General features: G+C 37.6%; 2 protein-coding genes across 4 annotated transcripts; one reads left to right on the top strand and one right to left on the bottom strand.

Annotated features, from left to right (window-relative positions):
• Positions 1-18776: 18776 nt before the first annotated feature.
• Positions 18777-87024, bottom strand: IDE (insulin degrading enzyme). 3 transcript variants are annotated; one of them, XM_059821240.1, is made up of 25 exons: positions 86651-86734; positions 76411-76595; positions 74785-74992; positions 73791-73960; positions 70360-70482; positions 66448-66560; positions 65857-66019; positions 65143-65235; positions 64499-64590; positions 62809-62889; positions 59775-59878; positions 50396-50498; positions 49411-49533; positions 46940-47022; positions 41890-42034; positions 39638-39748; positions 37477-37597; positions 35121-35212; positions 32768-32879; positions 31519-31686; positions 28448-28720; positions 26304-26365; positions 24695-24767; positions 22680-22747; positions 18777-21500 (listed from the first exon to the last, which is right to left on the bottom strand). In XM_059821240.1, the coding sequence occupies exons 2-25, from the start codon at positions 76568-76570 to the stop codon at positions 21405-21407; spliced, it is 2937 nt and encodes a 978-aa protein (XP_059677223.1). In that variant the 5' UTR covers positions 76571-76595; positions 86651-86734; the 3' UTR covers positions 18777-21404. The 3 variants fall into 3 exon arrangements, with proteins under 3 accessions (XP_059677223.1, XP_059677224.1, XP_059677222.1); XM_059821241.1 differs by lacking the exons at positions 41890-42034; positions 86651-86734 and adding exons at positions 42566-42710; positions 86995-87024 and having other exon boundaries at positions 18778-21500; XM_059821239.1 differs by lacking the exon at positions 41890-42034 and adding an exon at positions 42566-42710 and having other exon boundaries at positions 18778-21500.
• Positions 87025-94266: 7242 nt separating this feature from the next.
• On the top strand, positions 94267-112108 carry KIF11 (kinesin family member 11). Its single transcript, XM_059821137.1, has 22 exons — positions 94267-94353; positions 97534-97666; positions 97799-97896; positions 97977-98055; positions 98397-98582; positions 98668-98792; positions 100664-100754; positions 101053-101295; positions 101408-101503; positions 102183-102271; positions 102817-102904; positions 103676-103864; positions 105047-105254; positions 105532-105704; positions 106014-106136; positions 107140-107298; positions 107699-107838; positions 108464-108743; positions 109813-110035; positions 110292-110446; positions 110769-110885; positions 111571-112108. Exons 1-22 carry the CDS (start codon positions 94274-94276, stop codon positions 111694-111696), a joined length of 3201 nt encoding a protein of 1066 aa, XP_059677120.1. The 5' UTR covers positions 94267-94273; the 3' UTR covers positions 111697-112108.
• The last annotated feature ends 13591 nt before the right edge of the window (positions 112109-125699 follow it).

Genomic DNA, 125699 nt, shown 5'->3' with positions numbered 1-125699 from the left:
TTACTATTGCACCAGTAATCTTTCTTTTGGAACCCTGTAATTTAATGTTTTAAGACCATGTCACTTTCTCTTCAGGTTTCCTTTTTTGAAGAACTAGGATCAAATTTGTTTAATGCATCACTGAGTACAGTCATGTTATCTGTTCTCATAAGAAGTGCTGGGCTAACAGTTCCTGCTTCCCATTTTAAAGTACAAATGCCAGTTTCACTAACAAGTCTGGTTTTGGAATTCTTTTCTGGAAGGCAAGTGCTGCTGAAACCTGTGTTAATGTGGGTTTTGGTTGTTGGTTTTGGTTTGTGTTTGGTTTTTTTTTGTTGTTTGGGGTTTTTCTAAAGTGTGCTGGGGTGGTGGTTGATAGAGGAAAGCATAAGATAGGATCATGGGTAAAAGCTAGGAAATTCTGAAAAACAGTCTTAGCACTTGTTTTCTCACTAACAGGCCCTTTCCTCTCACCCTTGCAAAGTCACTACTCCGCTCTACATAGCGTGAAACAGAACTTACTATCCAAACCCAAAAAGTACTTTAGTATTCATTAGTTCTTGTGCAGTTTGAGAATAAGTTCTGGTTTTGAAGGGGGATTAAAATGGAAGTGATTCTGTTTTGGGATGTAAGTGTTATTCATCACCTTATTTTCATCCTATTTTTTTATCAAAAGATGGGGATGTGTGGCTACTTGACTGGGATGGCACTTCTTAGATTGAAAGAAACTTCAAGGAGGCTGACAGTTAACTAGTGTATTAGTCTGGGAGAGGAACTGTTCATGGAAACTAGCCTTTGTCCTGAAAATTCAGAAGTTTTTGTTAATTCCAGTATATTTGTGTGGGTGTATAAATTAAAAAATTGTACGAAAAGTTTTCTTGGCTATAGATAAGTACATGTAAATAGCAATATATTGGAAAATTATTCTTGCTAGTATTGAGGCAACAGTTTAATCCATCACACTACTACACACTGTCAGGATCAACTCTATCTGCAGTTTTGTCAACTAATAGAATTTGACGCAGGCAGTATTTAAGACTACCTAAAAACATTAAGGCTGTGCAGTGTTAACTATCTACTTTCTTCTTCACTAGTCCAGTGGCTTAATTTCTTTTCACTTTAACATTTGAGGAATTCAGCTGTTGCCATCTTGCTTACTTTTAGATCCATTTCCCTAAACTGAGACCTTTGTCAGTAAGCCATGGTAATTGAAGAGTCAATGTATTCTTACTGTTTCTACGTAGGTTTTCTGCAGGGGGGGAAAAAAAACTTCAAATGCTTCAAGAAACCACACATACTCTTTGATACTTAACTTAATGATGTAAATAAGTACTATTCTCATATGTACTGAGAATACACCACTGAGTCTCACATTACATCATCTTCCTTATCCTCACACCCTCTCAGTACCTGAACTACCATCTTCTGATGCGGTTGACGGAAAAGGCACATCTTCTCCCACTAGTCTCTTGCAATTGCTGTGACTTGGGGAAAGATGCTCACTTTAATCTGTTTCAATAAACCCTGGCATAATCTGGGGAAATCAGAAGTCAGAGTTCCTTAATGAGTTCATTCAATTCTTGTAGGCACTGAGGCCAAGACTTCTTTCTTCATTGCTGTTTAGCAGGTTGTTCAGGAGCTGTAAAACTAGAAGTATTTGTGCTAAAGTTTGCCTAGCATTTCAACCATTCAAATTCTTTCTGCTTTACTAACTTACAGAAGTCCATGGTAGGCTTTATTAATTCATTTTGAGGTCTTATTTGAGAGCTTGAGTAATACAGCTCACTTATCAGAAAGGTAACAGTCACAAGGCATGTGCGCAAAGAGAGTATTACTGCAAATGGGGAAAAAAAACAATCTGTTCTGTAAACAGGGATGAACTATCTCCATTAGATCATGGCCCCTATACTTCAAGAAGGTTTGAAGATCGGTGGCCTCTTCGTCCATTCTTGCCAGTTAGTTATTCATGTGCTCTGTATATTTAATGGCTTTTGCACCTCTGAATATTGTGAGCATAAAGCAGTTATTTCTGGTTGTACTAAGTAGTTCAGTAGAAAAATTCCATTCCAAACCCACTAAATGTAAATAGACATGACTTGAAACTGCCTCAGCTAAACAGCTCAGCAGCACCTGTCAAAACATATCTTGCAGGCACCTCATTTAATGCTGGATGATTAAGCCATGGAAAAGCAATTGCCTAAGCCATGGGCCTCCATAGGAAGTACTATGCTTATTTAAAAAAAAATAAATTATGCAACTTATTTCTAGCTTCAGACCACTGACACAGCATGCACAGCTTGATGTTCTGGGTGTTCTGTATTTTTCAATTGCTCCTCCACTCTTACTACAACTCAGTAACACTTAGGTGCAGCTAATGGGAGCTGATAAAGAAACACACTGATCTGAGTACTTACGGTATGTCTAAGGACTGTTTTGTGAGTGATTGTCATTTCTTTGCCATTAATCGTTACAAGAAGCTGATATCCCTACTCACTACCTCTGCAAAAGCCTCCCCCTACCAATTTTCCAGATGCTTGTCATGAATAGAAGATAGAATACATAAGATAGCACAGAACCAAAAATGTTTTTACTTGGATGAAAATTAAGAGTGGTTTTTGGTTTTTCTGCAGCAAAATGGTAGCTGGTTCAGAAGTGTTTGACTAACTTGATAGAAGAAAATCTCTGCCACCTTACCTCCCTTGCATAGTTCTAAGTTAAGATCCCATGGGTAATTCTGAGTTTGTTACTAGTGATAGTTTGCAGCATTACTCTTGCATGAGCTGCTTGCATTACTCTATTTCAAACAAGACGACAGTGCAGGAGGAAAGTCCTGCTTCTCCAGTATATTTGCACTTCAGCTTCAGGGATTTTTATATTTATTTTTTTAATCCAAGACAGATGTTGGTTAAATGTACATAACATTATAATAACTCCTTCTGGATGAGAAGCATTGCAGAAGCTTTATGGAACAAGTTACAGGATGAAAGCCTTTTGGAGAGGGGGGTTTGAAGGAATGAAAACTTAATTGAAGATCATTTCAGAGGTAGAAAAAAAAAATGCTATTTTGACATACTGAATTGGAGACTTGGTTCAAATTCCCACAGTACCGAGCTATGAATGGCTGGTGGGATTTCTTGTAACCAACACAATAGCAATTCTTTTGACTGCTGAGAGCAGCATAGAAAATTGTTGCTAACCTATAAGGATAATTCAGTCTGAACTTCGATAAACAAAGGTTTCATTTTTTTCTTAAATTCTTTTGTACCTTTTAAATGCAAACCAGTGGCTTTTTGTTTTGTCAGTGGTTTCTTTTGAAAAAGCAATGGTATCTTTTAACTGCAGGGCTCTCTTCCCCAGAGTGTTGTTAAATTTTAAGGCACTATAAAAATGAAAGTGCTTTCCACTTACCATAAACTAAACACCATGCAATGGAACTGACCTTCCCACATTACCAAGTGCCATCTCCTACCACAGACACATTGTATTTAAGTTGCATACCACCTTGCTGGTAACTAGGTTTCTTTTCTCATCTTATGTCAAAGAGGAATGAAAATGCAAACTAACCTAAGGAGTAAATTCACAAGTGATTTCAAAAGTACGGGGCTTGTGTTTTTGTTCAGCTCTAGACTCTTTATGAACAGAGTTGTTCTGCTTTCCTTTCTAAAGGAGCTCAAAAGTGAAAGCTCTTTTGGTTAATAAGTGATGAGACTCATTAGCTAGACTTTTTTTTAAATACTTTTATAACATTTACATGTAGCTACTTATATGCCAAATGACAGAAGATATATGTGTATTTCCTGACACTTCAGGTCTTAAGCTATTTTGGATGGAGTCAGAGTAGGTGATCACAGACAGTCCATAACATTCCTCTCAGCAGCTCCTGCTCAAAGCATTTCCATTCTTGCTGAGCTAAATCACATATACTATGTGTTGGAATCCCTTTATATAATACTTAAGAGTAGAGTCATTAGCAGCCCACAGAAATATTTTGTCCTAATCTACAGATTAGGACCAAGAAAAACATAAAACAGCTTTACTAGTGGAATCTGGGGAGACATTTTGGAGACAAGTCTAGCAACATACCATGGAAATTGCCCCAGATGTCAGGGATTGTCTTGTCTCTTCAAAAATCTGAGCCATCACGGGGCCTTTCTTGACCAGGCATGAATCCTGAGTACATCTTCTGCAAAGGTTGATACCATGTAGCTTGCAGCACTGAGCAATCTGTGCCTCAGTCTTTCTAACAAAGTGCCAAATTAGGGAAAAACCCCTGTGTGGAAAACTGTAACTGCAGATAGTGTAATTATAGGAGGTTGTTAGAATGGCAAACAATACTGCAGACACTTCCCAAAACTGCATGAGATACATGTATTAACTAACTTTACTAACTTCTTACTGTCAAAATGGTACCTAAAGTCCTTATTTATTGCAGCTGGCATTCAGATGTTATGTAAGTAATGATTTGCAATCCTGCAATTGACAAGCCGAACATGTCTTCCATAGTTATCCTATTTGTCCTTGTTACCACATTAATTAAATCCCATAAACTTCACTTAGAGTGTCTCATTATTGAGGAATACAACCACTTATGGCATCCACATAAGAGTTTAAAGAAAGTCAAAACAAATTATTTCTGTATAATAAGATGGACACCTTCAAAAGCCTGTTAGATGGTCAGCTTTAGGAGCCTCATTACAGGGTAATTAGTTGCATCTGGATATTCCTCAGGAGCAAATTAACAAAGTGTTTTAAAAAGCATTGCGTAAGACTTGAATTAATCCCTTTTGGCAGCTGCATAATCATCATCTGGGAAGCCATTTAATCCTTTTCTTGCACCTAACATATATTATTATCAATGGCAGCCACTGAACCAATGTTAAAACACATTTGCATACATATGAACATGACCAAGAGAAACTGAAACATCAGCCATGATGTGCAGCCTGGATAGTGGTTTTAGTTTTGTTCTGGTTCTATTCTGTTTTTAAAAAAACAAGGCTTGTGATATACCGTGTCACAGGAAAGGTGCAAAAGGCATAAGCAAGCTGAATTCAGCATGTGGCAGTTCTGCTCCAGTCAGAAGCAAATAAATACACTGAAATATAATTAGGATAAATCAAATATGCACCACAATTATATGGCACATAGCAAGCAGACTCCGAAAGTGAGTGGTGTATTTTTGCATCCTAACACTTCCTGTATTCCCAAAGCAGATTCTTGCCTTATTGTTGCATTTTTGAGATGTAATTAGATGGCCTCAAAATATCTTTTTTCTGTAATAACCCCTTTTTGAAAGTCACGTCTCTTTCTTTACTAATTGACTTGCAGAGGAAGTGAACAGCATCACCATCAAAGTACAGTAACATGATATTAATAATATTCCCTGTACAAGATAAGGAAGCAGAAGGATGGCAAGAGCGTATAGTGAAGTTAAATTCTAGTACTACTAACAAGTGAATTTGGTGCTATGTCTTGAGTAGCGCATATAGTTTATTTTGTCTTTTAAAATATATTAGCACTAAAAAGGGAAACATCTGATCAGTTTATTCCACCACCACCACCACCCCAAAACAAAATCACCCTTTTTGCTCTATACTGATAACCAAAACAAAAGGGAGATAGATACCAGAGTGGCAGCCTACTGTATTGGCCATCCTGCCCTTCAATCACTGTTCTCTTCATCTTGTGCAGCAGGCTTACCTGGTTGGAGATAGCAGTGCGTGCTGAAAAGCTAGAGGATATGAAGAACCACTTGATGAAACTAAATCTGTGACTGAAGTGTGAGGGATGCTACAGGCGATGACTGCAGGGTCACTTTTATCTGCACAATCTGATTTTTCAGTCCCAGAAGTCCTACAAATTCCCTTTTCCATCTATAGCAACAAAGCAACCACTTGACAATATAAACTGTCAATCCCAATGGAGGAGTGGGGTTTCTCAAGCATATTTGACAAGTTTGTCACAGCTGGATGTTCTTGCAGATTAAATTTCAGCTGGTTCAAGGTGCAGTTACACAGCTCAGGTATGGCCTTTGCTGGATGAGCAGATACACATAGAGCAACCTCATGATGGAATAAGCCATGGATATGCCACCTGATACTTCAAATCGTACTGCACCTTGCCCATTCCTACTTTTCACGTGATTGCTGGATGCTAGTGGGATTCTTTTGGGTGAGACCCTGATACTCCTGCCTTCAGGCTCCGTTGCCTCCACAGAAAGCACCTGCAGTACACAGCAGATGCCCCTGTCCTGGGGCCTGACTACTACTTCTTGCTAACAGCTCATCCAGGCAGCAGGATTAACCTGCTCCCAGCTCAAGCAGCAGGATAGATATAAGGATTGCTGGGAGAAAGCTCAGAGTTGGGCTGAGACCCTCTTTCCCTTACTCTTATTTAATGATACATACAAAAAAGGGATCTGAACACCTTAGATGGTGCCAGCTCATTGCTACCTGCACCAGAAGTCCATTCTTGGGGCACTGGGCAACTACAGGGTTTTGGGCTGACCTGAAAGTAATTACTTTGTACTGGAGCCAGCCTGGCAGAGTAATACCTCTCTTCCTCTAGGAAGGAAGCCAAGTCCAATTCTAGGACAAAGGAAAGGCCCATGAGTCATGCTGTAGAGTCAAAGGCATACAGGGCACAGGGTGCCCTCTGCCATCACTGTACGATGAAAGCACAGTATAAATGCAGATAGCCGAGTTAGCTGTTATTTGCCTCAGGTAGGGATGGCGTTGAGACTAATCTGCTCTATTGAACAAGCTTCATGCACTTTTTTTTTCCCTAGCAGGTACAATATTTTTATTTAAAAATCCTCAATCTTCAGCAGTGCATTATCAGGCTTTGACACCAAAATACAGACAAGACTATAGTGCAACAGCTTTACAGAGGCCAGGTTAGCCTCAGAGTCTGCAAAATAACAAAAGATATAAATGAGAGTATTGTGGCAGGATTCTGGAACTGTACCAACTGCTTGGCAGAAAAGATACAGATTTCCTATCATGTCTAGAACAAGATCATCCCTCCTTATAACAGCTGTGGTTGCAATGTAAGCCTAGAGCAGATGCTGGAATTCTAAAATTCTGCATTACCTGAAAGCAGATCTAGGCTCCCAGCAGGTAAAATGCTAGAACTTGCCAGCATTTTTCTTTTTCCCGCTTCTGCTGCTCCTGCCAGTAGTTAGAGTTGTGCTGAAAAGTTACTTTTAAAGGTCAGAGATAAAGATAGTTGGATATGGATTTGCAGTCCTGAACACATGCAGTATTTGAGAAGATGATCTGATCTCATATTCTGGTTCAGTCCTTTTATAGTTAATCTCCCCATTTTCCAACTGTGTAGGAATTGTAGATTTTGGCTAATCCTTCTCGTTTGCCTCTGGTGGTTGGAGCTATTTCCATTGACAGCAGTTCATCAGTACAGCTAAACAAAATCACTGTAAGCTGTCAAACAGAAGACAAATGAGAGCTTACAAAATAGAATACTCGCTGAACTGAGACAAAACTTCCAGCACCGACAATGATGATGGCGGGGGAGCAGAGACTATCTAGTTATAATTGCCAATTTAGCAACAGCTGAGCCTGTACTTATCTGAATTGGTACTTCTGCTAAATTCATGATGTTTTTGTCCTGTGCTAAGCCTTGACGTTAGCAGACACAATGCAAATGCAGTGTTCCAGGGATAACTCCTCTCTCAAAAAACAGCAGGTGGTGGTGGTTAGTCTGAGGACTGAATCCTAGGGGAAGATTGCTTGTTTCCCTCATGTGGGCACCTGCTATTGAGCTGAGGCTTTTTTGAATCTGCCTGCAAGCATCACGGTGATGAGCATGCACTGATTTTTTTCAGTAGAGGTTTGTAATTGTTCTCAGTTCCAGCCTTTGCCTTTTTTTCTAAACCCAAAATATAAATTCACTTTTCTTTTTGTTTAAAACTTTCATGTCGTGCTCTTGAAGTCCTGTCTAGATAATGGCTTATCTTTGGATTGTACCTTGTAACACCAGCATTCTGTTTATCCTGAAGTGGTTGCCACCAAACGCTGATGCATAAATTGTAATATGCCGTATTCTGTCAAGGATAGATGATTTGTGGGAGATGATTACTGTTTAGCCTCTTGATTGGCTCCCTCATCAAAAGATGTTTCAAATTAATGAACAGCATATAAAAGGATATATAAAAATATGCAGTAAAGTGCAGACAAGAGTGTAGTAACAAAACAAATGCACTTAGTTACCATTTTAAATGAAAACCAGTGTCTCAGGGATATTTATATAACAGCAATAACTCTCTCATAATCTAAAAATAATAATAAACTATAACATTAGGCATAAGAAGTCCAAGTAAGAAAGAGCAAGTTTAGTGTTATTGATGTTAGTATACAACATGGCATACCTAAACCAGAAAGAGAATACAGAATCCTGAAATTAAACTTACGACTATTCATTACATGAATAGGGGATGGCAAGAAACTAGAGTAAGCAACAAATCTTTTCTCCTTTCATACAGGTATACCGCTATTCATTTTGGGACAGCAACCTTCTAACAGTCTAATGTGTCCCTTCTCCAAGCTGACAGTTATTCTAGTCCCATAAATAGCTTGCTATAAATTATGCCAGAGAAAAATTAAGTTGGAGGGATGACACAAGGATAAGCTATAGGATACAGACAAGGGAGAAAGTTGCCTTCAGCTGAAATTTGAAATGTTACAGACCAACATGCCACGTCCTAAAAGGCTTTGACAGGCCTATCATCAGCAAGGGTGTAATTTCCTTTCCCATCATAAATTCTCTTAAGTCATGGCTGCAAGCCTGCCATCTTTTAATATGGGTAGCATGTTTGGTTTGCAGTTTGGAAATGAGGCAGATCATAGGCATTTATACTGCCTGTGGTCTGAGGCATCAGTATTTAAACCAGCTTTGACCAAGAATGCTGCACTTGAGCTCACGTCATGGGTCCTGCCAAAAAGAGTAGGGGCTGGCAGCACCCGTTCTGCTTGGAGCATGTGTGCGTCAGGCAGCAGGAGTACAAGTCTGTAGCAGAGAGGGCCAGAAGAAGAGTGTAGCAAGGAAGCTTCAGCTTTCTCAGTCTTGCTCTTTAATATGCAAGTAACATTCCTTCAGACTTGCATCATGGTGGTTAGTAGGCATAAGTAGGTCTAAGGCCATTCCGGCTGACAGATCTCTGACTCATATCTCCTCTGTATTGGGGTGATATACTTTCTGCATTAGCTGAGGTCTTTGAAATAAAAAACTGACAAAGGAAAGACAAAAGGGAATTTAACAAAATGTCATAAGTAATTCAACAACATTTTAAATCACCAACTGCAATGTTACTCAATTTTGGTGAATGAGAAATTAAATAATTCAAAATATTTCAAATCTCACAGAGCAATTATTCAACTGAAAGCTTGAAAGGTCAGATCAATCTGCAGAGGGGTATATTTCTAATGGACAGGGCTTCTCTCAAGCCAAGAACATGCATTATCTCTGCAATGTTCTTTTCAAGCGTACAGCTCAGGAGAGTACAATTTATTCATCTGTCAGATTTCATGCACTTCTTGCCAGGGTATCATTTATATCTTATGTCTCCAAACCAGAAGAAAAAATATTTTTAGAAAGAGAGAGCAAGCAGAATAAAGCCTTTAAATACCAATCAGCAGATTCAGAGTCCCTTCTCCATTTTCTATCATCTCCTTCAACCACATTGCATTGTATTTACCCTTAAGTTAAACCAGTCAGATGAGCTTTTGCTCTCTGTGACAGAATTACAGAAAACAGGATAAGCAGTTTATCCTTTCAACGTGCAAACCAGACATCTCTTCCAAGCAGAAGTAGTAGCGAGCCACCACAGCCAGGTGCAGCCCAGGGATGCTCATGCCCGGCGGTGAGCCTGACTCAGGGGAAAAGGAAGCTCCCGCTGCAGGGCAAAGAACAGAGAAAGGGGCAGACAGTTCACGTATTGCTGTGTAATTATTCTTCATTCAGTGTGCAAAGTATGCATTTAATGAGTGTTACCTACTGCTGCCAAGCAATTTCTCTTCTTGTGCTCTGTAGTGAAGGCTTGTATTGCTCTTCTTTCCCCAGCACTCATTTGCCTGCACATACCTACGCATACACAGAGTTCCCCCAGACTAGGAAGTCTAGAGACAAGAGGAAACTATTAGCACAAATTCTGGGAGATAAACGTGCAGGATCCTTTCTGTTCAAGGATAAGTCAACCTTAAGTTACAGAGCTCTGCAAGGAAATGTTTCCTCCTCCTCCACTCCCACCTGACACAGGAAGGCTGCTACCGCCACCAGGTTGCCTGATACTTCCTTTAATAAGACCCTGTTTCCAATTGCTAGAAGAACCTTGTGAAACTTTAAACACTATGCTGTGTGGCCCGCAGTGAGTAACTATGGAAGACTTCTGTGATAGTTTGGTCACTTCATGAGAAATTATGGCAGGTCTCTGACAGTCTCAAAGTTTGAAGCAGGGAATTGAAAATTAGGTGGTAGGGAGGACTTCAGATGATTGGTGGTTGAGGTGGCTTTTATGACTTGTATGAAGAATCTTCCCGAACACCTTGAAAATTTGAAGGTTGAAGCTGCTCAGTTGGGATTTGATGAAACTGAACTGGGATTTCCCAAGGGTTTTTCGTGTAAGGGGCATGTTAAGAGCAGAAATGGGTCTTAGCATCTTACTGCTGTCTGCAGTGCTGCATAGCTGGACCTGAAAGCAGAAAGCCTGACTTCCAGAGCTCTCAATGACTCCCTGCTTAGCCTATCCTACTCAAAGGCAAAAGATAAAATGTGGATTCAGCAGCAGGTATAGTGAATGAAGGACCCGGAGGCTGGGGACTGAGCAGTCATTGAGAAAAATGGGTAAGAAATTGTGGGCATTCATCTGTGACACAGAGCCTGGGAGCTGCAGAAGGGCTCAGGCTGCCCGGGGCTGTGGATCACAGACTAGGTGAAGGAGGCAGGTGACAAATGGGTGAGATGGGGACTGAGACTGGCCAGGGGAGAAAAATGTGGATCCAGAGACAGGGGAGGGGATGGTCAGGAAGGTGACACGGAGGTCTGTCACCACCAGAGGCTGGAGCAGAGTGCGTGCCTCAGCTCCTTTGCTGCTCTCCAGCACCTGGAAATGCCACTGGCGTGGGCTTATCACACAGACACACATGTCCTCACCGCTGGCACATCCAGCACGTGTCGGATCCCGTGGCTCTCCCCCACAAGATAATGCATGTCCGTGTCACAAAGGTAACACATAATGAAAACTGCCCTGCCCCCCCCTTTAATCTTCCCTTCTCTTTTGTTTGAACACTTGGCAATTACACCCCCAAGTCTGTGCTACCAGCGCTTTACTGCCAAGCCCCCCACAATGCCCGATGCTAGGAAATACCAGAACCATGGTGGCCTATGCAACCTTATTCCTGTCCCCTTTTGTGAAAGGATCTGTCTGTGACGCGACCGTTCACTCTTTTCCACAGCCCCCTGCATGCCACACGCTTTGGAATTTGCTCCGAAGGCAAAATTGCTGCTGTTTTCCCGAGTTTCCCTGTGATGCCTTTTGCTACTGTCAAGCACTGCACAAGTACAACCTTCCCCAGGGCCGGGTGGGAAGCGGGCTGCGCTGGGGGTCTGCAGTGCCGACAAGTTTACATAATCTTACTCAAGATGCCCGTGACCTGATATACGTAATTTTTTTTCCTCAGAGTAAGGGGCATGGTGTCAGTCACACGTTCAATGCACGGCAAAGCTGTGGCTCCACCTGCTGCGCTCGGTGCTGCTGCAAATTAACCCCGTTAATTCATGGACACCCTCCCCCAGCCCCTAAAAACCAAAAAGAGTTGGCCAGGAGATAAAAGGGAGCCTGCGGCACCCCACCGCCCGCAGAGGCTCAGCCACAGGCCGCCGGGCTCCAGCGCCGCCATCTTGCCCCGCGTATCCCCAGCTCCCGCGGCAGCAGGGCAGACGCCGACGCCCGGCCCAGGCCCGGCCGTGGCTCCCCTACGGCCCCGGCCAGCTGGACACAGGCTCCCGCCCGCCAATCTGCATGCCCTTCCCCTCACCGAGCCCTCTCATCACCCCCGGCCAGCTGGACACAGGCTCCCGCCCACCATTCTCCATGCCCTTCCCCTCACCGAGCCCTCTCATCACCCCCGGCCGGCCCGGCTCCCGCCCACCCCCTGCACCGGCCCGGCCCCCCTCAGCACCTCCCCGCGCCTCAGCTCGGCGGCACCTCCCGGCGGCAGCGGGCGGTCGATCCGGGCGCGGCAGCGGCAGCCCCGTTCCCCCTCCGGATGAGGGCGGCAGCAAACGGCGGAGGCGAACAGGGAGCCCCGGGGCCAACGCCGCAGGCGTCGCCAGCGTGGAAAGCCCTTAGAAAGCAACGGGGTTTAGGAGATCGGACACCTAACAAGATGCTAAACGTGTGAAGATAAAGGCTTTACACAAGTCTTGCTCCTTATACAATACACATCTGGACCCTTTCTGCGATTTAAAAGTGATTTATTTTCTCCCATTAAGCATTTAAAGTTCTCTTTGTATTTTTATCTATAGAATTGTACAAACACGATTTTCCTTAGCAGAATGAAGAAAATAATTTTCATGCATAAAGAGGAGATGCACAACTTTTCACATTGTTATAGGGAATAACAGCAAATGTTGTTATCATATAGCACCAAGAAGGAGTTTAGTTACAGTGTGAAGGAAAGAGACCACGAAAGCTTCTTGTTTCATGGTGAATCTTTTAAGCTGACATTTTTATTCTGAAGTATATGCTGTTTTCCAAGCAATGAAAATTAAACTTTGTATTAAAAAAACTTAAAATATACCTGTTTAAAAAACTTGACACTTTATACAAATTAAACTATGACATTTTATTTTCTTGCATAGCTAACTTTCTTTAAACTTTGAAACAGATAAAAAACCCAACAAAAAAACCCTCCTTCCTTTCCTGGTTTTCCCTTACCCAAACCTGGTAAAACAGCAGGAACTCATTATTGAATATGCATGACTACATCATGAACCTGAACATTCCTCTGCAAATTAAGCATACAATCCTACTCTTAAATTTATTACTGTAAAAATGGCACTAAAGAGTTCAATATTTACTGTCAATTAAGTCACTTCTACTTGACTTTCCGGGTTAAAAAATATTTTGGTAAATGCCAGCTCTGAAGACTCAAGAAGGGACCAAAAAAAAAAAAAAAAAACCAAAAAACAAACCACACTTCAGGTCTTTCACTCTCTTGCACCACCATAAATAAAATATCCAGTTCTGTTGTTCATTCCAAAGATGAGGGACTAGACGTGACAGGTAATTTCAAATACATATGCACAGCCATTACCTGGAGGCACAGGTAACTGGTTGGAAATAGCACCAATTAGCACACTATAAATACTGCAAAAGAGGAGATTTAATTAAACTTCCTTTCTGAGAAAGAAAAGGTAGTAACATGGACTATTAAGTCGAACCAAAGGAAAGACCTGTTGAGTAAGGAGATTTGATTTGATGTAGCTGCTGCTCAAGAACAGAACTTTACAGTTTGCCCAAGGCATCTAAGATTGCAAGGGACCAACAAAGACAGGATCGCTTTCCTCTCCCGATGCCTTCAGCCATTTGTACTTTCAGGACCAGGAAGAAACATTACAAATTCAGCTTTTTATATCGGTGAGCTGTTGTTGGTCTGTGGATACTGTAGTGCTATCCATTTTCATTACAACTCTCCAAATTGTGCAATCTCTCTCCTGCGATACCAGCCTACCAGGACCGTGCATGTTGTTGCCAGTACATTTCTGGTACCGCTTCTGAGGGCGCCTCAGCATATTCAATGAATGAGAATTACCAGAGTAAGTAAAATAGTTTAAACTTACTGATTATGCTATCCCTTATAGTCGTATTTAATCATACACATAAATCTACACTCGGTTTTGGTTTTGTGTTGCAGTCCATTTGCTGAACAATTACCTCTTCCTGAGCTGCTGGACAACCAGATACATTAAATCTTTCCACACAGTTTTGAGAAGGTATATTATTTACTTTAGCTTAAGAAAAAGTGATAGATTAATTACATTGCACATGCATACTTTACAAATGTAGATATACATTATCCTGGGGTTTATTTTTTTGCTTGCATGATGTATGGTGACTCCTGGGTAATAGCAAGGCATCTCCTCCAGCATCTTTGTAACAGGTCTCTGTCACACCATCACCAAATTAAAGCTCAGTCCAACAAGCTATGAAACTATAGGACTCTGTTTATTCCTATAAAAGACTGAGACCCTATATCTGGATCTCAAATTGAAAAAAAAAACCATGAATGTTACAAGACTTCCAGGACTATTAAGCTATTCCAACAGTACTTAAGAATATTTTAAATGACTGGTCACAGTTTATGCCAAAACCATTGTTAAGATACACATATTTTATAATCTAGGGCTATCAATATATTACAAGGCAACACATTTACTCCAGTTGTCAGGCCAGCTTCAGTATTTAGTTATTAATTATCTCAACTGCCTTTTTTTTGTGTGTCTGTTTGGTAGAGAATGTAAAGCTAATAACATTAATGAGACATTCTGCTACTTTTATTCTGTTGCTTTCAAAGCTCAAAGAAACTTAGACTGTTCAGACACTGCAAGTTGTCCTGAAAATAAGGTCTTGTATTCACTCTTAATTACTCAATTCAACATTATAAAAAGCCTAATACCTATTATTAGCTATACAGCGCCACAGTTGTGCATTGGTAGTTTACAGACATAACACATGACCCCTTTTCACAGGCATTTATAATTTATACACAATGATGTGACAGATAGACATGATTATCAGACAAGAAGTGCAAAATGGCATGCAACTAGTTGCTTTCAACTTATATGCGTTATCTTCCATTTCAACATTATTAACTGGCTCACAGTGTGGGCAAGCACCCCAGCTCACACTTACATTTTGTATACATTGAGCTTAATACAATCTTTTGTATTTTCACATTCATAACATCTTTAAACTAATGATTACTGACATTTAAATTCAAGTGGAAAATCCGAACTACAAGCATGCTTTGTATATGCATTCTTCAAGTTACACAAAGCCTACAAGCTATTCCACTCTTAAATATGCCTACTTCCAGGAAAAGGCTGCATAAGGTACATTTTTATTAGATTATTCACAGCAATAAAATCATATTGTGCATACAACAGCAGATCAGTCTCCTGCTGCGGTTGAGTAGCACCTGTTTTCAAATTATTTCTGAAATAGTTCTACTTGTTTAAAACTCCCACTTTGCTGAGCTTCAGCAGCAGTCCAGTGTGGCTCTCCAGGCTTAGACATGCTGTAGATGCCATCTTTGTGTAGTTTTATGGATAAAGCCACAATTAGAAGGTAAGTTCTAATTACACAAAAAATATCCTAGAACATGCATGCAGCCCACACCTGGTGCATGCCAGTGCTGAAGGGACATCAATGACACTTTTGGCTAATGTGACAATGGGAGTATCTGGTCACCTCACCTTGGTCAGAGAGACATGATGCAATGCGAGATGAACAGCAGACATCTCTGCCTTTGAAGATGACACAAAGAGTATCAGGACTAAACAATCAGCTTGTGGAGATGCCAGATCCAGTTATACGTACAGATTCCTGTGTTCCTAAAATAACTTAATGCTGTAGAATTGTCACAATTACTTTCCCTTCCTATAATTTTATCTGGAAATGAGTATTAATCAAATCTATGAATGGGAGAATTATCTGCACAGATTTTTTTCAGACTCCTGAAGCTTCAACCTTAACAGATATGTGCCAGTGAATGATACTGGTATCTCACAGTCAAAATGCACAACTTCACTTGCAGTAAGTGGTCATAAGAAACACTTTTTCCCCCCGGTACTGCAGAAAGCTTGGATGCACAAGTATTAGCAGACTAAAAGTTACTATAACAACAAAAAGATGAAGTGGAGAAATATTGAACTGTTTGACAGCTTACTGACTCTGCAGCACTGATGGGCACTAATCTGTTGGGATCCTCCCTGGCTTTTACGCACACGTGTGCAAATAACCATTTGGGTTGAAACCCGTCCTGCTAAACTTAGTTCATTCCAAAGCAGGCTGGAAAGTTTGAAAAATACCAAGCGAACCATTTTTGAGCACTACTGCTGTGAAATGTTTGCATGTTTCTAGCGTTTTAAGCCAGTTCCAACACTGACTTATCAAGTGCACCACTTTAATAGCTATACAGCAAATTTTTAAGACTCCTGTCCACTGAAAGACATCACAGACAAAATTTAGATCTTCAAAGCCCAGTCTCAGCTTTCACTAACATTTGTACACACCCACCTTTTCTATAGTCAATTTCCGAGAGTTGCACTTTTGCACATGCTCTGAAATGACTCAGCCTTAACCATGTAAAATGCATTAGTATTGATCTCCTGCATCCCCCTGAAATTTAGAAACAGGTCTTCTTCTATCTCTCGTATCACAGGAGCTCATCCTTTACAAAAGACTTCACATAAAAAGCATGTTCTTCTATGCCACAACTCAGTGGTTAGTGCAAGTTACCAAAAAAATCAACTTCATTTCCATCTTCTATTAGAATTTTCTCTAGTCCATTTTTTCTACTTCCCAGGAGGTTAGTAACATAGGTTGGGGAGCTCCTCATTCCCTTCTGTTGAACCTGTTCTAATTTTGTAGAGTAAGCATTCACCACCAGTGAATGTATGTGCATGTGCACACACATACCATGGGACACTCAGTTCTGTCTACGGGTGGAGGGGAGGGCTGGAAGGGGGCCTGAGTTCCAGCTGCTGCTCCAGTGAAAAGTCTACATATCTTAGGCAGCCACTAAGAGTGCCACAACTCCTTGCTCCCCTTCTTGAAAGGGAAGCCGAGCAGGCAGTGAAAACTGTAATGGAAGTCTGAAGCAGAAGGAAGCACATCTAACACAGAGTAAGGTGGTGGCGAATTCTCAGAAAGATGCAGGATTTAAACTTGGATGCCTCTCACTAGAGTTTCCCGCTGGCCAAGCCTAGTCACTTCCTCACTCAGTGCAACAGTAACCTGAAGTCCACCTGGCGCTGTGTATCCTCCCTCACCCACTGCACAAACAGTCACGAAATTTAATTCAGAATTTTGCACTGCATCACTAAAGAGGAAGTCCTAGAAGTTAACAGTGGCAAATGCTCAGCAGTGTGGTCTCCACATCCTTTAATGCTACACTTTTAGTTAACAACCTTGGGGTGGCTTAGAAATATTAATTTAAGAAGCCATATGTATTTTCAATCTTGTATTCTGTTTAGATGCTTGAGTTCAAAATAGTTGGTTTAATTGTGACATTTCCCATACTGCTGGGCCTTTGTCCTTACACACACTTTCTTCCTTTGAACTGCAATTCAAATTTCACATACTATTAGTGTTACATTCCACCAACAGCACATACTGTAACTTATGAGTATATTATTTGAATGATAAGCAGACTCTTGAAATGTTTCAAATAAAAGTCTTTCAGCAGCATCCACACAGGCCAGGCTTCTTTTGAAATTACATCAAAGGTAAGAAAGGTGCCCAAGGTTCTGATCTCTTCTTCTTTTAAAAAAGCACAGAGGTGCCTTGTATTGTGCAGCATGCAGCAACAATATTAAAAACTGACTTGAAAACAAGGTATTTCAGAGCTGGATTTGAATATCAAATTAGGTATCAGCTCAAGGGAAGGAGGACTCAGGCATCACTGTAGATGATATCAGTTCAATGGTCAGCTATTGAAAAAATATGGAGAAAACATATGAAGAAAGGTGTAGAAGATAACAATTTTTCACTTTACAGTGGAGCTACAGCAAAAGCATACTAACCAGTTAAATGGTAGAGAGAAGGTAGACTAAAATTCTGCTCAGCCTGTGTTAAAACAAGAGCTAGAAAATAATCAATGAAGTTAAAAAGGTGTGTAATGCTTTCTCCACACATTATGATTACACTGTGGAACACATTATCAATAAGCGCAGTTCATGTCCAACCGCCTAAACAATATTCTGAAAAAGCTCAAGCATTTTATTTTATGGCTAACAGTAACAGTCAAAGTAAATTTGGATAGCTTGATTTTTTGCAAAAGACAATAAAGCCAATGAGACAAGGTTTACACCAATCCCTAATGACTGGGAGTGGAGAAAGAGAGCCCTGATGCTGGGGACAAATAATTTTCCAGGTGGGTTGCAGGCATTTTATTTCTCCACTGAGAGTACCAACCACTCTTCCCAATGCCAAGGGCAGAACCTGTCTCTTAACGTTGCTAACTGTCAGATATTACTTCAAGGAGTCCCATCAGAACAGCAGAAGTGCCTGCTGACGTGTATCTTTATGCTGTCAGAATTCAGAATTGACACTATTTACTGTTCTAACAATCACACTTACTCCTAACCTTTCTAAACGTAATCTTTTGGTGTGCATAAAACAAAGAAAATGACCAGGGAAAGTAATTTCTCAAAAGCAACCCTATAAAGCTGCACTGGGCACGATTCAGTCTGGCTGCAGCAATGCTCTGAATTTACAAATTCAGATTTTATAATTAAAATCCTGTCTTGTGCAAACATTTCTACCTTTATATTACTAAGTTTTCATACACGCAGAGAGCAACAGAGGTGGATCTACCTAAAAGGTGTGGGATGCCACATAGGGAAGTCCTCTGAAACTTCCCTAGAAGTGACTGGGAACACTCTTCCAGCAATGCTATTCAGCCTAACTAGTCCAAGCAACTGGACAGCAGAAAATCGCAATTAACGGATAATAAAAACCATGCACAGACTGATAGATGTAACATTACCAGTATGCAAAAAATTAAAATGAAACAAATTAAGAACTCCAAACATTAAATTCAGATTGTTTATTGTAAACAGAATAACTCTAGCACTCTGTCATACTGGCTGTGTCACATGCACCCAATTCCACATCAACTGCTTAAAATAGCACTTGCAAAAATTACAGTTATGTAATAATAATTTATGGTTTCTTACATAAACTAATTAACAAGCACTAAAATTGAATTACAGTGTATTCTAGGTAGTTTTTTATTGCTTGTAGACACTGCAGCTTTGGATCCATGAAAATGAACCCATTAGTATATGCCTGAGTTTATCAAAATTTACTGCTATATCAAACTCAGAAACTGTAAAATGCTGGAGAACACTTAAAAGCAATTGAGAGTTCCTGGAAAACTACATGGGTTTCCACATCCAGTCACAGAACTTCGAAATTCCACATTTTTTTCCTCTGGAAAACATGATTTGTGAGCTTGTGTTATATACACTGCCATTCCAATTTATTTATATAATTTGTTAAAATTAGAGTTGATAGTACTTCCATGAATATATATCTATTTATTTTTACACACAATAGAAGCCATTTCATTTTATTCACCGTAAGAGGGGTACATTTAAATACTAAATTCCAAAATATATATTTTTATAATATGTTGTCAAAACTTTTAATATATATAATACAAATACCTTTACTAAAGGAAAACTATAAACAAAAGCGAAATGCAAGAGGGTAAAAAGCCCACTTTATGTGAAGGGTCCATGAAAAATGTGGTGAACAGAGACACCTTTACTGTTTTTGCTTATACTATGTTTAACTTTTTTTTTCTCCTCAGGCTACAAAAAAATGCTAGCGGCCTTCCTTAGCAACAGGTTACATCACAAACTATCACCAAATTTATTGAAAAGATATTGAAACATGTACTGTTAACCTTTAAACCAACTTCTAAATACATTGTATTTATTCATTTAGAAGAGACTCTCAGATAAACACAACTTAAGGCCATTACCCTGTCAAGCATTCATTTAATTTGGCTTCAGAGCCAGTGTAAGAAGGAACATTGATTCAATGACAAGAACAGATCTATCGAATATACCAGCATTCTGACATATGACAACATGCATGTCACATCAGGGCCTTAGTTTCAGGCTCTTTCAACAAGAAGCAAACTCTCAGTAACACCCCCAATGAGCAGATTTTGTATCTTCAGTGCTTTGCATACTCTATCCCGTCTAAATAATTACAATCAATTTTATGCATTAAACAGGTAAGAGAACTTAGTAAGATGCTCCCTTGCCTTTTTCTATTTGTGGGCTGTCCCAAGCACACCACCACCCTGCAGAAGTCAATAAACTTGGTGCAGATTAGACACCATATATTGTTTTACCATTTTACTAAGTTATGGAATATATATACATATAGTATTTCAGCATAATTCTTGAGCTGTCTGGGTTTTGCGCAGCCTTCTTAAAAGAAGCAGGAACAAACATTTTGTGATGTAACCTGAACCACACCCTCTGCTATAACAATACTGCTAACCCAGTACTGCACCGTCCCAAATGCCTTCCTGAAGGACAAGAAGGACCCATACAGATATATCAGAACAACGATATATCCGATTCATTCATTACAGGGCCCATATTTGACATTCACCTGTTCTTGAGTCAAGAACTAACGTGTGCTTAAAGTTATTTGCACTAGTAAATACTTTGCTGGACTGAGACCTAACATAACAAATGAGGCAAAATAGACTGAGTTCTCCATCGGTACATGTGCAACTGAAAACAAAAAAATGACAGCAAATAAAGTATTTTATATACCAAATGGAAACAATTCACAGTAACTCTGAATAACTGAACAGGATGTTGACAGTATCAAGAGACTGGGACACCACTTTTGAAAACAAAAATAGGATGCACTATTAAAGTGTTTCCAGCATTTTACTAGTTTTAATATAAAACGTCCCCAAATTTGTATAGAAAGATTAAAATCATGCCCATATCTTCAATTATTCTCATTAAGACAATTCTCTCACTACTGTGTTGTCAAATTTCCTTTTTTTTTCCCCTCACTGGTCTTCATAAAACTTAATGCAACCAACATCTTTTCTATTTAAGGATCAATTAAAAAATTATCATTCAGCACGTCACTTCAAAAAAATGTGCAAGTCTCTATTTTTAAGAAAAATTGTTGACCCCATCCCAAAAAGAACCTACTTTTCTCACCCCCTCCAGCCCCCAGTAAGATAATTATTGGGATAATAAACAGTGTTTTTCAGGAGTAATAAGGGTATTTCAAGCAATTTTGTTTGCTCTGGAGGGTTATTTTATCAAAATGAAAATTTGAAGGGATATACTATTTTAAAAATATACTGCATCTACAAGTTTTTTATTATTATTGTTTCAGTTGATTCTGGTTTTCAACAGGTTGTCTGTAATATAAATGACACATGACCACAACTGATTTTTATATACTCTCTATCCCTAACACACAGCTAATGTCAAATGAACCAAGAAGGAATTCGGGACCTTCATAACGGACAGAACCATTTATCCTAATGATCTTTAATAATTTTGTTCATCATGAAGCCCCCTGAAACCATGTCAGTACTGATCATTTGCATTTCTTCATCCATTGGGGTTCTTCACAGTTTTGCAGCCATGAAATTGATATGTGGTTTCACCAGTGGAAAGAGTGGCAGACTGCGCTTGAATTCTGTCATATTTTCAATCACACTTGGCTGCAAAGAAATGTACGCAAGAAAAAGTCTGCTAAATATCTTCAATCAGAAAAGTGAGAAATTCCTCGCTTTTCATTTTAACTTTTGCTACAGCTATATAAAAACACATCTTTCTTGCTCTCTCCTACAATATTAGTGATTCACATTTCATTATTACAGGATCCCCCAAAATATACTGTTACTTCTTATTAAATAAATGGTTTCGTATTTACTCTAGATATTTAAAACAATAGCTATAATGCAGCAATTGCATTACTAATAATGGCAGAACTCTAAATGCAGACCTTATCTTTTCATTTACAAATTCTACTTCAGAACATCCCACCTATCCTTTGAATATCAGAGGTAAGAGCATAAAACCAATAGCAACTCAATGAGCTATTGGTTTTAGTTGCAGTAACGAAGTAACCTTTTAATATTTCAGTCACAATGGCTAATATATACACACATAATTCATACAGAAATTTCCACCCATGGTGACTATTTCACCTATAACGACTGAATAAGAACACAAATCTAGTACTACGTTGCAAAAAGTTAATTACCTATTAGGATAAACATAACCATCCTTCTTCAAGATTCACTTACGGTCCAGCAAGGGCCCAGTGCTATCATATCTAACCACACAGTGAAATCTGCAATACTTATATGAATAGAATTTGTCAAATTGCTTCCTCCACATGTTACACATTGACAGGAATGTGCATTACTATTTTAGGCTTCAAGATAATGACCAGACAGTTGGTTTTGTTGTTGTTGGTTTGGGGATGAGGGTGTTGTTTTTTTATAAAGAAAGATGATAAATTTGTTGATACATATGCATCTTTCTCTTGGCACTTGATACATCTAATCATATACAATCAGTATTTTCAGACAATAATAATCTATATTTTACTCCATAGCGTATTCAGTAGAGTTTACTACTACTATTAGCTTTCATTTCAATGGAATAGAAGGAACAAAGGTAACAGGACAGACTGTTAAAAGGAGTAAAAAACAAAAATCAGGAAAAAATCCCTGTTATTGAGGATGATAATACATGTGGAAAAGAGCTGAAATGTCAGCCCAACAGCATGAATTTCAAGAAGTTTGCTTCTCCCTGTAAACTTATATTTAATGATACCAAACTTCCATATTAAAAAAACTCAGGCTGTATTCTTATGTGTTGTTTCTTTTTACCTGTGGTAGTAGTGGTGCTGGTGCCAGGTTCACATCATTTTGGCATGGAAATTCTCCAACAACAGGGCCTATTTAACACCAAAATTAATTCAGGACCATAATTTTAATCAGTACCTTTTATATAATAAACTGTTTTCTCTTATAAGACAGGTATCTATATAAAGCACAGGTTATTAATTTTAAAGTATCTCTAAGTAAGATTTTCTAAACATTTAGCTTTTATACTCCATGTCTGTCTTTAGAAATACAAAGAGCTTAACCCATGATTTGACTGGAGAACATGGGCTGAGGCAGTGGCTTTTATTCATTTTACTTACACATAAAGAGGATGTAGAAATAAAAATTGCTAATCTACTGATCAATGAATACTTAAAACTATTTTCCAGTACAAATTATAAGAACAGTAGTAAATGCCACTGGTATATGCAACAAGAGCAATGCAACAACAGCACACCTTTTAGTAAGGACATGCCTATGAAGGCATGGTGGTTACTCCATGTACTAAAATTCTGGATAGCAACCACAAGTCTTCTCTGCCTGTCCCCATGCATGCCCTACTCCAGTCCCCCCAAAACTTCTTCCTGCATCCAATCCACTTGTCCATAAGAACTTCTAGTCTTAAATTCCTTAAACCTCCCTTCTACCTCCATACTCAAATTTAAACCCTAACCTTCACTCTGGGAGTTCAAGTGCTTCCACCTCCTAAAATCCCAGATCTCTAGTCTACTGCTTGCGATTCTTTTCCACTCTCAGAGAAAATGGTGTGTCTGCCTCCAGGAGGAAGGGTTCTTCTCTCTGGGAAGCTTTTTAGCCTTCCTCCTTTGTGTTACTCTCTAGAGGATGGGCACCTGCAGCACTTGGAAGAATGCTCATTTGGACTCATGGGAAATGCATTAAAGTCCCAGTTTCTCTTTCATGGCAGAAGAGAGGCCACATGCCAGATTAAATGGTTTAGGACTGGGGAGAATACCTTCCTATAATCTCTGTAAGAGTAACCACTTGTTAGGTTGTCTCCCATGCTCAACCTTGTCTTGGGAAGATACCATTCCAAGCAAATAATAAATCACTCTGGCAATGTAGTTACTACATTTTAAAAAGCTTTCTCTAGATAGGAAAAGTATTAGAGCTATTTCTATTTATCAATGATTAGCCATGAAAACTGGAAAGATGCTTTGAAGCAAGACTTCCTTACTTAGCTGCAGAGTTACGATTTCCACGGTACCATAAAAATCAATCCTTCTGAGACTGGAAGGAGTTTCATGACACGCACACAGCTATCTACTTCTTTCTATTCTGCAGAGAAGCATTTAATATTCTTGATTTTGCAACCAGTTACATGTTGGAATTTAAGTCCAGTATAAACTCGTGAAAAATCCGCACAAAACAACACAGAAGTTTTTCCTCTCATTTATATTAACCAGAAACACTTTTAACCTTTTCCTTCTTGAATTCTAAAATGGAACAACACGGTTTACAATGCACAGCTAATCTAGATTATCTGAAAATAAAACCTCAACAAACTTTTACTTTCTCAAGTTTAAATACAATGTTTGAAATTCCCGGAGGATTGTTTTTTGTTTGGGTTTGTTTGTTGCTTTTTTTTTCCCCTTTGAGTGTGCTTGAATAAAACTGCGGACCTTCATTGCTTGTCAGAGGAATCGTTGTATTGACAACTGCAAATCCTAATTTTGTTTTTCGCTGTAGGACTATTACAGAGTTCTATGTTTGTTTTAAAATATCCTGTTGAAAAAAGAAGTGCTATTTTAAGGTATATTGTTTTAATATTAATATACTTCAGACTGGCTGAAGAGCTTGGCCACAAACATCAATCAGAAAATCTGAAGCACCCATGTGAAGAAAACATATAAAAAGAAATACTTTTTCCTCTGAAAGGTATATAATCTCCCAAGTTGAGTTTTTCTTATAGTGCATTTGTATCATGTAACATGGCTGTCTTTAACTATGACTTACTTGAACAGGAATTGATTAAATACTATATTCAGCACAATACTTACAGGAATCCATTTCCCTTGCAAGGACGTGTACTGATACCTTGTGTCTTCTGGGAGCATCTATTGCCAACAGCACCTACAGGAAAAAACATCAAGTCCTTCAGGTGTGGGAAGTATCACGCAGACATTATATTTATAAAACAGTACAAGAATGAGAGCATTTAAATTTTAATTTAAGCTTTAAAATGAGGGATGAATTTTTGGATGACCCTTCAAGTATTATTAAAGGTCATCCCTACAGTACTTTGAATCATTTTACAATCAAGTTAAGAAATTAATGTACTGCTTGGGACTCAGAAAAACTGGAACTAACAGGAATTCAGCCATTAACTATCATAGAATCAGGAATGCAACCTAAAATCTCCGCAGAATTTTCAGTCCCTAGTGGCCTTCTGGAAGCATATCACCCTGAGCACAATTATTAAACTCAGCTGGACTAGCTCACTAACCTAGCCAGTTATTTCTGCTCTGGAACACTGGAAAATGTATTGAGCATTAGCGTAAGCAAAATAGTATAGATTCCTACATAACCAGAATGTGAATACTTGTGCAAGCTATCATTTATTAAACAACAGCTGCTGAAATTCCATTTACTAAGTTTGTATTTGCTGCATTCTTCACTTATGCTATCATACTATTAAAAAAACCCCAAAACAAAGACATTAGTGTTCACTGTGCCATGTAAATAATAACCAGTTTTAAGCATTAAGACTTAATCTCATAGACAGTAATGTAAAAATTACCTTGGATAGTGAAAAGGGTAAGAGGGTGCAAAAGAGAAACCATTTTGAAAGATATTAGCCCTCACCAAGAGAGAAAAAAGAACATATAGATACACACATACGCATGCTTCTTCGTGGGCAGAAATTCTTCCATCCAATAGTAAGTTCCAAAGACATACATCTACATTATTTTTCAAAGTATTCCCTGAGCTATTAACTGCTCCGTAAGTAATAAAACAATATGTACACTTTGCAATATAGTGAATTATCATTGCCTATGAAATTTGTTACAAAACGGAAAGAATGAGGCCCAATTTTGGGGGGGAGGGACCCCCCTAGTATTTCAACTGCTTATATTACATATGTATCTAGCAACTTCATGCTGAGCTGCAACATACAATTCTTGCATCATTATGCTTTTCCTTTGTTCTGCCTAACTATGAGAGGAAGAAAAAAAAATTGTTGATTTACAGTGAACAAAGCTTTAAAAATATCTATTTCATTCACAATTCATGCACACAAAATAAGCTGAATCATTTACTGAATAAAAAAACAATAAAAGAACATATTTGCAATTTTGGCCAGCTTGGTCATAGAGCAGCACATTTTTTATTCAGAAAGGAAAAATGGGACAAGAGGAGAATTAAGAGCTAGGAAGAAAATAAAAACCCCACAAGAAAACCCCATCCTTCTCCACAATTTTTACAGTATGCTATTTGCCATTAAACTAAGTAATATTCAGGAAACAAAATTATTATTAAGGTATCTACATCAATCACAGCATCTACCTAAAACAGGCATAAGTATATGCTTTCATAGTTCACACAAATAACATCCAGTTATATCTACATCTCTTGCCAAGTAACATTTTATCCACATGACTAACTTACCTTGTAGAACTGTATAATATCATCCTTGGTCAGGGTCTTTAGGTAAGCTACTTCAATGTTATCTGCACAACAATACTAAAAATTAGAACAAGTCTGCAAATCATAGCTGGTTATTAGCACACTACTTACTCAAAGTATTTTTCTTTCAAATTCAGATGTTGTAATTGACTGCAAACGATGTGCTTTTCATTCTTAACTTTCAAGTTAATACTTGCACCACTAAAAGTGTCACTTGAAGCTGGGCAGAAAATTATACTTCAGTAAGTCCATTTGACTGGACTTCCTAAAAAATGCATGTTTGAAGAATACTGATTGCACTGTATGTTATTCAGTAGCTAAAAAAGATATGCCTACTTCTGTATATTATCTTAAAGTCAATGTTACATACTTCTAAAGCAGACAGATTATAGATGGCTTTTATGCACAGTTAGGGAAACAGGATGGTAGGATGTACTTTGGCAGGATGTACTTTTAAATAAGTGTAAGGAACGGTGCCTACATCATAGCTGTTAAGGAATAATCACCTTTAAGGTATCTGGGGACAATGTGTCTCAGTAGCTATACCACTTCATATAAATTAAATTGTAATGAACTAATCAGGTAATATCATTGCTGCATAAGCAGGAATGTTTTTTGTTGTAGGCAAGTTTGCTTTTCTTAGGGTTAGCAAGAAGATCAAGAAAGAAATGCATGCAAGAGAAAAAATGTGCAGCTATCAAGTCTGAGGCAGGCTGTAAGTAATTCATAGGAAGTTCTACACAGAGGAAAAAAATCAGCAAAACACAGTTTGGAAAATTAGATTACAATAATATTATATTATTTATTATAATTACTGGTTTGGTTTTTTTTTTTTAATGTAAAGACCTGAAGAAAAAAACCCTTTTCACTTCTTAAGGCTGCAATATGAATTTCTGATTTTGACAATTCTAGCCATATATAGAATCATTAACGAAATAAAATTACTAGTGGGTAGAGGGGAATTACAGATACAAAAGTCAAGGGAAATAATAAGGTGAGTGGGATTTATGAAAGATATGGCTACAGCTAGCAGTAAGAAATTCCAGAGAGATAATATAGATCCAAATACGGTAAAAACAGAAACAGTTAAGGAAGAGAAAAATTAAACTGTTTCATCAGACACAGAAAAAGTACTTGAGGGGATAAGTTTCCATGCCACTCATTATACTCAGGCATGAAACCTTGTCAGCAGCTCTCATTCTCTCGAGACCAAGCTAGATGACAATTCAAAATTCTTCATTATTAAAACAGTTCAGTTAATCATTGTCGACCAAATAGATTGTATTTGCTATTGTGGAAGGCCAATACCATGCACATAAAACAGAAAACAAGTCACAGGATACACAAAGTGAGTTTTATGCAGCAAGCGTATTACGCATGGAAGGTGGAAATTTATAGCTGTGAATAAGAGGTGAGACATGAAAATGTGAGGAAAAGCTGATCTGGACCTAAAACTGATTTTTTTTTTTTTAATCTTAAAAACTATATTACTAATACCTCAGTATTTTGGATTAAAAATCTTCAAACAATGGTCAAAAAAGTATTTAGGTTGTATTTTTCCCTATGTAGGATCACAACGTAAATAACTATCAGTCTATTTTCAGTAATAACACTAGAAGTTAGATCTCAATTGGTCTTCCTCAAGCTTATAACCTTCAAAGTATCATGGATGAAAAAACAAAAAAATTGTTTCTTCAAGCCTACTCTAAGTTGAGACAGGTCACATGTTAGATACCTACTGTTGCCTCTACCATTGCTCCCTCAAAAGAACTGTGCAATAGGGAGATGAGTAGCGTTCATATGAATGTGTGCACCATCAAGAACGTTAAAGTGTATTTGAATGCATCTCAGTCAAGTATTAGGCACATATGTAATACAGACATCTGAACACCACAGGAAGAAATCTGAGCTTATGTGATATCAACATTTGCATTCAAACCACTTCCAATCCTTGACCTACTCTATGTCTCACTGAGCCTTAAGGGAAAGAACGGAAGGTCAATGAAGCATTTGCCAACCCCCATCATGTGGTGAACATCAGGGAACACGTTTATCCTCTATTACTAACGGCTCCCAGAGCAGTGAGAGCACAGGCTCCACAAATGAGGAATTATAATTTGTCTTACCTCTGTCAAAGTTATACTGCTGGGAAATGATTTCTCCCCAGTATTTAGCACATTCCGCAGACAGCTTCTTTGGTTTGTCTAGACGACGAATTGCTAAAGCTTGAATGTGTTTTTGGAAGGCCTCTTCTGTCATGTCTTCTATGCATTTCTCCATAGTTTTTAAGAATGCTTCAACTCTGCTTTCTAAATAGTGTGGTGGCTTTTCAGATTGGATAATAAATCGCAGTCCTTGTATGCCATTTGCCCGACGTGGACCACTGAACACAATGTAACCTTGGCAAAACAAGAAGAGTGACAAATTAAAAGAAATCCCTTGTTCCAGCATTAGGTTTGCCAAACGTGGCATGTTTGACAGGAATGCAATCTTATGCTAAGTTTAATTCTGTATTATAAATGAAATAATACAGGTTTTCAAAATATGCCACTGTATTTTTTTAAAACATCTTTATTTCACTGAGGTAAATACCAGTTCAGGGGAGGGGCGAGGAAGCACACCAAGACAGAACAAAAGGAGTTCTGTCATCAGTATTAGGCAACCAGAAAGTATGCTGTACTCGGTGCTTCATTAGACTCAACACTAGGAACTTATTTTTTCATAACATCTAATCTGAATTCTCTTTGCTGCAATGTAAGACCACTATTTCTCATCTTATCCATTAGATACAAAGAAAATATTATGCCCTTCCTTTTTGTTGCAGCTTTTGCTTAACTGAACAACCCAAGCCTTTTTTCAGTCTTCTTCCCCTCTTTTAATAATGAATCTGTCACATTTCAGTCTTTTAAATGTTGTTTTATAGCTCCCTAATCGTTCCTTGATGCTCATGTCAAAACTGGATACAGCATTTCAAAGTCCTTACCTGAACAATATAGGAGCGTTACTGTGTGTGCATCTCGGAAGCTCCCATTTATATATCCCAGCATTTTACACAGCAGCATGGCACTGCTGACTTACATTATACTGCTGATCCACTGTAATGTGTAGACTGTTTTCTACATAACTGCTACCTAGCTAATTGCTTCCTAGCTTGTATCTGTGCCATTGATTATTCCTGCCAAACCATTCCTACCAAACTGCATCTTATCTTTGTTCAAGTCATGTTTCCAAAATGTCAAACTAATCTCGAATTCTATCTTCCCACACACTTGCAGCCTCTCCCAGCTTAGTATTATCTGAAGATTTAGTAAGTATATTCACTCTCCTATCATCCAGAGTTTTGATGAAAGTACTAAATAGCACTCCACCACAACAGAGCTCTGTAGAACACCATTTTTCTAATGAACTATTCTTTTCTATTCTCCAGTCATGACTTTCCAAACAGTCTTGCATCCAAATGTGTAGCACTTCTACCTAGGCGCTTTCTCCAGCTTGTTTGAAAATGTTACATGCCTTTCATACTATCAAGAAGAGACATACATCACCACTTCCATCCACACAGCCAAACTCTGCTTCTATTGAAAAAAAAAAAGTTAGGTTAGTCTGACCTGAGTTTGTCCAGTGAGAGTCTCTCAGTTATCTCCTATGAATTTAGAACTGGTTTGATAACTTACTCCGTATTTTCCAGGATTTAGAATTAAGCTGATTATATGTAATTTCCCTGCTCTTCTCTTTCCTTTTTTAAGGAAACATAGCATTTACCCGTGTTTATTTTTCCAGTACCTCATCCATCATCCACAAATTCTCAGTTATGAAGATTTATAATTCCAGGATCTCTTTTTTTTTTTTTTTAAATGTAATGTAGAGTTCATCATGCCTGAACTCTTTAAAAGCTTCTAATTTACCTGAACAACCTTTAATCTGTTATTTTCCTGTTCAAAGGTAACCCTTGGACTTTGATCACTGGTATTTATTTTGGAAATCATCTGGTCACAGTTGAAATTTTAAGTGAAAACTAACAAAGCCATCCTAAAACATTTTGACCTTTTTTTTCTACCATTGACAACTTTACTCTTCCTCTTCCTCGTACTGCTAAAGTATTTATTGAATGAGTTGTTACTACTTCTACTGTTTAGCAAACTGCTAACTCCTGAACCACTTCTTCCCATAGCTTTCTCAGAGATCTTATTAACAATTCCATGAAGTTTACTGAATTTACTTGTACTTCTACTGTCTTCCCTCCTAAGTCTTGTGAACTCTATCATTTGGCAGTTACGCAGTGCTGGCCACACTCACACAGTTCTTCCTCACTGGTTCCCCCCCTCCTCTTTAGCTCTTACCTCCAACTCCTATACGAAATCTGCCACCAGCAGATTCCAAAAACCTGCTAAATAACCTGGGTCCTGCCCTATTTTCAACAGATACCTAGATAGTTAAAATCCCTATGATCAATATGGTATGGTTGATTCTGCTAGTTGCTCACAAAAAGTCTTAATCTTGCATGATCTCCCTGGTAGTTCAGAGTCATCACACTGAGACATTCCCCTGCCTCTCACCTTTGGAAAAACTGTACACCTCATCATCAGTATTTCAATCATGCAAACTGCCATGCAAAGTCTCTGTCCCTCCTTGTTATCCTGTTTGGAATAACCTTACCAGTTCTCAGTCTTACTGGTTCAGGTAACAATTATTTGTACTTACTGGTGAACAGCTGTATTCTTAAAAAGCCTGTAATGTATTTAGCATGGCAGCTTACCATGACCCATACAGCAGCATTCCTAATCTAGGGCTTGTGAATCAAGTGCACCGGGAAGTAGGATCACAAGCAGAAAAGACAGAACTACTACTACTGATTCTTTAAGAAGATCTAAAATTTAGAAAACTGCTCTCATCTCTTTTTGGTAAAAATTCAAGATATGAAATTTTCTGTATAGTGATCAAACTTCTTTTTAAGGCAGAGTTGGTTTCAGATATTTCAGATTTATCTTAAAAATTATGCTTGCTTCTTCTCAATTTAGAATATGTACACAGTAACATTCCTTTGAGTCATCAGCAGTTAAAATGATTTACATTTACCAAGTACCCTTTAAATGGCATTCACTAAGCAGGGAAGGAACACCTCATCATGTCTCATGTAAGTGCGTGAGTACGCATGCATATGTGTATACAGACACATAATCACTATGGGAAAACATACCTAATTGTTCCTTGGTGCGCAGAGTATTGAAGCATGGTTCTGAGATAATTTGACAAAAGAGCTCCAAAAACATATTCTCAGAAGTGCTCTGCATGTCTGTCTGGTAATATATTTCAATGCCACAATTGTTATGAACTTCATTTCTCTGTTGATACACAAACCAACCTCCTAAAAGACAAAGTTAAAACATTTAAGTTCATAAAAATGTACATTCTTATTGTCCACAATTAAAAAGCTAACGGTCTATCACTTGTGGAATGGAATTATAATAAATGGTTTAGGACTGCTAAAGCAGAATTTCCACTAACAGCATACTTTTCATGAAACAAGTAAAGAAAAGATTATTTTAACACATCGAAATGTCATAGCTTGAGCATATCAGCAAATAAATTGAAACTGGCTGCTTCTCCTCAGGCAAATATTTTTGGAACTGGAGTGGAATTCTGCATTGCCTCTACTGTGTAAATAGTTTCTAAAAAGAATTTGTCAGAAACATTTATGAACATTAAAAATAATTCAGCATTTAATACCAACAGCTTCTTTGGTATATGAAAGCTTCGACAGGCTGATGATCAGCTATGGGTAATTGGCTTTGGCTGTATAGCTACGTATGTCATCACTCCTGTGTAACTCCAGCAATTCCTTGACCCTCCTTTCTTATACGTAAAATTTTTTTGCACAATAGAAGTAAAATCATATACAAACCACTATGAGAACAGAAGAATTTATATTAGAAAAAGAAAAGTTAGTTGTTTAAGAGCTTTTATTTTTCTCAAAGAGTTATTTAGGACAGTCCTTCACTGAATGGTCCATTAATACATAAAAGTGCTCAAAGAATGGTGCTTATTCAAATGCGTATACTATGTGTAGCTCAGAGTGGGACAGAGCTCTTATTGAAATAAATCATACAGAGTGAATTAGGATTGAAACACAGAATGGTTTGGTTTGGAAGGTACCTTAAGGATCACCTAGCTGTAACTCCCAAGAAGTCCAATTTACATACAAAGATTAAAAATGAAATAAAATTCATTTTCAAGTATACCAGAAAGATGATATATTAGTGTGTAATTTTAACAAAACCACACCCTAGTTATATTTTTAAATCTAAAGTTTAAAATAATTTGAAGTTAGTCTGATTTTGAAACAAACTCCTAGCAACAGAGTAATGTTCATTTTAAAATGTCATTAGCAAACAGAGAATCTCAATTTAATGTACGCTAAAAAACTGCAAATACATCATTTAACTTACTGTCGGGAAGTTGCACTTCTCTGTATCTCACTAGCTGACTGGGAAGAAGTGGCTTGGTATGAGCATGCTCAATGAGAGTGTCCTCAACCATCTGCATAATTCCTAATGCAGCCTGGAAGAAAAAACATGAAGAGGATTTTTAACGATCATTAGTTATTCTATACCTAACAGCAGCGTAAGACTTCCCAATTATTGATGGTGACATGAGAAAAAACAAATACAGTAGAAATTAAGCAGATGAGAGGAAGTGGGGGTTTGGGAGGCGAGGGTTTTGTGGTGGGTTTTTTTTTTTTCCCTCACATTTATCTCGTTTACATGTTTACTTCTACTCCTCCCCAACACTTTTGAAATTAAAGTTCAATGGGCTTTTTTTTCTTTCCTTTCACCACTTAGATGTACTCATCTTTCAAAGTTTGAAAACGAGATACCTACAATGTATGTTTGCAAGGCAAATGACAACTCATCAGATGGAATTTTAAGAAAACAGATTCATGGTTAAGTTCAAATGTGCATTCCACTGACGTGCCAGTAGTATTAGGACTCATTGCCCAGATACATTATTTGATAGATTAAAATAATAAAAAAATCATAAGTAGTGGAAAAAAATTTAAAAATTGATAGTTTCATTCAAGGATTTAACTTCAAAAGCTTTACCTGTTAACAGTTATGTGTTCTTGTAGCCTGCATACTGGAAATTACAGTAACTTGCTACAAAGTAGTTTTGGCTGAAAGCCAAAATCTCTTAGTCTGCACTACCACAAACTCCCAACACAAGTGATCTTATCAAAAACATGCAAAAGGTCTGAAAACTATTAATAAACACATGCCCCACTTCCAACATCCCCCAAAACCCCACCCAATATCAAAGACAAAAAGATTGAGGTCTAACAAAACACAGTTTGGAAGGTTACAGAAAAATACTACATATTCTTCCAGTCAAGTCACCATATTAAAACAAAATATTTACAACAAGACTGTTCAGACAGATGTTCTGAACAGGATTAGTTTACTATTCATCCACTTGCAGCAAATAAATAAAAGGAACAGTCAAAAAACAAATATCAGAATGAAATTAATTCAAGAAGAAATGGAAATTTAAGCAGCTAGATAGGTCTAATTTTTCAAAAGGTACAGATTCACTAAAAACTTTTCAGTATTGAAAGGCGTCACAAGAGTATGTAAATTTTTATTTTAGTTGGAAAAATTCTTAGGTCCAGGTTAAAATTTCTGAGCTTTGTCAGTGATGATCATTTCACAGGCACTGAAGGACAGAGGTTTTCCTACCTGCACCTATTCAGGGTGGTTTGCACATCATTTCTAAACATTACACAGCTATGGCTCTAACAGTACATCCTTTCCAGTTCTCTAGCTGTTGGACTCTTCAATAGCCACCCATTATGCCCACTAAAGAATGCATTTCTCTGCTGTGACTGCATCATCACGGAAGTCTAAAAAATCTGGTCATGCAGTTATATTTCTGAAGGAACTGACTTTCATATAGGAATGTGTAAGAAAAAAGGAAGGAAAAAAGTGAGACTATTTTTTACATTTCTCCACATGAAAAATATAGATTAAAAAAAAAAAATTTAGAGACGTCCTTGAAAAAGAAAACTTTGTGCATTCAGTGCTATTGGCTCCTTCATCTTTTTATTTTTCCCCTCCTCACAAGTTAACTTTCTTCTCCATACATTCGGCAGTCACTAGCAGTGTTTATAACATCTCCTGCTAGTAAAGTACCACAGAGCTGGTATAACACAGAACTACTGCTATACCAGCCCTACAAAAAAAGAATGCAAAAATGTACAAGAATGTACTTCATTTTGTATTGGTACATATAGTCAAATATTTGGTTAGATTTCCTACGCAAATACAAACTGTTACTATTTTAATGGAAGATAGAACAAATTTTTTCCAATTTTTACTTCCAGAAAGACACAACTGAGATCTGACGCTTATTTTTTATGGCCCACCATTCCTGTTTAGCTTTGTGCAAAGTACTTCATTTGGAAGGATCTTGGATTCTTAAATCTTTGCTAGTTAGCCTGAAACTTTTAAATGGACAAGCAGCTTGATCACATCACAGTAACGACATGCAACAGACTTTAAAATATTTAGATCATAAGTTGTTTTTTATTAAATTACCAAGAGCAATACAAGGGCAGCATTTAGCCTAATAAATCTGAAGTGGAAAAATGACACTATGACATTCCCATAAAGATAAAAAAGTACAAAGTCAAATTATGAAATCACATTTGGCAAAACTGCTTTAAGATCTGAGACGATTAAACTAGTCTTCCTTTTTTATGCTGCTTTTACATAAAAATTGTTTTATTAAAGAAAGTATCACACAAACCTGTTTTGTTATATTGCCATGGAGAAGAGCTTCAATGTGTAACCGTGACAACAGCTGAGCTATAAAGGCCTTGAGGCGGGGAAGAGTGACATCTAGAATAGGTATTTAGACAGTTAAATCAATTACATGCATTTTCACGTTACAAAGTACCTAACTCATCATTAGATATGGTGCATTACTTAGCGGAGGAGAAACTCATCATCATGAAAAAGTTAACCTCTCCTTAAAAATGCACAACTGGAAAGTTTCCAGGTCTAAACAGCAACACTCATCATATAGTTTGTTTTGCTTAGAATTCACATACTGTCTGACCCAGATTCCAAAAAGAAAAGGAAAAAGTCTTCTTTCCAATCATGCTGAACAAACATTCATTCTCCAGAGAAAACAGTTGCAATCATTCAGGTGATGTTCCAAGACAAAGCCTTAGTTATTAACTAAACAAGCAGCGTGTAGTTTATAATGCTAAAGAAACACACTGTGCATTTACCATCTAGACTAAAAAAAGAACCTCAACTCAAATACGGTGTTTTGATAGGATCTTTGTAACAAACAAGACACAAGAAAAATATTTTTGCAATATATACCAGAGTACACACACACACATTCTACGCTAGCCTGTCTTTGCAAAACAGTTTTCATACATAACACAAAACATATTTTGATCATTAATTGTATAGAATCAATGGAATAAGAGAGGAAGGATGGTTAAATGGACAGAGCATTCATCCCAAAGTCAGCATCTCCATTCTTAACTCCCTGACACTGCAATACCCACACTATATCACCAAATCTATTAATTTCTCATATTGTCATTTTCTCAACTAAAATAAAAACGTGTATTTCACAAAAAAGTTTTGAGAAGACAAATGCAATCAAGATTATGAGGTCACTCAGTTATTCAGTGGGAGATGCATACTTATCTAACAGATTTGTGATTTGTATTAGAAAAACCTACACTGTGCTTATCACTCTTTCCCTCTCTTAAAAGAGGTAACTGACCACCAGTAAAAAATTCATTTCCACATTTTCCCCTGATTCCAGATCAACTTTTCATTGTTGTATAATCCTAATTTTTGCCTCTAGAATTGCTTATTAATAGTGCAAAAGATTAGGGTCACATTGAGTGTGAGAGAGGAAAAGAGAAAAAAACAATCATGCATAAACTGCCTGTATTTCAAGCAGATTTCCAGCAATGCTAAGTAGACAGCATTCCTTTCCATCATTCCATTTTTAGCCATTCTTATGCTGAATACAGTAGCATTAATCTTATAAAGACAACTTATACACAGAACAGAAAATCTCTTACTTTTTCAAAATTCAGTAGTCATTAAAAAAGGAATGACCTACATATAGCTGAACCCACTGCCATGAAAATCAGCATTCGTTTTGTCATTGACTTCACAGGCAGCACTGGCAACACCGCTAATCTCAGAGAAACCTGCAATCATTCAAGAAACTATACAACTAAACATTTATATTTCTATGCTGGAGCAATCCTGTAGGAAAAACACACATCCCTGTGCCGCCGGCTCAGGGCATCTATTTTAATGAAGCAGTTTTCAGCACCACAACTTCAAACAATACAACTTCAAACAGTATGTCAGTCTTCGATAACTATAGATATGTACTCTGAATCCACTCCCTCAAAGAAATACGAAAGCCAGATACTCTTCTTGGAAAGACTGTATCAGTGTATGCCAAGAAGATACTACAAAATATTTTGCAAACTGATCTAGTAACAGCCTTTTGTTGTAACACAGTAAGATACAGGTAGGGAAGAGTTCTTCAGCTATTACTAAAATCAATTATAACTCTTAATTGGAAATTTCTTCTTCCTCCAAAAACAGTGGGGCACCTGCTCTTTTTTAAGAACCACAGTGTTCTTTGTTCTTTATTATTACAATTATCTACAGAAATTATATCTTTTTTTCTTTATTATCTACAGCTCTGTATTAGCTACAGAAACAGGAGTTAGGATTCCCTGATAACGGAAAGAATCGAAATAGTATGCACATTGGCAAGTACAATGCAGATACACTCCAATATGTTTGCAAGATGTCAACTAGAGCCAAATGATTTTAGCAGTGTTGGTTAAGCATTGGATTCACTATACCCAGGCTCATGCCCACAAAGCCGTTCAAGTTTTGCCATTTGAGGCCTTTGGCCTGAACTAATATACTTTCTAGAAACTGGAGGACAAGTGCAGAGGCATCAACATCCACCAACATCAGCTCAGGTCTGGCACTACAGGGGCTTCACCTGAATAATAGGCAGAGTTCACAATAGTTCATTGGTTTAGTAACAAGATGTTTTCCATAAGAAAAAATAAAGAAGTTTAAAACTGGCAGAACATTACCATCTAGAGCTTCCTTTAATTCATCTTTGGTCCAAGCAACTTCTGTCATCAGGAGTCGGAGATAATACATTGCATGCTGGTGAGGCTGTTCAGCCCTGAAGTTGTTAAGCGATCTCATATACTAAAACAAAATACATTAAGTTCAAATTGTAGAACTCTATTTCTAAACATATTAACCTTGTACTCTCAACTTTGTGTACCACCAAAAAGATACATTTCAAATGTCAAGAACATTCTCTTGCTTGTTAGACTTGTTAAAAAATTGTGTTAAATTACCTTAGTAATAATGTGGGCTTCTGAGCCTATGGATTAAGCAGTAACTATTAAGATAGTTGAAATGACCACAAAAATCAAACTTCTCCATAAAATTAATGGCTGGAAGTTAAATTACTGCAGTTAGACCTAAATAAGTATTTAGATCAAGTTGCTCTACCCAGGAAATACGCATTCTATGACAACTCTCCAGGGGTGGGGGAATATCGCTAATAGAAAACGTATTTTTCTCCCAGTTGCTTCCCTGGACTGACTTGGTTAGAAAAACACAGGAGCATCTGGGAAATTCTTTGCATTCTTTGCCTGGATAAAGAAGGTATGAGAGAAGAACCAGTGAGCTTCTCCAAAGAAACTCCTTTCTAGTCCAGCTGCACCTTTACAAAATAAGCAAAACCTTTCTTCTCTACCAGAGGAACTGGAAAGTGCAAACTAATAGTTTTGGCAAGCTGGGATAACTTCCAGTATGGGAGAAAAGTAACTCATTTCAGGGCATATGAGTGAGAAACAGCGAGAATGAAGTTGCTGAGCATGCACCCTTCTATCTGTTCCAGACAGAAGCTGGTATCTCCCTTATCTGTTAGGCGTAGACATGAGAGGAAAAACTTGAATCTCCCCATCTGATTTTACTTTTTTGTATTTTGTTCTTATTTTACATACACAAAAGGCCTATGTAACAAAAGTCTATAAAATGACAAAACATGCATAATACAGAGACAAAGTTGAAGCAAACTGTAAAGACTATCAGGGAAACATCTTAAACTAAAAGAAAATCATCCAAAACAGATAATTCACAGACCTGTGGGTTGGGTTTTTTACCTTGACATTTGTCACATCCAGTTAAAACTTTCCACACAATTAATGTATTTTAGGTACACAGAGCCCTGAATAAAGTGCTGTAGCAATAAATCTACCTCATGTTTGATGTCCACCAGCTTAGAATTTCCTACTAAATAGCAATATACTAAAAGATGGCCCTGGTGTCTGTCTAGGCCAGTGACCTGTTCAAAAATCACCAGCAGCTGAGGATTGAAGACCATTGCAAGCATGGAGTGATCTTCCCTGCAGCCCCAGCTCTCTCATCTACTGCAGACTATTTGCAAGCTTTCTGGGCCAGAAGTCAGCCTGTTCCCCAACACCAGTCTAATCCTTGTGCACTCATTTATACCTCCACAACAACTCACTGCAATCAGTGCCAGTATCGAAGTTGCTCATTTCCTTTGTTTTACCTCTGTCTTGCTCTAAAGAAAGCACCTGAAGAACAATCAGGTATCTTGATTGGCTTAGCAAATGTAATCACCATTCATGAATTTACTTCAGAAGCTAAAAAAAAAAATAAATCTGACTTATATGCCATATATCTAGATCAGTCATTAAATTTAGGGAGTCAAACTTCCAGAAGTCAGCATGTACTTAACCAGCTGGTTACTTCTGCACCAAAGGATCTTGGCCCAGGAGCAGAGCTCTTCACATCTGGGGAGAAGAAATGTTGCAAATCTTTTCAACACTTCCTTTCCCCCTTCATCCATTTTCCCCTTCTTTTACAGCTAGATCCCACTGAAGCCTTTCCAAATTGTAAAACAGGGTACAAAGTTAGATTCTCCCCTTCCCCTTAAATTTCTACTCCTATCAGATCAAGTTGCAATCCCTTGATCAATCATAAGAAAGACAAACTGAAAGAAGATTCCAGGTCCAGTTAACCGAAGAATGTAATATAAACACTTCAGGGAACTCATGGCCACAAAAAAGACAAAAGAAAAAAGCTTCTGCAGTCCCAATGAGGCAGAATTTCACTCTGTATTTCCATGGATAATCAGCCCTCAGATTTCATTTCAAGTCAATGCATTCAATTTTAAATTACTCCAAAATGTAAATTTCTCATGTAGCTTACCGCTTCCTTGATAATTTCAAATCTTTTTTCATCAATCTCAAAAGTAGCCATCTTCTCAATGATCTTCTTGAGCAAGATATGTTGCTTGTCATTATAACCTTTTACAGAAAGCTATGGAAAAAGTGCATAATTTGCTTTAAATGTGGAAGATAAAAGAATAAAACAATTAACAAGTCTTGTTTAATTCAATGAACAATACACTTTTCAACATTTACTCTAGATTCGATGTTATTCAACATTAACTTATTCTGAAATAAAATCCCTTTACACACCATAAGATAACTGACAATATAATATTGCGTATTTGCCCAGAGGTCATGAATGCAGAGAATGAATGTAATTCCATGTTGATGTAAGCAAATTGTACTCAGAATACAGATTTTTAATGATTACAAGTATAGAGTCCAGTCAGTAAACTGTACATTTGGAGTACTGAAATGGTTTTACTCTAGGTTTCTCATTTTAGTAATGAAATCTAGATTCACAGCCTTCTTAAATATTCTCTCCAATTTACTTTTAACCTCATTTCATGTTTATCTTGTTGCTCAAAAAAATATTTTGCATAAGTGGAAGTACGCAGTACTACAAGAAAACAGGTAGTGTCAACAGCAGCACAATTTATAACCAGAATGGTGCTGGGCTGAAACACCAAGGTAGTTAGTCTACAATCATAATGAGATATTGATCTGACTGCACACATTTTTTTGAAAGCATACGTGAAATAAACCTGGTCATTTAAAAAAAAAAAACAAAAACCAAAACCCACAGAAACTTAAAAATTACTATCTGATTGCATCAAGCTCCAGAAAGTTTGTCTAGTGAAAAAAGGCATTAGAAGGCCTTTGGGGGGGAACCTTCAAAATTTGGTATCTGGAAACAGGAATTTAATTGGATTCATGCAGTTTAATAATTAAGGGTAAAACTAAATTTTAGGACACAAACCAACATACAGGTGAATTCCTGCTTTCCAGTAGGAAGAATTTTTTCTTCTATAGTTGCTGAAACATACCTGAACCATTAATTTGAAGAAAAAGCTATCGTAAATGGATTTATGACAAAGGCTGATATCCTAAATTAGCGTAAGAACCCAAACTGTTCAACAATCACCATGGGTGCCTGTTTTCAGTGTAGCACCTGTCCTTGCTTAAAGTATCAACATTGTACAGTTACACCTATTGACTACAAAACTTCCCACAATATAGAAAAGAATAGTAAAAGTGCCCAGATACCAAAATGGAAAAACAAAATCTTTACAGTAGAAGAGTATAAAGACCCTACAAAAATCAGCTAATTTTTAAAATAACTCTGACCTTCTAAACTGTGACTAAAAATGGAAGAAAATTACATGCACACACACCTCTTTTTTTTTTTTTTTTTTTTAAGGAATTAACTCTGACTATGGAAACATGAGCAAGCTTTGAAACTGAGAACAGATAACCATGTTTGTTGTAAGTTAAGTCAATACTACCAGGAAATGAGATTTGCACTGAATAAAAAAAAAAAAAAAAAGAAAGAAAGAAATTGCAGCACTCTCCTTCATACAGAAAATGTAAAAACAATATACAGTATATTCTCTAAGATGCTTTGGAAAATAATACTTCTACAGGAAATTTCAAAACACATTTTGATAGAAAATGACCATGAAGAAAAGCTTTTAACAGAACTTCAAAAGAGACTATTAAAATCTCCTATCATAAATCTCATAGGAGAAGCTAAGTAAGAAATAACCATTCATCATAATACAAGTATTTACCAAGTAAGTATTGTCAGCACTTTAAAACACATTATAAAACACGTAATAAAAGCAAACACTAAGGAAAAGCCATAAATATCTAGCATTGGATGAATGAACACATCTAATGAACACACGCACAATCCATTTCCACAGCTCACTACAGCAGAATTAGAGAATTATAACAAAATCTGTAAAGTTGAGATTCATTCAACAGAAAAGTTAATCTTTTTATATAGAAACCAGCAATAGTACTTTCAAGATTACCATGCAAGCAAGTAAAAATGTGAACTAGAATGCAACAATTGCACCGCACATATGTTCACGAGACACTGCAATCTTACACAGGTCACTCAGTACTGATTAAAACACACTGTTTTGCTTTGCCTTTAATTCATGAGATATATGCAAGGAAAAAAACATTAACCATCTCATTTAGAAATGCAGAAGTCAAATGTTTTCTCCAAGCTCAACAACTCCCAAGCTGTTTCATTTCCTCCTGCGTTTTTTTCTTACTTACAAGTATTGCATTCATTCCTGATGCAATGCCATAGATCAAACCTGAGAGGCGTGCTGCATATGTATACTCTTTTAAATCATCCTTCAATAACCTGATAAACAGGTATGTCATGTTGCAATGGAGAGGATCAGCATAAATGTAGCGACTAACAAAAAGAAAAACAAAAGAAATGCTTTGATACCTCAAGCAGTGACAAAGTAATGGATGAAGAAACATGACTGAAGAGTATGTATATGCAGCCTCATGATCAGTAGTTCTTGAACAGGAAAGCTGAAGTGTACCATTTATTTAATAGCGTGAAAAGAGGGTCTTCTACCCCATCAGTCAAAGTTTTTAGTAGATGTCTGACAAACTGAAACAAATATGTAAGCTTGGATTAGGGTTGCTTTTTTCTTTTTTTAAATGGAGGAACAAATCTCACAACTAATTAATTTCATGAATGATATAAAAATAAAGAAGAAAATTTGATTAATATGAATGGAAAGATTTAAGACTTTGAACAAAATTCAACTTAAGATTCAAATTAAAGAAAGGATGGTTAATAACCAAGATCAAAAGGAATGACAGCCTTAGACCCATTTTTTAATTAAAAGTCCTTCCATCAAATCAATACAAAAATGTTGATGAGTGGAAGTAGTTTTAAGGCTCTAAGCTTTTCCTTGTTTTGGGTACTTACATACATCCCATAGATGGTATTTTGGAGATCATAGTTCAAGCCAGCTAGTTCTGCTGCATATGCATACTCGTTGAGGGAGTCTTTGAGTAGTTCAAGGTACAAATAGGCCATGTTACAATGCAAGGGATCCACGTAAGCAAATGGGCTGGAAGAAAATGTTGAAAGTAAAATATGCAGTTTAAAACTACTTCTCAGTTTCTTTTGGCCTTTTAAGTTTGATCTGAAGGAAACAATATTCACTGCGAGTATGCTGATGGATCCCATTATGAAGGACTCGTATTTTGAAGCCTAATATGAACATACCTGAAAAAAAATTTAGCTTGCTTATGGTTTCAGTGATGCCTAAATATATTAAAGATTCCAGAGATATAATCTTATTGGTGCCCGTAAATCAAGACATGTTATATTTACTTTGCTGCACAGTCAGAATTCACCAGGAGTAAAATAAACTAAAAAAACCTGAATAAACAACATAATTTAATAGACTGAAATGAAAGCCCACATACTGAATATTAATTTAATACTTCTACACCATCAGAAAACAAGGTAGTTTCTATTACAAAAAATTAAGATATTAGCAATTTGTGGTATGAAAAATATGCAGTACATGCTAAGTTCAGTTCAGGAAAGAAGTCTGGCATATCCATTTTCATACCACCATAATTTTTTGTGTTATCTTTAATGGCAACAACTATACAACCTCTACTGTTGTATTAGAAGCATTTGATCACATACAATACTGTCGCAAATTTCTCAAAAAAAGAAATGCAACTCAAGCCATGTTTCAGCTGCACTAATTGTTAAATATCTGTGTGTTTTAAAGATTTGCAAAGTCAAGACAAGTTACTTATACTATGATTATTTGTTTCTAAAGCTTCTGAAGTGCATGTAAATTCATTATGATTTTCACAGAAATAATCTGCAGCATCTAAAACAATTTGCTGTCAGAATATGCTTACAATTCAAAACCACGCCATCTGCATTTATTTTCCCTAAGCAGCCACTAATGGTCATATTCAGAGACATGCTATTATATATGTTTATGTCTATATAGCATGGTATTTCATAGTGTATACCAACATTAATATTGTGAAACAAGCATCACATCACAACACACATGCTGATAACTTTAAAATACATCACAAAGGTATTTTTAAGAAGGTTCCTAGTAGATTTAATAAGGCCTTGACTTCTCCTTCATTTTAGATTAAGGAAAGGAAGCATGGAAAGAGATTTAAAAAAAAAAAAAAAAATCTATTAGAGAAGCAGAGCCTGTTACAGTCTGAAATCTTAGCCTAGGACATGCATTTTTACTACCAGTGGGTTAATTATTCTGGGCTTGGGCTTGTGTAACTTAAGCAAACAGGTCAGAAAAAAAAAAAAAAAAAAAAAAGAGGACTCGTGCTATTTGCATTTCTCCCTGCAATGAGAATTTCCCAAAACCGAGCAATTTCAATATGCCCAATGATGCAAATCCAATTAATACCGAATTTTTTAATTAAGACTAAACTCAAAGCAAGATGTAGGTCAATCCTATGTTATCTTAAATCTTTCTCCAAACTCATTATATTCTTTTCCATTTTAATACTAGAACAGAAAATTAATCAGTCTGAATGATTACTATGTCCTTATCAGTTATAACTTCTGTATACTCATTTCACTGGCAAAGGCCAACAGGGACTTTTGAAAATAATGAGACCACTAAATCATTAATCCTCAAGTGAAAAATAACAGAAAACAATTATTGTAACACTGTTCTGGGAGTTGCCTTCTATTACTGACAACTTTGTAAATAAACGCTAGTCCACCTTTTTTTGACTAGACTTGAGGAAGCAAAACAACTCAATCACTGAGAGTGTTATTTGAAAAATCTTAAAGTCTAGTCTTTTCTCCTTTCAAACAGAGCTGTAAGTGACATAGCTGGAATCAACACTTAAGTGTTGATACTGGGTTACCTTATGAGCAACTCAACTTGCTTGAAACATTTCTTAAAACTGGAAGGTAGCAAATATCCAGTTAAAAATAATGAGCATTGTATTTTTAACATAATCTCTCTAACCCTTGGGAAACTTGAAGTGCAGAGTTTGTAACTACCTTTAGAAAGTTTTCAAAACAACAGCACATTACATTGTTATTTTGCTTCCTTTTTTAAAAGGATACTTGTTGGGTTCCTAAGTCATAATTCATGCAAAAACAAAGCTTATCATCATCCTTTAGGCTGCATGGTAAGTCCTGTGTCAGAGGTTTTTACTGCGGTGTTTCTTCAATGCAAGTCTTGCACCATGTAAGGATTTTCAGTTTGGGGACAAGGTGACTTCAAGAGGTTCATATGTTCAGATTATTCCTACTGTATTTGTATGTTTGAGGGAGAAACCACCCTCATCACCTTCCTCTTAACTCATCTACACAGCAGTTGCTGCTATAATATCGGGGTCAGGAATTCTTCCAATGATTCCTGATGATCAGGGCCTGCAGGCAGAAGAAATCCTCCTAGCTTTTTCTATCTTACTGAAGCAGTCTGTAGTGTGAACAAATTCTTGTAATCTACTACAAGGCAGCACAGCCATCATATTCTGATCTAGAATTGAGGCTAAAACTTTTTATGAAAACCCATGTTAAGATGGCTTTATTTACCAGTTCACTTGGCCACAAGAGCTATGAGTAATTTCATCATGTCTCATGAATAAACACTATACATTTCATCATTTCCTCCAATGATCATCACCATGACCACCAGCTTTCCACCTGTAACCATTCCTAGGAGGAAGGGGGCAAATCATCTCATTACATTAGTCAGCAAAGCTCAAGGACTCCTAGCTTTTCAAAATGGTTCACTGAGATGAAAGTACAAATCTAACTGAGAAAGACTATCACCACACATCTAGGGAAGATGTTCCTGCTCATTGCAGGAGGGTTGGACGAGATGACCTTTAAAGGTCCCTTCCAACTCAAATCATTCTTTGATTCTATGATATTGTGCATATGTGTGCATACTTATACCTTTGTGTGCTCTACATAAAATTAATTATCTTTTAATCATTCAAAAACTGGTATAGAAATTGGATCCCTCTAGTTCATTTGGAATTTGTTTAAAAAAACAACTGTATAACATAAACTGTCTCCATCAATAAAATCCTGTTTCGGATTTTGGCCAAACATAGTACAACGGACAGTAACCAGTTATGAACAAAGAAGGCCAAGTATTGCAATTGTTGTTCTTTGAATAACAGTCAGGCAGTTACCATTTTGATCTTCCATTTCCTGACACATCGAAGTTGAAACAGTTGTAATGTTTGCCCTGTGGTTTCAAAAAGCAAAAAGAAAGAGGGAATGCCCAGGCAACCTATTTTCCCCAACTAGTACCAACACCAGTACCAAGATCTGACACTCTCTGAAAAAACCCTCTATCTAAAATTCTGCCAAGAAAAATTTCATGTAGTCACTCAAAACAGGGACTCAACAGCACATCTACGAGCATCTATCAGAGCCCACATAATAGCCTTTCCAGCAATGTCACTGAATCATTTAATTAGGCGAAAGGAGGAGGGTTCCTGAAATTATTTTCACTTTCAGTAGTCCAGCACAGAAACAGCTGCACTCTAAAGACAGCAGTATTTTTTTCTTTTTTTTAATTCAAAAGTTACAAAATGTTACTTGAAAGGAACACTAAGAAAGGTACATCACTGTCATACTCACTTAAAAAAAAAAAAAAAAAGGAAAAAGAAAAGATAATTTTCCTGGGACGAAAATAATGCAAGACCAGAATTAACATTACAGCATTTTATCATGTATCTTGATGTGAGAATCACACATTCATTGATAATGCAGACGGTGTTCTTCTAGAAAAAAACAACCAGTTGTTGGTGTCAGTTAAATAAAATCCCACAATTTTAAGCACTTAGAATTTTATACTGGCTTGCATTATGCAAATTAAGACAGAATTTTAACCTAAACCCATATCAGAATAGCATTTTATAAAGAAAACACTATCTGAAAATAGTTGCTATTTATTCATTAATTAAAAAAATACACACCCATTTTCAAAAAGTTATATTGCAATACGTAGTATGTGCTATCGGCAGGTATATTTCAGGTATAGCAAATAAAGCATGGAATAAAATTTGTTTGAAAAGTATTTTTAGATAAACTTTTGCTGTTAATATAGATGGAGCACCTCAAACGGCTTGCAACTCAACTACTGCATAACTTACATAAGCCTTCTTGCTATCTGTATCTTATTGCATGTTCCCAAGTAAGGACAAACGTTTTAAAGCCTCAATACATGCAAGAAAGTTTTTGCCCCAGAAATGCGGATTCACAACAAACAAGAAACTTCTGGAGAGCAATTTGTGTGATACACTTAATATTGCATACCTGAAAAACTCGAAGTTGAGACAAGCTTTTGGCAAAAAAAATTTGTCATCTTGCTTGAACCATAGTTTGCTCATAGCGGTGTCCTGTGTCAAGAAAAGAAGTTTTGTTAAGTCACTTAACTTTTAACGGTAATACATTACACTATTTAAAAAAAAGTCTCTTCACCACTTCAAACCTCAGTTCACTGTTGTCCCCTTAAATTTATATTTTCACTATACACATTTGTGTATACACCCATCTACCCTTATTGAGACTTGCTTCTTACCATATGTCACCTTAACACACAGTTAAATGGCTGCAGCATTGTGAATGAGTTTATGATTAAAATGGGAACTACTTTTCTAGAGCCAGAATGATCAAAGGCAAATATAAAGTTAGCCTCACACAATTCCCTGCTAATGCTGGCATTAAAAAACATGCCATTATGGGGACAGCATTACAGCAGCACATAGCTACTTGTTTTAGACTAAAAATATAATTATGTATTTAATGCTTTTAGGAAAAAATATTAATGCATTGTATGTTGTTTTAAAGTAACGTTGGTAAAAAAAGCCACATACACATTTAGAAAAAGTAGTAAAACTAGTTGGAAATTAGTTAAAAGATCTGTCACCTAAATTTTTTAGAATAATCTCCCAGTCCAGGAAAGAATCTGAACTACCTCCCCTATTGCTTTTTCTCCCACAAAAGCTGTGAAACAGATACTCTCCCTCTCTTCCAACTCTAGTTATCTTTATCCGCCAACACCTTTTCTTTAAATTGCTACACGTAGTAAGAGAGAACTTTTAGATGTAAAATTATTTCTCTTTCTCATATTTTTGACCAGATGTTATTTGCTTCTCAGAGATTTGGCATGGTATTTTCCTCCTCCTTTTTGCATAAAAGAAATAAGTCTTGTCTCTTACAGCACACCTTCCTCTGCACAGTATTCTACTTATACGAAAAAGCCAAATTACAGCTTCTCTCTGAGACAACAAAATTTTTATTCTGTTAAATTTCTACTACACAGTTTATAACACATCTTACAATAGGGACAGTAGAGCCTATTTGTAGCACTGGAGACCTGATCCAATACAATTTGGCCCTCAGGCCAAAGTCCATATCCTAACTGCCCTCTTTTCTAAGGGTTTTTCAGGGCAAGATGTGCCATTACAACAGAGGTGACCTAGTGACATGCTGCCAGTGAAAATGGACATGCGGTTCCTGCACTTATGTTCCCATCCCTCCCTTTCTGCACTACACTGGTCCAGTCCATAGTAAGCTTGCTTAGGCATATGAAACAGCAGAAGAATTGCTTTTTTTGTACTATCTGCTGATTTAATTCTTGCAATGTTCAGACAAATGCCAGGGCCCACAGAAGGAAAAATGGCACAGACATGCAGCTGGGGAGAAAATGAGAGCGATGCAGGTAAACCAAATGATGTCTGTTTCATCAAGTACAGAAGATTAAAAACATTATCCCTCAGAAAACATATTTTAAAGTGAAAGGAAAAACTAAAACCAAATCTATTTCTAAAGCAATGATGCCTTAAAGCAAAGCTTTAAGGATCATTTGCTTAGTTGCTACAGAGACACCGAAGGACCATCAAGTTTCTGTAGCAAACCAATTGAGTGTTCTTTAATAGAGTTGTAGTATTTGTCCCTGCTGAGGTTTAGGGTTTCAGTTCAGAATGAACATAAACATATGCTCGAAGTCCTCCTCTGTTAATAATACTGCTTCAAGTATATACACCTAAAATGCCCTGGCAGAACAAACAGGTTTTCCTGAAGGCTGTCTTTGCATTAAAGTAGACTTGTATTAATCTAGTGTGCAAAAAGTATTCCTAAATTGAGTATTCAAGCTGAAGCACATGTAATTGCAGAAGACTTTTCCTGTTTATCCTCCAACTAAGCCTAGAACATAGATTAGCATTAGCAAATACAACTACACTTTAGCAGCGACAAGTAAGTAGTAAATTTTAGGTACTCAGAAAAACTGACATTTGCTAGACATATGGAGATCACTAGATGATGCTTCCAGGAGACTGCAGAGTGATGTTTATTTATGTTTTTACATCTATCTCTCTTTTTCCATGCAATTGTAAGCTTTTTCCATACACAGTTACAAAAGAATAGCCTTGTCTACACCCTCAATTTACTGAACACTGCTCAAAAAAATATAAGACTGGCAGTCACCATTCTGCTGAATATACAGTTTTAATACTATTTCCATCAATTGTTAACACACTTTCAAAAGGGCAAAGAGAGTTCAAGCTGTTTGTAGATTCATTTTCGTAGGAACCCAAATAGTCATAATGCAAAGTTTAGCAAGAATGAACCTTCTACTGTATTTCTAGCAATATTTTTAAGTTTTGTACTTTTTTGTTTATTATACTTTGGAATATGACATATGTATTTTAAAAACACATAGGAATTAACTGCTAACTTCCCAGAAGGTTGGCTAGCAAACAGAACAAATACAGACAGGTTACCTTGATGAGGGCAGGGTACTGTGTCGCATCTTTTTCCAATGGCAAAATCTCAAAGTTAGTAGGAATGAACTCGTTCTTCATTGGAAGCTTGAATTTCCCATTCAGGTCAGCATTTTGCCATTTCTAGATAAACAGGAGAAACAATGAGGCTAAGTAGAATTTCTGCTTAAGAAATGGATATATACTTATTTATTTTATGCTGTAACAAAAGATTTTAAAATGTGTTCCATCAGCTTATGTGTAAATACTATTAAGGTAACAGGGAAAGAGGTAAGTATCTGGGAAATCAAGTTGGAGTAATCTATCAGTAGGATGAAGTGCTCTTAAGAGGAAAGACAAAAGATAGAAAATTTTGAAAAAAATATAGTACAGTGGAAGGTCGTTCTGTCTCACACCTTTTCTGCTACTGTGAACTCTAAATAAAGGTGTTAAACTAAATACATAAGCAAGAATTCTAAATCGAGAACATAGATAGGGACAAGCTAAAGGAAGCAAAGTGTTCTATGTTCAAAGCATGCTCGGCACGTCCAGTGTAGCTCTAGTGTGTATTTTACAGCCAACTCTTCTTAAAAGAATAGATCAATAATCAGGTTCAGTAAGAATTTGCCCACCTTTGTTGTAGTTTTGATTTTTAGAAGCTCATTTAATTGGGAAAATATACTCATTTTCTAGGTTGTAAAAATCAATTTCAGAAACACAGTTCAATATAGCAGTTGCAAAAAGCAAAAATGGTATAACATTCCCTGTACTTACTATGGTTTAAAACCATTAAAATGCATCTGCCCTATGTAATAAATATTTGAAATCTGAAGACTAACATAAGATCCTTACTTCTCATAACATTAAACAGACTCATTGTACAATTTTCATGCTATGTTGAGCAGCAAATTTAAATTCTCCCTTCAACTAAACAGAAAATTAGACAAAAAAATTACCACTGTCTTTCACTTGCAGATATTAGAATATATTAAAAGTTTTAACATGCCTTAATAACTTCATCAGAAATTGCTTCTTGCTTGTACTGTGTTCCATACCAGTCTTCTGTTCGATCAGTTTTTCCTTCAAAAGACTTGGAAACTATTGCAACTCTGAAAACAAAAAGACAAAGCACTATGGCATGAATGTGTCTGAGAAAACACTGTGAGAAATTATTCAGAGCACTATTTCTGTTCCACCACTAGAATATATTTATTTGTCGATATGGTCCCTGGACAATTACAGTGTACATTTGGATAGCAATGTATACATATACTGAACTACATACTACAGTTAACCATGACATCAGGTTATCAGCGTAATTTAATTTTAGGTTTTTTCTAAAGTATTACAACTTAGAGTTACACACAATTATTGTTGCAAGCAACTTCTATTTTTTAGACTTTGTCTTTGTTCCAGAAAACACAGAAAGCAGTCCTTGAGATCTTCTACAAAGCTAATGAAGTGACTGTAACAGTTTTCATACCACTTATAATTGAAACTCAGATAAGTGAAAATACTGACTATAAAAATTTTATTCCAGACCTAGCGTTTTATATTACATTATTGCAGTTTCACTCTTCCATTCATAATCTGATAGTAAGACAGTTTCTTCATTTTGTATCATTCTCATGTTCTCATTTCAGGTTCTTACCTGTTTCTCCCCTTTTTTTTTTGTTTTGTCTTTTTTTGAGGGAAAGGGAAGAAAACCAGGAAGATTAATGTATTTTAAGAGTCAGTACAACAGAATTATACTCAATTAGAAACCTAAATCATAAAATATCTCAAGTTAGAAGGAACCCATAAGGATCATCAAATCCAACTCCCTGCTTCTCACAGCACTACCTAAAACTAAACCATATGACTAACAGCATCGTCCAGATGCTCCTTGATCTAAAGAATACACCTAAACAAGAGGAAATCCAGAATAAAGAAAATTACAAACTTATCAGTATTTTTTTCAGTAGTCTTCATAATAGGTATCAAGAAAACGCCTTTAATTCTTTTTAACAACCTACAACACAAAGGAGTATTCAACGGAAATAAGTAGCTAGCTTTAAGAATAAATAGAGGTTTATAAGAATACTGAAATGGTCAAAAAAGGTAGCACAATTACCTCCTACATATATTTAACAATCCCTAGATGCTGAATAGCACAGTAATGAACTTTGTCAAGTCTTGTGCAGATGGCTAAAATGCACACTAAAACATCAAAATATATGCAATGTAAGTGTTCTTTTTTTAATCACAGTATCTTCAGGCCAGGAACATTCTGTTGTGTATTTCTAACGTGCACGGCAAAGTGGGGCATAAATCTAAACAGGCATATGGATGTGCCTCAAACCATAGTATTTTAACTTTATAAATATGTTACTGGAGAATACCCTTGGGATGAATTTTGCAATATACTGATAAGTGTAAATATGTAGACTATTAATATAGTAAACGCCTATATCCTCATCCCTCCTTTTTTCATCTCATGTTTACACATAAATGACTAAATGATCCAAAAAGGTTGAAGAAAACAGGATTCTGCTGTATTTAGTTCCAGATTCCCCTATTATGAAGATTTTCAAATTACTAATAATTTAATCTGTGCTTTGCAGTTCGAATAGCAGGAGACCAATGGGGTAAATAGCTATCATTAGATGCATTTAAGTAAATGAGAAGTACCTCTCTGAGTCACATGGGATTGTAAAGAGACATTCTCTAGCAATAGATTCAAAAACTGAAGCAGGACTTGCACCACAGACTGTCTAATTTTGAGACAGTATTTTAAATAATACACACTAAAAAGGGGCAAACAAATCTTAGGTTTCAGGGATGCAGATTTCCTGTGGGTTGAGGACGGGAGAAATTTTTACTCCCCACCTCTGAAAGAACCACATGATTAGCATGAACATGCACAAAACAACCCCTGCTCCTCTGCAGAAGTTATGCAATACCCAAACTAGAATGAGACTATTCATCTTTAAGAAATACATATTTCATCTCTCGTTGGAAATGGCAATAGAAATGGTTAACATTTTTATTATTTCATATAAAATGGTTTCATATCTGTTTGTATATCTATTTCATTTTTTATACAAAAGGAACAATACTAAAAAAATATTCAGCGAAGAACTAAGCACTTTAATCCTACAGAATATTTGTTCTTGCAACACAGCAGACACTAGCTCTGTCAACAAGGTGAAATCTATTAGATTACTGTTTATGTTAAAATGAGACATAGGAATATTCTATAATGTTTTGCATTTTAACTTGGACAGCTGGTGAGCAAAAGCTCTACCATGTACAGATGAGGTTGCTAAGAGACTACAAAAACCATGAAGTCTATTAGCATTTCAGAGCAACCTACCAGGCCCATTAAACAAAAAACCCAAAAATAACGAAAAAGTCTTAAGCTAAAATATTATCCTGATAAAATTCCAATAATCATGCGGCCTGAGCATCAAGACAAAAGTGCTTTATGCTATAATACACAGATGTCTGTTATTCAACATTCCCTCCTCCTACCCTTCTTCAACATACCAATGCTCAAGCAGTAGTGACAATCCAAGCACCCGAACATGTGCTGTAGGAACATACTAAAATTAAACAGCTAAAAATAATTCTCTCTGCTCAACGTATAGAAAATGAAATTGTGGAAATCAGCATTGCAATTCTTGAAGCAGTTCTGCTTCAAGGTATCCCCCTGCCCTCCCTATAACCCAAATCACTACTGGAATGATTACTTACATTTTCAGCTCTCAGAAACATACCCACAGCCACATGAAACAAAAGAAAAGGCATTTCATCTGCCTGAGACTTACAACCTAAACCAAGATACAAGCACCAACAGCAATGAACACCCAGAGAGGAAAAGGAGAGGGGAAAAGAAGCACCAGAGGTAGAAATACAACGCTATGCATTTAAGTGTATCATGATGGATCTTTAAAGTTACCAGTTACGTAATGTTACTTTTGCTTTTCATTTCTGTGTTGTGCTGTATAGCACTATGAACATCCACATGCTTTAAGACAGCGTTGAAATGCACTGGAAAAGCAAGACAGACAATCAGGCAATCTTTAATAGGACTTGCTTACTACGTATTTAAATGCAACCATGCAATTAGGCTTCCAAGCCATTCATGAACATGGAAAACAGCTGAAACTATAAATGCAATCTAATTCTGTATGTACATTCTTGTACACGCAAACTTGTAGTCCTCAGTTATGGTCAATTTTCAAAAACAAGCACAATTCCTATAACGTGATAGATATTTACTAGATACCATCTTGTTATTCACTCTCCTGAAATCTAAAATGAAGCTACAAATGACAGATCCACAGCAGACTGTTACTTGGGAAGAGAACGCGTGCTTCAGAATTAATGTACTTCCAGGAAGGATTATCAGCTACTATATTCCAGATTTACATAACAAAACTCAAGCTTCTAAGGGTGAAAAAGCAATAGACTTTGAGACGACAGTATTTGTGATAGTAGTAACAGACATGTCAAAGCATATTTCTTGCAGAAAAAAGAATTTATACTTAAAAAGGAACAATTGCTTTTTTAAGGAACTAATTTAAACTTTGTCTTCCAAATGATGATGTTGCTAAACAACGGAAAAACTTACATGTATCTTATTCAAATGCATAAATAACATGACTGAGACAAAACCAGCAAAAACCTAGATTTATTTATAAATTCTCCCAAAACCATCAGTAAAACTGATGCAAGGCAATATAGGCTATATTCAAAGCCACTTCCAAAAAAATCTCATTAGAAAACAGAGTAAGAGGAGAAACTACATGCAAAGACATGTTGTTGGGGTGCAGCATTCTAATCATTCTGCAGAAGTACGAGTTATTCGTTAGGGTTCAATAAAACTAAGTCTCCAGAAACACAATGGTTTGTGGAGGTAAATAAGTGAGAAAATTGTAATTTTCAAAATCTTTACTCAGATACAATGCAATTAAAAATAAACACATACGTTCTGCACTTGTAACATGTTTATCATCAGGTATGAGCATCACCTACTGCATTAAAATGTTTGCTCAGTATCTGGGAAATTCCAGCCCTTAGAAATTTCTGTATCAACATTTTTGACATTCATTTTATTTTTCTTCCCTCTAGGATAGTGCTAGTGCTGCACTTCAGATATCAAGAGAGAAAAAAAAGTCCATTTACTGTCCAGGGGAAAATGTTCTTTAGTTGCTTAATCTGGTAAGTCACTAGCATCTTAAATTTTAATGAGAACATTTATTCTGCAGATGACGAGGGGGAAAAAAATTGTATTGCAAAATGATGGGAAAATTAAATTTTTCAGCTAAGATTGCAACACATGCCAAGTCTATTCCCTTATCTTCACAGATGGCTGGCAAAACCCAATGGAGTTTGAACAAGTAAAATTTATACTTACATCTTAAAAAGATTTCTCTCTTAGGGAAATTAAGTCACTAAATGCAACAAGTAGTGTGGGGGGGCAGGAGGGGGGAGGAGAATATGAAAACTTCCTGTTATGGTTCAGTGAAACAGAAGCACATATGGATACTCGCTACCATCTGTGAGTATGGGTATTTTTCCATACTTTTTAAAAAACATAGTTTGTTAAGAAAATAACAGTCAAAAGCTCAACTTTTTTTAAAAAGACATTGAACAGTAGTCTCTAACTGTGAATGCAGCTACCCCAATAGAGACATGCCAAGAAAATTCCTTAGTGTAAGTGAATTCCAATGAGGTTGTGAAAAGGAAATTACAAATAAAAACACGATACAAAGGAAAAATTCAAATCAATGGAAACTAAACCATTGCAAGGCACAACTTATGCAAGGCATAAAAGAAAAAGAACAAAATAGGGAAAAAAACCACAACAAAGTTAGGATGATGTGGCACATACTAATTCTTTCATAAAAAGGAAGAACAGAAAGGTAAACATGAGCATAAATATCAGTAAATGGCAGATAAACAGAACACATTAGATATTTAAAAGCACGCGTCCACAGTTTTTTATTAGTATATACAATTTGCTCAAAGACAAAAGAAGGAAACAAACTACTGGATTGATAGTTTACTACATGCATATAGATACAGATGTAATAAAAAAAAGTAAAACATAAGGGGACCCTTTTATTAGCATCTATAATCTCAACTCATTCTTTCAAGAGAGCCACTAAAAATGCAAATCCATGGTGCCTTTCTCGAATCTTTGTAACATATCATGAAATCACTTTTAGTAATATTTAACCAAGTTTCCCCCCCCAAGATATTTTATCTTGCCAGCAATTTAAAATAAAAGATACTATAAAATTATATTCCTTGTTATATTTTACTGTATGCTGAAGTACCTTAGTTAAGTAAAAGATGAAAAAATTCCTGGTTCATTTCATTCTACTTTTAATTTCAAAAGATAAGTGCTTAAAACGTGTCTAAAAGGAATATAGTACTATATACAAGTTAATATTTTGTTTCAATCACATGGAAATAGGGAAGTCTAATTAGCTCAGACATTTAAACACTTGATGCCCTGAATAAAAACATTTAATTCCCACTAAAATGGAAAGGACTTATGCTTTTACATCTGAGAAAAATCAGCCTGCAGTATCATCACAGAAGCTACACAGAGGCACAACTATAACTTTTGAGTCTACACTGAAAAAATGTATCATTTAGAGAAGCAGGAAAAAGCAATATGACGCTTAAGAATCTTAAGTTTGGTTTATGTTTTGGGTTTCTTTTCATAAGTTATAGTATTGGAGAAGACAGTCTGATCATAAAGAGAACTAAGATGTGAATGCATAGTTGTTATGGCAACAGCAAACACTAGCACGGTTTTAGTCTACACATAATAAACAATACATTTATCATTACTCTGACCATACACTATTCAAACTCAAAGTATGCCTGCTGCTACATCATTATAGGCCTCCTGCAGGCCTCATTCGATCCATTTTAGAGTATCAGTGCTTCGCGGTATTCCGCTGTTAGAACTGCATTTAATCAGCCCTGATCACAGGCCTTCTTGATTCAGTCACCATCCCACCATCACTCTTCCGTTATGAAAACTTTGAGACCTTCCTGTACAGAAATGCATACCTACTCTACCAAATTTCATTTCCGAAGCACTCCCACCACTGTGCCTCTCCAGCCTACATGTACTACACTTTACTACTTGAAAAGTCACATACACAGCATTCAAAACAGGCTGAATTTGAAAAGCTGAGATGAAACAACTGACTCCATTATCTGAAGGATCAATGCTTCCCAGTTGCTTCAAATACTAAAGCTGATCACCTTCAGCTGGTATTTGCTCTAGATGTGTTCCATCTTGAAAAAAAAAACCTTTTAATTTAAAATTAATCCACAATTACCAAGTGCAGAGAATATTCCAATCTCCAGCAAGTCACTTCGTCAAATGTGAGAAGACTGATGTAACCCTACAAAATTACTATAAATAAAGGACACACATAACAGTAAACAATTCTTTTCTTTGGTTACTAACATTTCAAGTAAGTTATGGCTAAATCCCTTATCTTTTTAGAATTACTTTTTCCTCTCTCTCTAATAAGATTCTTGCTCATCTTGCTCTTTTTTGCCTTTTTTTTTTTTTTTAAACCAAGGACAAATAGCAATTTTTTCCTCAAGCAATTTTTCAAAGTTGAAGCAAGGAGATGCTTTGGAAGTTCTCTGGCTAATAACAAAGGCCCAATTTACATTACGAAAAGTATCCTTCCCTAAGATAACATTGCAAGAAAACAGTCAATATTAAGAACCACATTTTAAAGCTATGTGAAGCTATAATAAACATCAGATCTGATTGAGCACCTGTAGGTTGTTTACTAAATCAGTATAAAAAAAAGTTTTACCTATTGCTTGTAAGCAATTCTAAAACCAGTTAAAAGTTCAAATTCACATGGAATTTGGTTAAGCTTTCTTCAGATAAGAAGTAATTATATATTCTCCCTTTTAATTACTAAAAACTTTCTTTATGTTAAAGGTAAGCTCTTGTATCAAATTTCCAAGAAGTTGGGCAGTAGATCAACATGAAAATACATTCAAAATAGAAGTATTTAATACAATAGGAAAGAGAACCTGGAAATTTTCTTTAAAGTGTTGTTTGTTCAAAATATGATCTCTCAACATATTCAAGCTTCAGTTGCAGTATCCCACACATGTTACACATAGATGCACACCCACACACAAAGATATAGGCCCTTCTTTAAAGGGCATTAATTGCTATGGCAACTACTGTCACTGACATAGGCAGCTCCATTTATTTTATCATTACTCGTCTATCCCTAGAAACACCAGAACCCCATGACATTTGCAAATACAATTCATAATCGAATTTTATCCTACTTTATCCAATAATTATTTAAAATATACCATCTTTTGAAAATAAAGTAACATGCACCTTAAACTAAACGACTATACAAGACAGATTTTGTCATACCAACAAACATAGGAAAGATTTATACCCAAACTTTTAAGTAAGTCACAGCAATTTCAGAAGGCTGAAATATATAAACTCTAGAAATACATAACTGCATGCCTCGCTGTCTGAAGATCTCATTGTGGAACATATTCAGAAACAGACTGCGCCCCCCCGCCCCCCCAATCATTATTTTTTGTATCATATACCTGGCTTCCAAAACACTGATAAACAGGTGCTCAAATACAGTAAGACTGATATACAGAATCACAAGCAAGAGCTTGTTTCTGTGTTTTCATACATTTTAATAATATCTCTACACCACTAATTTAATATTACAATTTATTACAAGATACACAAAACATATAGTAAAAGAACCAAATTAGGAAAAAGTAAAAAAAGAAAATTCAGGCTCCGAAGTGCTAGTATAACTGTGGCCCATGCAACCTTCTAGTAATTAAGATTGTACCACATACATGGTACCGGCATCTCATCATGTAATTCCAGAATATTTCTATTCTGTAACAACTGAAACAGAAGTTGTATGGGGAAATAAAAAGAAAAAAGCATATGTCTGCAGAGAGAAAAAAAAAATAGCAAGACTTGGTAAACTTTAGTTTCTTTGCCCTTTGTTGACTATACCGCACTTGGTCTGCACAGGTTTTTCTGCTCAGATCCTCCAAGTTTGGTCCCATTAGTTCTGCTGCTGTCCTACCTCAGGCTCCTTGTCTCAGACCTCTTCTCTTTGCCTCTTCTGTTTGTCCTGTTTCCATGATTCAAGACTCTCAGTTGAATATCCTTGCTAAGCCTGACACCTTTTCTTCTAGACTTGCCTTCTTACCTCCACTCTGCCTACTAGTCCCAATTCCTACCCCCCTCATTTTTTTGTCCAATCTGCACTTAACCATACCCAGCAGTTCCACTAGCCAGCCTTTCTATCCATCCCTGACTGAGATACCAGTTCCCCACAGCTACCAATATCCTCCCTTAAATTACACCCATTACGTCCTTTGCCAGCTCTCCTGTCCTAGGCTCTTCCTCCCTTTGTTAATCATTTGCCCAGCCCTTCCTCCTCCTCAATTAATATGCCCTTTTTTCAACTGCCCTCATTTTCTTCTCTACGGCTTCCAGATTCCTTCACTTGTAAATCATCATCTCAGCAAAGTATTATTTCCCTCATCATGGTCACACTGTTGTTCTTTAGGTATTCAAATAGACATCAGGTACATTTGTTCTTTTGGCCTCCCTTTTCTACCCCACTTGGGTGACAACAGAAGATCCTCAAAAGCACAGGAAAGAGAGGCTTCCCCTTTTCCTTTCAACATCTAGTCTGACCGATTACTGAGCCCTGAAATTTGTACTGCAGCACACTCACTTCGCAAAGAAAGCACATGTGCAGTACAGTCACACTCACATCAAAGAGATGCTCTGGAAGGCTGAAAGATTTTAGCAGCTAAAGACACAGCTACTTCTACCCATATAAATTGATACTTTTCAGAGGGTCTGCTAATCTGCATGAAGTTTCATAGCTCTCCATAGGGAAAATACAATATATACAGCAGATAAAAGCCATCCTCTTAACAGATTTCCAGACGTACTCCAAATTATTAATATTAGAGCATTCCATATAAAATGTCCCAAGAATTTAGTGAGGCAGGATAATTTTACCAGGCTTTTTCTCAGTAACAGTTGAGCTATTCTGAGTACCTTCCCAAAAACTATTTCAGTCTGAGGAAGACATCCTGCATAGAAAGGACTGAAAGGACATTTCTGTCTGAACAGGAAGACTTGCATGCATTTAAGAGTCCTTATTTTCAATGGAGAGCAGAGATATTAACACACAGAACAACTAGGTCTTTTTCAGTGACATTTACTTCGGAGCTGTAAGAGACACCTAAGAATTTGTGTTTCCATTAGTTCATCTGCTTTCTTGTAACGTTTGGGTTAAAATACAAGTTATTGCAGTTTAACTTACCGAACATTTTCTGGTCTCAATTTATCCAGTACCATCTCGATTAAATCAGGCCTGAATTCTTCAAGCAAGTATTCAGCAGCCAATACTTCTTCTATAGGGTAATACTAAAAAACAAAGCCCAGAAACATGCAGACGAATTAAACAAAAAATAAGCAGGAAAAAACTACTGTTTTGTAAAGGAAATAAAAGTGTATACTTCTGGTCACTAAATCTGTATTACCTTGGTAATTTCAAATTAGAAGTGCATAGATGTCTTACAATCTTTCTCTTTAAACAAGATAGAGTAGTACTTTAACTATGCAATCATATTTCTCCTATATTAGGTAATTTCATATACTGCCTATTACCATTCTTTTCTCTTGAAATATTTTATGTCTCAATATAAAAAGTCACCCACCTTTAAATACTGTTTTGAAATAACTAAAGTAAAAATAACATGGTAAATGCTGACCCCTGGAGGATATTTTTAAAGATAAAAGAACACCAAGTACTCACTAGAGTGCATTTGGGAAAAACAAAACCTAAAAAGCAAAAAAAAAAACCAACCCCAAACCCCAAACAAACAAAAAAACCCCACTAAGTTTTTTAGGATTCTCTAAGAAATCAATTTTTATTTACAGTAATTTAAAGGAAAGTATATTTCAGTTATCTAAAAGCATAACACAAATTTACACAATTTTAATTCTAACATTTTTTATTTAGGATCAAACTGAAAATCTCTTAAGGTGCACTGCAATTTAAGAAGAAAAAACAGTTTAAATTCCTCTGAAAATGCTTAGTGCGGTTGACAGGAAACCTTTGTTGATAAACATCTGTTTACCAAGGGAAGAATACCAGGTGACCTAAGCACCGAATACCTGCAGTTTTCCATACAGCTGTACTGTTTTTGACCAGAATGATTATAAAATGGCTTTCTGAATTACATACATTATACAAAAAACTACAGTGGAATGAATTCCAGAACACAGAGTAACTCACACAAAGGATTTTGGAAAAGAGAAAAGGCCAGGGGAGGGGAGTGGAGACCAAGGACAATGAACCAAACCTCTGTTATAAAAACTTCAAATGTGAATGCTAAAGATCCAGCATTTGAAAGGTCTTGTCCGAAAGATTCATTGTACACTGAAGAATGCTCATTTAACTACATTCTGCATAAACGGCTAAGTGGACTAAGCAACTTGAAGAGGAGATTTTAAGTACTCTATGCGCTTCTAATCTGAAATTACCAAGGCAATACAGACTTAGTGACCAAAAGTCTACACTTTATTTCCTTTACAAACACAAGGCCACAGTCTGTCCACCAACTAGAATTTAAAGTAAAATTTATTTGGTTACTTTGTTATTTTTGTATTGCTTGAGAAGGAGGGTTGGACAAGATGACCTCCAGAGACCCAGTCCAACCTCAACCATTTTGTGATTCTGTGATTACTTTTCAGCAAGGTCAGAGCATAATGTAACTAAAATAAAACAGACTAAAACAATCTACATACAATGATCAGATTAAAATGAAATTTTAAAAATTATACAATTAAGGAGACAAAACAAAACAAAAGGAAAAGGGCACTGCAAACCAGGGAACAACTACCTGGAAAACATCAAGCCTACACATGACAAATATGAAATATAACATGACAGCAAGAACTTAATGGTGACTCCTTAGACCAGCAAACATGTGCTTTAAAGACGAACTTCTGTTTTGCTGAAAAAAAGGTTTTTTAAATCCTTTTAGTAATTACGTAACAACTTACGATATTACATTTACTCATGCTAACTTATACACAGGTTCTTCTCCTAGTTATGAAAAATAGCTAGTATTCATAAGCGCGTGAAATCACCAAACAACAGTTCTAGTTGGTTAATTCAAAGCATAAACTTAGTACGACTCAGACACAATAAAGAGAACTAGAAAAGTTATCTTTCTATTAGTGTTTAAGCAACTAACAGCAGAATCAGAATTACCATTCATACTGCAAAGCACAGCAAAAGAAAAGCAGTGAAAAAAAAAAAGTCCTGAATGAATACCCTGCTCTTTGGAACACTGCTGGCAACTTCCTGGCCTGATTTTTGGAGACAGCAATTGTAATCAGGAACGATCCAATAAATACAGACCACTGAAAGACTGTTTCAGAAGTCAGAAGTCTATTTGTTAAAGCGATTTTACGCATTTGACAGAACAAAAGCAAGAGACAGCATCCCAAATAGGAGCTCCTTTAAATATCCATTTAAATGTTTAAATGTTTTCAGTTAAGTCTAACGCTTTTTAGTAAACAGAAAGACATTTCTCAAATTAAAGATCGTTATTTTAGACTTTAGAAATTAAAGGTCTAGGAGCATTAACAGGAATTCCTGCCAAGAAACCAAAAATGTCTCTGAGTAGACGTAGACATTAGCTATGTAACATAGAATGGCTGCAATGTATAAAAATTGCATGAATTTCACTAAACAACAAAAAAAAAGCCTAAATCTTCCTTTAGTGCAAAATGAGGGAACTGAATTTTGCAAGAAGTATGAAGACTAAGTATAAGCTACATGATGATTCTTTCATTACCAATATGTAATCACATTAGTAGAGTCAAACATTTCTAATTTGCTGTCTTAATACTAACATTTCTGCTTACTGCAGTATTTCAACACTGTTAACTATGGAAGCATTTAGAAACATAGTGCTTCTTTTTATGATATAGTAGTATTTCTCTATCAGGTAGACACAGAATGACAAGGTACATGTGTCTCAAGAAACACTGAAACAGATCAAATAGCAACTCCATTTACTATAAAATCAGTTCTACCAAGTATAAAAGTATAAAATGGTAGAGAGTGAAGGAAATGTGACTTACTGACTGCCAAAACTAAGATCTATGCAGCATGATATTAGCTTCCTAAGCTCAAGGAGTGCAAAGGACCTTTGCAAATACCTGTATTTATTAAGAGTATAATCAAACATACTGCTAAATTATTACTATATTGTTAAAAAAAAAAAAAACAAAAACCCCACCAACCAAAAAAAACAACAAACAAAAACCCCCACACTTACATGCAACATTCCTCCAAGCTTTGATGTATAACCTCTTGGTCGTTCTTTATCTTTAAATCTGAATGCCACAGCATTTAGATCCTAGGAAGCAATGTAGAAAGGGTTGAAAAGCATATATTAAAGAATATTTTAAGACTCATTATTGGCTACTTAATTCCTTTTTATAACACATGGAAGGAGTTTTGTTGTATCCATTTTATAGTAGGGTACCTAACACAAAAGTTTTCAGTAACATTCAAGTTGCACAAAACTTACAAGCGATTTCGGATAGTCTCACAATGTGAAGTGTTATACAAGTCTTGTAATTCCTGTTCGTAGTAAAAGATCTGTCCTATAGCTCATATATTTAAATTTCCTGGTAATTTGAAAACACACCAACTTTGATACAATGAATGCATACTGTTCCAGTGCAATGTTCGTTTTATGTTAATGAACTGAAGCCTTTCCCTCTTCCTTTTTTTGTTCCTTTTGTTCAGCCAGCCAAAAGGTAAGTTTAAAGACAGAGAAAGTGTGTTTCTTCATGCTGTCTTAGCCACAGAAGTAGGACGCATCACTCTTAGAATACAATGGCATGGATGAATTAAAGAGATCTAAGACTATAAAGCCAATGAAAAGGACAGTCCATCCTTCTGTGAAACCATGCAGAGAGTCTGGTTAATTCAACAATTCAGCTGAAAATAAAAGAAGATTCTTTTCAAACTAGTTTGTCAGCTCTTCTGACTCGCCTCACAGCCTCAGGAATGCTGGGACTGATAAAAGAGGGGCAAGGGAAAGACAAGATGGGAAGATGGAACTACCTCTTTCAAATCTTGTATTTGCTTACAATGACAGTGAAACAATTCCATTGGGACTTTTGGCAGAGGGCAAAGAGACTTCTTTTACAGGTATACAATGTCAAAATGCAAGAAACAAAGTTAACGCATCTGCAGAATTTCTACTCTTAGACAGAAGAGACTCAACAGTTTTCACCAAATAAAGCTAAAATGGAACAAGAAATCTTTACCCAAGTATTTGTCATGAACCAATGAGACTATATATATAAATAAAACTTTTAATTTCACATTGTCACTGAGAAGTGCAGTACTATTTAATTCTAATAGGATACATCACATTTTTGCCCTGTGCATACAGAACCATACAGACTTACAAGAAGCACGAACAGTTCAATAATGACTGAAGTGTACAGCCAAAGTACTCCACGGAAAGTTTTAGTTCACCTCTCAGAAAGGTGAGAGAACGAACAGCAGATTAAATGTCCTACTGCCTGTACAATCTCAACTATACAATTTGACACATGAAAGAAGAGAGGGGTAGAATAACAGTCATTTCAAATTTACAACTCAGTGTTACCCCTCACAGCAAATGCTCCCCCCCACTCCACCTTCAGTGAGGACTAAGGAAGGTTATGCAAAACCCTTGCAGACACAGTAAGATACTTCTTCCTGCACCTCCATTATGCTATCATAAAATGTCAACTCATAGCTCTGTAAGGGCAGTTGACATCTACATTAAGACAATATATTCTGAATGTACCTGTCATTTGTGTCATGGTCCACCTTTAAAATTAATAAACTTAATTACCATGTGATTATTAAAGGCTATTTCCACAGCTAAGGAATCTGGTTCTACTTATAATCCAAAAATTTGTAAAAACACAACCACTGCATATTTCAAATACCAATCACTGTACCTTGCACTCTTGGAAAACCCATTCTTGAGGTCCTTCTGTACGAAGTTTTTGAATATATTGAAACATGTGCAAAATAATATCTTCAACATGCACTGGAAAGAAAAAATACTTGCTTAATAATTCACTCAGTTCTGCACAAAGAAAAAATTCTGATGAACACAAATATGTAACGTTTTATTTTTAATTACACCCTGATACATCAAGATACTTAAGTACATATGCAATCCACTGGCAAGGTTTAACATGTTTTTCTCAGACATGAATTTAAGATAAGTGTTTAGGTCCCCAGCTAATTCTGAGAACTCTATTAAACATGTCTTATATTAAGATACTAATTTATAATATAATTTAACTCAGGTCTAAACACTATGAATAAGTAGCACACAAAGGTATTAAAAGCTTTTATTTTAAAGACATTTACTTTAAAATATTTAATGAAATACTTTAATATAACCTCAAATAAGTTGGTTTCTTATGTTAGATGAAGTGTGTTAGCATACTGAGAGGATCTAAACACAGAGGAATAACCAGTTCATTAAAATAAATTTGCTTTCAAGCTATAAACACCATTACTGTCTTTAGATAAAAGCACAAACCCATCAGATCAGGAATAATGTGGAATGCAGACATAGTGCTTCACTTACAAAGTCCTTCCTCTGTCAAGTCCACATTAATGATGAAAAACATGAAACCTCTAGCACCTTCCTTCTGTCCTCCAACAAGAGTATTTACCCACCCTAAGAAATCAAAAAGAAAATATATTACATAAACAAATCTGTAACAATTTATGCTGCTTTTTGTATGCTTCAGCAACATTAAATTACTTTTTTTTTTTGTAACATTTTGACTACTTTACATGTTCTTCTTCTCCTCCTTAACACCTATAGCAACAGTGCAGGTTAAACATAACACAAGTCAGACCTATCTGATTTTGTGGTCAGTGGTATGACAAACTCAAGATCATTTGACTACTGGGCAATTTATCTCTGCTTGGAACACAGTAATATAAAGATACACTCTTGTAGTCTTCCAGAAATTAAGGGACCTGACAGTAGTCTCTAAGTCAGTGACAGAATAGAGACAACATCATTATGTCAAAGTTCGTGTAACTCTCTAAACAGGGGTAGATGAACGGGAGCGCAAGAAATAATAGCTTCAGTAGTCAGAATGCCTGTTATTTATTTTGACCCATCACAGAAACAAAAATAAAGCGCAAAATTACTTACAACTCAAATTACTCAAACAGCTGGGGGCTTTAAATTTAACATATAGAGGTCAATTTTAAGTGAAACGTAGCTAAGCTGTAAAAAAATTGTGTAATAAATTACTTTTTAATTTCTTACCTTCAAAGAACTTACCTTTGGCTTTAAGCTCTGATAAAAGACTCCCCGGACCTTCATGCCCAATCAGATGACCAAGGTAATGGCCAGGGTTTGATTTATAGTACTTCTGCAGGTCTGGTATAGGAAATGTGACATAAAGATTTCTAATGTCCTTAATGGGTACCACTTTGTAGAGTTGCTGAGGGGAAAAATAAACAAGGAGATCCACAAACAAAAGGAAACTGTCATTATTTTATTCATCTCAGGAGCATGTATCATGTTCCCTTCACACATACGCACATTTTATTACAAACGTATCAACAAAATCTCAAAGTAAAGGTATGTAAAACTTAGGGCAACACTTTAGCCGTTCATGATGCAAACAAAAAGAGCATTAATTATCTCTCAGTTGCTTACAGCTGCAACCAAATGTACAACCTTTACTATGAACTATACAAAACTATACTATACTCAGCATAGAAAGGTGGGTGGAAAATTAAGAAAGGAATATGGAACTTATCAGGGACACTGATACAAAAGTAGTGAAGTGCACAATGTATTAGTGAAACATAAAAAAAATAATTATAAGGTATACACTCCTGATGGAAGATGTAGCTCTATACATACCCGTAGATGTTCTTCTTGGAAAGGATGCTCAGGAAACTCTGGTATAGGGACATTTTTATTCTCTACTTCTGAAAATAACTTTACCACTAAGCAAGTCAGCTCATCCAAAGATTCTAGAATAAAGAAACATTAGAAAAAGCATAATCATTATCTGAAGATTCTGGCAAATTTGGATTTTATATGTTCTTTGGGGGAAGACATGAATTATACAGAAAAGTAGTTTTAACGGTGTGATGATTATTGATTTCAGAAAGGAAACCTATATTAATACTTAAGTTTTGAACTGTAACATAGTATAAGCACCATGCTTATTAAAGGAAGGCCTCAACTATGATTAAAATAAATCCTGTAACCAGAAAAAAAGATCTTTAAATTTTACTGATGAATCTAAGCTGGAACTGAAGAAAAGACACATCAGATATTGAACATTAACAAAAACAAACATTCCACAAAAACCTTAAGGAATATGGAATTACAGCTGCAAATTTTCCAGAGTGAAAGCATCTTTGCCAAAACGTGGATATTCTTCAGCGTCAGCTCACCTCCAGTACCTCACGTACACTGTAAGCCAGGGTCATCTGCCCTCAGCGCTCCAAAATTTCACAGACATCTGTAACCTGTTTAAGCACTTCTACTTTAACATCCATTCTAGTTTCAGTCCGTAATTCTAGTACTCTCCAAAAATGAGGAAGACCATTAGCAGAAAAAATCTGATGTTGTGCATGAATTCACCTAAATTGACTTACACCGTTCCTGTTGAAATCCTGCCTTCAAAATAGCTACCTGCTTAAAGAAAAGCATTTCGGAGCACTTCTTAAAGTGAGAATAAGGTAAGAAAGACTCATCCATCAAGTTTTTTAGCAAAGCCTTTCAAGGGTGGGCGCTGAAGAAAAAACAGGGCATTTCTTGAATGTACAACCTTAATCACTGAAAGGTTTCAAAAAGTGGTCACCTTGTTAGCTAAAACAATCCCGGTTAGATTTAGAAAGCGGAATCTTTCCTGCCCAACATATGCGTGCTCCTACACTACACTGAGAGCACTGTGCAGGGGAAAAAAAACCCCAAACAATGTAAACCAGGATAGGTCACTGCATAATAAAGTTCTGTGAACTGCATGTAATTCTATTAAAGACCACTATTTTTTATCCATGTCAGCAAAATACACATTCATTTAAGCTTTACAACTACAGTGAGTGTTTTCTTTAGGACAAATTTCCAGTTGCCAGGGTGATTCTTGCTGAAGAAGTTTCCATGTAAAAGTCTATAGGTGAACTGCTGTACTAAAGCTGTTCAGTGATTACTCAGAGAATTTTGCTTCTGATTAGGAAAAAAAATTAATTTCATTATTTAATTTTAGCAAACTTTTGAATTTTTATTACTATTTACTAGAGAAATCATATTCTGATTCCCCCACCACTTTTTACTGACATATTTTTGTTTTACATTACATATATAAAGTGGTGAGAAAAATCAGAGAATTACTAGGCTGCACATAGCTTTAGACATCCATTTACTTCAGAATGCACAAGAGTAGAGAGATCATGGGGGACTCGCAGTGTGCAACTCAACGTATTTTTATGTTCTAGAATTTCTAACTATTTATTTATGTATTAATTAGTAGTACTGCTACATTGATAATAAGGTATTTCAGCGAAGAATTTATGGAATAATGCTAACAAGGTTTGTTTTCTGCAGTTTTGTTTTTTATGGATGGAGCTCCCTGGGGGGAAAAAAAACACACACAGGAAGAATGTGGAACTTGTAAATTTTCAAATTTGATGCTAGAGGCAAGCCCTCAAATAGCCAAATCAATCATTAATACAAAGCCTTCTGGAAAGCAACTGCATAATTCTCCTGCTTGAACAAATAACAGAGTGAGAAAAGGTATGTGTCTTTTCAGGTAAAATAAGATGCAACTTTTGTCCAAATAGCACCTCACTATTACAGTGACAACTACTTAATTAAATATGACAAATAAGGGTAGTTGTATGGCATTTTGTATACATGCAGACTAACAAAAAGCCTGAGAGTTACCCTTCAAAAATTATTTATTTATAAGATTGAAAGGAAAAATCCCAAAGATCAATGCTTCAAAGGCTCCTAATTTTTCTAAATATTGGACTATTTACAAGGGCAAACTTACACTGAAAGAATTAGACTGTGGAAAATAACTAGTAAAACCACCTAAATGCAGGATTTTAACAAGAATAATTTTTGTATTTTGTAGTTAAAAAAAAAAGTGCAAATTGCAGAAATGTTTGAAAGGTAACAGATTTAAATACTATTTTCTACTTTTTATTGGTATTTGAAATGCAGATATTGTCTGTCCTGGAATATTGCCTGCCCAGCAAAGACCTAGTCAAAGACAAAAAATATGCCTGGAAACCTTGAAAACAGAACTGTTAAATGTAATTCAATTGTTTTAAACTCTGATCAATATCCATTTACCTTCAATTAATAAATAAATATTTTTAAAGAATTTTTTTTTTTTATTTTGCTCATGTAAAATAAAGAGAAGAAAAAAAAACTGAGAAGGCAGAAGCACCTATTAAAAATAGCAATAAAAATAAATCCACAATATTGAAAAATATTCACAAGCTATCGTCATCAATATTACAGTGTTTACTTGTAGAAAGTTTCCACTGCTACCAGGAGAATCACAGAATCACTAAGGCTGGAAAAGACCTGTAAGATCATCAAGACCAACCATCAACTAACACCACCATGCCCGTTAAACCATGTCCCACAATGCCTCGTCCACACATTCCTTGAACACCTCCAGTGACGGTGACTCCACCACTTCCCTGGGCAGCTTATTCCAATGTTTCACGACTCTCTCAGTAAAGATTTTTTCCTAATATCCAGCCTGAACCTCCCCTGGCGCAACTTGAGGCCGTTTCCTCTTGTCCTGAATTTTAAGCAAGGACTGCATTTTAAGCAAGGCATTTTCACACATGACATGTATTAAGCTCTAGTGGTATTACCTACATACCTGCTAGTAACACATTTGATACCCCATCTTTCAATCAATATGTGATGTTACAGCAGGGGATATATAATAATAAATTTAATTTAAAGGAATCAGGGAGCCTGGAACTGATTCTGTAGTGAGTACATGAACAAAACTTGGATTCAGTTAAGAAGTATAACCTTCAACTGTGTTTGCCCACCTTAAAAATCCACAAGAAAACATGATTCATATGTATGCTATGATTGAAATTAAACAGGTAGATTTCATTAATCAGCTTTATACTCTGCATCCTGTAAACAGTTGTAAAGGAAGATTTCACTTTGCTAATTAATTTTATTCCATTCATACTCACCATCTGAGCATTATTGTAAAACATCATACAAATACCAGTTTGCCAGCATATTTTCAAAAGCAAACAGTTTTCAACACACTTATTAAGCTTTTGGCAAACCTATGTAAAATATCATCTCAGCTGTGGAAATTTTAAGCAGCTGGAACCTCTGTTAAGTTAATTCAGAAGTAAATTGAAGTAAAGGACTTTTATCTAAATGTTAGGTTAGGTTTATCCTTTCATAATACAGAAATTTTTGTAGTGGAAGTGTTAAGTCTAAAATATGAAAACAGTATGAAAAGTCCTCCCAACATCTGAAACCAGACAGGTGTCAGTCTTCGTAAGACAAACATACAGCAACAGCAACTGGTGACTTGATAATGAATTTAAAATGTTCAGCTTATTTTTTCTATTGTAAACTTATAAACACATACATTTATACATTGCAAGTTGCTTTGGAAACTTCACTAAATATAGAATTATGTTTGGTCAGTCTGTAAAAGTTTTACATTTTTCCCTTCCGTAGATTTTTCAGACACTTGCATACACCTCATTTTCTTCAAACATAAATGCAAGTAAAGTCTTACTCAACCAACAGAACAAAACTCACCTCTTCCTAAGACACAAATAGCCATTAAATTTGATGAATAATAAGTAGAATGGAACTTCAAGAGCTCTTGCCTTACATCTATTCCTTCTTTGGTTGGTCTAGTTTCCAGAGTGAGTTTGTTCCCTGTAACATAAAAAAGTTAACAATACTCGATGTTTATGCATTTACAAATCAAAAAGAAAAATGTAAATTAATAAATATGCTTTCCTCAAGATAAATAGTCATTTTAAATATAATTACTATGCATAAGTAAACTGGATCAATACTGTCTCATCTTATCAGAGACAATAAATACTTCCACTCTTAATCTGTACATTCCTAAAGAACCAAGGATGTTTTAGTCTTCCAAATTAATCTTTTTGATTTGAATGAGTTATTTCAAAGCAATGCAAGTAAGCCCAGGCTCTAATTCAGAAGAAAAAGGTTTTTCTTTGGCACATCTGGAGTAGGTCTTACTCCCATATACACACTCCTGTCACAGGAATCAGTATGTGAAACTATTTGTGGCATTGTGTGCCACAAATTACAGCCTAGTATACTAAATGAAATAATTACTAATTTACAAACATAATTTGTAAATTGTGACTGTTCAAATTCTGCTTCACAAACAGCTGAGCTGTTGCTGCAGTAGAGGAACAGGACTAGAGCAGAAGAGAACTACAACTCTCCCTGAATAAGCCCATAAGCAGATGATACCAAACCTTCTCCATTAAGTTATTCTCCTGTTAATTACTGCAATCTTTACATCAACATCAAACTTTCAATACTTTATTCTAAGGACATTCTCCACATTTATAATCAAAGCAGCACTCGTGTTTAGTAAAGGTAAGAACTTGAAACAACAGAAAAATTTATGAAGTTTACGAAGAGGACACTGGATTTTTTATCAATTCCACTTCCCATTACCACATGGACACACAAAATGGTCAACAGAATCTACAGACCAGAACTGCAAACTAATACTCTATCCGTTAACTTTGAGATCAGTAACTCCCTTAAGCCACAACCACACCAGGTACAGAAGAGAGCAAGGGATGAGGAGGAAGAATAAGGCAAGAAAATGTAGCAGAAAAATTGACTTGTGTGTTTATAGGAAAAAGCAAGAAAGAGAGAAAAGACTGGGAGAGCATGGCTGCTATGCATATATGCCCAGTGCACAATTCCTACAAACACAGATATAAGTTAATACAAATCAATGAGGCAAAATTAGCTACATAAATAATATAAGACAAGTATGTTGTCCAGATGTTCGGTGATTAGATATGTCTAATTACAACTGCAACAGTCAACAAACCATCGTAGAGAGGCTGCCTGAAGCAATATATTGCTTTAATTTTCAAAGTTCACATGTGAGTAAATGCAAGGATTCTTAATGACACCTAAAAAGTACGTTATTATGTTTAAAATAATTTGTCTATATTCCTCACGATCTGCAGACAAATGAAACGCAGAAGCTTTAGATACCCTACTGTATTTATTCCCACAGAATCAATACATAGGTTGAAATGAAATGAAATAAAATAAAAAATTAAAATAGAATTAAAAAATAAAATAAAGCTTTAGCTCAGTAAATGTGCTGTTACAATACTGGAGTACATTAAGAGGCAACAGTCAGAAGACACCTCGAAGACGTAGGAAAATGGACCCTAGGCAGTGCAAAAGTGCCTGGGAAAGTACTTGACACTGTTGAGGGTTCTGATGGAGAAGAATTACCATAAGAGGCATTAATTCAGGGAGATGGGTGAAGGATATCTGGGGACAAAATGCACATCCTAACAAGAAAACTGGAAGATTAAGGTGCATTTGTTTCTCTGGACAGACAAAGAGTACTAGGTTTGCTGGCAAAACAGGCTGCACAGCAATGAGGAGTGACCTGAAGCATCAAATGGAGTCATTCCTGTATTCTGCTAGACTAACAACATCTCATCTGGTCAAAAGGAAACACTAAGAAGGTTGCCAACTGCAATTGTCATGAAAACCATCACAGTTGTCATCTCTTTGGGTAAATAAAAACCACCAAAGCTGGGCTCCACTTCTGCAAAGTCAGATCTACAGGAAGGCTATGTGCTATAATTTAATTTCAGAATCAGAGCCTAATCTAAGAAGAGGTGTGTATGACTATTGCTATTGAATTTGAGCACATTTCAGGTATTCTCCCCATGAAAACATTTCACTTGTGTCAGCTATAAAACCTTCTTAAATTGTAGAAAACTATTTCTGCAAATTCCACTTATGTTTTCTGAGTGCTATATAAAAATTAAATGGTCTCTTCAGTAGCCGAGATTACAGAATGTACTTTGGATGCCTGCCAGCCTATCAATATGTAGTTCCCAAGACTTTACTTTCAAATTCACCTGTTTGGATAATGCAGTTATAGTTTTTGGATAATGCAGTTATAGTTTCCCTGTTTCAGACAGCCTCTCTTTATCAGTGAACGAAGCAATACAGGCTCTTGTAGCAGCTGGCTACCAGCTCCTCAACTATGCCCTCCATCAACAGGTGCAAAAATACTCTTCTCTGAGACACTGGAAGAAACCAGTCCTTAAACCCATTATCTGCCCTCCCATCATCCTACTGTACCCAATATTTGCACCAACTATTCATCCAGCAAACTGACCCAGCCACAAATCACATTCATGCTCAAGGATTAAACAGTGCACTGCATGAATTAATAGCCCTGTTACTTTGATAGTTTCAAAAATAAATTCATGCAGAAAATAACTTCTATTAAAAAAAACATTTAAACTTCTGCCAAAGCATCAAACATTTGTGGGTTTGACTATAGCTATGGTATCTTACTTTAATGCTTTTTAAATTGAGGTTTTGAGGTGTTTATTTTAAATTGTTACTAAGCATTCTGGGAATAATAAAGCCTGAAAAAAACCTACAGCCATGAGACTGGGATTTGTCCCAGATAATTTTATCTATCCATCTACTACTGTTGTGTTTTACGCTTAAGATTTTGGTTGTATACCCTTACTCAGTAATTTTCACGTTACTTTGCTTATCTTTCTGATTCGACCTAGTCACTGTCATCTAGTCCTAATGCAATACTTGTTAGCAAAAAGAGCATGTGGCTAACAACAATTTAAACACAGTTCATTCACTTTGTTATGCACAAAGACTTAACAGTACCAAATTATGACAAAGCCAGTAATTGGAAAACAGCATTCACTGCAGTAATTATCAGAATCATAAAGGATGCTTCATCACTGTACTACTGCAAGTCTTGGATCACTCTGTTTCCTATGTTTTTGTCTAGCTCTGTTTGGTCTACCATTTGGAAAATGTGATAAAGCACCATAATAAACATGTATGGAGAGGAAAAAAAAATGAATTGTTTCAGTCTGTCTTTAACAATTTTATATAAACAATAATACTATGCATGTTACACAGAAGTCTAACGCATGGATAATTACATTCTGACAAACCTGTTCCAAATTTACTGAAGGGATGATTGGGGTTTCCAGTAGCCTTCTCCAACTGAAACAACCTCCAGGCATCATTCATTAGATTCTTCTCATGCTCAGAATCAACAGCATTCACTTCCCTATCTTTGCAGCTTTCATCAAACAAAGGGCACAGGAAAAACTGGGCAAATCTAAACAGAAATTTTTTTATTTAAGTCAAGAGTACTGTACATAAATGGTAACAGAAAAGTATGAAGCTTGTTACCTCCTGAAAACAGCTGAATATATATTTTTTTTTAATGCAGAACTTATAAATTCTGTAACAGTTCTGACACTGATTCACTATCTTTATTTCTCAATTTCTTTATCTATAAATGCAGACAACAACATAATCATCATACAAGGTACTACAAGGATCAAGGACCTTGCATCATAATTCATACACTGAAAATTTCTACTGTTTTGAAGTTCAGCTGCAAGAGGCTCTTAATTTTGCAAATCAAATCAGCCTTATTGGACATCCAGGGAAAATCCAAAGGGAAAATCCACTCTTTACCTCACTGACTACACACCTTTCAATTTCTCTCCCCTCCCACAAAAGGTAGAGATTTCAGTGAGTTCCCTTTACTAAAAGCATCCTAATATATTTCTAGACTTCATCCTTCTTTTGCTATCAGTGAAATAAGGCACAGGGAAGCACAGTATTTGATTATACAATCAGAGTATTTGCACAATGGATAAGTTCATTATCATATTCTGTGCCCCACATTTCCAAAAATATTCAGTGTAAACACTGCCTTTGAACTTCAAAAATTCTGCCTCAGTGAAGAACTCTGCTAGCCGAAAAAATCTGAGCAAAACTTTTGAACTGAAAAATAACTGGTATCAGTTTTAACAAAAGATAGTACTCTCAACCCTTTCTTTAATATCATAATGATAAAACTATCAAAAAACTTTTACACAATTTCAAATAGCATCTATACAACAAAAAAATTAATATAAAAAAAATGTTTACCTGTCTAGTGCACCTTCTAGATGTTCATGTGACACATCAAAGTAATAGTTGGTATGTTCTCCACTCGTGAAAGCATTTGAGCTCCCAGCATGCTCACTAAGAAATTGGCTATACTCATTCTCTTTTGGATATTTCTTAGTTCCCAGGAACAGCATATGTTCACAAAAATGACTAAGCCCAGCAATGTTGGGGGGATCAGACAAGGATCCTGCAGGAGGAAAAATTTCATGTAGCCATTCATAAAAAGTAATACTAAAACGTTTTAAAGTCTTTTAAAGTGCTTTATATTACAGTATGTTGCCTCGGGCAATTATATCAATTCTGTAGATGTAAGCAGACACTTGTGCAGCTATAGTCAACTAAACTCAATCTTAAAAAAAAAAAACAAAAAACCCACAAGATTAGAATGAGTAACTGAACCAATTAATTTCTCAAATTGCCTCTCCAGATCAGCCTGCATTGCCTTATAGAGACAATTTTTCCATTGAAGTCCATGACTCATAATCTGTAGATTGGCCTGTAGACCTGGCAGATAACAATGTTCTGACTTCTATACCTTGACTTTAATAACTGCACTGTGTTAAATGGCATCAATTGCCAACCACAACTGAGGTATTTATCCTGTGGTTTATAGGACAAGTGATAACCTGTAATTGCCTGAACACAAGCAGCTATTGATGACCAGCTAGTAGGTGTGAAAAAAGACAGATTAAAAGACAATAATGATGTGCAAAATGGAAGTCAGAAACGTGAAAGTTTGAGTCTGACAGTCCTGCTTTGGAGTGTGCAACGATGTGCAATGGGACAGTAGAGGTGAAGGCATCTTCCTGTACATGTGCAGGAACTGAATGCTGCAGTTGGCTATTAGTGTCATAGTACCTAACAAAACCACATTTGGGATCCTCCGAACTAGGTAATGATTTGTGACAGCCATCTCCGTAACAAAGAAGACCAAAAGTTTTCAAGGTTACTCTACTACTTCCGTCCTAACACCAACAGCAGCAAGAACTCCCAACTACAAACATGGCAAGATGCATAGGTAATGTGCGCATGCATCATACTTTCCAAGCAACTTGAGAAACGACACAAGCTTGAGAAATACCTCAGACATAAGAAAAGGCTTCCAATATTCCAAGGAGTCAAAGTAACTGCCTTCCCCTTCTATTTCCAGTACTTCTGTTTGCATACTTAAGCATCACTGGAGTTAGGGAGTGCCTCTCCAACTCCTCCAGCACTACAGCATTTTCTCACCTCTACACATCAACAACTTCACATGAAAAAAAAAAAAAAAGTCTGACATGACAGATGGAGCTGTCTGAAATAATTGCACTCACACCCGCCCCTTTTCTACTTACAAAAGATCTTTCATAACATGAAACTTAATTGTTAAAAGAAGTCTTTCTACTGACTGAGCTACACTTGAGTAAACACAGAGTATAATAAGATAATTTAATTAGCTCTAACGATTTTCAGCTTGATATGTCAAAGAATTAAACAAACTCTAAATTACAATAAAAGGCTAGGCTGCCAAGTGGATACCGCTCCTGTCAGTTTATTTGCAGTTAAGACACCAAAACTTAAAGCATTTTTATTAATGACATAATGAACACAACATGCATTAAATACCTATGTGCACATCAAGTGCTGCTGAAGACTTATCTGTGGTGGGGTCACTAATGAGCAGAGCTTTAATGCCATTTGCCAATTCCAGTCCACGATATTCTCGTCTATCCTCAGGTGATTTGATAATTTCATTTGTTATTCTCTTAATAGCTGGATTGTTCATTTTGTTGTTTGTCTCTTTCTGAAACCTTAAAGAAAACAGAAGAAATTTCACTTACCATTTTCACTTAAGCCCTGCTAATATTTTAACATTATGTTAGAGAATACCGGGCGATACTGACAGCAAGAAATTTAGTTCTATGCAAAATTCATATAACTGACCTAAAAGTATAGTTCGGATCCTGAGAGATATTGCTGTTAAAAGAAAACCTCCAAAGACCAAGCAACATGATAAAACTGTAAATCAAATAACTGAATGTTTCAAGTTTCATACTAACAGTAATTGAAAAAATAACTTAGTAAAGAAATATCATATTCTTATTCAATTATGATAAAAATGAAATTAAGCATACATTGCTATCTCAAGTATACTTTCAGGCTTCAGGAAAGTATTTAATCTGTCTGAATTGGTGGTTATATTATGACTGTTGTAACTTTGTGATTGTCAGATAAACAAAATTTTACTAACAGACCACTGGATTTGTACACTCAAACAAGAAAGGGTGACACCATTTACAATATTGCCATAAAAATACAAACACGCTGCAGAATTGCCATGATAAACAGGAATAGACTATCTCACATGTTTATAAACTTCTACTATTAGATTAACAGGCATGCTACAAGACATGCTTCTTTAATGACACAATTTTGAAATGTTAAGAAACTAAGTGTGATTCTGAAATCATAAACTCTGGTTATTCAATTTTTTTAAATGCCAAGTGAAAAGGTGAGACACTCAGACCTGGATATTTGGGGAGGTAGAGTGGAACCACTTGGCTGCATGTCAAAAAACAAACAAACAAACACATACCGACAACAAAAAAAAACCCCAAAGAAACCACACACACACAAAAAATAAGCAAACCCCAGAAATGACAAATCAGAGAGCTATGCTCTGAGCCAATCATGTGGTGTATTACTGTATGTAACAGCCACTGAATTCTAACGCTGTTTTACAGGAAGGGTTTTAGAACAGGGCCTGTTATAAATATATAGTACCAACCAAACTTAATCTTTTCCTGTGGTGAAATGTTGCTTGCCATATTGCCAAGTAACTTACTACATGAGCTTCATTAGTTGTTGCTGAACTAATTTCACTTACAATGAAAACCAGATCCAAGTCTAACTCCCCACCACAACACATACATAGAGGCATAAGAAATTTTGTATGGTCCTGTTAGTATCACACAGACAACAAGGAGTTTCACAGTATTTACTTTTCCATTTTCAGGTTGTAGGGTTCAAGGAACTTCATCCAAATTTTAAGACTACATACAAGCTTAAAACCATATGGGATGTGGAACATGAAGGACTGCACTGTTCTCAACATACTTATTGTTTCAAGTCTTCAGTCATGACATTTTAACTATCTCTCCAGCTAGCAAATCAACTGCATACTCAATGTTACCAGATACACAACAAACAACTTTGGAAAAGAAAATTTGATTACATGTTTTATTTACAGTTTAAAATTACAAATGAAAAAGGGAGTCAGCTAATAAAATCTCCTTCCTAAAATACTGTATCATTCTCAAAACGGGAAGCAGTTCTGCGAGCTACTGTCTCTCTGGATTATCTCCTTTCTATCTATTCATGTGATCCTATGATTCTCTGGTATAAAAACAACAGCCAACTTGAAGCCAGCAAATGCACAGTCATCAGTGTTGGTGTTATATATTATAATGAGGCTGACAAAAAGCTCATTATTAACAGCATGTTAAGGATAGAAATTTTATGAACATAATGTCTACAGTAGCATCAGTGAAAAACAGTTTTTCACAAACATAAAATTAAGGTTTTACCTGTAGCATTGTGAAAGTTTGTATAAGACTGGATTTATGCTTGAGGAAGGAGATAGATACATAAACTGGGGAAGATATTATTGTAAAAAACCAAAAAAGCAGTAAAGTAAGGATTAGATCTTTGAATACTTTTGAAAGTAGTAAAAAGTTTACTTTGGAACTTTTAAATAGACTTAAGTTATAACATGCCCTTATATGAAAGAAAGCAAAATTACAAACAGGAATTACAATCCAAATAAAAAACCAGAAGTACCGAGTACAGAAACCATCAATGAATCTGAATGTCTCTAAGCAAGAGCCATAAACAATATGAAGGAACTTTTTAAAATGTGTAGCTCAATGCATTTTAGAAAGAAACACTTCCACTAGTAAAACATGGTTCTCACACTATTAATTACTTAAAAAAAAAAAAAAAACAGTCAAACATAATCACTAAACAGTAACTGAAATGCTTAATTTAAACTTAAATGTCTACACTCTCATTCAAACCTGTCATTTATCCACTAGTTTAACCCTGTACTCAGGCTAATCCTGCTTGGAATATCTATGGGCATCCTTCCTCCGAAAAATGCAGATACCATTCAAAACCAAAAGATACTGCAAGTACGACAACATCTATGTTTCTCTGCATCAACTCTGATATAATTCATGCTTATGATTTAAAAAATGCCTCCTTGTTCCAAGTTCAGAGTCCTAAGTAGAAATACTCTACTAAACTTAAGATACTGTGTAAAATTTATGAAGTGAGAATAGATACTGCTTTTCACAGATGAAATTCAGTAACTAAACTGTTCTTAACTGTATCTCACTTGCACACAATTCTACTGGATTGACAAATATAAGTATGCAGGAGAGAAAGGAGGTCTCTGAAGCTCCTGTTTTCACCTCTGCTAAGGAACACATCACTTGGTTTTCAGCTAAAATATTCCATCTCATTAAGATACTGGTTGCTTATCATAAGATGCATATGTACTGTAAACTTCTCAAGTTGTTTTTTAAATGTTATACAATCTCCTTGTCATCTGATATCTCCTTGTTATTTCTACACCACATCATTAGGTCACAGAACTTTACTGTTTGTTCGGATGACTCATCTTTCCAATGTGATTCATCAAATTACGCAGCTTCTGTGAAATCTTATGAGATTTCAATTGATGTCTTGTGAAGCTGTACACTTCCACTTCATTTTATTATCATTCTGCCTCCTTCATAGGCTACCTCCAGCTTGGTAGTCAAATTTCAGTACAGGAAAAACCTACAATTTTCAAAGGTCAAAATCAGTAATTAAGCCTTCAAACCAAGGACTTAAACTTGTATCTTTGTCTTCATTGCTATTTCAATGGGCATTGTGAATACAACACTGTTTTCAAGTTCAAATGGGTTTGCGTGATTAACCCACAAATATTTCCCTGCAAACTAAACTGTAGTACCAGACAACTCCTATAAAAACAAGAGCAGATCAACTACACAATATTCCTGGAAGGCAATGTGTCAAAAGAACAAGACCAGTACCTTCCTGCTTACGTACCGTTCCTCCTGATGCTATGTTACTACAATACAGTAACTAGAAAATAAAATTTCACTTAAGATAGATTATTTATACACTGACTTTTTCTTAAGAAGTAAACGGTAGGACATAATATTAAACATTCTCTCATATGACTGCTTTTCTGTGCAACTTTTAAGTTCTTTAAGTGCAATTGCTTTATAACAATACCATGTTCCATTCTTTCATGCAAGAATCCTAAAACATTACAAACCACTTCTGACAATAGAACTGCTTTTTTTCCTATGAAAAAAAGTAATGGAAACAAACAGAAAGAATTCTGTATTTTTTTTTGAGAAGCAGCTTAATTCCTAGAGTCTTGTTCAGACACTGTCCTGCAGTACATGTGCTATATCTACTTGCCACACTGTCATTACAGTGAGCATTGAATGCTAATGGTTAGTAGCAAAGAAATTAATCCACGAAATAGATGGTATGTTTATTGCAGAGCTAACATCCTAACAAAAACATTATTAAAAGAAATATTGTCATACTACTTTCACAAAACAGAAGCAACAGAGAAAGACCCAATAAAGCAAATGCAGCAGGAACAAATACAAAGCATTCCTGCGGCACTGGGAATTCTTCCACTGGCTCAAAAATTACAGGTGGCAAGATGACAGAGCTAGAAAGAAAAAGAGAAAAGAATGGGTATGTTTGAACTGAAGGCAGTGTTCCTATTCAATGACTAGGAAATATTAAACATACTTCCTCCTCATGAAAATTACTTCACTTGTACAAGAAAAGTATCGGTTAAAACAGATGCTGAATTTTAAACTATAGCACCTTGAAGTAAAATATTATTCTATTCTTTGAGGCCCTGTTTTTGTAACAATTTTCATGCAGGCGGTCCCTTGGAACCAGCAAGGCTCTCTGGGGATGTCAGATTCCACCTGGAAACAGAGTATTACAGAGTGGAATTAAGTGATATATGATTCTGCCTAACTATTTTAATCTTTCAAAGTTATTTTAGTAAACTTACTTTAATTAAAAATTAGCCACTGTAGTCAAATCTAAGTTCAATGCTTGAACAATTAAAGGACCATATTTGAAAACCAATTAACAGAAACTCCTGAGGGTTGCTTTAATGCAAGAACGTAACTAGCTAATAAAAATATGACCCCCAAAGCACAAACTCCAAAGTGCTTTTCAAGATTTTTTTGCCATGACAAGCTGCACATAAATATGTGGTACATAGGTCTGAGCCAGATAAACGGCTATAAACACTAAACAGCTTGAAGTAACCAGATGAATGGCAACAAACAGTTACCAGCTCAGCAGATTTTGATGTTTGCTTTCAATTTGTATCAGTTGCCTTGAAGTGTGGGGTTTGCTTGAAGCTTTTACACAACTGAACCCAAATTACTTCTGTGGACACACCTGTGGGTATTGCAACATACTCACTTTAAGCTTACACTTGTATATACTAAGACCTGAATTGCTCCTCATTTTCAACTCATGTTTCATCTGTCTTTTGAATACGCTTGATATGTTATGCTGACTGCAATACAATTGTTATTCAAGTTGTGTCTTTGAGACTATACAAAGACCACAGTAATGTTCAAGCTCACATTTTGCACCTGTTCCAAGTTCTGTATTTTACTTATATCTATTTCTTTTTTTTTTTTTTAATTCCAAACTTAATTGCCTACGTTTTACCAGAGCGAAGTGAAACCTTTGTTGAATCAAAATCTCTCTCTGCTCTGTCCTGCAAGGGAGCTACCATTGATAATGTGTTCTCTATATTATTTACTAATCCATCTTGGTTTACAGTTCTTAGTAACTTACACAAAGATTTCTTCAGCTGCCAATGCCTAGAATGGAAGAAGTGCTATGTGCTTCGGCAGGAGGCCCAGTGCTGCAGAACTACCAGCCAGTCTTCTCACCTCTCTTACAGGAATGCACTGAATTGAGCACTCTGGAGGAGTCCATGAACTTCTTCAGTTGGAAGCTTGTGGCTTTGCAACAATAAAACAAACCTCCATTCTTCCACAGGTCTTCACATCTCCTCTTTGTCTCTTGCACCTACCTCTCCTCACAACAGCAGTAGAATTCAATGCATTGTGACATACTTATACGTGTAACAGTGACGTTACCAGTAAGTCAACCAACAATCTATATCCTCCCTTAACTTCTCGATTCGCTTGTACACTATAATTAAAAATTATTTTTTAGACTAAACTGCAGGCAGTGCAGGTTTTTTCCTAAAAATCAGACCAATGTTTTTACTAAGTTCTGTTACGAAGAATGTAATTAAAAACATGGAGCAGAGAAAGAGTAATCGCAAAAAAAAAAGAACCCCAAATTAAATCAACTCAGGTGACCATTACCATAAAGGATACTTCAAGAGACTATCCGTAACTCTTTCAGGTTACAGATTCATCAGCACACAAACCTAGCAATCCTTCTTTTACATATTTAGAGATTAAAACAGTTCACATTATTCAACATCCATAAAGCATCAATCTTCCATGAATTTACTTGTCACGAAGCTAGAGAATGTATAAGATCCCAACACATTCCTGATGCTGATCTAAATAAATCTGATTGCATACACAAGCAGATAGACTGCGTAAGTAGATAAACTACTCATGTTAATGTTTTATCACTTTTAAACTCATCAGGAATTCAGCATATTACTTCATACACAAAAGCTCCAACTAAAGACCCGCAATGATATAATCAGTGCTACCAAGTTATTAAGAACAACTAATCATGCCAAATCAGGCAAGTTTGAAGATGACGAATATTTATAAGGTTTTGTTATGTCGTTAATTTTGAAGAAATTCTGAAGTCTCACTAAAATTAAAGCATTTTCAGAACCTTGGTCTGCAGCTTTTTGCCAAGCCTGTAACTCACTCGGAAAATTCCCTCTTAATAGCCAGGGCAGATGCCTGCCTTCCTCTCATTCCCAAGCAAAACTTGGTCTGCCACAGGTTTCATTGCCAATGTGACAGTAAAAACACTGGTGTACACACCAGTGTACAGGAATTACCAGTAGCGTTAATGAGACAATACCATGTGAGAACTTGGCAAAAACAAGGGCCCTGATAGCTTCACATGTAAGATCAGGCCCAGCTGAGTAACTGCCCTGAGTAGTAAAACGATGTGTGTTTTCAACAGTCTTGTGTTGGTCAAACAGGATGGGATATACAGTCAAGACACCATAAAGCTAATTTACTGCCCTAAAACTACATTCCTTAACTTGACCATTCCACAGTTTCCAAAGCACTGGGTAAAAAAGTAAAACAAAAAAGCAGGATTTTATACAATCTGATTTCAGACATACCAATAAAGGATAACAAGTTTTTAAAAATTCCTAAATCACTTTAGCTTACCTTTCCTATCTTTTCAAAAATTGCTCCAAACGATTCATCAAAACACACCCTCCAGGGTAAACAAGTTTTATCCAGGTTCACCAGAAATAGAAAACACTTCTTTGCTTTGATTTTTTACAAGATTGCTGAAAATTAGGCAAATTCCAAAAGGCTTTTGAAGCCTTTCATTATTTGAAAGATTGGTTCTTTTTTAAAAGTAAGTAAAATTATCTGGTTTTAATCTTTAGACAATATAATGATACAGGGTCTTCAGAATGATTTCACAGATCTGGCATAGCATTTTGGCTTGCATCATTATTTTCATCAGAGTCTCAAATTGCATGCTATGAACAAGACTGATAAGACTAGTTTCTGTGTTACATGACCAGCTGCTTGAAAGTGTATTTTACTCATTTTCTTCAGAAACGTACTCATTGATTCAATTAATTGCTTTATGCATCACATACTTGCAAGCCAGTGGTTCTCATTCTCTCCTCCTGCCTCCCTGACATTTTTCCTCCACCACCCTATAGCTGCAGGGCTTGGTCCACAACCACAGTGCAGCAGTGGTGTCTAGCGCGTGGCCCCGCACACGCTAAGAAACATAAAACTGGATGCTACAGGAGAGACCTCTGTACTTTATTCTAACTGTATTTTGATGTGTATTTCATACATTTTGTCTGCAAGTAGCACATCAGATTGCCCGAGACTCTTTGTAAAGCCAACTCACTTAACACTTTATGCTACCATCTGTCTCATACCCTCAAAAAGAAAAACTTGTGAGGTTTGAATTAAAAAAACAAGATGAGACTAAAACTTTAGTTACACTGCATAACAACAAGAAATACACAGAAAGATGAGAGAACTGGCAAGAAAATCTGATCTAGCAACAAAAACAGAAAGAACTTTAGGATTCTGAATCATGAAAAGTACTGTAATCCCATATTAAAAGCAATTGCTTATCTAACACTAGAGCTTTGACATACCCAACAGACCTATAACAACGAGCAGTTTACAAGAGTCAGCAGTGTGTTTCAACAAAGGAAGTCCTGGCTGTTAATCTATTCTGTGTTTTAGTTTTTATGATTTTGGACAATTCAATTCTAGTTCTACTAGAATTAACACTGTAAGTAAACTCTCAACTCTACAGCATTTTTTCCCATTTCAATTGTTCAGGCAAGCTATATTTCTGACTCATTCTAAAAACAAGTTGCAGAAGGTCAGATCTAAATAGAAAGCTATACTGAAGCAACTTTCAAACAAGCTCCATCAAAAATCACCTTATTACATATACACAGTGCTATCTCGTAAGTTTATTTTATCAACTTACAGACATCATAGAGCTGAGAACATAAAGATGCTCATTGACAGACCATGCATATACAAATACCTGACTAGACACAAAACTGATTAAATCAATGCCTCCACAGATGTTTTTTATTACAAACTTTTTGATTCCTATCTTGTTGAAAGATCAATATATCAAAATTATTATGAAAGCATCTAATACAATAGAATTAATATATCAAAAGTATCAATCCAACATGTGATGTCTCAAATGGTCTGACAGTATTTTTAGTAAATGACTTCTAAAATAACCTGCAATGACCCCTAGCTAGGAGCCTAACACCTTCCAGTTTGGTGAAACACTGAAGGTAACGGACTTTTTGTCCCTTCCCTCTTTCTTCTTCTGGACCTAACAGGGTAGGCAACTACTTCTGCATTCACGTGCAAAACAAGTTACATCCTTGACACTTTGATCAAATTCCCAAAGGTACCGTTTCATCTAAGGGATTAAGCCATAGCCTTACAAGCAACTGAAGACAGAAGGGAGAAAGGGAGCAAAAAAGCATGCGAACATGCAAATATGAACCCTTCTAAGGACTTCCCAACTAGAACAGATAATTTCAATGCTGTACGTAAGATGAAAAGGAGGCGATACGACGCTCTAACTGCGAAATGATCTTGCTACTTGATGTGCAGATGAAGGTTAAAAATTATATGAGAAGAAAAAGTTAAAGCTGAAAAAAAGGTGAAAGTATGAACAAAATTCAGAAATGGAAACAGGGAACACATAATTCAAAAAAGATTCCTAATTTTCACGTTTGCCATCTTAAAAAAATTCATCACGTGAAAGCACTATGCCTGCTCTCATTTCATTATTATTTTTGTACATCCTAATTCACAATTAAAATTAAACAGATTATTAAATCATGTTTGTAGGCAGTATAAAAACACAATAGGCCTACTCACATGTATAACGTTAAGTCCAAACACTCCATATATTCACATGCCTAAAGAGGAGTAATCTAACAGGAGAAACTATAGCCCGAGAAAAGCATTGCCTCCGAATATACATTGTGGATTACCTTTACAATACTGAAGCATACATAGCAATTATGAACAGTAACGGTGCATCCGAATTTTGACACACGAGCATTGACAGCATGAGTCATCATAACTCACTTTTTTTTTCCCCGACAGATGCTACTTTTGACGTCTCTTACTTTTGCAGTGTTAAATATAGGTTTTGCTATTAAAATAACGAATACAGTGTTAAAGAAAGAAAGAAAGGAAACAACTTAGCCTCTCTCCCTTACCCAGCTCCCTTCCTGGAAAAACTTTGCCGAGTTGTTACGCAGTTTAATTTGCCCCTAAAGTGAGCCATGCCAAGCCTCCCGCCCGCTCCTCCCTCGACCGAGGTTACTTACTGTCTCCACTGGAACTGGTAACACACACACAAGACCCACACAATGCCAGTACTAGACGGCTCGTCACAAACTGAAGACGCCACTCCTACCAACTTTGGGTAACTCTGATAGCAGCTTCTTTTTAACGAGTGTAAACTTTTTTTTAAATATTTGTGGCTTAGGAAGACATGGGAACATGAAAATTCCGGGGTTTTATGAGGGGAGGAGGGGAAAAAACAACAAAGCAAGCCCACCGGGCAACTAAAGCCGCCCCATAGCCGCACGCCTGATGACCAAGCCTGCTTTGCCAACGGAGGTGCCGTTGGAGACACACGAGCACGGCGGCCCCGCCGCACACCGGGCTCTCCCGGGCGGGCCCTGCCGGGGGCGGGCCGGGCCGGGCAGGACGCAGGCCTCCCCGGCACACACGGGCCCTCGCCCCCAGCTGCCCCACCACTTCCCCCCACAGGGCTTCCCCGCCAGCCCCGCGTTTCCGCGGCCGCGGGCCGAGCTCCCCACAGCCCCGGGGGTGAAGCCGCCCTCGGGGCAGGGCGGGCATTGCCCTGGCCGTACAAGATGCCCCCGCCCCGGCCGCGCCGCCACTTCTTACACAACACAGTGGGGCTCAAGAGCGGATCTCCGACCTCACGGCCCGTCACACCGCGCCGGGACCCGGGGGCCTGCCCCGGCCCCCCCGCCCCGGCCCCCGCCGCACACGCACCGTACCCGAGAAAGCTGCGCCGCCGGCACGGAGGGAAAAGCCGGGAGGCCGGGGCGGCCCAGGGGCGCGCTAAGGCCAGCAGAGCCCGTCTCAGCACAGGAAGCAGCCGCTGCCGCATATCCCGGCCCCGCCGCCAGCACCCGGCCTCTCCCCGCCGCTGCCACCCGGCCCAGCTCCGCTCGCCTCAGCACGCGCCGCTCCCCGGCGCCGCGGCCGGCGGCGGCGCCATCTTCTCCGCCCGCCTCCCCTCGCCGCCTGGCCAATCCCTCCCCGGCGCCCTCGGGGTCCCGTCCGCCCTCCTCGCCCAGCGGGGCCGCTGCGACCGCGCCGGGCCTAGCGGAGCCCGTACCTGGGGGTGCGGGAGGCTGCCTCTGCTGCCGGGAGGGCCGGGGCTGCGGCTGGGGAGGGGGCAGGGGGCCTCTGGGAGGAGGCGGAGGCGGTGGAGGGGGTGGGTGGCTGGGCGGGGAGCCGGGGCGACACTCGTCGCGGCGGGGAGGCCGGGGGGCCGCGCCCGGCGGAGGCGGACGGGGCTGAGGCGGGAAGCACCGGGGCAGCCCGGCCGCCGCGGGGCTGGGTTGCGCCCGCGAAGGGACCGTGTTGCGGCCCGGCGCGGAGGGAGCGGCCCGCCCGCTTCCTGGTGGCCGGGCTCCACGTCCCTGCCGGCGAAAGCCCAGACAAAAGGTAATTAGACGCCTCGTAATTTGAGTACAGTGGGTGCGATGCCGTCCTGAGCGGCAGAGATTTCAGATATCCCAGTGCAGCGGGTGTCAAAATCTTCCTTCTCCGTGGGGAGAGAATTCACCCTGTGCGGGGTCTCCTTCGAGAGTCCTCGCCGCCGCCCACCTGCCGTGGGAGGTCTGCAGCACCGGGGCCCCGCTGCTTCAGGCACAGGACCCTCCTTGCAGGACGGGTTTACGATGTTTAAATGCTGCATGAGGTTGAACTTCTGTTATAACTCCATGTATTTGGTTTTCTAGGGAGATTTTCTTTTTCTTGGTAGATTTCCCTGTGGGGAAATCGTGATTGTGTCTGGCTGCTTTAATTCCTTTCTAAGCAAAAAAGAAAAAAACCGAACAACCTCAAAAACCCCCACTGTTTGCAGTTGTAGTAATGTGCTTTCTTCAGATGTATCTATTTTACTATGTCTTACTTCTCAAAACTAAACAAGAAAGAAAAAACCTCAATGTGCTACATTTAATGCCTGATTTTAGCTTCCCCACTGCTTGCCTTTTATTATAGGTGGTATCTCACAGCTGGAAGTTCACAGAACTCTCTTCCTGACATAAAAAGTTAGAAAGATGTGACTTGATGAGTTAGTTAAGGTTATTTCTGCACCCAAAGACGGGACGGAAGATGTATAGGAAGTAGCTTTAAACTACTCAGCTTTGGTCAAATTAGCTGCTAGAAGTGGCAGCACGCTACTCCATACGGTCAACAAAATCTGTCGGGGAATTTGGGTAGACATTCAGCGGCTGGTTTCCACGGAGGCCTGTGCTGCTATAGAGATACTTTTACCAGTACCTGAGCTACCCAGTTCAAAACATTCATGTCTACATCAAGTACACCCACACTTCTGGCCTCAGTTTAGACACAGAACTGTCTCTCAAGTTAACTAATCCGTGATGGAGCAAGGCAGTTGGTAGTTTTCACCTAAATTAACTGGTTGGATTTAGAACTGTGTGGGAGCTTAATTTTAACACAATATGTTAACTCCTGTGAAAATGAAGGATATCTTTGTCCTCATGGAATTCTAGTTTGAGGCAGTCTGGTTTTTTTTCCATTTCCTAGTGCATGTAAAAGTCAAGACCAGGCCGGAAGGGAAGACGACAGGATAAATGGTGACATCTTAAATCTTACTTCCACCCCATTGCCATTGCCAGTGCATCAGAGAGGCCAATACTGTTGTGTCTGCCAGAAAGCACGCTGCCAGATAGTGCCTCTTCAAGATCTATCTCATCCCTCTCTGAAGCAACTGGCGGATTAAGAGGTTGTGAATTGGAGTTGCTCTCTTAAATTGGATGTACAGTAGAAATGCTTCTGCCTTTATAGTTAACACAAGTTGTAGGCATGTTGTATCAGTTATCGGGTAGGGGTGAAAGCTATAAAAGTATACAGAGTTTCAGGCAGTTTATTCTTTTTCCAGGTCCTGACAGTGCGTTTGCTAGCCTAATGTAGCCGAATGTGTATATTTAGCTAATGCTGGCCTGATGTATATTTAGCTGCTCTGATAAATCCTGCCTTTCCCTGTAGGTCTTGCCTAGGATATACACAGGGGCAATCCTAGGAAAGCAAAGTAGACCGCACCAGCAAAACTGTGGTGGTCTGCTAACAGTTGCATCTAAAGGAAGCGCTTCTGCTTCTGTAGCTGTGGTGATGAAAGATCACACCTCCTCATGCATCTGACATAACTACTGCAGCAGAGGTGTGCAATAGAGGTCACAGCTACTGTACTTTACACCTACTTAATCCACTGTAAGCTTATTTAGCAGCTGTTCAATGGCATTGATGTTTATTTACAGCAGATTGTGTTCTGATAATCTAACCTCTCTCTGTTTTAGTTTATACCAGACAAAATTACACTCATCCACTGTTTTGGGTATCTTTTCCATGTTTAAAGGATATTTTTAATACAACACCATCAGCAAAAGTAAAGAGGACTTTCAGAAAAATTCCTTTCTCAGTGTGGTCCAGCAGCTAAGATTTCTTCCCCATGAAACTTGAATTGCTCATAGACAATTGGTGCTTTCAGTCTTGCCTTCTTCATCTGCCCTAGTGAAAAAACAGGTGTTGTCCAAAAGATCAAATGAACTTAAGTATGATTTAGAGTAAGTGTGGAAATTACTCAAAAAATCCCATGAAAAAGCCTTATGGAGTAGCAGTGTGGAGATCCCTCTTCAGGATATGTGACATAACTGTACACTGCAGGGAAAGGGATCCTCAAAGTAGTCAGGTTACAAATAATTTAGAATAAAACCAGTATTTTGTATTCCTCTTGAAAGCTAAGAGGCGGCAAGTGTAAAATGCTCAGTACAGTCTTGATAGGCTTCTAATGGAAGCATATTTTTCCACCTAACTAAATTTCTGGATTAAATTTGAATTGTATATAAAAGGGCTGTGTAGCAAACTGGCCTCAGCCTGAAAAAAGCATAGCTTATGATTGTTATTTCCACGCCAAAATAAATAGTGACAATTTCATGACAAGACATATATGAGAAAAGATCATCTATTGACTGTTCTCAGTATAAAAATACTGAATGAATTCAATTTTAAAATATTAAAGAGAAAAGATAATGAGAAACCAAGGACACATTTCCTGTTGACTTCAGTGGGTCCTGTCAAGTCTGTATGTTTCCAATTTTCCCATTCATTGTTTGTTTTCTTTTTATGTAAAGGATGTCATCCAGCTGCATGCCTTAACTGAAAATAGGTAAGCATCTGGAAAATTATTAGCTTTACTCTGAGGTAATTATAACTACAAAAAGATGTAAAAGTGCTACCATCTGTGTCTGTGTTGGACAGTGATCTGATACACATGCAGAAGAAAGAGATCCTTTATTCTGTGTATTTTCCCTGGTTCGTTGAAACCAATTCTGTTTTTAATCATGTTACATATGTATTGAGTCCTTAATTTTTAACAATAAGGTAGTTATTTTATTGCATCATATCTTTCATTTTTAACCGTGAAATAATTATCCTGTTACTTTGACTGAAGGAAAACCCTGTCTTCAGCTGAGAATATACCAGTACAGTGTGTGTAAGTCCTTATTTTTTAACTTTCTGTATGTGGACAACACAGAGTTTAGAATATTATTGGCCATCTGGACAGGCTGTTCAAAGGCTAGAAATTGCTTTATGTTTATCTGAGGTGAAGGTCATCTCCCCTTTAATATGAATATGCAATTAATCAGTAAATTCTTCCTATGCCACTGATAATACTAAACAGTATTAAACTCTCCACATGTTCAATACAGCTCATACACTGTAGCATGTTGGTAATCAAAACAGGTGTTACTAAGCCTTGAAGAAGTCTCACCCAAACTTATAATTTGTATTAATTATATCTCTCCATTATTATAACCTTCCTTAATTCTTAGTTAATTATGTTTAGTGTCAACAATTTTACCATTTGTCAGGCCTCCATGCCTATAATCACCCAGGTCACCTGATACAAATCCTAGGAAAACAGTGATTATTTTTTTTGCGACATGCATTGTCTGTGAATGTCACTATAATACAGTGACTCCTTGTTGGCAAGCTTTAGTGAAAAATTGTCCTTTTTGATCAGTAAATGGAGATTAGTAATCTCTATTGAAGTAGTTACATTGGCAGTTGTGTGTATTGTTATATAATTTACTTTTCTGTAATGTTTTTGTCTCTCTTTAAAAAAAGTGTCACAGATTATGTACATGCCGCCTTAAAGGTCATTCTCTCAACCACTGTTAAGACTATTTTAAGTATTCTTGTGGGTTTTTTTTCTCGTATTTATTTTTATTGCTTGTGAATTGCTAGCTCCCTCTTGGTTTGTCTTTATAGTGTATTAGTATCTTTAGGGTCTACCTAGTCTAAGAAAATGTACAACCTATGCTATAAATTGATCTTGTAAAACAGAGCTGCAGCTATTAAACTGTATGCATTTTTTAAGCTAACTTGATTACCAGAAATAAATGTTTTCCACGTATCACAGCTATGGCAAAGGTAGCTATCGGCCAGATTTAACTCTCAATAATTAAATAGATTCCTCTTGTTTAAATGCAGGTTTGAATGATCTCTTATTTTCTTCTATGTTTGTGAGATGCATGTTTATAGTTTGAGCAAAATTCTGACTAATGCAAGTTACATTTTCATGCTAGAAAAGAACAAACAGGCAGAAACGGGAACAAAAGACTTCATGTGCTCCAGTGCTGCCTTCTTTTGTATGATCTGTATGAAGGAGTATAGAGCAAAACGAAAAGATTCAGTATATTCGCATACCTGCATTTGACTTTTCAGTCTAGCAGTAGCTCCTACACAATTGTCTGCAAGAATTATTTTTGCTCTTAGCATATACAGAATACAAAAAGCAAGTAAGAATAAGGGTAGTCTTAAGTAAGAATAAGGGTAGTTTGCAATGGATATCGCTTTTATCTTATATTAATTTTCCCACTTGGTGAAATCTTCACTTAACTGAAACAAAATGTATCTTTGTGATTTTTTAGTGTTTCATTAGAGGAAAAAAAAATAGCATGCCTTAGTAATACCAACCCACCAAACTCCTTTTGGTTGGAAAGTTAAGCTCCGAGACTGTTAGAAAATATAAATTCCTTAGTTGTCTATGCATATAAATTTTGAATGTTTTGTTACAAGCTTTTTCTACAGAATCATCGCCTTATTTCTAGGTTTGAGGCCAAAAGGTTAAAAATTTGTGTTGAAGGGAAGTAATTCATCTGGCTGTTACTAACTTCCAAATGTCTGTCCTTGCAAAGTAGTTTTCTTTTCATGTAATATATTTATACGCTATACATACTTTAAGATTCTGTTGTTTTCAGTGGCATGCAAGCAGTAAAGTCTTCTGTGGAGCAAACAGAAAATACTGGCTCAGAAAGGCTGGAAATGAAAATTGTTATTAATCACTATAAAGATTTCATAGCTCTTGTACTGTCTCATCAGTCTATATTTAGAATGGCAGAGAAATCTGTTGCATGTTAATGTTTTCTGAATCAATTTCTGCCCACAGCAGACAAGGAATCCAACAATTCGTGTCTTTTTCTATAAAAATAATGTGTGTATTTCTCAGATCCTGTTCTTCATACCTAGTGTAAGATTGATTGGCTCTGACATTGTTCGAACTTTTGAGATAAATGGTAGAGGAGCACAATGTGATGCTGCTTCATGTCACTGTCAGAAAAATTACTGCAAGACTTACAGGTTAGGATTCATTTGGTATTAACTTTTAAGAACTCATGGAGGAGGCATAAGTTGCAAAGCAGCCAACTTAAAAAGGAGGGGGAACCTGCAAAATTATAGAGGGGTAACGCGGATTTCAGCAACTAGAACACCAGGCCCTAGAACAGCAACAGCAAAACACTGTAGCGCTGTAGGCCATAACAGGGAGATGACAGTACGACGACAGTCTGTAGGAGCCAGCATGGATTTGTTGAGAACAAAGCATGTCAGACCAGTTCTGACATGCTCTAACACCTGCTTCTTCCCCTCTGCCCACAAGACCTGTCTTCCTGTCATTGATCTCCACCTAGCAAATCTTTTAATACCGTCTCGAAAGAAGCTCTCACACGGAAGTCAGGGTGACAAACTGCTGATGAGAGGATGCAAACTTGCACTTGTTGAGTGGTTCACATGATCTAGTTTCACAATGAAAGGATGGATGTGGTGCACCAGCACTGCTTTGTCCTGAGTCTTTATTTATTTTCATTCTGCCATAGGATTTTCCCACTAATTAGGCAGGCAATACTAGCCTGTTAACATGTTGAAAGTTAGGTATAGAATTCAGAGTGGTGTTGAAGAAGCGCGCTGGAGACCAGCCTGAGTTAAGCACACGCAACGCACAGCAGGACCGGAGCAGAGCTCCGCAGGCAGGGCCAGCGAAGCACACAGCTGGGGGATGGAAACCGCCTGGCCTGGCAGTTCTGCTGCAAACACGTGGCAAGCTGCAGTGGGGCACCGCTGGCCGAGGGGACAGCGGGCTGCCCTGCTGGGAACGGTGAATGCTGTGCCTCACCGTGTAAGGAGAAATACGGTATTCTTTTTAAAACCGGTGAAGTAATGCTACCATTCCACCGGGCATCGGCTAGGTGTTCCTGCCTAATTTTGAACGTGACGTTTGAAGAACACGTGGACTAAGTGGAGAGCCAGTGGGGACAGAAGAAAGGATGGGCAGAGGGCTTGCCCTGTGCCGAAAGATGACCAGGGTGATGTGAATCTTGACGAAAGGTAACTGAGGCGAGAAGTTCGGATGCCCTCAAACACGTGGATGTTCAGCGGCAGCTGCAGAAGAGGCGGCAGGTTTCCCTGCTGCCCCCTCCTGAGCGTGCGCGGTAGCGGTGGCAAAAGAGCTGCACAGCAGGTTCGATGACGTCAGGTAGAACGTCACAGCGGTGTGGAGAACCAGGTCAGACGCCGTAACTTAAATGCGCCCCCCCCCCTTCCCGGACGGCGGGATCCGTCTTCCTCTGCCATCGCGCGACCCGTCCGGTCTACCCCGCTTCACTGTGCTGCCTGCTCTGCCGTGACGCCCGCGCCGCGGCTGCTGCTGGGGACGTGGGGCTACGGACGGCAGCGCGCCCGCCGCCGCCCGCCCCACTGTCACTCGGTCACGTGATAGCGGCGGACCTCCCCCCCAGCATGCAATGCGCTCACGGCGGGACGGGGCAGCACAACCGCTTCCGCCATGCCCGTGCGTCATGGCCAGAATTTGAACATCAGTCCCATGGTGCCCCGCGAGCTGCCGCTGATTGGCTGGCCTGGGGGGAGGTGCGTGGTTCAAAGTCGGCGGCGGAGCGCGCGCCCCCGGCCGGAGCGCGGCGGCGGCTGAGGCGAGCGGCGGGCGGTTGGCCCGATCCCCAGGCGCCCTGGAGCAACGCGGTCAGCGCCTCGCCTCTTTCTCCCCGGCAGGTTTCGCGCCGAGGCCCGCCATGGCTTCCCTCTTCCAGGGCGGCGGTGCCGCTAAGAAGGAGGAGAAGGGCAAGAACATCCAGGTGGTGGTGCGCTGCAGGTAGGCGCGGCGGCCTTCCCCCCCCCCCCGCCCCGGGCGAGCGTTGGAGGTCGGCCCGCAGCAGGGGCCCGCGGAGAGCCGGAGAGGTCCCTCCTGCTAAGCCCCTCTGGGACTTGGGTCTGAAACGTTTGCTGCGCTGTCCCTCGGCGAGCCCCGTGTGCCCGGCGGGCCCAGGCCGCCGTCGTGTGACAGGGGGCTGGCGGGGCGCCGCCGAGCTAATACTCGGCGGCACCGGGGAAAGGGAACTGCGTGATGTCTCTCCGAGTATATCGTTATTAAAGGGCCCGCTGTTAAATCCCACCGGCGCTCGTTACTGCGCTTTAAAATGCCTGTCTGAGGCATTCATTGTATGCGTTATGTGGCGGACCGCTGTAGCCGGCAGAGATAATCGGCGCTTCAGCGAAAGGAATGCTGCTATGAATAATCTCTTACAGCTTAAAAAGGCAAAAAGTTGCAATTTCCTAACTGGATTCAGTGCACACCCAGTATGAAGCTATGTAGGAAGGTTAAGAAGAGCTAGATGAGTTAGCGTGACTGATATTCAAGACACAAAAAAACCCCAAACTGAGCTCTTATCTTCTGTGGGAAGCAGCCATGATTTAACAGCTAATAAAATCTTTGCTACACCCACTTTGGTATATCTTTCATATAACTTCAGTGATGCAGTCTCCCCGAAATCAGACAAAAAGCTTTTGGGGGTCGAACTTCTTAAGTAATAATGACCAATTCCTTTGGTTGATGAGATGAATTTATTTTTCGGTATGATAGGACCGATTTCATGTACCATAAAATTAGGTTCTCTTTGTAATTTTGAGGTGACTTTAAAGACTTGCTCGCTGATATTAGATCTTGTATGTTCTTAAAGTGTTGCTTGTTCAAACTGTAATACTGCTAGTGGGTTAAGAATAGGGTTCAAAATACCTTTGGAAGGTTTGGGGGTTTTTTGAGCCAGAACTGCAAATGTTAGCTTACATATTGTTGTTATTAATGCCTTTTGCTATCATAATATCCTCACACTTGGAAGTTCTGCTTTTACAGATGCACAATGAAAATAGAAATTAAAAGCGATTTTCTCTTACTTTTGCAATGCAACTAAAAAGCTCCTGAAACAAATGTTATGGGATTGGTGAAAGTGTTGATCTAAATCAAGGCTACTGCAAAAGAAGAATAACTTTATTGAAGCAATTGAGTTTGAAACACTGTCAAGAGCAATCATTTTCTCTTTCATCTGATTAGTCTCAATTGTTCTGGAATAGCCTCGCTAAGTATTGGTGTATATTTTAATTAAATATGATGCTCAATATGACAGTAGCATCGGGATTGTCCATGGTGTAGTGTTTTGTTGCAACTCATAGACTAAGTCCTATGCCAAGATTTAGTCTCTAACCCCTAAAAACTTTCTAGCTCACCCTTGCTCTTGCTTGCCTCTTACACAGGTTTTCTTTTTGAATAGACCTTCAGTGTGTTTGAGCTAGTAAATGTTCCTTCCACCTTTCCTTTTTCTGCATCAGTCAGGTTCTACTTATCTTACAGCTAGGTAGATAGATGCAATTGTATTAATTTGCTTCCAAAACCTGAAGTGTCTGAGCTTATTAAAAATCTTTTCAAGCAACACATTCACTATGTTTTGGTAAAACATGAATTTGGAAACTCAAATGCATGCATTAGCATTGTTAATATGCATGTTATTATGCTTCATACCTAGGGAGGTGAACCTGTGATCAGATGTCACCATGGCATAGCAGGTTGCTGCTTGGCTAGTGGTGCATGGCGGTGATCTGCATGTGTGCTCCAGCCTAGCTGGAGAATTGTTCCTTTAATCTCAGAGTTGTGGGCTATCATAGCCTGAGGCTCCTGCATTTGACTGGTTCCCTGCTATATTATTACAGAGCAGAATATATTCATTGTTCAGCCTCCTATTATTTTAAAAGTCACAAAAACAAAGCTGTAATTTGCCCCTGTGAACAAGATTTTAGTGATCATTTATTGTCACCAGTCAATCTTGCACCAGAGTGTCTAGTGGTCTGTTTAGAACCTAACACTTCAGCCTCAGTGCTATGTTGAGGAAGAAATGTTAGCCACAAGAGTCAGGAAACTCGAGATGCCATGTGCTTAAGGTAATTTTTTTTTTTTTTACATTATCATTTAAATAGACAGTATCTGAAGTGCCTCTACTGTCAAAATACTTTAAAGGTTACTAAGGTTGTAGAAATTCTATTTTCAAGTTGACCATTCGGGTCAAGTAAACAGGTAGCATAGACGTTCAGTGCAGTAGCACTACTAAATGAGTAATAAAATAGGATTTCATGCTTTTAGTTTTCAGCCCATGATAATTTACATGCTTTTTGGGATAAATTGTTGCAAACACCCCTTCAAGGAAAATTGTGTGCACCAGGTTTAAATTAACTTAGTGATGAAACAAAATGCTCACCATCAAGTTTCTAAACTTTTATTACTCCTCTATTAAACTTTACCTAAAACTCAGAGTAAGAAGGTATGTAGACTTTCCCCCAAAATCCGATGTTTTGTCTGTCTTATTAAATTCTATTCACCATTCACAAATTCTATTCAAATGTATCAGCATTATAAAGATTCTGGTATTGCTGTCTACTGTTCTGCTATTACTAGGGTCTGTTAGTATTTTTGGTGCTTTAGAGTGGTGTGTCAGCAGTGTGAGATGTAGGCTTCGTTGCTTGTGTAAATGAAAACTAAAAAAGGAAATTTTTAAAGTTAATTAGTTTGATTCACTATTGCTTTAACTTTCATGTATAAGTTTTTCCTTTTTTGAAGGCTCTTATTTATACAACTATTTGGTATGTTTAATAATCTACTCTCCTGCAACTGAACAACGTTTTCTAATGCCAGTTAGCTGTATGTGCCTCTAAATGATCTTAAAAGTGTTTATGGACTTGTTAAAAAATACATATGTAAAAAAACTAAAAGCTATAGATACTTGAGTTGTCCCACAGTGGGTGGAAGGAGAAACAAGGTCTGGAAACGGGCAAATTGTGGCAGTTTTTCCTTAAACAATTATTAAACAAATTAAGTTAAGAGCTTTATGTTCCTTTTACCCAATTATACTAATCTGGGTCCTTAAACTGAGTGATATTACTGCTTTGTCAGTTTATGTTCTTGTTAGCAACGATATCAATCAGATATTCTTAACTCTTGTCCTTTTAGGCCTTTTAATGCCTCAGAACGTAAAGCAAGCTCCTATGCTGTTGTAGACTGTGATCAAGCAAGAAAGGAAGTTAGTGTCCGCACTGGAGGAGTGACGGATAAGACATCAAGAAAGACTTACACATTTGATATGGTAACTGCTTGTCAAGTTGGGGACTTCTAGAAACAAGCTAGTACATTTCTCTAACGTGGTCTGATTACTGTACTGTGTCATGATATACATTACTTTACAGATAAATGGGATGTGTTTTCTCTGCCTCAACAGGTTTTTGGAGCTCAGGCAAAGCAGATTGATGTATACCGAAGTGTTGTGTGTCCCATTTTGGATGAAGTTATTATGGGCTACAACTGTACAGTGTTTGCGTAAGTAAGCCAATAATTCTTATTAGGAAATTTTATTTGAATTTGTTTCTTGTTTACATTTTAATTTTCTATTCTCACAGTTATGGCCAAACTGGTACTGGTAAGACCTTCACAATGGAAGGGGAGCGGTCACCCAATGAGGAATATACTTGGGAAGAGGTATATTTTCACTCCTGAGATTTCTTATGTCTATACTATAGTTCAAAGTTAGAAATTGCAGAAGGCTGAAGAAAACCTTAAGTTGATGCGTTTCAAATTCTGAAGCTGACTTACCTTAAATGTTTGTAAATTAACAAATGGTCTCATTCATTTATATGAAAATCAAAACTTTACATCTTTAATGCATGCATGCAAGTCTTGGCGATCTTTATATGGAAGATGATGTTTGTCCAAGGTATTCTTGCTTATATCAAATCAGACTATTTAGCTGAAATTCCACCCCCCACCCCCAAATCTCTTTCCGTACATAAATGTATTAAATACTTCACTTTAATTTATAGGATCCACTAGCAGGTATAATACCCCGTACATTGCATCAAATATTTGAAAAACTCACAGAGAATGGTACCGAATTTTCAGTGAAAGTCTCTCTTTTGGAAATCTATAACGAGGAGCTTTTTGATCTTCTGAATCCTACTCCTGATGTTGGAGAAAGACTGCAGATGTTTGATGACCCTCGAAACAAGGCTAGTGTTGTCTTCCAAAATTTGTTATCTTAAGGCTTTCAGGATGGTTGAGATATATAATTAGCATGCGTTATTTTTCTGACAGAGGGGTGTAATTATTAAAGGCTTGGAAGAAATAACTGTACACAACAAAAATGAAGTCTACCAAATCCTGGAAAGGGGTGCAGCAAAAAGAACGACTGCAGCTACTTACATGAATGCATATTCCAGGTACAAATCTTCCCTATTTCAGAAACTTTATTTTGTTCTTGTTTTATTAAACAGGCTCTTACTGAAGAAGTAAAAGATGTTGAAGCTAGTGCAAACCTGGCATGATCTTGAGATTGTGTATGGCGGTTCAGATTGCCAAATGTGGGTTAGAAAGACATAGTTAGAACTTCTTCCTAATCACATCCTGTGGGGTGATTCTAATAGGTGTATGAAGGGGCATTATAAAATCTTTTCATCTTAAAAATGGGCAAGCTGTTTCTCTCTGCATGATTTTTTTTACATAAGCTTCCTCTCTTGTTTAGAGTTTGCGTGCTTTGTTATGAATATATCCCTTGTTAATATGTAGTGTCTAGTTGGAACAGTAGCCCTGGCATTCCACCTAGCTCTAGCTGAGGTCTAAGTAGCAGAACATTCTTAAACTGGCATCTAGAGTATTGAAATTTACTTAAAACTCAAAGTCAAGAAATTAACTTTTTCAAAGCTTTCTATGCCTATGGAAACAAAAGACAGAAGTCTGACAGGTACATATCTTAAATACATTGTAGGTACGTACTAGCATGAGATGAATATTCTCTACAGCAGATACTGTACATCTTCAGAATGAAGGCTGTAGTCCTTTCAAGTTTGGAAGATGTTTAGCTGATATACCTGTATTAGAGAGGTGGATTGTCTTTGTTGTCATGGGTGGCTGTGCTTTTTTGCCAGTCCTGTGTACTAGATAAAAACTTGGTGTAAGAGTCTCAAGTATCCTTTCCTTTCCTCACCAGCAGTAGAAAATGGTATATTAGGATTTGTTACTGAAGTTGGAATTTCAAAATACTGCTAAGATCTGTTTTTTACAGGTCAACACAAGACCCTCTTTTCAAACCCCAGCTTCTGAAAACTTGCAAACTGGATTGTGGAAGTTGGGGATAGGGTTGAGGGGGTTTTTTGTATGGCAATGCAGGCTATTTTGTATGACTGCAGCTCGTAGTCAGAATCTAGTAGAGACACCTTGGTCAAAAATACCATTGTTTATTACTGATTTCTCATTCTTGAACTGCAGATGTGGTATCTATGTCACTGTGAACAAGTAATGATCCAGTGTTGCAATAAGTAAGGAACACCTTGCCCATGTCATATTTTAAATTGAAGATATGCTGAGCACATCTGTCTACTGGTGCAAATAAATGGGTATTCGGCTACCACAGATTAGAACACAGAACTAATTTCATCTGAAATTACAGGAAATTTAGAGAATTCATTCTGCCTGAACTGTTGTTTTATGCATGGTCAAAGTGGTGTAATTTGACATCTATGGTTTTCTATATATGTCAGCTTCCTATTGTAAAAACTTATTAAAGGAATAAGCTCAAGCTAAAATCATAAACTGTACTACTGTTTTGAATTAGAACTGAATGAACTTCTGAAATTTTAATATTGGATTCAGTTACTTGGTGACTTTCTTAACTTGAATAAAGAAAACTAAACTTCTTAATCTCACATTCTGTAAAAAAGTTCTTAGTGTATTGACTAAAAAAATCTACAAGCCAGTTCTGTGACATCTCTGTGAGTTGAGAACACACAAATGTAAACAAAACCAAAGTGTTTCTCTTGGTTTTGCTTGAAATAAGATAAAATTTGCCAGGACTGAATGAGGCAAATGTCATCCAGTCGCCTCATCACTGCTTTTAAGTACTGCATTCGTATGCATACACACAAAACCATACTTGGTAGAATAACTTTGTCTGTTGAAAATGTGTAAGTCCCAATTAATGGACCAAATGTATTCCCTAAAAAGAGCACAGATACCTAACTTGCAGCAGTGTCATATAGCAAGCAGATCATTTGGCTTTAATGGGATGTCTGTCTGAAACTGAATTCTTTTATAGCCGTTCCCACTCTGTGTTTTCGATTACCATCCATATGAAAGAAACAACAGTAGATGGAGAAGAACTTGTTAAAATTGGGAAGCTAAACTTGGTAAGTACCTGAACTAAATGTCATTGACGTTCTTAAAGTAATAAACTAAAATAATCTGACCTCATTGTCTTGAGAATCTAAGGTGGGTTTTTTTCCGATAAGGGGAAAAATCATTGGTTTTCATAAAGTGAAAAGAACTATATTTGTCACTCTGAGAAATGTCAGTCCCATTTGTTGCCCCGATGTCTCCTCAGTGACTCGTAAGTGAGTTCATGTGTGTTGTGTTCTGCAACACTACAGGGCAAGCATTCTTCAGGGTGATTTGAGACAGAAGCATGTCCTTCCTCTTGTCTTTCAGGTTGATCTTGCAGGAAGTGAAAACATTGGTCGATCTGGGGCAGTTGACAAAAGAGCTCGTGAAGCTGGAAATATCAACCAGTCTCTCCTGACACTAGGAAGAGTTATTACTGCTCTAGTAGAAAGAGCCCCGCATATTCCATACAGGGAATCTAAACTCACAAGAATCCTTCAAGACTCTCTTGGAGGACGAACAAAAACATCAATAATTGCCACAGTTTCTCCTGCATCTATAAATCTTGAGGTAGATTTAAGTCTGAAAATCTATTCCTAAAATAGATACTACATTTTGCTAATGATACAAAAATATGAGTTAATTCCTCAGCTTGACCTAGTGTTATATCTATTTATCACAGGAAACATTGAGTACACTGGAATATGCCCACAGAGCAAAGAATATAATGAACAAGCCTGAAGTTAATCAGAAGCTAACAAAAAAAGCTCTTATTAAGGTAAGCTACACATATATCTTCACAAGTTAAGTTATAGGTTAGGTTTGATTCTGTTAACATAGTTTTTGCTATGCAGAAATTATGAAGTTGTGGAGAAGCTATAACTAGCAGCAATGCTTTTCTGAGGTGATTTTAATCACTGAACTGATGCTTTCAAACTAAGCTGCTCTATTGGTACAGCATTAGTCACTTTGCAGATACTGAAACTAAAGCTGGATGGGGAGGGCTATTGCTACTAGCTATGATTCTGTGTATGGATTACCTGTTTACAAGTTAGTGGAGAGCTACTAAATGACATTGGGTATTTTTTTCTGGACTTGCTGTATTAGCAGCTTCATTCCCTGGAAAGTGCCTGAATTCAAGTGAACTTGTCAGTAAGTATGAATGAAGAGCCAATATAAAGTAGCTGACAGTTACTAAAGAAGCTGCGATTCCTATTGTAAGCTGTTACATGCAACCAAGTACGATTCAAATGGGAGGTTTCAATGCTTTACATATATCCAATGGTAGGAATTTAAATGGTGCTATACTGAACTTATTTGGAACAGAGTGAAGTGCTTTGCTCTTGTGCTTATGCAAAACTTCCATAGAGCACTCTCTTCGTGAAGTATCTGTTAAGCTAAATCTTGAAAGCAAAGTAGAAATTTTCAGGTTTACATGTGATTGTTTCTTTATGCAGGAATATACTGAAGAGATTGAACGTCTGAAGCGAGACCTTGCTGCTGCACGAGAAAAAAACGGAGTCTATATTTCCCTTGAAAATTATGAGTATGTCTTGACAATTTCTATAAAATGACTAACAGTAAATCTCAGCTACTGGTACATATCCTTATACAGAAATGCTTTTAGATCTATTTTCACACCAGAAAATTGAAGATAGTCAGGAGAATTTAACTGAAGATAATCAGGAGAATTTAACTGACTGGTCAACTTGTTCTTCAGAAATTAATTATTACACAGCTAGGAGCCTAAAGAGTGGGTTTGCACTGAGGATTTTATTTATATGTGGAACTTACCATAAGCGTAGCTGGGATGCAGATTTATGCCATACAGCCTTTCTTTCAGTGGAAGCTCAAATAGAACTTGATATACTTTACTTCACTTTGTAAGAGGGCTAGTTTACATAGAAAGTTTACAATGGAAAATTGTCTTAAATCCTTTCTGCATTAAGTGAAAATTACATGTTTTTCATATGGAAGTTAGCAATTCTTATTTTTTGAAATTACTAAATATGTAGTATAAAAAACAGTAGCTAATCTTGAAATCAGCTCTTACTTGACTAGTTTGTTTTTTTGTTTTAATCCTTCCTTCAGAGCCCTTAATGGAAAGCTGACAGTTCAGGAAGAACAAATTGCAGAGTATATTGACAAAATCAGCGTCATGGAGGAAGAAGTGAAAAGAGTAAGTGGTGTTTCTCAACTGTGACTTAAATCTGCCAAAAATGAAAGAAATTTTGGGGGAAGGAAGAAAACAAGTTTGAGCAAAGAACAGTCTGAAGAGGTTTTGTTCTTAAAGTTCCCTAATTAGTCAAGAGTGGAAGCTTCCTAATCCTTGAAGTTAGGAAGTTGAAATATCATATATGAAGTTGCAGGATGCAATATGTACTTTTTAAAGCTGTTTTAATATCTACCACTTCACCTTTAATATGCTTTGCTAGGTTTTCAGCAAAAATCTGCTTGTAAAATGGTATTGTCTCAGTTAACAGACATCTGCTTAGGAGCAAAGAATGAGGGGCAGGAGGAGGAGGTGATGAGCTCCCATTTACAAATTACATAGAAAATAGGAGCTTCCTCTTTAAAAGAAATGCAGATATTAATTTGCTGGAATATGTAACTACTCTGTGTAATCAGCTTTACCGACTCTTCTTCATTCTATCTGCTTGTTTTTTGTTTTTTTTTCTTGTGCTGTAACAATTGTTTGGCCTTGTGGTTTGAGTGGGGAAGCAAGGGATTTTTACAGTGAAAATGGTGTTGCTTTGTGATATTTTCAGTGAATACAGAGACTATACAAATCTATAGTCTAGGCTTAAGACCTCTGAGCCTTACAGCTAAAACTACATTGGTAGATGACAACTGCCTTCTGGTATTGTGACATAATTTGAGAGATGTCAAGCGGGATTGTTGAACTTATAAAAAGCAGTGTTGCCCTACTGATGTTTGTCTTCCACTTTAGATCACCGAACTATTCACAGTTAGTAAAAGCGAACTTGAACAGTGTAAAACAGATCTGCAAATCAAGGAGAAAGAACTGGAAGAAACGCAAAAAGATCTGCAAGAAACCAAGATTCATCTGGCTGAAGAAGAATATGTGGTTTCAGTTTTGGAAAACACTGAACAAAAACTTCATGGCACAGCTAGCAAGGTTGTCACAGTTCTTGCACCTAACTATAACAGTAGCTTCCCATGTTTAGAAGTTTCATGGGCTGTTCAAGGAAATCATTGTTGCTAAAGCATGATGCGAGTGTGACAAAATCTGAATTCAAGATGGAAATTAGCTCTCTCTAAATTAGGATTAGCTCTCTCTAAAAAGTATATTATGATGAAAAGCTACTTAAGATTGCAGGACTTTCTCTGTGGTAATACTGACAGTTGACTGCTAAACACACTGGTTGGTCTGGAGCTACCTTTCCTTCAGGACAGTTTGTCATGAGAGTTTCAGTGCTTTGCAGTATCTATTGTCGTCAGATGTTTTGCAGAATAAGTAGTTTTCTTTACTAGAAACTTCCAACTGGCCCTACAAAAGAGTAAGTTATAGATAACTGGGGTAGAAAAATAGCAAAAAACTCTGCAGAGATGTGTGCAGTAATTTACACTCACTGAGTGAATAATGGAAACTGTTGCCCTCTCACCTCTATATTTTAGGGTATGGTTTTGATGTGTTTGTAGATTGGTCATAATTATCGAAACAGACTTGATAAGGGGAAAGAGAGAGTGTCCTGCTATTTAAATTGCAAAGTGATGAAACTTATATCTTTAGTCAACATGAAAATTTCTTTACACTCAGATTCCTGTAAGGTTGGGAGGGGGTGCCTAGCTTTTTGCATGTTGGTTGTGCAGTGTTTGTGAGACAAATGGGTACAGAAATTATTTAAGCTGACTACAAAACCAAGAATCCACTATATGTTCAAATTGTAAATTATTTATCACAGAACTAGTACTGGAAACCTCTTGCTTGAGTACTATTAAAGAATATATTTACTGTGAAATCTTTCAGAAAAAGTTGAAGTGGTCAGGAATTTTTTTTGGTTACTATTCTATGATAAATGAGGTCTTAATTCGTTAAATACTGAGGATGTCCTTTATTAATGCTTTAATTTCCAAGTCAGAACAAATGGTCTCTAATAGGTAATTTTTTTCCTGTGTTCTAAGACTACAAATGACATTACACCAGAATTAAGAACAGTTGTAATTTGATGTAAAGGGAAATACTTGTCTTTCTAGGGAGATAACTTCTCCTTTAACTCAGAACTACAGTTGCTTTTCCTTGTATAATATATACTTGATTTCTTCCTTAAAGACTGACTAAAATAACTTGAAATTGTAGTTACTTAATACAGTTGAAGAAACTACAAAAGATGTATCTGGTCTCCATGCAAAACTGGACCGTAAGAAGGCTGTTGATCAACACAATGCTATCGTCCAAAGTACATTTGCAGGACAAATGAATGTTTTGTTCAACAAAATACAAGATTCGGTTAATGAAAACAGTTTGAAGCAGCAACAGATGTTGACATCTTACACAAATTTTATAGGTAAGTGTAATACCTGTATTAGTATGTCATCCTGAATTTCTGCAACAGTAGTACCAAAGACTGTTTCCTAAAACAGATCTGTTTTAGTAAGTTGAAGAGGCTTTATTTTAAGCAATGTAATGATTACAGTTGCACCAGTAATAATGTATCTGGGCTGATCAACAGCCTTCCTGTGCTGTAAGAGGCAATAAGGTGATGAGCAATGAAAAGAGTTCCTATCTTACAGTGGAAATTAAAAAAAAAAAAAAATTGTAATGCTTCTTGATCTCTTTCGTAGGTGACCTCCTGTCTACCAGTTCTTCAGCAGCTAATATTCTTGCATCAGTTGTATCAGCATCTTTTGCCTCTGTTAAAGAATTGGTGTCTACTGAAGTTTCTCACGTGTCTGAAAAAATAACACAACATGAGAATCTGTCACTTGATTGTAAAGCTGAGCTGCTGAGATTAATTGTTAGTAAATTTACGTATTCTTATGTTACTAAATATATGAAACTGTTCTTGATCAAAAGGGGTTCTGTAAATATTGTATAGTTGTTTTCTGATGCTCTCTACCTGCCTCTGCTTCAGCACTTGGCCATGATTATGTCCCTCCCTACTTTCCTTCCCATGTCATCACCACAAGCTGTAATGTACTATATAGCAAATACTGCAATAGCAGAGTACATGGATATGTACATGGCTAGCTTCTTACAAATGTAGATGAAGGAACAGTGATACCCTGTTTTACTTCTGACTTTTTTTTTTTACCGCTGTTCCTAGGAGGAACATACATCTGGATTAGGAAGAGCATTAAATAGCTTGTCACCGATGGTAGAATTTGTCTTGGGGCTAAACTGTCAGTTTCAGAGTAACATGAAAAAGTATTCTGCTGTGGCTGACAAGGTAATGCACATAATTTGTCTCTTACCTTCTGCTATTCTAGTTGTTGTTTTTTTTGTTTAATTTACAGATAACCCTTTGGTGATTTTTCTGCAGCGTGTCAGAGTGTTTTCACTTCTGGTCCAGCCTTTTCTCCTTTATTCTGTCCCATGAGTTCTAGCTTTTAGCTCTTTCTTTCAGACTTCTTTTCTACTTCCGAGTGTGATGTATTTGCTTGTTACCTATATTGGCACAACTGGTGACCTAAATGCCACAGAAGAATGGCAAAACGTGGATGCTTAAAGCTACATTTAACAAATATTTGATAATATTCTTAAAATAGTCTCTCCTGTATTTTAGAACCAACTTAGACAAGTCTTATCACTCCCAATTTCTCCTGCTGTCATACCAAACTTTTTCCGTAGTCACGTTGATTTCTGGGGAATATGATGCTGTATCTTATTAACAATAACCGTAAGTGCAGATGATACTGTACTTGTAAAAAAAGTTCTTTGCTTCAATTTTTAGTTCTAACGATGTTTATGTAGAACTGCAGCCTCACTCTTTCATTCCTTTTTCTCCATTTTGTCAAAAACAAATCTTTGTTCTTGAACTGTTGCTCTGACTGAAATATTTCCCCCTTCTGTCTGTCAATTACGACTCATGTGAAATTAGCTCCCCTTGTCTAGAGGCTTTTTATTGGTTTTCAGACTTAGACAGCAAATAGTCCATGGCTTACCAGCTTTTACTTGGTTAAGACAGGAGCAAGAAGCATCTTGCCTGTGTCTTCCTGTTTTGTCTACCTTGCATGCCAAATTTTGTGTTTGGAAAAGACCACACCAAGTTCCAGTCTGTAATTTCAGATTACTCTAAGTGTAATTTTCCACCTTTTATGCACAATACTTTGTTAGTGCCTTTGACAATTTCCCTGGGGGTAGAGTTTGTTTCTATAAATTATGCTAGGGAAAAGTATCCAGCTCTTACCTAAAGACAAATATCTTATGTTAAATAAAACTTTTTTTCAAAGATGGAGAGTCATAAAAAGGAAATGGATACCTTCTTTGGAGATCTTTCTCTCACTCTGAAAAAATTACAGGAAGAAACGGCCAGTGTTTTTGCTCAGCTTCAGAATGATTGTGAGAATTTAAAAGAAGAAGTGGAAATGACGAGGTTGACACATACAAAGGTATCCTTAGAGTAAGAAAAAATCCTAACACCAACTGTGATTGCTTGCTTTGATTTGAACTCTTTGTAGCAGTAAACTGTTGTACTTGCTTCAGAAGAAACGTTAGGACAGTAACTTAATAATCCTAATTCTTTTCAGCCTTTGTTGTGCTATTCAAGAAGCTTGTGTAGAAAGGTAACAAAAAATTTACCCTTGCTCTGAGCATGTCCATTATATATGCCCTTACGTATATCTCCAAAAGCAAAGTGTCTGTAACTTCTCTACACAAAAATTTTACCTTCAGCTTTAGAATGACAAAGCTTTTTTATTTGCTGCATTTTTAATAAAGGCATTCAAGCACCCTTTAAGAATGTTAAAAAGTGCAGAATAACAGTGAAGTGTATGATATTTTTCTTAATAGAGTGCAGCTGAATTAATGTCCTCACTGCAAAGCCAGCTTGATCTGTTTGCTCAGGAGACTCAGAAGAACTTAACTAATGTACTCGCAAAAAATGGAAGCTTGAAGACCACCATCACTGCTGTGCAAGAAAACGTTCACCTGTAAGGAGCAGATTACTTTTGGTGTATACTGATGCAAGATAAAACTTTGTATGAAGGAGGACTGCAAAATTAGATGCTCTTCATAACTATGTGCTTATAAAGTCTTATGGACAAGACCTGTATGTTAGAGCTGAATTCTGCCACAGAATGTAGATCATAGTTCACCTTTCCCCAGAGTAAAAGGTAGCTCTACAAGGCTTTACCTCAAACTTGTCTCTTGAGCATACTGCAGATAAGAGACTATGGTTTTGGGAGCAATATGCTGATGAATGGCCCTCAGTATGGCTGGACTTCAGAACTTCATACCATAAAGGCTTAGCTTGAAGTATAATAGTGTATCTATTGCAGCATGCTTCGTTCAGTTGAGGACTGAATAACTAAGGTCTTGCCAAAGTTGTTGGTTTTTAATTTGGGGGTGGGGGGGCGGTGGTGTTTGGTTTTTAGGGGATTTAACAAACCTACTGCTCCAAGAGAGCAACAAGAAATAGAGCAACAACATTATAATTAAAGTGGTTCGATAGAACTGCACTACTTCACTGGTTCTTGTCTCGAATGTTTCTGGATGTAGAATGTGCTAAAATCCACCTTTCAAAATCTCTGAACCATTACAAATACGTTGTTGCAGGAAGACTACAGACCTATTCAGCAGTACAACTTCCAATCACAGCAAATTTATTGCATCTCTGGATAATTTCTCTCAAGAGCTCAGGATCATAAATGCTGAAAACAAGATGTTGCTGGAAGAATCCACTGACTACTGTCAACAATTTCTCAGCAATCTCAAAAATGTGTCTCAGGATACTGATAAATGGGGTGAATTTACAACTGCTCAGATAGTCGACTTCACCAATCAGCAGCTATTGTCCCTCAATGATGAGAAACAGCAACTTCAGTGTTTACAAGAGGTACCTATAGTGATTTGTAGTCTAATACAACATTCTGAGACAAACTTTTACAGTAGAATTTGTAGGGGGGAAAAAAGTTCTCACTTACAAACAGAACAAAATTGTGGTTTTTTCGATCACAGCAGACTCGTGTTACTCAGCTTAAATAGGTGTAATTAGAGGAAATAAAAAGCTTAATTAAGAGGAAGACTTTGAACTTGAAGTGCAAATAACCTAAAAAAATGGTGTCTTCATTAATCCCATGTGGCTAACTTCTATTTGTAATTTGGGCTTTTTACATCTTTTTGGTAGTATATATCTCTAATTCTAAAGCTTTATCTACCAGTGATGTCCCTGAGAGATTTGCACAATGATCAAATACAGAGTATATTCTGGAGGATGCAAATGACTTCATTGGTCAGATGGATTAACATTATGGGAGGAAGCATTCCTTTTAGGTTCCTTTTAGGTATCTACTAGTTCTGACCTCTTACCTGAGATATTCTTTCTCTAACTCTTTTAATTTCCATCGCAAACATCACTTCCCACCCTTCTTGTTTTATTGTTCTAATAGGTGATGAAATAGGCAAATCCATTTTGCTAACTTTCAGAAAGAAAAACTTAACTGTTAAAAGCATTTGCAGTCTCAAGATGCCCCTGTATCTGTTATACCTACTGAACACTTCAGGAGTTTCATTCCAATGGGAACAGCTAAAAATGCGTGTTTTCCTTTTCTCCTACAAATGCATAAAGCTTTTAGTGCTTGTAGGGTTTTCACTTTCACTCAAATATCCTAATTCTGTGCAGAGTTGTGCATAGAAGCATGAGAAGTCTGATCTGAATCAGATGGCATCATCTTTGAGTAGCTTTCTAGAATGATCATACTTTCTAAGAAACTGACTCTCTTCTGAAGATAGTTCTCAAAATGAGAGTGTAAAACTGGCACTGAAACTTCTCAATTTGAGGTCTCTCAGTTGTTTCGTTTCAGGTCATGTCACTAATCATGTACCACATCTTAGAAAAGAGGCCATAACCTTAGCTTTCCTGTTAACTTGGTGTGTTTGGTTGGTTTTTTTTCTTTTGTTTTCAGAAAAATGAAGAAAACTGTGATAAAGCAATAGCTGAAATTGCTGACCATATTGATAGACAAACAGCTGCTGAGGAGAAGGTACTCAATGGCCTTCTTGATCAGACAAAGGTTGATCAGGAGATACTTCTGGAGCAGAAGCTGGCACTTAATGAGGAAGCACAGCATGGACTGACTCAGGTTAATGGTTTCCTGCAAGAGGATCTTAAAGTGGATATTCCAACAGGTATTTAAAGTAGGTTGGGGACAGAACGGTCTTACAGAAAGCAATCTGAGTTGCAGAATTCATAAGTGAAGGTTAACGGGGACATAATATAACTAGCAACCTTACGACTTTTTTTAAGGTGCATGCAAAGAATGATGACTGAACAAAGCGTGATTTCTGTATTGAGTTAATGTAAAGTTGAGGATCTCTAATTAATTAAAGCAAATGCTGAAAGTGTTTCATAGTGCCTTTCATTAGTATACAATCTTCATTAAAGGGACAACTCCACAGAGAAGAGACTACTGCTATCCAGTCACACTTGTGAGAACAGAACCCCGGGAACTTCTACTGGAGCAATTAAGGCAAAAGCAACTAAAGCTTGATGCTATGCTAAACAGTGTGACAAAGGAGGTGGAGGATAATCCAGATCAGGTATGTGTATGAATGGGAAATGAGGCTCTTCAATGAAGATTTCGCATCTTTAGGAGTTTTTTCATGCCGTTGTGGAGAGTTGTCTAGAACCCCAGAGCTGTTGCCACCTTTGTGTTTTATAGGGTACTTGGAGTCACGTGCACTGAGCTTTTGACAAAACCAAAACCTTGAAAAATAGGAGAAGACATTAATAATTTAAAGACTTTCATTTCTGCTTTTCAAAAATGGAAGTGCCATGTCTTTTATAGATCTGATCATGTTTAGTGCATTCACCTAGGAAGTTCAGACATTAAATACACTTTTCTGAAAAACTCTGTTTTAGGACCTGTTGGAAGAGGAGGAAGAATTGCAAGAATCCAGTGACAACCTTGCTAGTGACAAATCCTTAGTGGATACAAACATATGCTGCCACGCAAATGGTGGTATTCCCTTTTTCCAGGTAACTTCCACAGGTATTCCAAACAGCTGTGTATCTAAGAGTGAAGGAAAATTATTGTTCCATAATAGTGCTGTAGTCTAAAGTCACCTACTAAAATTTAGGTGTAGTCTCACAACTTCTTTAAATCTTGTAGAATGTGCTGTTTTTAAACTTGAGCTAAAGTAACAGCAGATTCTGATAACAGTTAACAGCAGATAAAAGTAATGCAAGTTTCTGACAAGCTGGGCAAGCAGTAGAAAACTCCTCAGCAAATAAACCTGTGTGGAAAAAAAAATTGTCGTAACTTACTAGACATACACGTGTGTTAATGGGAAATTTGAAATTAGGTGTGGAGTATTTTCTTAGAGGCCAGACAGAGATATTAGCGTTCTTGGTTCTTGACTGATTTTTTTTTTTTTTTTTTACTTCCTTCCGTTTGACTCCTTTGCTCTACCAATGCATCAGTGTAAACCCCTGGTATATTAGGCTTGGGGGGGTGGTGTCGTTTCTTGTCATGGATCCCTTAAAAGTAGCTGCTGAACTTCCAGATGTCTACAGTAAATCTCTGTAGTAAATACAATTTTAGGAACCTTTTTCAGTTCTACCAACTTTTTTCTCAGAACACTATATACTGCATTGTACATGAGCAAGTAGTCTTTAATTTTTTTGTATTCTCTTAACATCAGGCGTTTTCTTTAAATCACAGCACAAAAGGAGTCACAAAAAGGATAAAGAGAACAAATCTGCAGCTACAGTGGAGAAGAACAAAATAGAGGATATGACAGAACAGTTTCTTCCCAAATCTAAGCCTCCTTTAAGATCACTGAACTAAGATATATCCACTGCAGATCCTGGTTTTGAAAAACTTCCGTCAAATTGTCTACTGAGCCATAACTTTCTTTGGTTATTCCCGGACTCTGTATATAGTGATATATTGATGCAAAGTTGGATCAAAAGATTGGCCTGCCAGCTGTCCTGCCTTTATCCCATTTTTATATGCTGTGGCTTGCAAAGTATTAACAGACTTTTAAAAAAACAAACAAGCAAACCCCTGCAGATTATGGTGCTGTATGTTAAGTTGACTTTTATGTTGTTAAGTAAAGATCCTTTTCTGTTGCTCAGTAAATTTAAAACAGAGCAGAAAGGGATGTGGAAAAATGCTTTGTCAGCCTTACCAGCTACCATTTTATTTTTTAATTAACTGTAAATAAGTGTTCTGTTTTTGTACCTGCTTTTTAGTCTGATTCCTGTTTCTATGAAGTAGATAGCTGTCTTTTGACTGGGATGCTTCAAATAAATCATTGATACATGGAAAACAAATGTATAAGCACCTCCCTCAGAAAAACAAGCTTACATGACTTAAATCTTGTATTACCAGGTCTAATATAGCCAAAACATTAACAGCTATGTCGTAAGTCTCGTGCTGTCAGAAAAAATGGTTTCCTCCCTTGTTTCGTAATAGACAATAGCTTTATTTCTGTGCCTCTTCAGTGTATGAAAGCTAGTCTCACCGCTGGGTTTAGGGGTTTTTGTTTTTGTTTGGTTTTAACCCCACTCTTCCTATCTTCCTTTTCACCTGCAGTTGTGATGTGTTGGCTTGGATATGATGTTGTCAACCACAGTTTATGTATTGTAAGCTGACAGCATTTCTTTTAAGATGCAGATACTTAACAGTAAAACATGCAAACTTGGTTACTATACAACAGTGAATTTCCAGTAATTGACAGTAGCATTTGATCAGCTCTTTCCATGCTGCTTACCTGAGAATTTGAAGAAAACTTCAAGCTATGATGTGCTAAAGAAGTAGATGAATAGGATTATGATGGAAGTGGGGAGAGATACTAGAAGGCAGCCTTAATTTACATTGAAGCACTATTCTTAACTATTTGTAAAAACATGGTTTAAGAGATTGTTCATTTTTCTATACCTAGGTTGGAGGCTTAAGTTGATCTTTCTTCAAATGGGTGGTCCATATGTCTATTTGGTTTTGAGCAAGTATGCCAAATAGATATACTTTGGACACCATTCAGACAACACACTGCAGTCCTGCAGATAGAGACAGAAAGACATAATTTGAAGTATGCGCTTTCACTGATTCTGTGAGCTGTAGCATGAGATAGGTATTTCAGACAAACACAACTGATTAATGGTCTATCTTACCTCTTACTTATCTTCCCTCTTTTGCCTCTGTGGCCAAAGCTAATTGCTTTTTCTTAACAGCTTGGATAGGAGGAGAGAAGGCATTAATTCCATTTCAAATTAATAAGAGACACAAATACGGATTTTTTTATTTTACAGGGGTGTTATGATATCTTGGTACCTAGCTTATATAACAAATCTCTTTATGATTGTATCGGACTTGAAACACTGGAAGTTGCAGGACTGTCTCCTTCAGAGCGTTTGATGTATTGTCAAGTTCTGGTACCAGAAACTGGATGAACTCTCCAGGGCCTAGGATCCATTTTCACGCACCACATGCCTGTTAACGCTGACTAGATATTAGCATGATCTTCCAAGATTGTTCAAGAAGTCATTAACTAAGTAAAAATTCAACCAGAAGACCTGATCCCACAGCTGTGTTTTGGAATGGCCTAAGCCAAATGGGAGAGGCTTGTTGCAAGCCTTTCACCTTACTATTTCATTTTCTCTATGGAGTTCACCGGATCAGTGTGAACAAATAAACCGGAACAGCCACTACCTGAGAAGGGTTGCATCCATAAAATCATGCCAGAATCTGTGCTTCCTCGCTTTATCCTCTTTGAAACTGTCTCCTCTACCTTAGCTATTTGGTTTTTCCTGGGGATAGGCATGGACTGCTTGCATGCTTTCTCTTTTTCTAAAGTACCCCTCAGAGTCGTGTTTTCTTTTGTTTGCAATACTGGCATGGCAGATCATCGTTTCATTGGCCCTGGTGTCCGGAGGTCACACCAGAAAGCTGAATAGGATGAAAAATCCAGATGCGGAACCAGTCTCAACTTCTCTGTCTGTCTCTCTTCTACTTCCCACTAGATGGCTCTAATACTAAAGCGTTAGTCCAAAGCTCAAGTACTGGCTGCTAACCAGGACTTAGAAATAAGCATTTTGCCAAGCTTTTTGTTAAAAGAACAAAAAGTTTCAAAAACTAATATTGAATTTATGCTTCCACAAGGATAATTCTATAGTCAAGCTTGGGCAAGGGGTTGTTTTATAAAGAGACGCATTTGAGAAAAGGATGTTCCAACCTATGCCTTGAGCTTTGCTACAGGGCTGATAGACACTTGCAGTAACTAAATTCTTGTACTGACCTGCTCTCTGGGTTCCCCACCCCATAGGCGTTGCCCAAAGTAGAAAGCAACGCCTATTTGTTTGTTACATATATATGATAAAAGGAGAAAAGGAGAATAAGAAAAAAAAAGCAAGAGTGCTTCTTGTACATAGTCACTGGATTCGCAGGTCTAATCCAGAGGAAAGAAATGCCATGGTCCAGGCTAGCTTACATGGAGGTTTGAATTTGTCTTGTTATAAGGCATCCTTTATAAGAAGAGTAGGAAGCCACTTCCACAGAATTAATAACAAGGTTGTACCCTGACTGAATTAGTCCAGCTGAGAATGAGGGAGAGTTTTGGTGACCAGGGCTGTAGTATGTGGTTGTGTTCTAATTAACCTGATGAAATTAACCTGATGAGTTTTTTCAGATTCTTGGATTAGTGGCTAAGTGGGATGGTTCTTGATTTAATGAAAAACCCAGGTAGGATGAATGCGATGTGGGGAAATGAAACGAGGAAAAATATGAGTTTAAATGCATGTAAAGGGGGAATGCAGAGAGAGTGATAAGAGGTGCACAAGAAGCACAGATAATCAGAGCCCCAAGCTTGCTTTTTGAGTAAAAAATGAGCAGTTAGGAGGAAATGGAGGAAAGGAAACTTCCTGCTTCCTCCTGGAAATTGGGGACCTTCAGCACTTGCTGCATCAGAGTTGTTGAGGGATGCAATGTTTATTTGAAGAGAGGAAGGAAGACTAAGCTGACTGGCTGCTATTGATGGCTGGTTTTAGTTTGGCATCAGAAGCAATTATGTGGGGCTAGAGAGGAGTGAGGAGAAGGTGTGTAGTTGCTAGACTCTGCCTTTCTTTTTTCTGTTAGGTGTCAGTCACCATTGCAATCATCTGTTAAATGGGTAGAGGAAACAAGAGGAAGCCTGTAACTCTTTGGGGTGATAAAAGAAAAAATAAAACTAGAAGGAACTGGAAAAATTAATTTGAAGTTTAACATTCCTTTTCCATCAAGAAGAGGTTGAAGGGGAAAAAAGAAAGAGTTCTAATGTTCCAGAGCATTAAAAACAGAAAAAAAAGAAATCAATTTTAAAATACATAGTTGGTAAATATATACTTTTTGAACAAGTGTTTACAACCTTTTGACTACTATTTTTTTGGTTCCCTGTTAGAAACTACTTTTTATGGTAGAGGGCAATGCTCTATAAACTGCACACCCACCCACACAGTTACTTTATAAAGTTAAATAACAATAAATCATGCTAGGCTTTGCATTAGTAGGCTCTATGTGACATAGTATTATATGTGAGATGTAGACCACCTAGCGAAGTAGGCCGTTCTCGTAGGTTGAACACAAACTCAATCCTCAGCAGCATTGCTATGCTCAATCTTGAAAATGTTAAAAGTATGGACACAGTGCAGCAAAGTGAGTGTTTAAAGCCCTATGTTCAGAGTGCCTCTGAAATCATCTTTGGTTCCCTAGTAAAGGGTCTAGCTACCAAAAGGAAGGCACATTATAGCTACACCAGTGCTCTTCAGACAGATAAAAAGGAGCAAATGCTTGGTCCAGCAGTCTTTCGTCAGAGAACTTAGAAACAAGCTATCGTTTTTATGAGGTCTGAAAATTGTTCCATATTTCCAGATTTCTAAAACTTTATGAGAAGACTGTCAGTTTTCAGGTGGCACAAAGTTAGATTTTGTAAAATAACGGAGATTAACTGGATTGTTTCTTTTTTCTTCAAAATATTAAACCTATGTAAAAGTTCCCTTGACTTCCTTAGATATACTTGAAATGCTTTTGTGACTCTTGGTCTGTGCATAACCTAAACATTGTAATTCAAAGAATGAGGCACAATGACTAAAACTTTGAACTTGACTAGTGCATTTTATTTATTAAAAATGACCAGAATGTAAGAATGAAGTAAACAGAAATATGACATAAAAGTACCTTAGATTCTTTCAGATGTTTCCAGATGTAATCATCTACAGTTGTTGATAACATATCTATATATGGTCTTGACTATAACCTTATTCTGCTAATGTGAAGATTTTTTTCATGTGATAAGGAATTGTATTTTTATTGGCAGAAGTTAATTTTTAAAAAATATCTCTTTTTTTGCCTAATTAACACAGAAGTTTTGCAAAGTGAAAAATAGCAATTAGCAGGAAAGAAAATGTGCTCTTTTAGCATTTATGAAAAATATTAAACAAAACAGATTAAATACATGGTAAGATACTACTCCTCCTCCCCAGCCATTCAAGTAATTATAATGAATGCTGCTTCTCAAAGGACCCATTTCCCCACTGCACAAGTCCAGTCTTACATGGGGCTGATTCTGCTACAGTCACTTGATTTATACTAAAGGAATAAGGCAAAAGATCGTATTCTCCGTTTTCCAAAGTACATATTGAGTTGATAATGATGCTTAAAAACCAAAAAAGTCTAAGGCCCTGTTTGGTCTCTATGGCCAAAAGATTTCATGGCCTTTAGAAGGGTTGGTCTAGGCAAGCCTGGAAGTTATTTTCATCCCTAATTCTGCATGTTCTTTCACGGGTACTGCAAGCATACCTTCTTCCCCTACTTTGTAAAACAACTCTGGGATCTTTCAGGATGGGTATGATGTTACTGTTCTGCTGTTAAAAGACTAGACCCAGTGTCAGCTGAAGCTAGCACTGACTGTAGTGGCCACTGTATCATGCTGTATCCTTTGGCATAGTGTGTATGACAGGAAGAGGAAGCTTTTAAACCCCCAAAGGATGGCATAGATAACCCCTGTCTTCCAGAACATAACTTCATGCTGAATCTGAGCACCACTACTCCCACTTTGGAAGTAGAAACTTGTAAACATGTTTCTGAGGGAGTAAATTCCATATTTTTTTGACACAGAAGAGCTTAAGTAACCCCTCTCATATGTAAAGACTGTTCTGGGAAATTGGTTTTTTCACATTTCAATTGGCTTCCCCTAATGCTCAAACCAAAACATGAGCGGCATTATCATTATGTTCAGAAGCTAAAGGAAACAAAGAAGTGAATCACTTATCATTTGTTATGGCCACCATCTTCTATGACTTAATTAAAATATGACATTAATTTCAAAATCATTCAGCTGTAGATACATATTCAAATGGTTATAACATAATAATGATAGGTGCCAAAATTTTGCTCATTCACTCTAACAGTTTATTTTAGGAAATTCAGTCCAGCAGGATGAACCTTGAATATACAGATTAATGCAAGAAAGGAAATTTTATGATGTCTGTTAGTTAATACAGAAGCCAATCTTATTAATCATGGATTTACAGAGGGCTGTTTTATTAGATGTTAACCATAGCTTATGTTGACAATTGCTTTTCATTGTAGGACAACTAAATTTATTATTTGTAATAAGATAAAGATAATTAAATTGACTTTATAAAGGTTACTATCATAAATGTTAGTACCTGTGAATAGCAAACATAAAACTGCTTTAGCAGCGAAAATTCAGTTAAGCGATAGGTGCTTTCTTTCCATTACATTTAATAGTCTCTGCACATTTTTAGCCTGCATTTTATTTTCCAGAGTTTATACCTACTGCTGTGAAAAACTGTTTGGGTTGAAGTCTCACTTTCAGTTTATTTTCTTTCCAGTAAAAGGGGATCAAAACATTTTTAAAGTTATAGAAGTAAACAAAAACAAAGTAAAGCACTAAGTACAAATGTATTATGCAATGGAGTTTTGTCCTGTCATTTCTCAGATTTGTCATTAAATTTTTCAGAATAGTATGTTGAAAAAGATGTTGGATCTACAATAAAATCTGACTTTTAGGGGTTTTTAAGTATTAAAAAGAGTAATTATTAAGGAAGTTAATTTGGACCTTGCAAAAATGAGAGCACTTAGAACTTATTTATTCTTTTTTAAATTGTATTGTTTTTATGATATGTATCTCTCCATCCCTTAATGCCATCCATCCGTCTGGGTGCAATCTTCTGAAAATGTGGAGGAATACAGCAAACATTAAGAGACCTTGGACAAGCACCTAAAGTAATATCTTCAAAGCTAGTGACAGCACATTCCTGAGCTTTGACAATGTAGAAACTATCCAGTACAAAAGTAATTCTATCAGAACACTCAGAGTATATTTTTACTGTAATATTAATCTTTGGTTTCTAGTTCTAATTTGCCACAACATTGCAGGCTTGTAACTTGTCATTGCTGCTTTGGTGTTTTGGACCAGTAATGAAACAAAGAAGGAGTACTTTAGAAAGGCTGTTTCAAGCTGTGGTGTAAGACTGAATATTTGATAAGTTGGGTTTTTTTAATGAAATACACTTGGCTGCAGGATCTTTGTATTATTAGAGCTAATTGTGATTAGTTCTTTCATGGTTTTGCAGCTCGTGGAAAGAAGGGTTAGCTGGATGGCAGAGTACAGAGGAAGTGAGCAGCACATCACAAGAAGCACAGTTTACCAGAGATGTCAGGCTGCTGGTTGCTGGGCTGCAAGATAGATGCCAACCCAATGTGTCTGTGGTATTCCGTTTATAACATGGCAAATCAGCTTGGTGCCCAGAGCAAAAAGCACTTTGTTTTAATACATTACTTAATCTGCTCAGGACTAAGCCAAGGCAGACTCATTCTTCAGGCAGTTTCCATTTTGATGTAGGATTTACTTTAAATGTGCTAAAAGCACTGTGTAAATTCTTTGCAACTTAAATTGATGGCCGGTTTCCTTATGGCATTGTTACTGGTGCAGTTTTCTCTAAGAGAAGAGCTAGAAAACGCTTCATGCCCACTGTATTTTTGATGCTTTGTTTTTCTTGTGCGGACATTCCTGATGATCTGATGCCAGAGCTCTTTGCTGCTTGCTCCAAGGGTAAGTACAGATCTTGCACTGCCAGGATCCAAGTATTACAGACAAATTCCTCATCTCTGTGGCATTCCTGCTGTGTGAACAGCCACAGAAATCCAGTCAGAAGTGAGTACCCACTCTGAGTGAAAGTGAGAAGGGTGCTAACGCATGCATGCTGGCAATTCATGCTATCATGCTTTGAGGGCTGACTGCCACTGCTGCCTACCCGCCCTGCCAACAAAAGCTGCTGTCAAAGCACAGCCCATGTATCTCTTCCCATGCCACCACGGTTTGGGTCTGGTCATATTCATGGAGCTGCAATTATTTCCACTTGCATTTTCTGTGCTGAGGGGCCCGGTCTCAAGTCCAGCTGGAGCTCGGTGCGGCAGAAGATGGGGTTTCAGCCCTCGCCACCTCTTCAGTAGCCATGGTTGATTTTGACGGAGCTCAGAAGTCAAGGTGAAGCTTCGGTGGAGATTGTCATCTTGTGCTCAAGCCACCTCTTGGCCCCAGGCTTTCCTGCCAAAGCAAAGCATGGCCTGGATTCACTCTGTTTGTTCAGGCACCTAAACAGAGGTACCTGAGAACCCTGTCATACCTTGCTCTCTCCAAAGTCAGGGGAGAGAGACGGGAACCTCAGAGGATGATTCATTGCTAGGTGCCCTGCTTGTTTCTCTCCATCGACTACATGGGAACCTGAGGAGGCAGTGATTTTAACTTGGATGCTACGAGTGCATAGATGAATCTGGGATAAGCATCACTCACTTTGAATTTTCCTATTGTGTTTTTTTTTAATGTTAAATATATTTATTGAAACATAAAATACAGATGCCTTGGCTGAATTTTGACTCTTCACAGCTACCTCACACTGTACTGTTAGCTACCTTCAGGTCATTATAAATAGCACTTTTTGTTTGTCTGTGTGTGCATTTGTATTGAAGGTGCTGAAGCCGTTGCAAGAATCTGATATTGTCTGGTTTTAATACATTACTTAATCTGCTCAGGACTAAGCCAAGGCAGACTCATTCTTCAGGCAGTTTCCATTTTGATGTAGTATTTACTTTACATGAAAGGCTGTGATCCTGTTCAAAGACATGATTTCCCCCTCTCTCCCCTGCTGTCATTAGAGTCAGATAACAGGAAGAGACCGTAAGATAACTACCACTTATTTGGATTTCACTGAAGCTTTCAGGCAGAAACAGGGACGCCAGCCAGAGCCAAATCAATTCATTTGAATGATTTGCTGATTATCTGTGTTAGTTATTCCCTGATTATCTTGCCTGCTGTCCAGAACTAGCTCTTTGCCTTTGGGCTTGGGTTGGCTGTTTATTTTAACCTACTACTTCTGGGGAATATTCTGCATCATGGGTAGTGCACCCCAGTTTGTAGAGACAAGAATAACTGGCACTGGAAAAACTGAGGACTGGTATGTTAATAACTGATTGACAGAAAAAAGCTTGATTGTAGTTTTTCATGAGGCCATCTTAACTTGATAGTGAAACAGGGCTAATAAAGTGGCCTTTGATAGCTCCTTTCAAGACTATGACTTGAAGATTTGGATCACTGCTTTTGTGTCATAATTAATATTTAAATTATGGACATTCCAAGACCTCCCTGCCAAGATACACTGAACCCCTATGCACTCATACCTGTAGAAGAATTTAGTCTAAAAGACCAGTCAGGGAGCAGGTGAGCAGGCACAGACAGGCACGGATGCGGTGACCTGAGCTCCAGCAGCAGCATGCTGTGGCAAAATTAGGCATCCAGGTCCCCATTTTCCAGTCTGGAGTTGTTGGACCAGGGTCTTCTCCCTCCCTTCCCTGTCTGGTAGCACAGTGCTACTGTAGCCACCGCTGCATCGCTCGCTGGGAGTTCATGTTCTCCATCTCAGTGGCACGCAGACAAAAAAAAGAGAACCAGTGCTGCTCCTAATGCTTGGCTTGAATGTAAGCTTTCCTTCCATAGAGTCTACCATTATACAAGACAAGGAACTGTAGCAATATTCAGGAAATTTGAGTTAAGAACATTGAGATGCTAAAGTTAAAGTACTGCGTGATGGAGCTAGAGTAGCAGGTGGCTAATTCAGTCAGACTGTGCAGTCTGACCTTCTCCCTCCTGCAACCAAAGGATCTGAAAAATTCTTCAAAATCCAAGGAAACGTCCTGTACTTTGGAGCTTCTGGCAACAAAGAGAAAAAGAAGCCTCTGAATTCGATCCTCTTGCATTGCCATTTCCTCCCTGGTGAGGCAGGCCCTTAGCCAGCAAACAGACTCTTTTCTGGCTTTTAACCACGTGCGTTTTAACAACATAATGTAGATAAACATATACAGCTTTCTCCACAATAGAAATAAATCACTTGATTCTCTTCATTACCTTGCCTGAGTGAATTTGTCTGCAGTAACTAAGGCAGTTAGCACACAGCCTGAGCTAATGCGGGAGAAGTGGGGAAACAGAGCTGTGACTAAAACGAGATTCTGTCATTCTGAATGATGCAGAAAGAAACCTCAATGAGAAAGCAATGCAGATGAAATCAGACTACATGTTTTGCAGCCAAACACACAGAACAAGAAATGAAAGCAACTCATGATGCTATCAGAATTATGGGCCAGTTCTCCCTCCCTCCCTCCCGGACTGGAGCAACTGGTGCAGCCTGTGGGGTGAGGCTCCCTGCCCGGGCGAGAGCGGCAGCCACGGGTCCAGGGCTCGCTCCCCGCCTCGCCAGCCTGCTGTCCTCCCCTTTCTGACCCTGTGTGTGCCTGTACGGCTCTGCTCGTTTTGCTTGTCAGTCAAGACAAATTGAGAAGTCTGAGGAGAGACTGATAAACCAGCAATTACGGAGCAAAGCCAACAAGGAGAGATGGCACCATGTTGACCGCTGGGAGCGTTTGTTCGTGAAGGGAGAGAGCTCCAAGAGCAGATACAACTTTCACAGCACAGATAACAGGTTTCCTCTTGACATCAGTCCCCAATGAAGTTGATCCAACCTGCAATATCTGCAAAACAAAACTTTTGGCTGGGCCAACAAACCTAGCCATCCTGAAGCCTTAAAATACCCCATTTCAGTTGTACACTTTGCTATAAACTTCATGTATTAATGTCAGCTGGATCAGATCTGATAAAAATGTCCAAATTGGAATTCAGAAGTGTCAGAGTCAATTTTCAGCTTAAAGATTAATTTTTTAAACCTACAGGCATCTATTGCCAGCTGTGTCCCTCGTTAGGAGAGGAACATTAGAGCTGCTCTACTAAGACAGACCGTTAACTCCAATGTCTTCTTCCTGGCAGGGACCAGAAGCGGGGGCTGAGGGGAACTGTGTGAGAAACAGGCACAGGTAGAGAAATCCTTTCCTGCCTTCATCAAACAGCAGTGTAAGGGCTTCCTGAGCCAAACGCTGTGAGCAAGCTACTATGTTGAATCCTCATCAATGTACCTATCCTCTATTAATTTGTCTTCTCCTTTTCTGAACCCATTTGTACTTTTGGCATCCAGCGCTTCCCATGGCAACAAGTTCCACAATTTAATTATGCGCTGTGTGAAAAAGTACTTCCTTTTGTTTGTTTTAAACCTGCTAAAACAGAATTACAGGATGCACAACAGAATTGCATGGGCAGACTTAAATGGGAAGATAATGTGGAACGACAATGGAAAATCAGTCTCAGCGTAGAGCACTGGAAACCAGCTTTGTTTTTGCTTTACTCTGACCACCAGTACAGGGTTAGTTAGTACTTCCTATCGTTCCTCTCCCTGTCATAAATAAGCCAATTTACCTGATTAGTGCGAAGAGTTAGAAAACAACCTGAGCTCCCTACAAAAATGGCAATGTTTGTCAGAAAGGCGAGGTCCGACCTCTTCCTTTTCTCTTAGGGCGGAAAAGATGTGCTGACTGCTGCACCGGGCAAGGAGGGCCTCTGAATTTGCATTTGAATTTGCTAGGTGATGCGGCGGTTAAAAATATCAATACAATTTGGGGCTCTTGGGGAGATGCACCACAGGGAAAGAGCGAGCAAGCCTCTCTTCTTGGAACTGACGCATGACAGCATCTGGAAAAGGTGAGCGCAGTTCTCTGCACCTCATTACCAGGAAGACAAGCTGGAGGAAGTTCAGAGAAGAAGAGCCAACCGTAGCTATGTGCTTGGAAGAACTGGCTGATGAGAAAAAGTAGAAAGAGCTGACAGCGTAGAGTTTGCTAACCAACACTTAGGGAGTAAGATGACATAGTAACTGTTAACTGATGTTTTAAGCGTAAACCTGCAGGAATGAGAGGAACTAGGTTAGTGTGGGACCAGAGAGTAGCATAAGTAATGACGGGCTTAGCAGAAAGAAAATGTAATAACAATACTTCATCATCCCCAGCCTTGCCCCATGTCTGGGTTTGACCTGAGCGTTCCAGGTCTCAGCGCATAATGTTTTCCAGGAGCACACAGGTTATGATGCTCTCACCCAGCAGAGAGAAGTGGGGACGCAAAGTCGTCGGTGCCATTGCCCGCACTGTGAAGAGGGGCTTGAGCCACCTACTCGTGGCCCAGCAGAAAGGCCTGGTTGGTGCCGTTGGAGTCGTCGCTCTGCATATCCCAAAAGCAGACAGAAGGGCTGTTCATGTCCCATTTGTGCTCCTGCCTGTGGCAATGCTGGCAGGACCTTGACCTTGGTTCAGGAGTTCTCTGGAGAAAGCACATCCCTGGGTCTAAGTTAGGGTGTAAGCAGATATGGAAAGACTAATCCTGTTTGGACTTTATCCATAGGTCTCTACGTACTCCTAAGAAGCCATTCATGTCGTGAAACCCACAGACAGGGAGACTGATGTCTCCAAAGCCCGTACGTGAACTAAATATGAAGAAAACTGTAGAAAATGCAACTGCAACATGGAATGAAAATGCAACAGGAGAAAATGAAAGAGCATTGGGTTGCAAGAGATGTAGCTGCAGCAGGATTTTCAGGAGCGCACACTGTGTGGCAGTCCTGGCCAACACAAGTTCCTTCTGCTACTTTCTGGGATTTTATGGTTATCTAGAGCATCCTGACTCTTTAGGAATTTACTCTTCAGTGATACAGACAGAGGCTTTGACAGGCTGTGGTGTGCTCTCCCAAACAAACCCATTTATCTATAGAACACACTTATCCTGGCTAACTGACTTTAACATACATTCTTACAGTTTAATGTTTTACAGGTGTCAGATGGGTGGTGTGCATGCCACATAAAGAGCAACGTCATGTTTCCCAATAGATTCAGTCCTGAGCTGAAATGTAACATAATTTGAAAGAGACAAAACCAATAGAAAAGCACCTTGGGAAGCCACAGAAACGAAGTGTTGCAGTGAGGGCTTAGTTTAGGCACATCCTAAAATTAAATTGTTTATTTATCTTTAAAGGTAGATGGTTCTGACTTGATTCTGTAATCACGGTCCAACTAAACCTGCCTTTACTTATGGTCAGATTTTCAGTGCATCTGAGGCTGTAGAAGACCTTTTTTCTTCCAGAACAACTCTCCTAAAAGGTAATGTAATGGCAAAAGTCAGGCAGGGTTCACCCAGTTCCTCCCAGGCTGTCTGATGTTCTTCAAAAAATAAATGTGAGCTACCTCTACCTTCAGTTTAAATTGGTTATATCATGTTAATTAATCCTGAAACTTTAATTTCCATTACCTTTTTAAGAAAATTACTGAAATTATACATATTTCCTAAAGTCAGATTACACAAATTTAAAACACACAACTACACAGAGGGCAGTGTAGAATCTGTTCTTCTAAAAGGAATATATTTCTCCAGTTAATTTCTAGTACATGTTGGTAATATTAAATGAGGAATCGTTTTGGTCTGTTACAATTCTGTAATCAGTGGGTCTCTCCCACAATCTACAGTGTCTCTGAAATCTCTGTCCTGGTGATCAGTTTGCTTTCTGCATCTCCTCCCCAGATGTTCTACGTATCCAGTGGGCCTGAAGAGATTTTAAAAATCCCATTTTTGTTCACATGCCAATTATATCTTGGGCTGTACCTTGACATGTGAAGAACCGCGTGGATTGGCATGTGACCCATATGCATAACATTTCTCATTGCTCATTGTATGAGTGAGCCCCACAAACTGCACTGCCTGTTGCTGCCTTGGAGTCCCTGGAAGCAGACATGCTTTTGAATGGTGGGGATCTGCTGACTGGGCTGGGCGAGGGGACCCCCAATGCAGTGCTCCTCCAGGCATTTCCTGCATGTGCCTGCTCCAGCAGATGAAGGTGCAGAAGCGTGGACTGCAGATCTGCCTCTGAATTACTCTGCCAATTCAGCAGCTGAGCTGAACAGTGTACAAGCATCTATGAGGATGCAGCACTAAGCTCTGGGTTGAAGTCCAGCTGACTCTTCTCAGCCGCTATGGATCACCTGCCTGGCTGCTGAGGATACTATTCAGACACCGATTTACACCTTTTTATAGTAATTTTGCTGTAATGTTTTAAAGCAAGCATTTTCAAATAAACCAAGTACAGTTAGAGGTCAAGATTTGGATTAGCGTCTGCATCGGGCTTGGCTCTGATGTCATGGTTTGACTTCAAGGAAACATCTGGGCTATGGTTTAGATTCTGCAACACTAAAACTCCTATGTCTGCACCTACAGTTTCAGGCCTCAGTATTGGGATGAAGTAAGATTATGCGATGGTCAAACTAAGGAAGGATTGAGAAAGAGCAGCTGTTCTGAAAAGTTAGTCAAATCCAGTCCTTAAAGTATTGGGAAAGAACTGTTATGTTTTGAATACAGATTTTACAGATATATA

This window comes from Gavia stellata, chromosome 9 (genome assembly GCF_030936135.1).
Source record: "Gavia stellata isolate bGavSte3 chromosome 9, bGavSte3.hap2, whole genome shotgun sequence".
In the NCBI taxonomy this organism is placed as follows: domain Eukaryota; kingdom Metazoa; phylum Chordata; class Aves; order Gaviiformes; family Gaviidae; genus Gavia; species Gavia stellata.
This window is presented reverse-complemented; position numbering and strand designations above follow the sequence as displayed.

Bases quoted from the DNA above. Each gene is read 5' to 3' on its own strand.
- IDE (XM_059821241.1), bottom strand. From the start codon at position 76,570: ATGAACAATCCAGCTATTAAGAGAATAACAAATGAAATTATCAAATCA. The intron at 74,993-76,410 runs GTATTTAATGCA...TTCCTCCTGCAG, and splicing joins AGCACTTGATGTGCACATAG to GATCCTTGTCTGATCCCCCC. The intron at 37,598-39,637 runs GTAAGCTACATG...ATTTTGTTTTAG, and splicing joins TTGAAATTATCAAGGAAGCG to TATATGAGATCGCTTAACAA.
- KIF11 (XM_059821137.1), top strand. From the start codon at position 94,274: ATGGCTTCCCTCTTCCAGGGCGGCGGTGCCGCTAAGAAGGAGGAGAAG. The intron at 105,255-105,531 runs GTAAGTGTAATA...TCTCTTTCGTAG, and splicing joins ATCTTACACAAATTTTATAG to GTGACCTCCTGTCTACCAGT. The intron at 105,705-106,013 runs GTTAGTAAATTT...CGCTGTTCCTAG, and splicing joins CTGAGCTGCTGAGATTAATT to GAGGAACATACATCTGGATT.